The following is a 144,179-nucleotide window of genomic DNA, read 5'->3' on the forward strand; positions in this document are numbered from 1 at the left end:
CACATTTATACAACCGACGCCAGTGGAAGCAACTTTGGGTGAAGTGTCTAAACAATGATGCATCGATATGTGACTGCAGGAGCTGGGGGTTGAACCCACGACCAACAGCAACAGAGTTAAAAAACCCACTTTAGATACTGGCAGTCAGAACTCATTTGTATCAAAATTGCTATCAGCCAAGATTAACTTGGATATTTTGGGAAATTGGATATTGGCAAATTCCACTATCATGAATTCTGAGATTACAACATGGGGAGTCAAAATACAAGACAGAACCCGTGATTTTTCCATATCATTCCAAGTATAGATTGAGTCAGCCCAAATGAGATGTTATGATTTATGTAATGGTAATACAGTTAACAGGAGAAAGTCACACCATGATAATAGTTAGACAATAGATGGCATCTAGACTCTGATCCAGACTGCAGTCTGCAATTAGTGACCTAGGGCCTAGATCATCTCCTGCTGCTCACACACTTTGGCTCAGTCCAACCTGAAGTGCACTTTGTACTGCTGAGGTGGGGAAAAAGGGAAATGCAGACAAGACTTTTGCACATGCAACCCTCTAAGACAATGCCAGGAAATTCTTGGTGCATGTATGAAAGAGGCTAATGTGTATCCACCGTGCTGTCTGATTATGATCACTTCTGGTTCCATAAAGAAAGTGGCAATGACCAAAATGCCAAACTTGCTGCTTTAAAGTTGTAAACAGGGTGACTTTACTGTAACTATGTACTCTTTATTCAAACAGTCTGTGAAAAATATAAAAGACAACATCTCCAGTGCATTTCCTCTGAGCAACGATTATAGAAACCCACCATGGAACATGAAACAGAAGTTTGCTGCCTCTACTGTTTCATCTGCTTTGGCTCGACAGATGGTCATTTTTTTTCCACTGTGGTTTTATCATGTTATACCATCATGATGAGAGGCCAATCAGATCGCTCTGTGATTGTTCCCTCCTACTATTTGAATCTATTTAGGAGAATCAACTTCTTGTGCAAGCTTATTTTAGTTCCCTCTTAAGTGGACTGACATGACGATGCTGGCTGTGCTTGCTTTACTACTGATGCTCGGACTGAGCCGTAAGTAGACATTAAACTGTCTCATGAAAACACAAGATTTATCTTAACAGTTGCTATTTTGTTTTTATAACAGAAGATGCATTCCTTTTCTACTATTAAGTATTGATTATTTTTTCCAGGAAGCACAGTTAATAAGAAGATAGAGATAAAGACCGTTCGTGTTGGAGATGATGTGAAACTGACGTGTCCTCGTGAGAGCTCTACTCCGAGTCCAGTACAGTTATTTTGGTTCAGGCAGGTTTCTGGAGACTTGCCTGAATTTTTGGGTGGAGCATACAGCTTTGACTCTGATATAGTTAACAAAACTCCTCATACCACCTTAAAACAAGAGCCTGGAACATTTGTCCTGATTATCAATCAAACCCAGCTCAGTGACACTGGACTTTACTTTTGTGTGAAAGGAGATGTACTTTACATGACCCTTTTAAAAGGAGTATTTCTGAGAACTGAAGGTAAAAAAGAGAGATTCTATAGATTTCTTAAATTGTAAATGTCTTTAAACGAACTATTGATTAGTGTTTAACTGCCTGCATGAATACAGATGTGTAAGGATAAACTCATTCTTATTATTCAGGAAGGTGTCCATCTTTACTTTTATACTGTAACTACTGCTACGGTCTTTACAAGGGAAGTCTGCATTCATTCTGGTTTGTGTCCATTAGGACCAGAGTCTGATATCACCACCATCATTGAAGACCTTTCACCTGATCCGGACCATCCAGACTTGATGACTCTGCAGTGTTCAGTCCTCTCTGACTCTGAAACTAAAACCTGTCCAGGGAATCACAATGTGTTCTGGTTCAGATCTGGATCAGATGAAGCTCATCCCAGTGTCATTTACACTCATGGAAACAGACGTGATGAGTGTGAGGAGAGTCCTGAGACTCAGTCTCCACAGAAATGTGTCTACAGCTTTTCTAAGACCGTCAGCTCTTCTGATGCCGAGACTTATTACTGTGCTGTGGCCACATGTGGACAGATGTTATTTGGACATGGAACAGAGATCACCACAAAAGGTAAGAACATTTGATTAAAACTATAAATTTAGGAATCCAGATGATCCATATTTGATTATTCATGAAAAGCATGAGCAAAAATGCTTTAAAGATATACTGCAGATTTATTCAGTGAGGCCCATTCAAACATAAAACAATTCAAAGTATAGAACAGAGTATTTATAAAATAAAAGGAATTAAAAGACAGATTTGGTTGCAGGAGCCTCATGGTTAAGTCAGCAGAGTCTACAGACTCAGTTGTTCTTGACCCAGGAAGCCTGTGTTCAAATTTGGCCTGTAGATCTTTCTGACCCTGCCTACTGTCTAGTCTGTAATAAAGGCAAAAAGAAAGAAAAAAAAAACTACTAAAATAAATACATTTAAAGTTAGAGGTAAAAAAGAAGAATACAAAATATATTAAGTTATCTTTGCCTCACAGTGTTATAATGCCCTGAAGTTACTCACTACAGAGTCTAGTAGACTCAGATCCATCACAGAAACTTCTACACTGTGTTCCAATTTCTTATGCAATAATGATTCCAGTTAAACACTTGATTTTTAGTTTTTTAATTACCCTTAAGCAACCCTTAACCAAGAACTACAAGGAGAAACGGCTGAAACGGGCTCAGAAATACATGAAGACTCATTTTCAAACAGTTTTATTTACTGATGAATGCTGTGCTACACTAGATGGTACAGATGGATGGAGTTCTGGATGGTTGGTGGATGGCCACCATGTCCCAACAAGGCTACAACATCAGCAAGGAGGGGGTGGAGTCATGTTTTAGGCTGGAATAATTGGACGTGAGTTTGTAGATCCCTTTAGGGTGCCTGAAGGTGTCAAATGACCTCAACAAGTATATATAGTTCCTAACTGCCCATTTCCTGCCATGGTATAAAAAGGAGAGCTGTGCCTTACAAAGTAAAATCATTTTCATGCAAGACAATGCACCATCCTATGCTGGAAAAAATCCCACTGAATCCTTGGCTGCTATAGATGGAGAAAACATCATGGTGTGGCCACCATCATACCCTGACCTCAACCCTACTGAGAACCTATAGAGCATCCTTAAATGGAAGCTCTGTGAGGGCGGACGGCAGTTTTCCTCAAAACAGCAGTTCTGGGAGGTAATTCTAGCATGCTCAAAGGAAATACAGGCAGAAACTAAACATGGACTTACAAGTTCAATGAGTGAGAGGGTTGTTAAGGTGAAATCAAAGAGGGGCTCCTATGTTCATATGGAACTTGATCTGTAAAGATGTTTTTGACTGAAATAACTTAGATTTGAGAAAAATTACACTGTAATAGTCTTGATCTTAAATCAAAAGTAATATTTTCAACTTTTTACCCCAGAATGACGTCTCAGTGATTAGGGCTCAAAGTTTCCCTCGTCTGCGTTGGACATAGTCCTAAGCTGCCCTGAAATCCCGCCCCTTGACATTTACACCTACATTTATTAACAAAACAGGAGTCTCTTATGCTTCAGCCTCTCTACAGGTGGAGGTTAGAGCTCACAGAAAACGACCAGCAATATTTAAAGGTGATTCAAAGGAATCTTTTAATGCATGGAAATTCAGAGGAGAAACCAAAGTATACAATTCTATTTTTGCAGGTGTAAATTATGCTTTAACACTGTTGTATCATATTCTGATGAAAATTAAGTGTGCATTAAAATATTGGTGCTTTTCAATCATCTTTGAAACCAATGTTTATTGTAATAGTTCACTGAAATCACTTTTAAGTCCCTCTATTTTCTTTTTCAATTTTGCAGGAGACAAGACAGCTCTGTTTATGGTTTCAAGTGCTTTAGCTTTAAGTCTGATTTTAAATGCCGTCCTGATTTATAGCATCAAGACAAAATCTTCTGTGTTTGGCAAAGGTAACAGAACTTTATCAGTTTCCAAGAAAACTTCCACTACTTAACAAAAATCAAGTTAATAACCTTGTGCAAATGAACCCTACAGCGGCTGATGCTCTGACAACAAATGCTGCAGCAGCTAGTGCCGCTCAGCAAGGCCAGCAGGTAAAATGTTTAAAGAAAAGTTTAAATTTGGCAAAGATGCAGATGTATTTCTGTCTCTGTGTTGACACTAACTTCATGGTATTTTCTGTACATGTCCTCAGGGAGCTGAAGCCTCATTGATTTATTGTGCACCGGCCTTTTCCAAGAAGAGAACTGGAAAAAGAGAGAGAAGAAATGTGAAGGCAGCAGAGGAAGAGACCGTTTACTCTGGTATCAGAGCTGCTGTAACAGCGTAGCAATATGCACAGTGGATTTGGTAATAAAAAGCTATTCAATTACATGAATTCAATATAAATATTGAAATGTTCATGTTCAATGGGGGGGGGGGGGGTACCACAGCTTTATAGTAATGTGACCTTACCCATCTGGTGAAATAATTGTAGTTATATTATGATTATTACAATATCTTGTGTATGTATTCAGTTTAAAGCTTGTTGATTTTGCCCATTTTTGTTTTTGCAATGTGAAAAGTGTACTATGAAGTTAAAGTGATGTTAGAAGATTCTGTGATCTTATTTACTGAAATATCACTCTATCAATAAATGAGTCATTTCCATGATTTCAACCCACCTGCAACAATCTCTAACTCATGCCAAAACAGGTCAGCGGAAGAGAGACAACATCTTTTCCGCCATGAAAAGCTTTCAGTGTGTCTCTGTGCTCTTGTTTTAATAAAGAAATATGGTTCAGTTCTTATAAAACTGATGCTACAGGATAGCCATTGCTACAGCTTCCTGCCCTTAGCTACTGCCTCGTTCTCCTCAAAAGATGCTGTTTTGTCCTGTAAAGCAAATTTAAAACACACATTTCAAATATCAGTTTCTAAGTATGTTTCGTCAAAAAATACTGGGGGAGAAACCCCCAGACCCCCTTCTGAAGTCTTACTGGACCCACTGATGTCCTCATACCTCCGCATGTTGAGTCGGCTGTGACGACTCAGAAACAGCTGTTGTGGTCATTGCTGTAGGTAACAGGACAATGTCATACTCTCAATGATGGAGTTAAATTAAAACATCTTTCTTCTTATCTATGTTCTCTCTATTTTTATAATCCAGCTACTGTTACTCCGCAAGATGGCCAGAGAAGTCAGGTACATTTCCAAAATAAATGTTAAGCTTCATCTAAAAAAAAAAAAAAAAAAAAAAAATTTTTATTTGAACTTTGTCATCTTTCCATATTCTCAGGAAGAAGAGGAAACTTGGCAGTACTCTACTGTTGTCTTCACCATGAGGAAATCTGACTTTGGTGAAGTTAAAGAAGCAAAGACAGCAGAGAGGAAGAGGAGGCTGCAGAGAAGGCCTTTGGATTAGATTAGAGAATAAAAAATGTGCGTCTCACAAATTTAGTCTGAATTAAATAGCTCATGTCTACAAGTTGTGTTAATACGGTTAATAAGGTGAAACGTTAGATTTTATTCTGCATAAGATATTATATTTGTGATGTTTATTTTTCAAATGTTAAAGAAGTGTATTTTTCATGTGTTCAGCAGAAGATTCTCTCTTTGCATCTGCATCATTCATGTATCAGTTTTTTCCAAAAAGTATTTCCTGACAAATTCAGGAAAAAAAAAAAAAAAAGAAAAAAAAACTTTGCATAATCATCACCTCCTTTGCCAACTTTTCCTGACCTGCTTTCTGGGGTAAATGTCCCAAAGATGGGGCTACAGCAGCTGCTTTTTAATAAGTCATGTATACACTTGCTAGAAAAAGTATGTGAACCCTTTGAGATTTCTTGGATTTCTGCATAAATTGGTCATCAAATGTGTTCCGATCTTCATCTAAGTCACAACAATAGACAAACACAGTCTGCTTAAACTAATACTGCACAAAAAAATTATATGTTTTCATGTTTTTATTGAACAAAACATGTAAACATTCACAGTGCAGGGTGGAAAAAGTATGTGAACTCAAGACTGGAGTTGGTGATTCTCCTGTTGAAATTCCTCTGCCAGACAGAGAAAGGTAAGTATTATGAATGCATGTTCTTTTATTAAGTGTGTGTTTTTGTTAAAGTCAGTAAAGGAAAATAAAAGTGACCATGAATGCCTAGTGAATGAGCATGGGTCACTACTTGTGCAGTAACGTCACCATGCAACATCTGTGTAGTATCTGAGACCAATAAAGTGCCAAAATATGTTGCTTGTGGCACAGTGTGTGGTACAGTGTGCCTTAACCTAATCAGCTTTTTTTTTTTTTTTTTCAGTTGGAAGAGAAGCCAGCCAAGCTGCAGGCATATGAAGAGAATGCTGTTGCATCTACGTCTACTCCCCCACCCCAGCCCAGCAAGGCCACCTGTCCACAGATGAGGACACCATGCTCAACCTTCCTCCCAGGCATTGCTCCACACCGCAGCACCACTTGAAAAGAAGTGGTAAGCTTTCTCCCTTACATATTTTTTTGTGTGTGTGTGACATATATGTGGTTTCATGGCATATCTCTGACAGTCTGATAATATTTCAACCTTAGAGAAAGAGGAGAAGGTCTGAGATGGATCACATTCTTAAAACAGTGGACAAGGTGAAGGACATGTGTTCAAGGATGGGTGGACATACTGAGAACCTGCTGGAAGCACAGCACACAGAGGCCCAGGAAATGCCAGACTGGTGAACGTGTTGAGGGCCCGCCATGCTCAGAGAGAAAGAAAGACTCAGGCATTGAACAAACTTTTCCGTGAGAGCATGCAAATGCTGGCCAAAGCAAACTTCTGTGGATCAGAGCACTTAAAAACTGGACTGAATTTGTGTGTGTGTGTGTGGGCCCTGTTGTTGCCTGTAGTGCTGTTTTTTCTTTTGCATTTTAAACAATAATCCTTTTTGTGAATTTACATGTCATCTGTGCTTTGTACATTACTTATGTGACCTTAGAATATAAAGCTGCTGACATAGTGCAAGAGTACCTGGATGCAGACAAGGACCTCAACTTCACACCGGAAGCTGGACTGTCGCCGCCATATCTCATCTTCTAATATCAGAAGTAACTTAAACTGAACGTCTTCTTCGTTGATTTCTTCGTGTGCCGCAACAGTATTAACAGAGGCAGGTCAGCCACACAAGGAGATACAAGTAGACAAAAATATGTGAGTTTTCGGATTAACAAGCACAGCAATAACATGACATTAGTTTTAATGAATCAATTTATGATTCAAATTCAAATATCACTGAGTAGAGAAATTATATGCAACGGGATATTGGCTGGCTGGACGGACGTCGCCGCCATGTTACCAGAGGCAGGTCTGCTAGGTAATGTAATACAAGTAGACAGGGATTGTTTTTGGAATAAAAAGCTCAAACCACAGGATTAAATTAATTTTAATGAATCGTTTATAATCAGCGATCCATATTAAAATAAAAACTAATAATGAAATATAAAAGCAGAGTCTGCTTTCTTGTATTTTCTCAGTTAAACAAGAAGATGTACTCCATGATTTAAAATAGAATAGATTTATACACAGTATAGTTTCATATATGTATATATTTTTTATTTTGAATATACAGTATATATTTCAATTATGATATATAATAAATATATGATACATATGTACATGATTAATACAATACATATATTTATTTATATATATGCATATAATTTATATACAATACACACATACATATCCATTTATTGATATGGATCATGGAGTATGAATGATTCATTAAAATTAATTCATTTTGATCATTTGAGCCTTTATTCCAAAAACTTGCACATTCCTTGTCTACTTATATTGAATATGGTAGAGGACCTGCCTCTGGCAACATGGCGGCGACATCGACGTCCGGCCAGCCAGCCAATCTCCTGTTGCATATTATGTCTGTGCAAAGTGATACATGAATTTGGATCATAAATCAATTCATTAAAATTATTGTAATGCAATCGCTGTGCTTTAAAGTCTGAAAACTCCCAATTTTTTGTCTACTGGTATTTCCTTATGTGACAGACCTGCCTCTTTTAATATGGCGGCGACTTGCAAGGAGAACTTTCTTCATACAGGTCCATCTCAAAAAATTAGAATATCATGAAAAAGTTCAATAATTTTTGTCACTCTTTTCTGAAAGTGAAACCCATATATTTAATAGACTTGTTACGCATAGAGTGAAATATTTCAAGCCTTTATTTCTTGAAATGTTGATGATTATGGCTGACAGATAAGAAAACCCCAAAATCAGTGTCTCAATAAATTAGAATATATACCTGTACATACATACATTATCTACATGATTCACCCGTTTATATACAAATTAATACACTATAAACATATATACAATACACATGTATGCATTTAGAACATTCATATATAAAGAAAACAACGAAGAAGATGTTCAATTTAAGTAACTTACGATATTAGAAGACGAGATATGGCGGTGCTCGTCCAACTTCCGGTAGGAAGTGGAGATCCTCTGCCTCATCCAGGTCACTCTTACGTGGTATGGCAGTTTTCTGAGAGATATCTGTAAGCCTTTTGCCAATGAAACATCAACAGTGTTAAAACAAAAAACCAAATCCACCTACCTATGACTAAAAACAGCGATCATGCACACTGCAAATCAATTAAGGGGGTTATAAAGTTCAAAAACATGATGGCTGCATGAACAGAAAAATCCACCATGTTCCATTTCAATGCAATAAGGGGCAGACAGGAATGATTTAACACTGGTTAAAACTGACCCACTAATAAATATTAACATATCAAAAGTTTTGTAAATGGGGCTTGTAGGTCAGGTTTCTGACTTTTACATTTTGGTGTTCTAATCCTTACCATAACCCTAGCCCTAACCATGAATTTAATCTAATTTTATTTCCATTTTTTTTGCTCTCTACTTACAGCCAAAGAACCACATGCTCAAATTTCTATGAATTTTAACTATTCAATGGTGACTGTATGAATGTCTGTTTATCTTTAGGTGTGTGTGTGTTGAGTCTGAGTGTGAAAGAGAATAGACAGAACAACAATAATTCAAGCAAACATGCGCTGCAAAGCAGTTTTTGGTTTCTTGTGTCCAGCCTTCTGAGCAATAACCTGTGTCAGTATGTGTTTCAACATTATTCGTCTTTATCACACTTATTCAACCTCATGACAGGGGGATCAGCTTTTTCTACCAAATGGCTACTGAAAGAGCACAGTTTTATTTTTTCTCGGTAGCATGACAAGGGAATGAAGATGAAAGAGCAATATGATGATTGTATTTGTGTACCTCACTGCAGTTTGTGCTTGACCTTAACCCATGCTGTCAAAAGGAGAGGTACTGATCATTTACAGGTCTGTAACTGCTGTTTGAGACCTAAACAGGACTACAAAGTATGGGTTTTTAAATGTAGTCATTTTCAGTTCTCTACATATTACAGAGCTGTTTTTTCTCAGCAGGGTTGTACTAAATCCTTTGTGTTTTTTTCCCATATTATATCTGGTTTTCAGTCCTTATAGAAATGTTTCCTATTCATTATAGAACAATTTCTCTTCCACAAAGAAATGGGTAACACTTTATGCAGACCTGTATCTTACTCTAAATAGATATATGTTCCTCTTCAGAGCTACCTTTTACTCTAAATAGATAATTCTGCTGCATTTCCACCTGGAGGAACAACAAAGGTGTTTTTTGCCCATATACAGGTATCAGACTTGATGTTCAAATATATAAGAAACAACTGTGATGAATATATGACAAGGACCCAGCAGCAGAGCACGAGACGAGGCACTCGGGGATTATTTGATAATAACAATAGTCCGAATGCCGGTGAATATTGTGGCTGGTGGTTGGCAGAAGCACTTGTAGAGAGACAGAGACTGCAAAAAAGAGAACAAAATGGAGTTAGACAAAGTCAAAAACACCCTGAAAAATAGCTAGATCCAAAGGTTGAAGAAGAGCTATGTTACCTGATTAGAAGCTGGACTACACAGATGTCTGAAGGTTCATCACCAGGTGTGCAGATCTTGATTGCCAAGGTTAAGCTGCAGCTGGGACACCTAACGAGCTGCAGCTGTGACCGTCCCTGAGTGATGGCAGCCGAGTTAAAACTTCAGTGTGTGGCTAAAACTTTACTCCAGCAGAGTTTCCTCTCTGTTTCTACTCTGTCTGGCAGTGCCTGGTTATAAATACACTCAAAAAGAGAACATTTTGCTATTTTTGAACAAAACATTTTCTAATCTGGAAAAAATTCTCTCCAGATTTTCCTGCATACATTTCAACAGGAAAGACCAGTAAATAAATCAGAGATAAGAAGTTATTTCACTTAACGCTGGGGCATAGGATGATGGAGGACTGACTGCCAGAGCATCAGCAAGATCTATCTCCCTGTGGAGTCCTGGCTCTAGAGCCGATTCTCAGATCCACGGAAGGATCCTGGAACGGCTGTTTTGAAGGACACTACATCATCAACTGCCCTTGGAAGAGGTTTCCAATGTTTCCAGTAGATCCTAGAAATTTTTCCAAGGACTGAGTCCTTCAAACACAGATTTTTCAAAGATGCACTCGCATATCCTCTGCTTGCAGGAATTACCCACAATCCAATGTGCACTTTTTTCCTTCTCTTAAAAAATAAATAAATAGCATAATATCATGAGGAAGCAAGGTCCTACACTTTTACATACACTTTTAAATGTCCTGTTTCCAGAACATGTTGTCATCATTATTTCATACCATCAAAGTAAAGCTTGACGGGTAAAAGTAGCAGCATATAATATGATTATATTATATGATTATATTTTATAATTATATCAAATTATTTATATGAACATGTTATTATTTATATTTTGATGATATGATGATGTGATAGCTTGTTAGACGGCACAGGGTAAAACTTGTGAAAGTTGTTATTCGTACCTCTGCCATTATGGTTTCTGCTGCTGCCATGTATACGGGCGTGACCCTTCCTATGACGTAACTACGCACACTCTCTAGCCCAGGGCTATTCAATTACAAATTTAACTGGGCAAAATTTTAAAACTGAGAAATGTAACCAGGTTAGACATGTTCTGCACCCAGTAAGCAGCTGGTAATGTCAAATTTCGAAGAAAGGACCTCCTTTCTTAGTAAGTCTTTTTTGTCGTGCACCTTGAGAAGTTTATTGTTTGGAGGGTGCTCCTTGTTGCTTTTTCAACATCAAATTTTGAGCCAAAACAGATCAATTTGATGAAAAATATGCACTTTTCATTCATATTCTTCCTTTAAAATTTGGCAACATGACTAAAGCACCTTAAAAAGTGCATAAAACAACCCCAACAACCAAGCTGTATTTGAACATAACTTGAGGTAGAAATGATTTTTCACTTGAACAAAAGTTGATAGAATGAAAAATAAAATGAATAAATAATAAATTTGGTCACTGCAATGCAGACAAGACTTTTGCACATGCAACCCTCTTAGAAAATGCCAGGAAATTCTTTGTGCATGTTTGAAAGGGGCTAATGTGTATCCACCATGCTGTCTGATTATGATCACTTCTGGTTCCAAAAAGAAATGTAGCAATGGCCAAAATTGCCAAACTTGCTGCTTTAACATTGTTAACTACAGGGTGACTTTACTGTAACTACGTACTCTTTATATAAACAGTCTGTGGAAAATACAGAAGAAAACATCTTTAGTGCATTTCCTCCCAGCAACAATTATAGAAACCCACCACGAAACATGAAACAGAAGTTTGCTGCCTCTTCTGTTTTATCTGCTTTGGCTTGACGGCTGGTCATTTTTTTCCACTGTGGTTTAACCATATAATATCATCATAACGATAGACCAATCAGATCACTCTTTGATTGTTCCCTCCTACTAGATATGATTCTAATTTGGAGAATCAACTTCTTGTGCAAGCTTATTTTAGTTCCTTCTTCAGTGGACTGACATGGCGATGCTGACTGTACTCGGTTTACTACTGATGCTCGGACTGAGCCGTAAGTAGACATCTAATGCAAACCAAATATTGATTTGAAGAGTTACTTTACTTTTAGCATAGAGAATAACCTCTCCCTTTCTGTTGTCAGATACTGATGATTTTGTCTTTATTTTTATCAGGATCCACAGATGATGAAAAGATTGAGACAAAGGTGGTCAGTGCTGGAAATAATGTGACTTTAACGTGTCCTCGCAAGTTTTCAGGGTCACAGTCAGCACAATTATTCTGGATCAGACTACTCTCTGGAGATGTGATTGAATTTTTGGGAGGAACATATAGCTTTGATCATGCCGGTGTTAACAAAACTCCTCGCATGATATCAAAACAAAAGCATGAAGAATTTGTCCTGACTATCTTTAAAGCAGAGCTTAGCGATACTGGACTGTATGTTTGTGTGAAACAAGAGGAACTTCAACTGACAATTTGGAAAAGAACATTTCTCAGAATAAAAGGTAAAAACAGACAGTAGACTTTCTTAAAGTTTTCTAAAATGTTATCAAATACCTTTTCAGATAAATTTAACTGTTTCATTTCCCACATGAATAAGTACTTTTTAATTTAAATGAGTTGGGTTGAATTTCTGGTGTATTCATTAGGACCAGAGTCTGATATCACCACCATCATTCAAGACCTTTCAGCTGATCCTCACCATCCAGACTTGATGACTCTGCAGTGTTCAGTCTTCTCTGACTCTGAAACTAAAACCTGTCCAGGGAATCACAGAGTGTTCTGGTTCAGATCTGGATCAGCTGAAGCTCATCCCAGCGTAATTTACACTTATGGAAACAGACGTGATGAGTGTGAGGAGAGTCCTGAGACTCAGTCTCCACAGAAATGTGTCTACAGCTTTTCTAAGACCGTCAGCTCTTCTGATGCCAGGACTTATTACTGTGCTGTGGCCACATGTGGACAGATGTTATTTGGAAACGGAACAGAGATCAACATGGACGGTAAGAGCAGGATATTTCAGTGACTCATATTCATGTGAGGAGAAATCACAGGGATGGAGATAGATAGATAGATAGATAAATAGATAGATAGATAGATAGATAGATAGATAGATGAAGTGTTCAATTCTGATTGTTCTATTCAAAGTTTGATAATAAAATAATGTTTTCCAGGGCATGAACGGAGTTCAGAATTTTTTGCATTGGTGACAGCAGTAGTCTGTGTGGTGATTTTTGTGATTGGAAGTTTTGTCTTCATCTGCTGCCGAACTCCAAGAGACAAAAATGAACAAAGCAAAGGTAAGGATTTATTTAACCAAAGCTGAAAATTAAGTTTAGGACCCATGTGACCCAGATGTCATCATTTTTTTCATACCTTTAACGGTTGTGCGGCCAGTTTAGTTTATTCATCCAGTTTACAGAGGCTGTAGTCCTCGAACAGGGACGGTTCTGGGTATAGGTGATCTAGGCGATTGCCCTGATGTGAGCCCTAAATATTCTGAATGAAGCACCAGTGAGAGGTTTTCAACTGTGCTTTCCTCCTCCTCCTACACCCCTTACCCTCACTCACTCTCTCTCTCTCTCTCTCTCTCCCTCTCTCTCTCTCTCTCCCTCTCCAAACGCCTGCCCTGCAACATAAAGAGCAGAGCAGAGTGTCAGAGTGATCAAATATCTCCAGAGAAATGCTGCTTAGTGTTGTTCCAAAACAGCAGTGGGTAACTTGGACATTATTGACAAATGTTCCTGTTTTTGTCATGATTTCTGTCACTAGTGAAAAAAGGCCTATAAATAAGGGAAGCCTAACTTCTGGGCTTTCAGTGTGGCTCTGTACTCTTGTTTTAACAAAGTAATGTGGAAAAATCCTGAGAAAACAGCTGCTTTTCTACATCTGCTTTTGAGCTAATCACTTTAGCGACAGCAGCCACCAACTCAACCCACCTGCAACAATCACAAAGTCATGCTGAAGCAGGTCGTCAAAAGGGAGACAACATCTTTTTCATCATGAAAAGCTTTCAGTGTGTCTCTGTGCTCTTGTTTTAGTAAAGAAATATGGCCCAGTTCTTAAAACTGACGCTACCGGATAGCCATGGCTAATAGCTTCCTGCCCTTAGCTACTGCCTCGTTCTCCTCAAAAGATGCTGATTTGTCCTGTAAAGCAAATTTAAAACACACATTTCAAATTTTCAGCTTCTCAGTATGTTTCATCAAAATATACTGGAGGTGAAACCTCCAGACCCCCTAGTGAAGTCTTACTGGACCCACTGATGTCCTCATACCTCCGCACGTTGAGTCAGCCATGATGACTCAAAAACAGGCGTTGTGGTCTTTGCTACAGATAACAAGACAATGTCAAACTCTCAATAACAGTATTGAATTAAAATATCTCTTTTCTTATCTATGTTCTCTTTATTTTTATAATCCAGCTGCTGTTGCTCTGCAAGATGGCCAGAGAAGTCAACAGGTACAATCCAAAATAAAGCTTAAGCTTTATCTGAAAAATAATAATAATAATAATAATAATAATGATAATAACAATTTAACTTTGTCATCTTTCCATATTCTCAGGAAGAAGAGGAAACTTGGCAGTACTCTACTGTTGTCTTCACCATGAGGCAATCTGACTTTGGTGAAGTTAAAGAAGCAAAGACAGCAGAGAGGAAGAGGAGGCTGCAGAGAAGGCCTTTGGATTAGATTAGAGAAAGAAAAATATGCGTCTCACAAATGTAGTCTGAATTAAATAGCTCATGTCTACAAGTTGTTTATAAGGTGATACGTCCGATTTTATTCTGCATAGGATATTATATTTGCTATGTCTGTTTTTCCATTTGTAAAAAAGTATATGTTTGTTGTGTTCAACTGAGGTTTCTCTGTTTACATCTGTATTTTTCATGTACCAGTTTTTCTTCTAAAGTATTTCCTGATAAATAAAGTCAGATAAAATAATAAAAAAAATCTTTGCATAAACATCACCTCCTTTGCCAACTTTTCCTGACCTGCTTTCTGGGATAAATGTCCCAGCTGCTGAAGTTAAAATATTCAAAAATTAAAAAAAAAAAAAAATCATATGTATACATTCAAATAGTATACACATTTACCAATATATTCATTTAATGTAGAGCTATTCATATATTTACAGACTACAAGAATAATAAAGCTTTTTTGTCCTCTTTTAAACATATCATCCATCATTATCTGCTGTCTTACTCAAGTGATGCCAACCACGATTCTTCCTAAGATTTCCCTCCACAAATCTAAACTATTTTATTTCTATCTATTTTTCTAAACTGAGCTCTTAAATTCCTGTAGTCCCATCAGGCTCCCTTCCTGTCACTGCTGGGCTTTTTGTGCAGCTACAAAACCCAAAGCAAGCGAGAGACTTGGGGAGCAGCAGTGGTGACGTAAAGAGAGGAAGTGTGATTAAGTAGAAGTTAGAAGTAAGGCGTGCAGGAGAGTTATCACTCTGAATGGTGTCAGTGTGGTTTCTCAAGTTAAAGCTGTTTTTAAAGCCTCTGTAGCTTCAAACATAAAAGAAAGATAGTCCTGGACTAGTATCAGAGTCTAGTGCTGATTCGCAGACTGTCTAATGCGATACAACTGAGCTTGCTTCCTGTTAATCATACACTCACCGGCCACTTTATTAGGTACACCTTGCTAGTACCATGTTGGACCCCCTTTTGCCTTCAGAACTGCCTTAATTCTTTGTGGCATAGTTTCAGCAAGGTGTTGGAAATATCCTCAGAGATTTTGGTTCATATTGACGTGATAGCATTAGCAGTTGCTGCAGATTTGTCAGCTGCACATCCATAATGTGAATCTCTCATTCCACCACATCCCAAAACTGCTCTACTGGATTGAGATGTGGTGATTGTGGAGGCCATTGGAGTACAGTTAATTTACTGTCATGTTCAAGAAACCAGTTTAAAATGATTTGAGCTTTGTGACATGGTGCATTATCCTGCTGGAAGTAGCCATCAGAAGATGGGTACACTGTGGTCATAAAGGGATGGACATGGTCAGTAACAATACTCAGGTAGGCTGTGGCATTTAAACAATGCCCAGTTGGTACTAAGGGGCCCAGAATGTGCCAAGAAAATATCCCCCACACCATCACACCAACACCAGCCTGAACCGTTGATACAAGACAGGATAAATGCATGCTTTCATGTTGTAACAGTATTTACATTACATCCTTCAGTAAATTCATTTATTTTTTGTAATATTGCTGATAATAAGTGACAAAGCCATATTTGTCTTTCTATTTAAAGAAAGTACAAAAAACATTACATTTGACTTTTTTGAGATTCAGATGGGTGGAACTAAAGATAAACACCTGTTCATGGTCACATTTCTATTTACAGCCAAACTACTACAGCGCTCCAGTTTCCATACACCCCTAACTACTCAGTGGTGACTGTGAATATGTGTTTGTTTGTGTGCATGTGTTGTGAGTGTGAAATTCCATATAAAATAATGTGCACTGCAAAGCAGTTGTTTGTTTCATGCACCCAGTCTTCTGTGCAAACCTGTGAAAGTTTCAGTTTGTGGTCAGCTATTTGACCTCATGCACACACAAACACTGATAAACATGTTCACAGTCACCACTGACAGCCATGCATGGAAACCTCAGCTTTGTCTTGGTTGGCTGTATAGTCAGAGTCTTTGGCGCTTGAACTCTACAGGGTGAAGGATGATAGAGGGCTGTTTACCCTGAGTGGCAGCAAGATGTGAAGCAGGGGTTTGGTGAGGATTGATAGTGATGTCATCCGAGGCTGGAGAGGTGAGACTTAAAGAGCTACAGCTACATTATTGACTCACATAAAAAACACACATCAAACTGACCCCATAACATTTTACCATTAATTGATTTAATAGATCAATCATGGTCAATATCATTAAAAAAAAAAAAAAAAAAACTTCTTAAATATCACAGTGAAAACAGATTTCTATACATGCATATCACTTAAATACAATTATGTAATATTTCATAAGGGATAGCATCAATATTCACCCTCTTTATGTCAGTGTTCAGTAGATGCACCTCTGGCTGTAATCACAGCACTGAGTCTGTGTGGATAGGTCTCAATCAGGCTTGCACATCTGGACACTGAAATTTTACTCCATTCTTCCTTGCAAAACTGCTCAAGCTCTGTCAGGTTGCACAGGATAAACAGCCCTTTTAAAGGTCAGTCACAGATTCTCTATTGGTTTGAGGTCCTGAATTTAACTCCGCAACTCCAGAACATTCACCTTGTCGTTTTTTAACCATTTCTGTGTAGCTTTCGTTGTATGCTTCTGGTCATTGTCTTATTAGAAAATAAATCTTCTCCCAAGATGTAGTTCTCTTGTAGACTGAATAAAACTCTCCTCCAGGATTTTCTAATACTTGCCACCACCGTGCTTTACAGTGGGGATGGTGTGGTGTGGCGATGTGCAGTGTTTGGTGTCCGCCATAAACGATATCTTGTCTGATGACCAAAAGGCAACATTTTGGTCTCAACAGACCAAAGAACTTTCTTCTACTTGACCACGAAGTTTCCCCACATGCCTTTTGGTGATTTAATCTTAGTTTTCTTCAACAGTGGCTTTCCCTTTGCCATTCTCCCATAAAGCTTTGACTGGTGAAGAACCTGGCCAACAGTTGTTGTATGTACACCGCGTTCCACATTATTATGCAAACGACGTTTTTCTCTGATTTTCTAAATATAAATGCAAATGACAGTCATAATATTTTTCAAGTCATCAACAGTTAGAGTATAATTCAAATATTTTTTAACAAACTTCATAATGATAACTACTATTTTTTAAAAATAAAAACTTCAAAATGCACTTTTCCACATGTTCCACATTATTAAGCAGGCCACAGGTTTCAGCAATATGGGAAAGAAAAAGGATCTCTCTGCTGCTGAAAAGTGTCAAATAGTGTAATGTCTTGGACAAGGAATGAAAACATTTGATATTTCAGGAAAAATTAAGCATGATCATCATACTGTGAAGAAATTGTGTCTGATTCAGAACACAGACGGGTTTGTGCAGATAAAGACATAATGAGGAAAGTTTCTGACGGACAAATACATCAGATTAAGAGAGCAGATGCTAAAATGCAAGTAAACAAGTATTTGAAGCTGCTGGTGCCTCTGGAGTCCCACCAACCTCAAGGTGTAGGATCCTCCAGAGGCTTGCAGTCATGTATAAACCTACTATTCAGCCACCCCTCACCAATGCTCACAAGCAGAAATGGTTGCAGTGGACCCAGAAATACATTAAGACTCATTTTCAAACAGTCTTGTTGACTGATGAGTGCCGTGCAACCCTGGATGGTCCAGACGGAGGAGTAGTGGATGGTTGGTGGATGGCCACCATGTCCCAATGAGGCCGGGACGTCAACAGGGAGGGGGCGGAGTCATGTTTGGGCCGGAATCATGAGGAGAGAGCTGATAGGCCCCTTTAGGGTCCCTGAAGGTGTGAAAATGACCTCGGCAAAGTATATAGAGTTTCTGACTGACCACTTTCTTCCATGGTACAAAAAGAAGCGCAGCGCCTTCTGTAGCAAAATTTTCTTCAAGCATGACAATGCTCCATCTCATGCTGCAAAAAATCCCTCTGTGTCATTGGCTGCGATGGGCATAAAAGGAGAGAAACTCATGGTGTGGCCCCCATCCTCCCCTGACCTCAACCCTACTGAGAACCTTTGGAGCATCCTCAAGCTAAAGATCTATGAGGGTGGGAGGCAGTTCACATCAAAACAGCAGCTCTGGGAGGATATTCTGACATCCTGCAAAGAAATTCATGCAGAAACTCTCCAAAAACTCACAAGTTCAATGGATGCAAGAATAGTGAAGGTGATATCAAAGAAGGACTCCTATGTTAACATGGAACTTGTCCTGTTAAGATGGTTTTGATTGAAATAGCTTTGATTTCTGTAAATATGACCCCCTGATGCTGCAATTTCTACAAATGACCATTTTCAGTTCTTTACAACCTATAAAATGTTTAAAAAGCTGTTGTGCTTCATAATGTGGAACAGCTGTGCATTTTGAGGTTTTTATTTTTTTTTAAATAAATTTTGTCATTATGAAGTTTGTTCAGAAACATTTGAATTATGCTCTAATGCCTGATGACTTGAAAAATATTCTGTCATTTGCAATAATATTTAGGAAAATCAGAGAAAAATATCATTTGCATAATAATGTGGAACGCGGTGTAGTCTCTCCCATCTCAGCTGCTGAAGCTTGTAACTTCTTCAGAGTAGTCATATGAGTCCTCTCTCACTCGTCTCCTTCTTGCACGCTCACTCAGTTTGTAAAGGACAGCCTGAACTAGGCAGATTCACACATGTGCCATATTCATTCATTTCTTGATGATGGATGGGTTTAACTGAACTCTGGTAGATGATCAGTGCCTTTGTATTTCTTTTGTGTGCCTCTCCTGATTTATACTTTGAATGCACTCAGGTGATCCCCATTTCACTAACTGTGAGACTACTAGCACCACTATCACATAATCAGTCCGAAGCAGGTTGGCAGAAGACCAAAAGCATCTTTCACAACATGAAAAGCTTTTAGGGGTTGTTTTTATTCTTTACTTCATACAGAAACATGATCCAGTTCTTGTAAAACTGATGCTATGCTAAAGCTACATCCGAGGTATTTACCACAGTGGAGGCAGCCATTACCAGCAGCTTTCAGTCCAAATTAACCTGCCCATAGCGGTATGTATGGCTCTGAAAGTATAGTCACTCAGTCATACAGACCCATGTGTCGGAGAGGACAACCACTTGTGCATACAATGCCAACGATGCAGGAAATTTTTAGAGTACACAAATAAAAAGGACTGTTATGTGTCCCCCTGGTATTTCTTATTGAAAAGCTTCTTGTTAAAAAATAGGAGATGGCCAAAATGCCAAACTTAAATCAGGGCATTATAAACTACAGGATGACTAAACTGTAACTACACACACTTCATCTAAACAGTCTGTGGAAAATACAGAAGAAAACTGAAGTCAGTGCATTTCCTCTAAATGATCACAGAAACCCACCATGAAGCATGAAACAGAAGTTTGCTGCCTCTTCTGTTTTATCTGCTTTGGCTCGACAGATGGTCATTTTTTTTCCACTGTGGTTTTATCATGTTATACCATCATGATGAGAGGCCAATCAGATCGCTCTGTGATTGTTCCCTCCTACTATTTGAATCTATTTAGGAGGATACAATTCTTATGCGAACTTATTTTAGTTCCTTCTTCAGTGGACTGACATGACAATGCTGGCTGTGCTCGGTTTACTACTGATGCTCAGACTGAGCCGTAAGTAGACATGAAACTTTTGTCATGAAATCATAATGTATCTATGTAAGGTGTTGCTATTTTAATGTAGAACAGAGCATCAATGATCCTTTCCTGTCATTGAGTGCAGACATGTTTATTTTGTTCAGGATGTACAGATGAGGAGAAGATTGAGATAAAGACGGTCCGTGTTGGAGATGAGGTCAAACTGACGTGTCCTCGCAAGACCTCTGCTTCAGGTTCAGCAAAGTTGTTCTGGTTCAAGCAGGTTTCTGGAGAATTGCCTGAAATTTTGGGTGGAACTCTCAGCTTTGATTTTGATGATGTTACCAAAACTCCTCACACCACCTTAAAACAAGAGCCTGGAACATTTGTCCTGATTATCAATCAAACCCAGCTCAGTGACACTGGACTTTACTTTTGTGTAAGACAAGAGGAACTTAAAGTGACCCTTTTAAAAGGAGTATTTCTGAGAACTAAAGGTAAAAATGGATTCCTAAGACTCCTTACAAATGTAAACACCTATGAAAACAACAGTTACTCTGTATAACTGCCCACATAAATGCAGATGTGTAAGGATAAACTAATTTTTATTTTCCAAGAAGGAGTCCATCTACACTTTTAAACTGTAACTACTGCTACTGTCTTTACAAGTGAAGTCTGCATTCATTCTGGTTTGTCTTCATTAGGACCAGAGTCTGATATCACCACCATCATTCAAGACCTTTCAGCTGATCCGGACCATCCAGACTTGATGACTCTGCAGTGTTCAGTCTTCTCTGACTCTGAAACTAAAACCTGTCCAGGGAATCACAATGTGTTCTGGTTCAGATCTGGATCAGATGAAGCTCATCCCAGTGTCATTTACACTCATGGAAACAGACGTGATGAGTGTGAGGAGAGTCCTGAGACTCAGTCTCCACAGAAATGTGTCTACAGCTTTTCTAAGACTATCAGCTCTTCAGTTGCCGGGACTTATAACTGTGCTGTGGCCACATGTGGACAGATGTTATTTGGACATGGAACAGAGATCAACATGGACGGTAAGAGCAGGACATTTCAGTGACTCATATTCATGTGAGGAGAAATCACAGGGATGGAGATTTGAGTCAGCGTTCAATTCTGATTGTTCTATTCAAAGTTTGATAATAAAATAATGTTTTCCAGAGCATGAACGGAGTTCAGAGTTTTTTGCATTGGTGACAGCAGTAGTCTGTGTGGTGATTTTTGTGATTGGAAGTTTTGTCTTCATCTGCTGCCGAACTCCAAGAGACAAAAATGAACAAAGCAAAGGTAAGGATTTATTTAACCAAAGCTGAAAATTAAGTTTAGGACCCATGTGACCCAGATGTCATCATTTTTTTCATACCTTTAACGGTTGTGCGGCCAGTTTAGTTTATTCATCCAATTTACAGAGGCTGTAGTCCTCGAACAGGGACGGTTCTGGGCATAGGTGATCTAGGCGATTGCCCTGATGTGAGCCCTAAATATTCTGAATGAAGCACCAGTGAGAGGTTTTCAACTGTGCTTTCCTCCTCCTCCTACACTCCTTACCCTCTCTCTCTCTCTCTCTCCTGCCCTGCAACATAAAGAGCAGAGCAGAGTGTCAGAGTGATCAAATATCTCCAGAGAAATGCTGCTTAGTGTTGTTCCAAAACAGCAGTGGGTAACTTGGACGTTATTGACAAAATGTTCCTGTTTTTGTCATGATTTCTGTCACTGGTGAGAAAAGGCCTATAAATAAGGGAAGCCTAACTTCTGGTCTTTCAGTGTGGCTCTGTGCTCTTGTTTTAACGAAGTAATGTGGAACAATCCTGAGAAAACAGCTGCTTTTCTACATCTGCTTTTGAGCTAATCACTTTAGCGACAGCAGCCACCAACTCAACCCACCTGCAACAATCACAAAGTCATGCTGAAGCAGGTCGTCAAAAGGGAGACAACATGTTTTTCATCATGAAAAGCTTTCAGTGTGTCTCTGTGCTCTTGTTTTAATAAAGAAATATGGCCCATTTCTTAAAACTGACGCTACCGGATAGCCATGGCTAATAGCTTCCTGCCCTTGGCTACTGCCTCGTTCTCCTCAAAAGATGCTGATTTGTCCTGTAAAGCAAATTTAAAACACACATTTCAAATTTTCAGCTTCTCAGTATGTTTCATCAAAATATACTGGAGGTGAAACCTCCAGACCCCCTAGTGAAGTCTTACTGGACCCACTGATATCCTCATACCTCCGCACGTTGAGTCAGCCATGATGACTCAAAAACAGGCGTTGTGGTCTTTGCTACAGATAACAAGACAATGTCAAACTCTCAATAACAGTATTGAATTAAAATATCTCTTTTCTTATCTATGTTCTCTTTATTTTTATAATCCAGCTGCTGTTGCTCTGCAAGATGGCCAGAGAAGTCAACAGGTACAATCCAAAATAAAGCTTAAGCTTTATCTGAAAAATAATAATAATAATAATAATAATAATAATGATAATAACAATTTAACTTTGTCATCTTTCCATATTCTCAGGAAGAAGAGGAAACTTGGCAGTACTCTACTGTTGTCTTCACCATGAGGCAATCTGACTTTGGTGAAGTTAAAGAAGCAAAGACAGCAGAGAGGAAGAGGAGGCTGCAGAGAAGGCCTTTGGATTAGATTAGAGAATAAAAAATGTGTGTCTCACAAATGTAGTCTGAATTAAATAGCTCATGTCTACAAGTTGTTTAAAAGGTGATACGTCCGATTTTATTCTGCATAGGATATTATATTTGCTATGTCTGTTTTTCCATTTGTAAAAAAGTATATGTTTGTTGTGTTCAACTGAGGTTTCTCTGTTTACATCTATATTTTTCATGTACCAGTTTTTCTTCTAAAGTATTTCCTGATAAATAAAGTCAAATAAAATAATAAAAAAATCTTTGCATAAACATCACCTCCTTTGCCAACTTTTCCTGACCTGCTTTCTGGGATAAATGTCCCAGCTGCTGAAGTTAAAATATTCAAAAATTAAAAAAAAAAAAAAATCATATGTATACATTCAAATAGTATACACATTTACCAATATATTCATTTAATGTAGAGCTATTCATATATTTACAGACTACAAGAATAATAAAGCTTTTTTGTCCTCTTTTAAACATATCATCCATCATTATCTGCTGTCTTACTCAAGTGATGCCAACCACGATTCTTCCTAAGATTTCCCTCCACAAATCTAAACTATTTTATTTCTATCTATTTTTCTAAACTGAGCTCTTAAATTCCTGTAGTCCCATCAGGCTCCCTTCCTGTCACTGCTGGGCTTTTTGTGCAGCTACAAAACCCAAAGCAAGCGAGAGACTTGGGGAGCAGCAGTGGTGACGTAAAGAGAGGAAGTGTGATTAAGTAGAAGTTAGAAGTAAGGCGTGCAGGAGAGTTATCACTCTGAATGGTGTCAGTGTGGTTTCTCAAGTTAAAGCTGTTTTTAAAGCCTCTGTAGCTTCAAACATAAAAGAAAGATAGTCCTGGACTAGTATCAGAGTCTAGTGCTGATTCGCAGACTGTCTAATGCGATACAACTGAGCTTGCTTCCTGTTAAACATACACTCACCGGCCACTTTATTGGGTACACCTTGCTAGTACCATGTTGGACCCCCTTTTGCCTTCAGAACTGCCTTAATTCTTTGTGGCATAGTTTCAGCAAGGTGTTGGAAATATCCTCAGAGATTTTGGTTCATATTGACGTGATAGCATTAGCAGTTGCTGCAGATTTGTCAGCTGCACATCCATGATGTGAATCTCTCATTCCACCACATCCCAAAACTGCTCTACTGGATTGAGATGTGGTGATTGTGGAGGCCATTGGAGTACAGTTAATTTACTGTTATGTTCAAGAAACCAGTTTGAAATGATCTGAGCTTTGTGACATGGTGCATTATCCTGCTGGAAGTAGCCATCAGAAGATGGGTACACTGTGGTCATAAAGGGATGGACATGGTCAGTAACAATACTCAGGTAGGCTGTGGCATTTAAACAATGCCCAGTTGGTACTAAGGGGCCCAGAATGTGCCAAGAAAATATCCCCCACACCATCACACCAACACCAGCCTGAACCGTTGATACAAGACAGGATAAATGCATGCTTTCATGTTGTAACAGTATTTACATTACATCCTTCAGTAAATTCATTTATTTTTTGTAATATTGCTGATAATAAGTGACAAAGCCATATTTGTCTTTCTATTTAAAGAAAGTACAAAAAACATTACATTTGACTTTTTTGAGATTCAGATGGGTGGAACTAAAGATAAACACCTGTTCATGGTCACATTTCTATTTACAGCCAAACTACTACAGCACTCCAGTTTCCATACACCCCTAACTACTCAGTGGTGACTGTGAATATGTGTTTGTTTGTGTGCATGTGTTGTGAGTGTGAAATTCCATATAAAATAATGTGCACTGCAAAGCAGTTGTTTGTTTCATGCACCCAGTCTTCTGTGCAAACCTGTGAAAGTTTCAGTTTGTGGTCAGCTATTTGACCTCATGCACACACAAACACTGATAAACATGTTCACAGTCACCACTGACAGCCATGCATGGAAACCTCAGCTTTGTCTTGGTTGGCTGTATAGTCAGAGTCTTTGGTGCTTGAACTCTACAGGGACGTAGTATGATCGAGGGTTGTTTACCCTGAGTGGCAGCAAGATGTGAAGCAGGGGTTTGGTGAGGATTGATAGTGATGTCATCCAAGGCTGGAGAGGTGAGACTTAAAGAGCTACAGCTACATTATTGACTCACATAAAAAACACACATCAAACTGACCCCATAACATTTTACCATTAATTGATTTAATAGATCAATCATGGTCAATATCATTAAAAAAAAAAAAAAAAAAAAAAAAAACTTCTTAAATATCACAGTGAAAACAGATTTCTATACATGCATATCACTTAAATACAATTATGTAATATTTCATAAGGGATAGCATCAATATTCACCCTCTTTATGTCAGTGTTCAGTAGATGCACCTCTGGCTGTAATCACAGCACTGAGTCTGTGTGGATAGGTCTCAATCAGGCTTGCACATCTGGACACTGAAATAAACTAAACTGAATGAACTAAAAAAATGAAACTAAAATAACTAAACTAAAATGAACTAAAGGTAAAAAAATGGTGCCTATAATTCTTAGAACTGTGAACACTTTTGGTAACAACAGTCACTCTGTTTAATGTGATCATAAATTCAGATGTGTAAGGATAAACTCATATGTATTTAGAAAGGTCTCCATCTTTACTTTTAAACTGTAACTACTGCTACTGTCTTTATAAGTGAAGTCTGCATTCATTCTGGTGTGTATTCATTAGGACCAGGATCTGATATCACCACCATCATTCAAGACCTTTCAGCTGATCCGGACCATCCAGACTTGATGACTCTGCAGTGTTCAGTCTTCTCTGACTCTGAAACTAAAACCTGTCCAGGCAATCACAGTGTGTTCTGGTTCAGGTCTGGATCAGATGAAGCTCATCCCAGTGTCATTTACACTCATGGAAACAGATGTGATGAGTGTGAGGAGAGTCCTGAGACTCAGTCTCCACAGAAATGTGTCTACAGCTTTTCTAAGACCGTCAGCTCTTCTGATGTCGGGACTTATTACTGTGCTGTGGCCACATGTGGACAGATGTTATTTGGACATGGAACAGAGATCAACATTGAAGGTAAGAGCAAACATCTTTGATTATAAATTGTTTTTTCATATTAGTTAGTCCATAGGGACTTTTAATCATACTGAATGCTCCACCTTTGCAAGTGGCTCAGGACAAGGCAAATCTGTGACCATGCATAACGTATCTTTGTCTGATATACTTACATACATGTATGCATCTCCTCTACAATATAACATAGATTAATTCACCTATCTGTGCATTAATAAATGCATAAACACAACTGTAAGCAAATTCTATGCAACAGGGTTATGTGTAATTACACCAGCACTTCAAATAAACAGGCCAAGGGCAAATAGGCAATTTATGAAAACAAATTTATATTTAGGCCTATATGCCATACATCAGCACTGCAGCACTATGACACTACACTGTTTGCCCTATGTACTTTAACTGTAATGGTCTCTTTATTCCTGGTCAGCCACCTTCTGTATTGTTTTATGTGGGTCTTTGTATATTAATGTTTATGTTATTTGGTCTCTGTGTGTTGTCCGGTTTTATGAATGTTTGTATCCTTTTATTATGTTCATGTTTGATTTATGCAGTATGTACACCATTAATCTGCTTGGGACTACTGATGGAAACCAGCTATATACAGCTACAACATGGCACATTTACATATCCGTGTTCATCAATGTCCCCTATAATGTAAATAAATAAATAAATAAATGATTAATTAACTCATTGAGTGCCAGCCCCTGTATAAAATGGAAAGTGGCTTGTGCCAGCGTTTTTGGCCATTTTGAGTCATCTTTCAAGACCCACAGAATATTTTGTACTATGACTCTGAAAACACCAAATAGCTCAAGTGAAAGAAGAATCTCTCTATTTCATCTTGGAGAAAACCGTTTGTTTGCACCTTGTTCCGTTCTTGATTTATCTGAAGTTGAAGAAAGAGAGTCGGTCAAGAAAAACAAGGATTTGAATGTTATAATTTTGCCTTCAGTGACATAAAAGACATCTGAAAATTGTATAAAAAATGTTATTTTATGGTAAAATAAATAACAATGCTTCCAGTCACTGTCATTCACACTCTGGAACTGGACGGCCTCCACGGGACCCCCCTATACGCCCACGTCCTCTCCTGCTTGCGTGCCCCCTGGCACTGCCTGTAAATTATAAAAGTAATATAATATAAAATATATTTTACATATATAATATATAATTTATAATATAGAATTATTTTGTTCTTACCTCTTTATCTGCCAACAGACTGTGTTGTAGAACTGCATGGAGCTTGCTCTTCTTTCAAGTCTGCCCCTGAAATCACAGGAGCACATGAGTGATGTTTCATCTGATAAATTTGGCTGAATAATCAGTGGATTCCTAACGTTAACTTATCTCCATTGCTCTGGGACGGAGAACAAGATCTTCTCTGCTCACTCGGCAGCCATTCCTCAAAGTCTGGGTCAGAAAAGTCCGTCCCTTAAGTGTCGTTGCTGTATGTATCCAGCTGGCGAGAGGCTGCCTTCTTCCTCCGACACACAGGGGGAGACCTCGTGGCATTCTTAAGCCTCTTGGCTGGCCAAGGCAGATGAATGGCCGCACTGATCCCTGGATTCTCTGTCATTAGGTTCAGTGTCGGTTTCAGTGAGTGAGTGATTTCTCAGGCAAAAGTTTAAAGTTTCTCCCATCATCTATTTTAGAACTTTTAGCTTAGATTACTTCCGATCGCTCTGCTCTTTGACCCCAGGGTCTCCACCTCTTATCTCTGTGGCTTTGATCTACCATGTTCTGACCATAGACATCTGACTACGTATCCCAGAAGCCCCAAAATTACTCACAGGGAGCGTGAGAGCGCCCCCTTGTGCCAGCCACCGATAAAGCACTTTGATGTACAGTAGATATACGTCAATGGCACTCAAGCGTTGGCTTTTAAATGACGTATATATATACGTCAATGGCACTCAGAGAGTTAAATATATGTTAAAATACCTTCAAAGTGAGCATTTGATGAAAACTTATCTTCTCTGTTTGTCTCACAGTGTTATGGCGCTCTGCATATAGGCACCTTAAAGTCACTTTGGGCCCATTGGCCCCACTGCCATAAAAAAAATACTGAACTGGATAATTGATAAGTACCAGTTTAGATTTAAAAAAACAAAAAAAACAAAACCACTGATTCCTCTTCGGCCAGTAGTTTTTCAAAGTTACAAGCCATTATCAGTTTTAACAAGTCACATTTTTGGTGCACAGAAGTTACATTTTGTATAATAAAGCTGACTATAGCATGAAAAAATTGACTTGAACTAGATTTATAGTCCTTTGAAATGTAAATGAAAACTTAAATTCCATCTTTTAAACATTTGTCCTCATCCACCAGGAGAAAACACAAACTGACAATTTTTGCAGTGTTGTGTAAAAAAAATGTTGAACATCTGGGATGATGTTAAATATATACTTTGCTTTGTTTAATCAGCGTGATCATGGTAAGAGCTCTTGAAGGACTTTCTACCTGCACAAATTAAACAGCACATGACAGAGAAATGTGTCACACTTTACTGTTAGAGGTGTCATGGTTTAAATATTCCAGTTCTCAGTCCAAAACAGGGGATCCAACTCTTTTCTGGTCTGATTTGCAGATTTTTTTTTTGTACATTTCCTTTCTTTAAAGCACCAGAATTGAAATCAAAAAGAAAAAAAAGGAAATCAAATTGTTAATTGTTTATTAAAATGAAAGATTAGATGAATGTGCTGTGTTAAGTTCATGATTGTGAAAGATTTGAACAGCTGTTTAAACACTCATTAGTGTGGTAAATAGATGATAAAAACAGAGAAGTTAACTGCTCTCCTCCTTTAAGCTAAAGTCTCTTTAAGTAGGAGTTATCACTCACTGACTCTTGTCTGCCTCTGTTTCTCACTGATCTGGTGGTCAATTGTTAGGATTTAAAAGTTTTGATGATGTTTTTTGATCAGTTAATTACTAATATACAGTAAATCTATAATATTTCCTGCAACAGGACACATACCAAATGTTTTAATAACATTTCAATAATGAGCTCATATACTTAAGTTGAATCATTAAGGTGATAAGATGTTTTAGGAGCATGTTAATAAAATGACAATTTAACAGTCTGCAGCCAGATAAGAGAAAGAGAGAACGGTATTTCCATACAGACAGCACTGATGCACATATGTGCCATGGTCAGAGAGGAGCTTTAAAAAAGGAGGAGGAAAGTTCAGGTCTGTGTTGAATCTTTTTTTTCCTCTGCGGCTAGAAGCCTCAACTCCACACTACCGACATTTTAGCTTGTGTGTTTGTCTGCGTGTGGCGTCAGTACTTGTGTCGCTGTGTATTGGGCATGAAAGCCAAAGTGTTTGCGAAAAAAGACAAATGACGAGTGCACCGATGGACTCGGCCATGCACTTGGCAGATTTTTTTTGGGAAAAAATCCTCCTTTCATGTGTAAATCAGCCTCATTGAAACAAGCAACTAACTCACACACACTGGTGCTAACAGCTGAAATCCACCCGCATTTAACAAGTGTCGATATAAAGCCCTGCTAACATCGGTGTGTCAGCTGTTGTATTATGTGTTACACTGTTAGTCACACTTTCTGTCTCTCACATGTGGCCCCCATGAAGGTAGAAGTCCTGGGCTGCAGACCCTGTAAGCCCATGAATTAATGCACCTATGGCGCTCTGATGTCACTGACTATGGAGTTCTACCGTCCTTAAAGACACTGATTTATCAGATACTCTTACCTTGAACAAAACTGATTCTGTTTAACTATCCACCCCAGGATATTTTCCTGACGTTTTAGGCCCACAGTTTGCTCCGTCTGTGTTGGATTCAGCCCTAAGCTAAAATCTCAGTGCAGAGGTGCTATGGTGGTAGAATCCAGCCACGCCATTTACACCTGCATTTATTGAGCCTTTTGCATCTAAGCCTCTCTACAGGTGGAGGTCAGTGCTCTCAGAAAAGGATCAGTGATGTTTAAAAGATGATTCAATGGACTCCTTCACACACAGCAATCCAAAGCAGTACTGAAGCATACAATTCTACTTGGTCAATGTACTAAGGTACAAAGGATGTAAGTTTTAGCATCTTACTTTGATGAAGATGCAGTGAGCACTGAAACATTAAACCAACGAGGAGTCCATGGAATCATCTTTGAAACTGTTCAGTGTAATATCTATAATAACTTTGAACTCTTTCTGTTTTTTTTTATTTGATGTTTTTGCAGGAGAAAATGTGCAGACGTTCCAGACAGCTCTGTTAGTGGTAGCAGGTGTTTTAGCCTTAAGTCTGATTTTAAATGCTGTCCTGATTTGTAGCATCAAGACAAAATCTTGTGTTTCTGGCAAAGGTAAAAGACGTTATCAGTGTCCAATAAATCAACCAATGTTTTAATTTGACAATTAGCAAATTACCGTCTAACATCATTGTTTTTGTTTTTGTTTTTTTTTATCACAGCTGCTGATGCTCTGAGAACAAATGCTGCCACAGCCACTGCTGCTCAGCAAGGCCAGCAGGTCAAATGTTTAAAGTTTAAATTTGGCAAATTTGTTGGTATATTTCTGTCTCAGTGTTGATACTAACATCATGATATTTTCTGTACATTCGTCAGGGAGCTGGGGACTCGTTGGTTTATTGTGCACCGGACTTTTCCAAGAAGAGAACTGGAAAAAAAGAGAGGCGAAATGTGAAGGCAGCAGAGGAAGAGACTGTTTACTCTGGTGTCAGAGCTGCTGTAAGAGCGCAACAATACGGGAACTACGGGAACTTAACTTGAGCTCTGTTAGCTATGTAGCTTACACAGCTAACAGGCCTTTGTTAGCTACATAGGCTGTGTTAAAAGCTTTTTCCCTGTAAGCAGACAGTTTACTCAGCTTTATTAGACCAAGGTTTTTCGGTGTATGTTATTGTTTTTTAACTTTGGGCATCTTAACCCTAACCCTAAACCCGCAAGTTTAGTACAATTTTATTTTAAAAGTTTTGGCTCATATTTCCATTCTGAGATGTACGGGGTCTCAGATGAACAGTCTGTAAGAGTGGCAGTCAGAAGAGAACGGGCTGCAACCAGACTGTCTAAGACTACTTGTTTATTCTGTTTATTTTTTTGTTTGTTTATTATTAGGCTATGTTTTAGAAATATGCAGTCATGCACTTTTTTGTTGATGCAATTTGAAAAGTAGGCTATTTTTTCAAGTTTAAGTGTTTTTGCTTTATTTAAATGACTTAAGTTTCACACTTTAATTTTTCTGAATGAAATCTTTATTGTTTGGATCTTTTAGTAAAAAATACATTTCAATTACTTTATGTTTTATGTTGTTTTTAATGCTGTTTCATTATAAACTGTTATGCTTTACTTGTACAATAATGTAGATTAAAAAAACTGAGTCTCCCCATCTAAAGTTCAAACAGGAGTAGAGTATTTATGCTTTGGACTTTAAAACTTGTAATTTTTCACACTGGTATTATGCACTTAGGCAAACAATTGGCCAGCAGAAAAAATACGGAGTTGAAAAGAGGGTATGATGAGAAAACTTTATGAAGCTGAAGATGGCCATGTTAGCAACAATAAGATTATTTCTGTGGAATATTATTTAGCAGAATTTTGCTGAAAGATAATGTTATAGGTAATGTTACCAACATAATTCATGAGCTTTCACTTCATTTTTTCACTTCATCATTTTTTTTCATATTGCAATCTGCTGCTACAGTAGCTTAAATTTATTTTATTCAGTACCCCATAATGATGTGAAAACAGAATTTGAGACATTTCAGCAAATTGATTAGAAATATTAAACTGAAATATCACATAAACATAAGTATACAGACCCGTTGTAAAAGTTCTTGAAATTCTGCTCAGGTTCCTCCCTGTTCTCTTGACCGTTGCTGAGATGTTTCTCCTATAGAGCAGCTGACAATGCATATCAGAGCAAAAGCCAAGCCATGAGGTCAAAGGAACTGCCTGAAGAGCTCAGAGATATGATTGTTGTAAGGCAAAGCCTGGGGAAGGCTACAAAAAAGTTCTGCTGCCATGAAGGTTCCCAAGAGCACAGTGGCCTCCATCAGTCTAAGATGGAAGAAGTTCAGCAGTACCAGGACTCTACCAAGAGCTGGTCCCCGGCTTCTTCTCAGTGCAAAGCACATAGTAGTCCGCTTAGAGTTTGCAAAACAAACAAAAAAACAGTGAAAGCCAACTAGGCTTTCATGTGTTCTGCACTGAGTAGAGGTTTCTGTCTTGCCATTTTACCATAAAGCCCAGATCAGTGGAGGGCTGCAGTGACGGTTGTCCTTCTGAAACATTGTCCTATCTCCAGGCACGATCTCTGAAGCCCATTGAGAGTGACCATTCTTGGTTAGCTTAGCTAAAGGTCAATTAATAGTACAACAGTTTCACTGAAAGTTAATTATTAGGGCTAATTTCTAGTCTAATGTTTTGATTTTAAAAACCATATATCGGAAGGTAGGAATACATGGCAGCACAAGGATTTGAAAGTTTTACAGCAGGATCTGAGAGCCAGGGGTGACAGGGGATGTAATCAGGAAGAGAGTGCAGCCATTCTTTTTGTTCAGTTCATAGAAGGTAAGGTTTTAGACAAGGACCAGTCAGCCCAGAACTGACTGTTTCCTGGGAGGATTTGTTGAAGGAAGCATATGAAATGAAAAGCTTAGTTGGACTACTAAGATCAGGTAGTATCAGCATTGTATGTATGGACTGATTGATGGATGGATAGATGGATTGATGTCACTTTTGGGATTCAGTAGCAAAAGCATGCTAGTCAGCTGTGAACTGTGCTCATTTAATCTGAAATCAATCTCTCCAACTGCATCAATGGTGATCAAATAAAGCCTCTGAAGTTCTGCAGAGAGGACGTGGCATGGCTGGGGCAAATGCCCCATGATGCTGACAGCTGGTTAGCAGTGTTAGCTCTGTGTGTGTTGAGAGCTAGCATGGAGGAACATGGCTATAGGATGCTGGAGATCACTTTTCAGCCCTTCAGGAGGTGTCGTGGGATAACCCCGGATGTCCACATACCCCACCTGATCAGGGCTGAGGTTTGCTCTGATCAGTGGCCAATACCTCTACAAGTATTTAACCATTCAGGTCAAACTCATTAACAGTATTTTTAAAGACCCTGTAAAGTGAAAATAAATCTGTATTTAGGTTTGTTGTATGGTCACTGTGTTATGAACCACCAGGTCAAATTTCAGTCAAATAAAACATCTCAAACCCCAAATTTCCATATACAGTGTGCGTGCCGCGGAATGCTGGTGAATCGAACTGCGGAGCACTTCGCTCCCTCTCTACTCTATCAGAGCATTTCCATAGCCGGCGCTCCAGACTGGCAGCAGCGTGTGGCTGGAGCGGCACTTCACTCCGCTTTGTTTCAGATACGCCGCAGGTCTATTTTCAGCGCCAGCCACAGCCAAACTTTGTAAATTCACACACCAACCATGGAAGTCACAAGCGTAGAACATCCGGTTCTTTCAAAATAAAACACAATGCACGGACTCCAGATCGTAAATCATCACTTTATCAACATTACGTCTCATCCTGCAGCGAGAGCAAAGGGTCACTGAGAGGTCAGTGGGTCGCAGAGCTACAATGGTGCCATTGATGAGGAAAAGTTAAATTTTGGGGATATTTAGCCAAAGAATTTTGCATAAAACCACAGATCCTTTAAGCAAACATGAACCTCTTAACTTCCTACTGTACTCACCCAATGGAGGAAGCAATAATATCATTGACTTATACTGGAAAGGATGATAAATTAACCACAAAAGGTTGTGTGTTGGTTATGAAATGAAATGTATTAATGTGTGCACACGGAGAGCTTATACTGGTCCTGGTCCTCTTCATTCAGGCCAGGTCCTGGATGGTGAGCTAAGAGTATAGGAGCCTGTGAACAGAACCTATAAACTCTGGCCTGAAAAGCCTGAAAGCAGCTATTCAACTCAACATTGAAGAGACCGATCCTCCTGCTCTGGTCGGGCTGGTAGGAAGCTCCTTTGTAGCCGCTTCTTTCCTATTATCTTGCCCCTCGTAACTCGCGCCCTTCAAGCGGCCATCACTCACTCACTCACTCACACATTCCTTCCCCACACACTGGACACTCTTCCCTCTGGACTCTAAGAGCCGCTCGAGCTGTTATATCTGAGCCTTTGCGATTTCGGGCAGAAACGAACTATTACTGTGTGCTGCCGTGCGCTTTTGGACTTTATTGAACTCATTGAAATTGTATTCTGTTGTGAATGGCCATTCGTTTTCTATGTTGTTTACTATTATTTGTCTTCAATATATGGTACCATCAAACTGCAGCTCCTGTCTCAGTCTCTTTCTCCCTCCACTCATAGAGTCGAACCTAGATCTTCTGACCTAGCCAATAATTGTGTTACTCTAGTACCCACATTGTACTTAAGTTATTGACACACATACTACAGTAGGTTTATAAAATTTAAGCAAAATCATGAAAAATGAGGCAGTAAAATCTGTTCTAGGGTGGTGTGGGTGTGTCTGTTGAATGAGATGAAGCCATGCCCACTCAGGAGAAGTATGATCCTCTGAATGGAAGAAGACACTCACACTATTATCCTGCCTCTTGACCTTTTGTTGACCTTTGAAGAAGAGATAAAGTCATTTTTCTGGCTCAAATCTCAGTTAAGATGCTTTAAATGACCCATAGACCACTGTAGCTGATAGATTTGGCAGATTTACATCATAATGAACAATAAAACAGCGTTTAACTGACTGTTTACTTTCAATAAAGGCGGTGACATCAGCTAACAGCAGACTGTACAGAGATGAACTGCTCTGTGATTTTATGTTGTAGTGTTATACAGGCGGGGTTATTCCCACTGTGGGCTCTCGACATCATGAGCCCAAATATTGGCCCCACCAACCCTTGTCCTTTCTGGTGGTGTCCTTATAGAAAGGATGTGTGGTGTCATATACTGTGACACCATACTGTATCAGTGCATTGGAGAGGAATCTGGCTGCCGACACAGATGTCAGACCCAGATTGTGTGTATTTAATTTCCCGTACAATGTTTTTGATTTTGTTCATTTCTTGTCCAACTTTATCATAAACAACGTCTGGCAGTTACACTGAGGACATGACCACATTACAAACATAACAGACAGAGCAACATTTCATAAATAGAACAAAAATGCCAGAGGTCTTTCTGCGTAAGACAATGTAGCTATGCTAGCATTCACTTTAGCAACAGATACAAAATTAGCTAATGTATATAGCTAATGTAGCTACATTAACTATGTAGCTACATAGGTCAAATAGCTAACTTATCTTGTTTAGCTTTAGCTGCTTAGCTTCCACAGCTGATGTAGCTTTGTTAACTTTAGCCTTAGCTACATTAGCTGTGTTACAGTGTTTTCATGGAGTCAACTTTTGTAACATTTTGGTAAACACGTTTTGTAGGTCAGGTTTTTGACTTGTAAATTTTGGTATCCTTATCCTTACCCTAACTGTTTAAACTGATTTTATTTTGAAAGTTTGAGTGCATATTTTTTTTCTGACAGGTGCAGCATGCAAGAGGGAGCATCTGTGATCTGCGGTCTGCAGCCAGGCTGTCTTGGTGCATTTTGTTGTATTTAAAATTAAAACATGCATGAAGCATCTGACCCTCTGTTTGTGAGCTGATCAGCATGGATGAATGCATCTTGGCAGTGCCTGCTGAAAATACACCTGGCAGATATCCCAAGTGTACCAGAGCAGACTGGCATTTTTAGGACATGCAAAGATAAGATAAGATAAGATATTCCTTTATTAGTCCCACAAGGGGAAATTCCAATTTACAGTAGCAAAAGGATCTTAGACAAAGCAGGCCATTGGTGACAGAAACACAATAGAAATAGAGTACAAGTAAAAGTAGTATTGCAATAGCACTAATAAATACAAAAACATGGAATATAAAAATGCTGACTGACAAAATTATGAATAGTATTTACAAACAGTTATGTACAGGTTGGGTATATAACAGACTGGGTGTGGTGGAGATTTTAATTATTAATATGTACACCTACATACACGTATACACAAATACATATATACAAACGTGTACAGGTTATACATATAAATTAGTTATTGCACGGATTATTTTGAGCAGTTCCTATTGTGGAGCCTAACAGCTGCAGGAAGGAAAGGCCTGCAATACCTCTCCTTCACACACTTTGGGTGGGTCATCCTGTCACTAATGGAGCTCCTTAGTGCAGTGAGTGTGTGTTGGAGGGGATGGGAGTTGTTGTCCATCATGGAGGACAGCTTAGCTGTCAACATCCTCTCCCCCACCTCCTCCACAGGTTCTAGAGGGCATCCCAGGACAGAGCTGGCCTTCTTTATAAGTTTGTCCAGCCTCTTCCTGTCAGCTTCTGTGATGCTGCTCCCCCAGCAGACCACACCGTAGATGCTGGAGACAGACCAGAGGGTTGACGGTGGTTAGCACAGATTGACTGGAATGGGAGCAGTTTTCTGCGCAGTGCACTTAGCAAGCAGACCACTGTGTAGACGGAGTATGTGGAAATTGAGGATAGCTGAAAAAAGACTGGGGAATGGGTTGAGTCTGCAGTAAAAATAAAAATCCTTTTAATGTTTACACCTCTATTTACAGCCAAAACACCTTATGCTCAAGTTTCCTTGCTTTTTTAGCATTCAGTGGTGACTGTGAATGTCTGTTTATCTTTAGATGTGTATGTTGTGTGAGACAGAGAGAGACAGAGACAAGAAACAGAAGAACAATAATTCAGACAAATGTGCAGTTTTTGGTGTTTTGTGTCCAGCCTTCTGAGCAATAACCTGTGCGCATATGTGTTTCAATTTGTGGTCAACCAGCTGACCTCACATGGACACAAACAAAGATAATCACTGATCACACTCATCACTCACAGCCATGCATGGAAACTGTCATGAACCATGGACTTGAACACAGAATAAATCAGGACCCAAATGCAAGACTCAGGAGACCGGTAGACGTGAAGCAAAAATCAGAATCTTTAATGCAGTCCGAGTCAAAAACCAGAGATCCAAAAACTCACAGGCAAAGGTACAGGCAGGGATCAGGCAAGAGCAGAGACGGATAACTGGCTGTGTCGTTAACAATAAGGCTAGACAAGAATGAACTAAAGAGCCGGAACGTGAACCAAGGAGAACAACGGACTGACAAGGAGGTGAGTGTGCAGGTGAGTATTATACTATGACTAATCAGTGATGCAGGACAGGTGTGAGGAGCAGCATGCAGGACGGAGAGCAGCAGTGGGAGGAGACGAGGTGAGTGACACATGAGGGATCGGGAGTCAGTGAGGAAAGGCGGGGCGAGGTGAGTGGAGCGGAATCAATCTAAAACAGAAAAGGAAAATTAGAACATGCAAAACATAAAACAGGCATGAATGTGCAAAAATAAAAGTGAACAAAAATAGACTTAACAGACAGGGATCGTGACAGAAACTTGAGCATTGTTATGGTTTTGCTGTAAATCACGTGTCATTATTTATCACACTTATTTAACCTGATAAAAGGAGGCTAAACTTTGTTTTACCATGTTAAAATAGCCACTAAAAGAGCACAGTTTCATTTTTTTCTCAGCAGCATGACAAGGGAATGAAAATGAAAGTAAAGAGAGCAATGTGATGATTGTATTTGTGTACCTCACTGCAGTTTGTGCTTGGCCTTAACCCATGCTGTTAGAAAGAGAGGTACTGTAGCTGCTGTTTTAGACCTACAAGAGTTCAAAGTGTGGGTTTTTAATTGTAGTCAATCCAGTTTGTCTGATAATCAATTAAAGTTTCATATTCATGCAAAAGTCTGATGTATGTGGTCAATTAATCTGTATCTGAATAAAAGGATGCACTGATATTTATCTGAACTGTATGCTTGAAATGTGAAAAAGAAAATAAAGATGATCTATACAACATATTTCTACAGCAGCCATATTGCTTTGATTTCTCGCTCAGGGTGGCAAGCTCAAACACTATCAAATCATTCTGTTACATTTCAATCAGGAACAAATCAGAGATAAAGAGATATTTCAAAAAGTTTTAATGCTGGGGCATATGATGCTGGAGGACTGTCTGCCAGAGCATAGCAAGATCTATCTCCCTGTGGATTCCTGACACTAGATATGGAGGTGTTGACTGATGATGTCATCTGAGGCTGATGAGATGAAAAGTTGATCAAACTGTGAAGACGGGGGTTGACTGATGATGGCTGAAAATATCATCTGAACAATAAAACCAGAATAAATAACATATAATCTTCCTGTGTAAACTTTGTTTAGCGTTTTTCTGGTCATGTTACTACTCAAAGCACTTTTACACCACAGGTCACACCGACCCATCCACACCCAGTCACTCCACATTCACACACTGATGGCAGAGGTTGCTATGGAGAATTGGCCATCAGTATTAGCTACTACCATTCACACACATCTATACACATTTACGTGCCACCAACGCCAGTGGGAGCAAATTTGGGTGAAGTATCTTCACACATCGATTTGTGACTGCAGGAGCTGGGGGTTGAACCCATGACCAACAGCCACAGAGTTAAAAAACTGACTTTAGATACTGGCCGTCAGAACTCAGTATCAAAATTGATATCAGCCAAAATTAATTTGGATATTTCAGCAAATTGGATATTGGCAAAAACTGACTATCATGAAATCCTAGATTAAACATGACTTGATGTCAACATGGGGAGTGAAAATACAAGACAGAACCTGTGATTTTTCTGTATTATTCCATGTGAAAAATAAATGCAGACAAGACTTTTGCAAATGCAACCCCCGAAGACAATGCCAGGAAATTCTTGGTGCATGTATGAAAGGGGCTAATGTGTATCCACCGTGCTGTCTGATTATGATCACTTCTGGTTCCAAAAAGAAATGTGGCAATGGCCAAAATGCCAAACTTGCTGCTTTGAAGTTGTAAACTACAGGGTGACTTTATTGTAACAACATACTCTTCATATAAACAGTCTGTAAAAAATACAAAAGAAAACATCTTCAGTGCATTTCCTCTGAGCAACGATTATAGAAACCCACCATGGAACATGAAACAGAAGTTTGCTGCCTCTACTGTTTCATCTGCTTTGGCTGACAGCTGGTCAATTTTTTCCACTGTGGTTTAACCATGTAATATCATCATAATGATAGACCAATCAGATCACTCTGTGATTGTTCCCTCCTACAATTTGATTCTATTTAGGAGAATCAACTTCTTGTGCGAGCTTATTTTCAGTGGACTGACATGACGATGCTGGCTGTGCTCGGTTTACTACTGATGCTCGGACTGAGTCGTAAGTAGACATGAATTTATCTCATAAAAAACAAAGGTTTATCTTAAGAGTTGCTATTTTGTTTTTATAACAGAAGATGAATTCCTTTTCTGCTATAAAGAATTGACTATTTTTTCAGGATGCAAAGTTGATGAGAAGACCGAGATAAAGACGGCTCGTGTTGGAGATTATGTGAAACTGACGTGTCCTCGTGAGAGCTCTACTTCAGCCTCAACAAGGTTATTTTGGTTCAGGCAGGTTTCTGGAGACTTGCCTGAATTTTTGGGTGGAGCATACAGCTATGACTCTGATAGTGTTAATAAAACTCCTCATAGGACCTTAAAACAAGAGCCTGGAACATTTGTCCTGATTATCAATCAAACCCAGCTCAGTGACACTGGACTTTACTTTTGTGTGAAGCAAGATGGATTTTTAAAAATGACCCTTTTAAAAGGAGTATTTCTGAGAACTGAAGGTAAAAAAGAGAGATTCCATGGATTCATTTAAATTGTAAATGCCTTTGATCGAACAATTGATTACTGTTGTACTGCCTGCATGAATACAGATGTGTAAAGATAAACTCATTCTTATAATTCAGGAAGGTGTCCATATTTACTTTTATACTGTAACTACTGCTACAGTCTTTACAAGGGAAGTTTGCATTCATTCTGGTTTGTATCCATTAGGACCAGAGTCTAATATCACCACCATCATTCAAGACCTTTCAGCTGATCCGGACCATCCAGACTTTAAGACTCTGCAGTGTTCAGTCCTCACTGACTCTGAAACTAAAACCTGTCCAGGGAATCACAGTGTGTTCTGGTTCAGATCTGGATCAGATGAAGCTCATCCCAGTGTCATTTACACTCATGGAAACAGACGTGATGAGTGTGAGGAGAGTCCTGAGACTCAGTCTCCACAGAAATGTGTCTACAACTTTTCTAAGACCGTCAGCTCTTCTGATGCCGGGACTTATTACTGTGCTGTGGCCACATGTGGACAGATGTTATTTGGACATGGAACAAAGATCACCACTAAAGGTAAGAACATTTGATTAAAAACTATAAATTTAGGAATCCAGATGGATCCATATTTGATTATTCATTCAAAGCATGAGCAACAATGCCTTAAAGATAAACTGCAGATTTATTCAGTGAGGCCCATTAAAACATAGAGCAATTCAAAGTATTTATAAAATAAGAGGAATTAAAAGGCATATAGACTTGCAGTAGCCTCATGGTAAAGTCTGCAGAGTCTACAGACTCTGTTGTCCTTGACCCAGAAAGCCCTTGTTCAAATTTGGCCTGTAGATCTTTTCACACTTGTCTTTTGCAACTTTTCTCTTCCTTCTTCCTCACCCTGCCTACCATCTTGTCTGCAATAAAGGTAAAAAGTAAAAAAAAAAAAGAAAAAAACAAAACAAAACAAAACACATTTAAAGTAAGAGGTAAAAAATCAGAATACAAAATAGATTAAATTGTCCTTGCCTCACAGTGGTATAATGCCCTGAAGTTACTCACTACAGAGTCTAGTAGATTCAGATCCATCACAGAAACATGTACACTGTGTTCCAAATTATTATGCAAAAATGATTTTATTGAAATGTTTGGTTTTTAGTTTTTCAACTAACCTTAGGCCACCCTTAACCAAAAACTACAAGGAGAAATGACTGCAGTGGGCTCAGAAATACATGAAGACTCATTTTCAAACAGTTTACTCACTGATGAATGCTGTGCTACACTGGATGGTCCAGATGGATGGAGTTCTGCATGGTTGGTGGATGGCCATCAAGTCCCAACAAGGCTGCAACATCAGCAAGGAGGTGGTGGAGTCATGTTTTAGGCTGGAAAAATTGGACGTGAGTTTGTAGATCCCTTTAGGGTGCCTGAGGGTGTCGAATGACCTCAGCAAATATATGGAGTTCCTAACTGCCCATTTCCTGCCATGTTATAAAAAGAGGAACCGCGCCTTACACAGTAAAATCATTTTTATGTAAGACAATGCACCATCCTATGCTGCAAAAAATCCCACTGAGAAGTTGGCTGCTGTAGATGGAGAAAACATAATGGTGTGGCCACCATCATACCCTGACCTCAACTCAATTGAGGACCAGTGGAGCATCCTTAAAAGGAAGCTCTATGAGGCTTGGCAGTTTGGCAGTTTTCCTCAAAACAGCAGCTCTGGGAGGCAATTCTGGCATCCTCAAAGGAAATACAGGCAGAAACTAAACATGGACTTACAAGTTCAATGAGTAAGAGGGTTGTAAAGGTGAAATCAAAGCAGGGCTCCTATGTTCATATGGAACTTGATCTGTAAAGATGTTTTTGACTGAAATAGCTTAGATTTGAGAAAAATTACGCTGTAATAGTCTTAAATCAAAATTATTATTTTCAACTTTTCACCCCAGAATGTCGTCTCAGTGATTAGGGCTCAAAGTTTGCTTCGTCTGTGTTTGACATAGTCCTAAGCTGCCCTGAAATCCCTAGCCTTGACATTTACACCTACATTTATTAACAAAACAGAAGTCTCTTATGCTTCAGCCTCTCTACAGGTGGAGGTTAGAGCTCACAGAAAAAGACCAGAAATATTTAAAAGATGATTCACAGAACTCTTTTAATGCATGCAAATTCAGAGAAGAAACCAAAGTATACAATTCTATTTTTGCAGGTGTAAATTACAAACGCTTTATTGCTAGTGTATCATATTCTGATGAAAATGAAATGTGCCCTGAAATATTGGTCCTTTTCAATCATCTTTGAAACCAGTGTTAATTGTAATATCTCACTGAAATCACATTTAAGTCGCTCTATTTTCTTTTTCTATTTTGCAGGAGACAACAATCAGACGACCAAGACAGCTCTGTTTATGGTTTCAAGTGCTTTAGCTTTAAGTCTGATTTTAAATGCCGTCCTGATTTATCGCATCAAGACAAAATCTTCTGTGTTTTGCAAAGGTAACAGAACTTTATCAGTTTCCAAGAAACCTTGCACTACTTTAAAAAAATCAAGTTAATAACCTTGTGCAAATGAACCCTACAGCTGCTGATGCTCTGACAACAAATGCTGCAGCAGCTAGTGCCACTCAGCAAGGCCAGCAGGTAAAATGTTTAAAGAAAAGTTTAAATTTGGCAAAGTTGTAGGTGTATTTCTGTCTCTGTGTTAATACTGACATCACTGTATTTTCTGTACATGTCTTCAGGGAGCTGAAGCCTCATTGGTTTATTGTGCACCGGACTTTTCCAAGAAGAGAACTGGAAAAAGAGAGAGAAGAAATGTGAAGGCAGCAGAGGAAGAGACCGTTTACTCTGGTATTAGAGCTGCTGTTAGAGTGTAGCAATATGCACAGTGGATTTGGTAATAAAAAGCTATTCAATTACATGAATTCAATATGAATATTGTTTAGAGGACTGTATAGACCTGCCCAGAATGTTCATGTTCAAACAATAAGGTACCACAGCTTTATAGTAATGTGACCTTACCCATCTGGTAAAATCATTGTTATATTATGATCATTACAATATCTTGTGTATGTATTCAGTTTAAAGCTTGTTGATTTTACCCGTTTTTTGTCAGTGCAATGCAAAAAGTGTACTATGAAGTTAAAGTGATGTTCGAAGATTCTGTGATCTTATTTACTGAAATATCACTCTATTGGTTTTGAGTAAACATGTTGTAAGTTAGCTAATACCATTTAAGTCAATAAATAATTCATTTCCATGATTTTTAATGAATGTCTTTTGTACTCTTTTGTTTTAAAATGTTTGTACTCTGCTATAAAAAATTAAACTTATCAACTTCATATTCCTGTGTAAAGTTGTACTGAAGCAGAGTTAACTAAAACGGACCAATCACTGAGCCCCATCCTTCAACACCAAGAGCCAATCACATTTCTCTCTACACTGCAGTTGGAAATCCAGCACAAAAACCTTTATTTAGAAACACTTAAGACATTTAATTTTTCTTGTTTGAATTTATAAAGTTGTAGTTTAAACCATGTTCATGTGGAGTAATGCACATTGCAAGGCATCCTGAGAGGTTAAAGAATGAAACACAGCATATTCCCCCATCACTTTGTCTAGTTTTGTTGTTTCTGCCTGATGCCACAGTTGAGAAAAAAGTTTTTTATTCACATAAATCTACACTCAATACTGCATCATGACAAAGTGAAAACAGAATTTTAGAATTTTTTTGCAAAATTATAAAAAATAAAAAAAACTTAAATATCAAAATCACATGTTAAGAGCATTGATAGAAGAAAAGGTGATGTAGTGCAGATGTAAACATGCTCCTGTCTCCTCTTTTCTTAAATGTGTAGCAGGCATCAAATTTAGAATGTGTACATTTTAAAAAGATTGGAAAAGTTTGAACATTAAATGTTTTCTGTTTGTGCTGCATTCACTTGAATGTAGGTTTAAAGGATTAGCAAAACAACTGCAAACCACTACACACAGGAATCATTACAATGTTGTCAGCTCAAATTTAACCTCTTTTGTTGTTCGCATCAGAAAACCACTGACACATGAAAGCAGAGCTCGCTCTACAGTTGTTTCATGGTTTTGGGCGGCGTCATCAGCCACCAATCAGATTTCTCTTCAGCTGACCCCTCCTACATGAAATGATTTCATTACTATGAATCATTTTATAAAGCAGTGACAATATCAGCTGTCTGAGGTGGAATGATCTGAAAATGCTGGTTGTGTTTCATTTCCTAGTGATGCTCAGAGTCGGGGGTAAGTTTAAGCATTAATATTCATTTAAACATTTAAAGTACTGAACCAGAGAAGAAGAGTGTGTGACTGATTCTTTCCCATGTGTTTATGTAAAATGACATCTTTTCTATAGGGAGCATGAATGATGGAACCCTTGACAAACAGGCAGTTGTTGTTGGAGATGAAGTGAACATGAAGTGTGAAACTGAGCCCACAGGAAGCATCTATTTGATCCGCCTCAGTTTTGGAAACGTCCCTGATTAATTCGGAAAATCACTTAACATACTATATTTAGATTCTGACATTACAACTATAACAAATGATGGAGTGTTAACACTTCAAATAAAAAATTCACAGTTGAAGGATTCAGGACTTTACTATTGTTTAACAACTAGTCAACGAACCGTGAAGTTTTTGAGAGGAACAAACCTGACAGTTAAGGGTGAGTACAATTTTATTTCTCTTATTTCAGGCCTTTAAAAATGTCCAGTTGGAACATTCTAAAAAACATAATCATCAGCTGTGTCGTTTAAGATTTTCTTCAGATTTAATAACTTTAAACATGTATTTCATTTCTAATTTACCCACAGCAAAAACTGTGGTCCCTCCAGACCTTCCTCCTGGTCCAGTCCTTCCTACTGATCCAGTCCACCCAGAAGGGTCTAAGGAGAAAACCTGTCCAGGAGAACACAGTGTTTGCTGTTACAGAGCCGGATCACATCACTTATACCCAGGATTTAATCGAGAAATCAGTGCTGAAAACCAGCAGAACCCTGCAAGACTCTCAGTAAAGAAATGCATCTGTAGTTTCATCCAGAACAGTAGCGCCTCAGATCCTGGGACTTGTCTCTGTGCTGTGGACTCGTGTAAGGAGATTCCTGAAAACAGATCCAACAAGACCAAGGTGAAGGCTTCCTTTCTCTCTGTAATGACAAAGTTTAGCTTAGCATATGTAGGCCGTTTAACCGTAAGCATTTACCAGGGACCTTGTGCTACAAGATCCCAAAATACAGTCAATATAGATGTGAAATTAGTGAGTTATGTATTTAACATTACCCTTAATGATTACAGTACAAACAGTACATTCAAAAGTATTCAGACCCCCTTTGCTTTTTGTTTTTATGTTGTAGCCTGATGTTACAGTTGAAAAAAATTATTTCTATTCTCTCAATATGCTCCTTTCAGAAAAATCAGGATAAAGGGTTGTGTTACACCTCACTTTATGCCGGATATATCCAGGTTGCTCTATGAGCGTAATATAGCTTGAGCTAAAACCAGGAGTTCTGGCCTGGACAGAGGCTGGAAGCTTTTTAGAAAACTGTGTAATTCCTTCACAGTTGCTATAAAAAAATGCTAAAGCTAAGCATTTTCTAAACGAAACGTCCAATTACCTTTATGATCCAAGGCTGTTCTGGAAGACAATTAAGTCCTTGTCAGAGAATAAAGGGGTTGTGAGCCTCTGATTTAATGAGAATTTCATATATGTATATATATTTATTTATTTAAAACTATACAAACTGATAAATGGTCCAAAAAATACACCGTTCAATGAACTATCAATACCCAGAAATGTTTAACACATTAAATGTTATACAAAAAAAGTGACATTTTAGCAAAGTAAGAAAAGAACATTTCAGGGATTCATATTTATGTGAGGAGAAATCACTGAAATGGAGATATGAGTCAATGTTAAATTCTGATTGTTCTAGTCAAAGTTTGGTTATAAAATAATGGAGAATATGTTTTGTCTTGTTTTCAAGCGCAAAGACGAATTTCTCAGTTTTTTGCACTAGTGACAGCAGTAGTCTGTGTGGTGATTTTTGTGATGATTGAAAGTTTTGTCTTCATCTGCAGCTGAACTTCAGGAGAAGCCATGTGGCCCAGAAGTTATAATTTTTTAAAGCCTAAAAACAGTTGTGTGGCCTGGTGTTAAGTTTGTTCACGCTATTTACAGAGGCTATAGTCTTCGAACAGGGACAGTTCTGGGCATAGGTGATCGAGGTGATTGCCTTGGGTGCCACGCTGAAGGGGGTGCCGATGTGAGCCCTAAATATTCTAAATGAAGCACCAGTGACAGGCTGTCAACTCCTGTGCTTTCCTCCTCCTACTGCACCCCTCACTCTCTCTCTCTCTCTCTCTCTCTCTCTCTCTCTCTCTCTCTCCTGCCCTGCAACATAAAGAGCAGAGCAGAGTGTCAGAGTGATCAAATATCTCCAGAGAAATGCTGCTTAGTGTTGTTCCAAAACAGCTGTGGGGAACTTGGACATTATTGACAAAATGTTCCTGTTTTTGTCATGATTTCTGTCACTAGTGAAAAAAGGCCTATGAATAAGGGAAGCCTAACTTCTGGGCTTTCAGTGTGGCTCTGTGCTCTTGTTTTAACAAAGTAATGTGGAACAATCCTGAGAAAACAGCTGCTTTTCTACATCTGCTTTTGAGCTAACCGCTTTAGCAGCAGCAGCCACCAACTCAACCCACCTGTAACAATCACAAAGTCATGCTGAAGCAGGTCGGCAGAAGAGAGACAACATCTTTTCTGTCATGAAAAGCTTTCAGTGTGTCTCTGTGCTCTTGTTTTAGTAAAGAAATATGGCCCAGTTCTTATAAAACTGACGCTACAGGATAGCCATCACTCATAGCTTCCTGCCCTTAGCTACTGCCTCGTTCTCCTCAAAAGATGCTGATTTGTCCTGTAAAGCAAATTTAAAACACACATTTCAAATTTTCAGCTTCTCAGTATGTTTCATCAAAAAATACTGGGGGAGAAACCTCCAGACCCCCTTCTGAAGTCTTACTGGACCCACTGATGTCCTCATACCTCCGCACGTTGAGTCAGCCATGATGACTCAAAAACAGGCATTGTGGTCTTTGCTACAGATAACAAGACAATGTCAAACTCTCAATAACAGTATTGAATTAAAACATCTCTTTTCTTATCTATGTTGTCTTCATTTTTATAATCCAGCTGCTGTTGCTCTGCAAGATGGCCAGAGAAGTCAACAGGTACAATCCAAAATAAAGCTTAAGCTTTATCTACAAAAAAAAAAGTTTTTATTTTAACTTTGTCATCTTTCCGTATTCTCAGGAAGAAGAGGAAACTTGGCAGTACTCTACTGTTGTCTTCACCATGAGGAAATCTGACTTTGGTGAAGCAAAAGAAGCAAAGACAGCAGAGAGGAAGAGGAGGCTGCAGAGAAGGCCTTTGGATTAGATTAGAGAATAAAAAATGTGCGCCTCACAAATTTAGTCTGATTTAAATAGCTCATGTCTACAAGTTGTATTTATAAGGTGATACGTTAGATTTTATTCTGCATCTGTTTTTCCATTTGTAAAAAAAATATATTTTTGTTGTGTTCAACTGAAGTTTCTCTGTTTACATCTGTATTTTTCATGTACCAGTTTTTCCAATAAAGTATTTCCTGACAAGTAAATTCAGAAAAAAGAAAAAAGAAAAAAACTTTGCATAATCATCACTTTCTTTGCCAACTTTTCCTGACCTGCTTTCTGGGATAAATGTCCCAAAGATTGGGCTACAGCAGCTGCTGAAGTTAAAATATTCAATAATTTTAAAAAATCATGTGTATACATTCAAATAGTATACACATTTACCAATATATTCATCCAATGTAGAGCTATTCATATATTTTCAGACTACAAAAATAATAAAGCTTTTTTGTCCTCTTTTAAACATATCATCCATCATTATCTGCTGTCTTACTCAAGTGATGCCAACCACAATTCTTCCTAAGATTTCCCTCCACAAATCTGAACAATTTTATTTCTATTTATTTTCTAAACTGAGCTCTTAAATTCCTGTAGTCCCATCAGCCTCCCTTCCTGTCACTGCTGAGCTTTTTGTGCAGCTCCAAAACCCAAAGCAAGTGAGAGACTGGGGGAGCAGCAGTGGTGATGTAAAGAGAGGAAGTGTGATCAAGTAGAAGTTAGAAGTAAGGCGTGCAGGAGAGTTATCACTCTGAATGGTGTCAGTGTGGTTTCTCAAGTTAAAGCTGTTTTAAAGCCTCTGTATCTTCAAACTTAACAGAAAGATAGTCCTGGACTAGTATCAGAGTCTAGTGCTGATTTGCAGACTGTCTAATGCGATACAACTGAGCTTGCTTCCTGTTAACCATACACTCACCGGCCACTTTATTAGGTACACCTTGCTAGTACCGTGTTGGACCCCCTTTTGCCTTCAGAACTGCCTTAATTCTTTGTGGCATAGTTTCAGCAAGGTGTTGAAAACATACCTCAGAGATTTTGGTTCATATTGACGTGATAGTATTAGCAGTTGCTGCAGATCTGTCAGCTGCACATCCGTCATGCGAATTTTGCCTTCCACCACATCCCAAAGCTGGTCTACTGGATTGAGATGTGGTGACTGTGGAGGCCATTGGAGTACAGTGAACTCATTGTCATGTTCAAGAAACCAGTTTGAAATGATTTGAGCTTTGTGACATGGTGCATTATCCTGCTGGAAGTAGCCATCAGAAGATGGGTACACTGTGGTCATAAAGGGATGGACATGGTCAGCAACAATACTCAGGTAGGCTGTGGCATTTATAAAAGCTCAGTTGGTACTAAGGGGCCAAAAGTGTGCCAAGAAAATATCCCCCACACCATCACACCAACACCAGCCTGAACCATTAATACAAGACAGGATGAATGCATGCTTTCATGTTGTAACAGTCTTTACATTACATCCTTCAGTAGATTCATTTATTTTTGTAATATTGCTGATAATAAGTGACAAAGCCATATTTGTCTTTATATTTAAAGAAAGTACAACAAACATTACATTTGACTTCTTGAGATTCAGACAGATGGAGCTAAAGTTAAACACCTCTTCATGGTCACATTTCTATTTACAGCCAAACCACTACAGCGCTCCAGTTTCCATATACCCCTAACTACTCAGTGGTGATTGTGAATATGTGTTTGTTTGTGTGCATGTGTTGTGAGTGTGAAATTCCATATAAAATAATGTGCACTGCAAAGCAGTTGTTTGTTTCATGCACCCAGTCTTCTGTGCAAAACCTGTGAAAGTTTCAGTTTGTGGTCAGCTATTTGACCTCATGCACACACAAACACTGATAAACATGTTCACAGTCATCACTGACAGTCATGCATGGAAACCTCAGCATTGTCTTGGTTGGCTGTATAGTCAGAGTCTTTGGTGCTTGAACTCTACAGGGTGAAGGATAATCGAGGGTTGTTTACCCTGAGTGGCAGCAAGATGTGAAGCTGGGGTTGAGTGAGGATTGATAGTGATGTCATCCGAGGCTGGAGAGGTGAGACTTAAAGAGCTACAGCTACATTATTGACTCACATAAAAAACACACATCAAACTGACCCCATAACATTTTACCATTTATTGACTTTATAAATCAATCATGGTCAATATCATTTAAAAAATACAAAAAAAAAAAAAAAAAAAGACTTCTTAAATATCACAGTGAAAACAGATTTCTATATACTTCACTTAATCACTTAAATACAATTATGTAATATTTCATAAGGGATAGCATCAATATTCACCCTCTTTATGTCAGTGTTCAGTAGATGCACCTCTGGGTGCAATCACAGCACTGAGTCTGTGTGGATAGGTCTCAATCAGGCTTGCACATCTGGACACTGAAATTTTACTCCATTCTTCCTTGCAAAACTGCTCAAGCTCTGTCAGGTTGCACAGGATAAACAGCCATTTCAAAGGTCAGTCACAGATTCTCTATTAGCTTGAGATCCTGAATTTAACTCCGCAACTCCAGAACATTCACCTTGTCGTTTTTTAACCATTTCTGTGTAGCTTTCGTTGTATGCTTCTGGTCATTGTCTTACTAGAAAATAAATCTTCTCCCAAGATGTAGTTCTCTTGCAGACTGAATAAAATTCTCCTCCAGGATTTTCTAATACTTGCCACCATCATGCTTCACAGTAGGGATGGTGTGGTGTGGTGATGTGCAGTGTTTGGTGTCCGCCATATCCGCCTTTGTATTATTTTTTGTGTGCCTCTCCTGACTTATACTTTGAATGCACTCAGGTGATCCCCATTTCACTTACTGTGAGACTACTAGCACCACTATCACATAATCAGTCCAAAGCAGGTTGGCAGAAGACCAAAAGCATCTTTCACAACATGAAAAGCTTTTAGGGGTTGTTTTTATTCTTTACTTCATATAGAAACATGATCCAGTTCTGGTAAAACTGAGGCTATGCTAAAGCTACATCAGAGGTATTTAACACAGTGGAGGCAGCCATTACCAGCAGCTTTCAGTACAAATAAACCCCGCCCATAGCAGTCTGTATGGTTCTGAAAGTATAGTCACTCAGTCATACAGACCCGTGTGTCGAGGAGGACAACCACTCGCGCATGCAATGCCGACAATGCAGAAATTTTTAGAGTACACAAATAAAAGGGACTGTTATGTGTCCCCCTGGTATTTCTTATTGAAAAGCTTCTTGTTAAAAAATAGGAGATGGCCAAAATGCCAAACTTAAATCAGGGCATTATAAACTACAGGATGACTAAACTGTAACTACACACACTTCATCTAAACAGTCTGTGGAAAATACAGAAGAAAACTGAAGTCAGTGCATTTCCTCTAAATGATCACAGAAACCCACCATGAAGCATGAAACAGAAGTTTGCTACCTCTTCTGTTTTATCTGCTTTGGCTCGACAGATGGTCATTTTTTTTCCACTGTGGTTTTATCATGTTATACCATCATGATGAGAGGCCAATCAGATCACTCTGTGAATGTTCCCTCCTACTATTTGAATCTATTTAGGAGGATACGAGTCTTATGCGAGCTTATTTTAGTTCCTTCTTCAGTGGACTGACATGACGATGCTGGCTGTACTCGGTTTACTACTGATGCTCGGACTGAGCCGTAAGTAGACATGAAACTTTTGTCGTGAAATCATAATGTATCTATGTAAGGTGTTGCTATTTTAATGTAGAACAGAACATCAATGATCCTTTCCTGTCATTGAGTGCAGACGTGTTTATTTTGTTCAGGATGTACAGATGAGGAGAAGATTGAGATAAAGACGGTCCGTGTTGGAGATGAGGTCAAACTGACGTGTCCTCGCAAGACCTCTGCTTCAGGTTCAACAAAGTTGTTTTGGTTCAGGCAAGTTTCTGGAGACTTGCCTGAATGTTTGGGTGGAACTCTCAGGATTGACTATGATGATGTTACCAAAACTCCTCACACCACCTTAAAACAAGAGCCTGGAACATTTGTCCTGATTATCAATCAAACCCAGCTCAGTGACTCTGGACTTTACTTTTGTGTGGAACAAGAGGATCTTAAAATGACCCTTTTAAAAGGAGTATTTCTGAGGACTAAAGGTAAAAAAATGGTGCCTATAATTCTTAGAACTGTGAACACTTTTGGTAACAACAGTTACTCTGTTTAATGTGATCATAAATTCAGATGTGTAAGGATAAACTCACATTTATTTAGGAAGGTCTCCATCTTTACTTTTAAACTGTAACTACTGCTACTGTCTTTATAAGTGAAGTCTGCATTCATTCTGGTTTGTGTTCATTAGGACCAGAGTCTAATATCACCACCATCATTCAAGACCTTTCAGCTGATCCTCACCATCCAGACTTGAAGACTCTGCAGTGCTCAGTCCTCACTGACTCTGAAACTAAAACCTGTCCAGGCAATCACAGTGTGTTCTGGTTCAGATCTGGATCAGATGAAGCTCATCCCAGTGTCATTTACACTCATGGAAACAGACGTGATGAGTGTGAGGAGAGTCCTGAGACTCAGTCTCCACAGAAATGTGTCCACAGCTTTCCTAAGACCTTCAGCTCTTCTGATGCCGGGACTTATTACTGTGCTGTGGCCACATGTGGACAGATATTTTTTGGAAAGGGAAAAGAAATCAACATTGAAGGTAAGAGCAAACAACTTTGATTATAAACTGTTTTTTCATATTAGTCAGTCCTTCATATCATACTGAATGCTCCACCTTTGCAAGTGGCTCAGGACAAGGAGAATCTGTGACCATGCATAACAAATGTATCTTTATAATATACTTACATACATGTATGCGCCTCCTCTACAATAAAACATAGATAAATTCACCCATCTGTGCATTAATAAGTGCATAAACACATCCGTTTAAGCAAATTCTGTGCAACAGGGCTATGTGAAATTACACCAGCACTTCAAAGAAACAGGCCAAGGGCAACTAGGCAATTTATGAAAACAAATTTATATTCATATGCCATACATCAGCACTGCAGCACTATGGCACTTTACCATCTGCCCTATGTACTTTAACTGTAATGGTCTCTTTATTCCTGGTCAGCAACTTTCTGTACTGTTGTATGTGGGTCTTTGTACATGAATGTTTATGTTGTTTGGTCTCTGTGTGTTGTCTGGTTTTATGAATGTTTGTATCCTTTTATTATGTACATGTTTGATGTACATATTTATGCAGTATATATACCATCAACCTGCTTGGGACTACTGATGGAAATCAGCGATACACGGCTACAACATGGCACATTTACATACCCGTGTTCATCAATGTGAGTTGTCTTCTATAATGTAAATAAATAAATAAATAAATAAATAAATAAATAAATAAAAGTTGAATCATTAAGGTGATAAGATGTTTTAGGAGCATGTTAATAAAATGACAATTTAACAGTCTGCAACCAGATAAGATGAAAGAAAGAGAGAACGGTATTTCCATACAGACAGCACTGACGCACGTCTGTGCCATGGTCAGAGAGGAGCTTTAAAGCAGGAGGAGGAAAGTTCAGGTCTGTGTTGAATCTTTTATTTCCTCTGCGGCTAGAAGCCTAAAGTCCACACTACCAACATTTTAGCTTGTGTGTTTGTCTGTGTGTGGCGTCAGTGTTTGTGTCACTGTGTACTGGGCATGAAAGCCAAAGTGTTTGCGAAAAAGACACATGACGAGTGCACTGATAGACTCGGCCATGCACTTGGCAGATATTTTGGGGAAAAAAAAAACCTCCTTTCATGTGTAAATCAGCCTCATTGAAACAAGCAACTAACTCACACACACTGGTGCTAACAGCTGAAATCCACCTGCATTTAACAAGTGTCGATATAAAGCCCTGCTAACATCGGTGTGTCAGCTGTTGTATTATGTGTTACACTGTTAGTCACACTTTCTGTCTCTCACATGTGGCCCCCATGAAGGTAGAAGTCCTGGGCTGCAGACCCTGTAAGCCCATGAATTAATGCACCTATGGCGCTCTGATGTCACTGACTATGGAGTTCTACCTTCCTTAAAGACACTGATTTATCAGATACTCTTACCTTGAACAAAACTGATTCTGTTTAACTATCCACCCCAGGATATTTTCCTGACGTTTTAGGCCCACAGTTTGCTCCGTCTGTGTTGGATTCAGCCCTAAGCTAAAATCTCAGTGCAGAGGTGCTATGGTGGTAGAATCCAGCCACGCCATTTACACCTGCATTTATTGAGCCTTTTGCATCTAAGCCTCTCTACAGGTGGAGGTCAGTGCTCTCAGAAAAGGACCAGTGATGTTTAATGGATGATTCAATGGACTCCTTCACACACAGCAATCCAAAGCAGTACTGAAGCATACAATTCTATCTAGTCAATGTACTAAGGTACAAAGGACGTAAGTTTTAGCATCGTACTTTGATGAAGATGCAGTGAGCACTGAAACATTAAACCAGCGAGGAGTCCATGGAATCATCTTTGAAACTGTTCAGTGTATTATCTCTAATAACTTTGAACTCTTTCTGTTTTTTTTATTTGATGTTTTTGCAGGAGAAAATGTGCAGACGTTCCAGACAGCTCTGTTAGTGGTAGCAGGTGTTTTAGCCTTAAGTCTGATTTTAAATGCTGTCCTGATTTGTAGCATCAAGACAAAATCTTGTGTTTCTGGCAAAGGTAAAAGACTTTATCAGTGTCCAATAAATCAACCAGTGTTTTAATTTGACAATTAGCAAATTACCGTCTAACATCATTGTTTTTTTTTTTAATTTTGTTTTTTTTTTTTAAATCACAGCTGCTGATGCTCTGAGAACAAATGCTGCCACAGCCACTGCTGCTCAGCAAGGCCAGCAGGTCAAATGTTTAAAGTTTAAATTTTACAAAGTTATTGGTATATTTCTGTCTCAGTGTTGATACTAACATCATGATATTTTCTGTGCATGTCGTCAGGGAGCTGGGGACTCGTTGGTTTATTGTGCACCGGACTTTTCCAAGAAGAGAACTGGAAAAAAAGAGAGACAAAATGTGAAGGCAGCAGAGGAAGAGACTGTTTACTCTGGTGTCAGAGCTGCTGTAAGAGCGCAACAATACGGGAACTACAAGAACTTAACTTGAGCTCTGTTAGCTATGCTGTTAGCTTACGCAGCTAACAGGCCTTTGTTAGCTACATAGGCTGTGTTCAAATGTTTTCATGGAGAAAAAGCTTTTTCCCTGTAAGCAGACAGTTTACTCAGCTTTATTAGACCAAGGTTTTTCGGTGTATGTTATTGTTTTTTAACTTTGGGCATCTTAACCCTTACCCTAAACCCGCAAGTTTAGTCCAATTTTATTTTACAAGTTTTGGCTCATATTTCCATTCTGAGATGTACGGGGTCTCAGATGAACAGTCTGTAAGAGTGGCAGTCAGAAGAGAACGGGCTGCAACCAGACTGTCTTGGACTACTTGTTTATTCTGTTTATTTTTTTGTTTGTTTATTATAAGGCTATGTTTTAGAAATATGCAGTCATGCACTTTTTTGTTGATGCAATTTGAAAAGTAGGCTATTTTTTCCAAGTTTAAGTGTTTTTGCTTTATTTAAATGACGTGTTTCACACTTTAATTTTTCTGAATGTAATCTTTATTAATTGGATCTTTTAGTAAAAAATACATTTCAATTACTTTATGTTTTATGTTGTTTTTAATGCTGTTTCATTATAAACTGTTATGCTTTACTTGTACAATAATGTAGATTAAAAAAACTGAGTCTCCCCATCTAAAGTTCAAACAGGGTGGAGTATTTATGCTTTGGACTTTAAAACTTGTAATTTTTCACACTGGTATTATGCACTTAGACAAACAATTGGCCAGCTGAAAAAATACCGAGTTGAAAAGAGGGTATGATGAGAAAACTTTATGAAGCTGAAGATGGCCATGTTAGCAACAATAAGATTATTTCTGTGGAATATTATCTAGCAGAATTTTGCTGCAAGATAATGTTATAGGTAATGTTACCAACATAATTCATGAGGTCATATCTAAAGTGCATTCAGAAAGTATTCAGACACCTTTTTTTCACTACATAAGCTTAAATTTATTTTATTCAGTACCCCATAATGATGTGAAAACAGAATTTTAGACATTTAAGCAAATTAATTATAAATATTAAACTGAAATATCACATAAACATAAGTATACAGACTGCTCAGGGTCCTCCCTGTTTTCCTGATTGTTGCTGAGATGTTTCTTCTATAGAGCAGCTGATGATGCATATCCTTGCAAAAGCCAAGCCATGAGGTCAAAGGAACTGCCTGAAGAGCTCAGAGATGGGATTGTTGCAAGGCAAAGGTCTGGGGAAGGCTACAAAAAAGTTCTGCTGCCATGAAGGTTCCCAAGAGCACCAAGTGGCAGATGGCAGTGAACGGCGGTGGCAGTAGGAGACGGACCCAGATTGAAGACAGCGTGCCCCTCTGGAGTGACTGGTTCAGCCTCACTGGTTTTAAAGTGCTTTTTAGCCTCCTTTTACCCACTTCTATTGAATATTTTAGTGACATTTTAGTGCTCTTTTACTACTACTACTACTACTGTTTTATTGGTTGCTAGAAAAAATCTGTTCATTAAATCCCTGTGTTGCACCTAAGTCCGTTGTCTGTCTTTTTGATCACTGTTTTTAACTTGCCCTTACCCGGTTTTAACAAATCTGAGTGTTTTTAACTCCTTTTATTGACCAAACCAAGAGTTTTAACCCCTGTTATCACAAATCCATGGCAGCACAAGGATTTTAAAGTTTTACAGCAGGATCTGAGAGCCAGGGGTGACAGGTGACGTAATCAGGAAGAGAGTGCAGCCATTGTTTTTGTTCAGTTCAAAGAAGGTACGGTTTTAGACAAGGACCAGTCAGCCCAGAACTGACTGTTTCCTGGGAGGATTCGTTGGAGGAAGCATATGAAATGAAAAGCTTAGTTAAACTACCAAAACCAGGTAGTATCAGCATTGTATGTATGGACTGATTGATGGATGGATGGATTGATGTCACTTTTGGGATTCAGTAGCAAAAGCCTGCTGGTCAGCTGTGAACTGTGCTCATTTAATCTGAAATCAGTCTCTCCAACTGCATCAATGGTGATCAAATAAAGCCTCTGAAGTTCTGCAGAGAGGACGTGCCATGGCTGGGGCAAATGCCCCATGATGCTGACAGCTGGTTAGCAGTGTTAGCACTGTGTGTGTTGAGAGCTAGCATGGAGGAACATGGCTATAGGATGCTGGAGATCACTTTTCAGTCCTTCAGGAGGTGTCGTGGGATAACCCCGGATGTCCACATATCCCACCTGATCAGGGCTGAGGTTTGCTCTGATCAGTGGTCAATACCTCTACAAGTATTTAACCATTCAGGTCAAACTCATTAACAGTATTTTTAATGACCCTGTAAAGTGAAAATAAATCTGGATTTAGGTTTGTTGTATGACAGATCACTGTTATGAACCACCAGTCAAAATCATGAAAAAAGCAAAATCATGAAAAATGAGTCAGTAAAATCTGCTCCAGGATGGTGTGGGCGTGTCTGTTGAATGAGATGAAGCCACGCCCACTCAGGAGGAGAAATGTGATCCTCTGAATGGAGGACAACACTCACCATTATCCTGCCTCTTGACCTTTTATTGACCTTTGAAGAAGAGACAAAGTCAGTTTTCTGGCTTAAATCTCTGTTATGGTGCTTTAAATGACCCATAGGCCACTGTCTGACAGATTTGGCAGATTTACGTCATAATGAACAATAAAATAGCGTTTAACTGTTTACTTTCAATAAAGGCAGTGACATCAGCTAACAGCAGACTGTACAGAGATGAACTGCTCTGTGATTTATATTCTAGTGTTAGAGGGGTGGGGTTATTCCCACTGTGGGCTTGTGACATCATGAGCCCATATATTGGCCCCGCCCACATAAAACCAAGCCAGGAAAGAGGTGAAAAACTTTCTAACAGTCTAAATCCAGAATTCAGTGACATGCAGATTTGAGTGTTTTCACATGTTTACAGCAACCGTATTCCAACATATCTAGAGTGTTAAGACAAAAACTTTGGATTTTACTTTATAGGGTCTTTAAGGGAATTCATTAGTAGTTTGAATTCACCACCCACTCCCAAAACTCCTGTTATTCCAGTCCACCTCTTGTCCTTTCTGGTGGTGTCCTTATAGAAAGGATGTGTGGTGCCATCTACTGTGACACCATACTGTATCAGTGCATTGGAGAGGAATCTGGCTGCCAACACAGATGTCAGACCCAGACTGTGTGTATTTAATTTCCCGTACAATGTTTTTTCAACTCTATCATAAACAACATCTTCAGTTTCACTCAGGACATAACCACATTACAAACATAGCAGACAAAGCAACATTTCAAAAATAGAACAGCACAAAACGTCAGAGGTCTTTCTATGTAAGACAATGTAGCTATGCTAGCGTTTGCTTTAGAAACAGAAAATTAGCTATAGCTAATGTAGCTACATTAACTATGTAGCTACATAGGTCACATAGCTAACTTATCTTGTTTAGCTTTAGCTGCTGAGCTTACATAGCTGATGTAGCTTTGTTAACTTTAGCCTTAGCTACATTAGCTGTGTTACAGTGTTTTCATTGAGTAAGCTTTATTAAAATTGTTGTAAACATGTTTTGCAGGTCAGGTTTTTGACTTGTAAACTTTGGTATCCTTATCCTGACCCTAACTGTAAATTTAATCTAATTTTATTTTGAAAGACTTAGCACGTATGTTTGTTCTGACAGATGCGGCGTACAAGAGGGAGCATCTGTGATCTGCGGTCTGCAGCCAGACTGTCTTGGTGCACTTTGTTGCATTTAAAATCAAAACATTTAAAACATGCATGAAGCATCTGACCCTCTGTTTTTGAGCTGATCAGCATGGATGAATGCATCTTGGCAGTGCCTTGTGCTGAAAACACACCTGGCACATATCCCAAGTGCACCAGAGCAGACTGGTATTTCTGTGACGTGCCAGAGACAGACCAGAGGGTTGACGGTGGTTAGCACAGATTGACTGGAATGGGAGCAGTTTTCTGCACAGTGCACTTAGCAAGCAGACCACTGTGTAGACGGAGTATGTGGAAATTGAGGATAGCTGAAAAAAGACTGGGGAACGGGTTGACTCTGCAGTAAACATAAAAATCCTTTTAATGTTTGCACCTCTTTTTACAGCCAAAGCACCTCATGCTCAAGTTTCCATACATTTTTAGTATTTGGAGGTGACTGTGAATGCCTGTTTATCTTTAGATGTGTATGTTGTGTGAGACAGAGAGAGAAAGAGACAAGAAACAGAAGAACAATAACTCAGACAAATGTGCAGTTTTGGTGTTTTGTGTCCAGCCTTCTGAGCAACAGCCTGTGCTTTAATACCAACCCATTAACAGAAACATATGACATAATTGATTAATGCCAGAGCATATCACTGGCTGCTGCTACAGTCCACTTGGTTGATAAATTGAACTGAACAAAGAACAATTTCTTAAGAACTAGCTCATTTTTATATGTTAACAGGAACAGTTTCTTCTTCTGCTGACAGACTAGTCCAGAGGTGCAGCTCCGTGCATGTCTAAATGCTTTTATTCTGATTAAATTCTAGATGCATGTAAGTGGTAGATGGTAAATGGGCTTCAGCTTGTATACCTCTTTTCTAGTCATGTTACTACTCAAAGCACTTTTACACCACAGGTCACACCTACCTATCCACACCCATTTACTCCACATTCACACACTGATGGCAGAGGTTGCTATGGAGAATTGGGCATCAGTATTAGCTAATACCATTCACACACATCCATACACATTTACATGCCACTGACACCAGTGGGAGCAACTTTGGGTGAAGTATCTTCATACATTGATTCGTGACTGCAAGAGCTGGAGGTTGAACCCACGACCGACAGCCACAGAGTTAAAAAAAAAAAAAAAAAAAAAAAAAAACAGACTTTAGATACTGGCGGTCAGAACTACATTTGAAAATTAGTATCAAAGCTGATATCAGCCAAAATTAAGTTGGATATTTCAGCAAATTGGATATTGGCAAAAACTACTATCATGAAATCCTAGATTAAACATGACTTGATGTCAACATGGGGAGTGAAAATACAAGACAGAACCTGTGATTTTTCTGTATTATTCCACGTGAAAAATAAATGCAGACAAGACTTTTGCACGTGCAACCCTCGAAGACAAAGCAAGGAAATTCTTGGTGCATGTATGAAAGAGGCTAATGTGTATCCACCGTGCTGTTTGATTATGATCACTTCTGGTTCCTAAAAGAAATGTACCAATGGCCAAAATGCCAAACTTGCTGCTTTAAAGTTGTAAACTACAGGGTGACTTTACTATAACTACGTACTCTTCATTTAGACAGTCTGTGAAAAATATAAAAGAAAACATCTTCAGTGCATTTCCTCTGAGCAACAATTATAGAAACCCACCATGGAACATGAAACAGAAGTTTGCTGCCTCTACTGTTTCATCTGCTTTGGCTGACAGCTGGTCAATTTTTTTCCACTGTGGTTTAACCATGTAATATCATCATAATGATAGACCAATCAGATCACTCTGTGATTGTTCCCTCCTACTATTTGATTCTATGTAGGAGAATCAACTTCTTGTGCAAGCTTATTTTAGTTCCTTCTTCAGTGGACTGACATGACGATGCTGGCTGTGCTCGGTTTACTACTGATGCTCGGACTGAGCCGTAAGTAGACATGAAATTGTCTCATAAAAACACAAGATTTACCTTAAGAGTTGCTTTTTTTTATAACAGAAGATGAATTCCTTTTCTGCTATGAAGAATTTACTATTTTTTCAGGATGCACAGATGATGAGAAGACTGAGATAAAGACGGTCCACGTTGGAGACGATGTGAAACTGACGTGTCCTCGCAAGACCTCTGCTTTTTATTCTTCAACAATGTTATTTTGGTTCAGGCAGGTTTCTGGAGACTTGCCTGAATTTTTGGGTGGAGCATACAGCTATGACTCTGATATAGTTAACAAAACTCCTCACACCACCTTAAAACAAGAGCCTGGAACATTTGTCCTGATTATCAATCAAACCCAGCTCAGTGACTCTGGACTTTACTTTTGTGTTGAACAAGAGGGATTTAAAATGACCCTTTTAAAAGGAGTATTTCTGAGAATGAAAGGTAAATAAATGCATTCCGAAGATCAGAGAACTAAAGGTAAAAAAAAAAATGTATTTATTCAAATTGTAAACACCATTGATTACTATTTAAGTGCCTGCATGAATTCAGATGTGTAAGGATAAACTCATTCTTATTATTCAGGAAGGTGTCCATCTTTACTTTTATACTGTAACTACTGCTACTGTCTTTATAAGTGAAGTCTGCATTCATTCTGGTTTGTATCCATTAGGACCAGAGTCTGATATCACCACCATCATTCAAGACCTTTCAGCTGATCCGGACCATCCAGACTTGATGACTCTGCAGTGTTCAGTCCTCTCTGACTCTGAAACTAAAACCTGTCCAGGGAATCACAGTGTGTTCTGGTTCAGATCTGGATCAGCTGAAGCTCATCCCAGTGTCATTTACACTCATGGAAACAGACGTGATGAGTGTGAGGAGAGTCCTGAGACTCAGTCTCCACAGAAATGTGTCTACAGCTTTTCCAAGACCGTCAGCTCTTCTGATGCCGGGACTTATTACTGTGCTGTGGCCACATGTGGACAGATGTTATTTGGAAATGGAACAGAGATCAACATTGAAGGTAAGGACACTTGATTAAAAACTATAAAGTTAGGAATCCAGATGATCCATATTTGATAATTCATGAAAAGCATGAGCATAAATGTTTTAAAAATATACTGCAGATTTATTCAGTGAGGCGCTTTCAAACATAGAGCAATTCAAAGAACAGAAAAGAGTATTTATAAAAGAAGAGGAATTAAAAGACATATAGGTCTGCAGTAGCCTCATGGTAAAGTCTGCAGAGTCGACAGACTCTGCTGTTCTTGACCCAGGAAGCCCGTGTTCAAATTTGGCCTGTAGATCTATATTCCCACATGTCTTTTGCAACTTTTTCTCTTCCTTCTTCACATTTAAGGTAAGAGGTAAAAAAAATCAGAATACAAAATAGATTAAATTATCCTTGCCTCACAGTGTTATAATGCCCTGAAGTTACTCACTACATAGTGTAGTGGACACGAATCCATCATAGAAACATCTACACTGTGTTCCAAATTTATTATGCCAAAATGATTTCATTGAAATGTTTGGTTTTTAGTTTTTCAACTAACCTTAAGCCACCCTTAACCAAAAACTACAAGGAGAAATGGGTGCAGTGGTCTCAGAAATATATGAAGACTCATTTTCAAACAGTTTATTCACTGATGAATGCTGTGCTCATCATTGATGGTCCAGATGGATGGAGTTCTGGATGGTTGGTGGATGGCCACCATGCCCCAACAAGGCTGGAATGTCAGCAAGAAGGTGGTGGAGTCATGTTTTAGGCTGGAATAATTGGACGTGAGTTTGTAGGCCCCTTTAAGGTGCCTGAAGGTGTCGAATGACCTCAGCAAATATATGGAGTTCCTCACTACTCATTTCCTGCCATGGTATAAAAAGGAGAACTGCACCTTACAGAGTAAAATCATTTTCATGCAAGACAATGCACCATCCCATGCTGCAAATAATCCCAATGAGGCCTTGGCTGCTATGGGAATAAAGGGAGAAAACATCATGGTGTGGCCACATCATACCCTGACCTCAACCCTAATGAGAACCTATAGAGCATCCTTAAGTTTTACTTAAAACAGCACCTCTGGGAGGCAATTCCGGCATCCTCAAAGGAAATACAGGCAGAAACTAAACATGGACTTACAAGTTCAATGAGTGAGAGGGTTGTTAAGGTGAAATCAAAGCAGGGCTCCTATGTTAATATGGAACTTGATCTGTAAGATGTTTTTGACTGAAATAGCTTAGATGTAAGAAAAATTACACTGTAATAGTCTTGACCTTAAATCAAAAGTATTATTTTCAACTTTTTATCCCAGAATGTCATCTCAGTGATTAGGGCTCAAAGTTTCCCTCGTCTGTGTTTGACATAGTCCTAAGCTGCCCTGAAATCCCCAACCTTGACATTTACACCTACATTTATTAACAAAACAGAAGTCTCTTATGCTTCAGCCTCTCTACAGGTGGAGGTTAGAGCTCACAGAAAAAGACCAGAAATATTTAAAAGATGATTCACAGGACTCTTTTAATGTATTTTTTTAATGCTGCTTTCTTTTTCTATTTTGCAGGAGACAACAATCAGACGACCAAGACAGCTCTGTTTATGGTTTCAAGTGCTTTAGCTTTAAGTCTGATTTTAAATGCCGTCCTGATTTATAGCATCAAGACAAAATCTTCTGTGTTTGGCAAAGGTAATAGAACTTTATCAGTTTCCAAGAAACCTTCCACTATTTAACAAAAATCAAGTTAATAACCTTGTGCAAATGAACCCTACAGCTGCTGATGCTCTGACAACAAATGCTGCAGCAGCTAGTGCCGCTCAGCAAGGCCAGCAGGTAAAATGTTAAAAGAAAAGTTTAAATTTGGCAAAGTTGCAGGTGTATTTCTGTCTCTGTGTTAATACTAACATCACTGTATTTTCTGTACATGTCCTCAGGGAGCTGAAGCCTCATTGGTTTATTGTGCACCGGACTTTTCCAAGAAGAGAACTGGAAAAAGAGAGAGAAGAAATGTGAAGGCAGCAGAGGAAGAGACCGTTTACTCTGGTATCAGAGCTGCTGTGAGAGCGTAGCAATATGCACAGTGGATTTGGTAATAAAAAGCTATTCAATTACATGAATTCAATATGAGTATCTTTTGGAGGACTGTATAGACCTGATGTTCATGTTCAATGGGGGGGGGGGGTACAAACAGGAAGACCTCAAAAAAATAAAGTCCCACAGCTTTAAAGTAATGTGACCTTACCCATCTGTTAAAACAATAGTTATTTTATGATCATTCCAGTATCTTGTGTATGTATGCAGTTTAAAGTTTGTTGATTTTACCCATGTTTGTTGATACAATGCGACAAATTTACTATGAAGTTAAAGTGATGTTAAGAGATTCTGTGATCTTATTTGCGAAATATAACTCTGTCAGTATTGTGAGTAACCATGTAATAAGTTAACAAATACCATTTAAGTCAATAAATAATTCATTTCCATGATTTTTGATGAATGTCTTTTGTAGTCTTTTGTTTTAAAATGTTTGTACTCTGCTATAAAAAATAAAACTTATCAACTCAATATTCCTGTGTAAAGTTGTACTGAAGCAGAGTTAACTAAAACTGACCAATCACTGAGCCCCATCCTTCAACACCAAGAGCCAATCACATTTCTCTGTACACTGCAATTGGAAATCCAGCACAAAAACCTTTATTTAGAAACACTTAAGACATTTAATTTTTCTTATGGTCCATTTTTTTTTTTTTTGTTTTTGCCTGATGCTGCTGTCGTAAAAAAGCACTTTTTTTATTCACATAAATCTACACTCAATACTACATCATGACAAAGTGAAAGCAGAATTTTTGATTTATTTATTTATTTATTTTTTGCAAATTTATAGAAAATAAAATCTGAAATCTCAAATATTGATAGAAGAAAAGGGGATGGTAGCACAGATGTAAACATGCTCCTCTCCCATCTTTTCTTAAATGTGTTGCAGGCATCAAATTCAGAATGTGTACATTTAAAAAAAAAAAAAAAAAAAAAAAAAAAAAAAACTATGCTTATCAGTCTGAACATTACATGTATTCTGTTTGTGCTGCATTCAATTGAATGTAGGTTAAAAGGATTAGCAAATCACTGTATTCTGTTGTTATTCACATTTTTCATAACGTCCCAATTTTGGGGGGACCTGGTGTTTTAAGCAAACCACTGCACACAAGAATAATTACAATGTAGGTGTCAGTCAGATCAAATTCAACCTTCTCTTTTGTTCTTAGCATCAGAAAACCACTGACACATGAAAGCAGAGCTCACTCTACAGTTGTTTCATGGTTTTGGGCAGTGCCATCAGCCACCAATCAGATTTCTCTTCAGCTGACCCCTCCTACATGAAATGATTTCATTACTGTGAATCATTTTATAAAGCAGTGACAATATCAGCTCTCTGAGGTGGAATGATCTGAAAATGCTGGTTGTGTTTCATTTCCTGGTGATGCTCAGAGTTGGGGGTAAGTTTAAGCATTAATATTCATTTAAACATTTAAAGTACTGAACCAGAGAGGAAGAGTGTGTGACTGATTCTTTCCCTTGTTTTTATGTAAAATGACGTCTTTTAGTTTGCATGAATGATGGAATCTTTGACAAACAGACAGTCGTTGTTGTTGATGAAGTGAACATGAAGTGTAAAACTGAGGCCTCAGGAAGCTTCTTTTGGATCCGCCTCGGTTCAGGTAACTTCTCTGAATACTTGGGGAAAAACCATTTAAGATACCAAATTTAAATACTCACATTACAACTACAACAGACAATGGACTGTTAACACTTCATATTAAAAAGGCACAGTTGAAGGATTCAGGACTTTACTATTGTTTGACAACGAATCCTGACGTTTTTGAGAGGAACAAACCTGACAGTTAAGGGTAAGTACAATTTTATTTCTCTTATTTCAGGCATTTAAAAATGTCCAGTTGGAGCATTCTAAAAAAAATAATTATCTTCAGCTATTTTGTTAAAGATTTTGTTCAGATTTAAAAAACTTCAAAAATGTATTTCATTTTTAATTTACCCACAGCAAATCCTGCAGTCCCTACAGTGCTTCCTCCCAGTCCAGTCCTTCCTACTGATCCAGTCCAACCAGAATGGTCTAAGGAGAAAACCTGTCCAGGAGAACACAGTGTTTGCTGTTACAGAGCCGGATCACATCAGTTATACCCAGGATTCAATCTCAGTCGAGAAATCAGTGCTGAAAACCAGCAGAACCCTGCAGGACTCTCAGTAAAGAAATGCATCTGTAGTTTCATCCAGAGCAGTAGCGCCTCAGATCCTTGGACTTGTCTCTGTGCTGTGGACTCGTGTGAAGAGATTCCTGAAAACAGATCCAACAAAGAAGACCAAGGTAAAAGCTTCCTTTCTCTATGTAATGACAAACTTTAGCATAGCATATATAGGCCGTTTAACCGTAAGCATTTACCAGGGACCTCGTGCTACAAGATCCTAAAATACAGTCAATATAGATGTGAAATTAGTGAGTTATGTATTTAACATTACCTTCAATGATTACAGTACAAACAGTACATTCAAAAGTATTCAGACCCCCTTTGCTTTTTGTTTTTATGTTGTAGCCTGATGCTACAGTTGAAAAAAATCATTTCTATTCTCTCATTACATTTCAGAAAAATCAGGATAAAGGGTCATGTTACACCTCACTTTATGCTGGATATGTCCAGGTTGCTCCATAAGCGTAACGTAGCTTGGGCTAAAACCAGGAGTTCTGGCCTGGACAGAGACTGGAAGCTTTTTAGAAAACTGTGTAATTCCTTCACAGTTGCTATAAAAAAATGCTAAAGCCAATCATTTTCTAAATTAAACTTCCAATTACAATGATCCAAGGCTGTTCTGGAGGACAATTAAGTCTTTGTCAGAGAATAAACGGGTTGTGAGCCTCTGATTTAATGAGTATTTTGTGCCCCTGAGGTTCCTGTTTGTTAAAGGAATTAATTGTTAAATTGCCAATATGTCTTGTTTTTTCAAACTTCAATCATCCAATCCACCAAACAAGAGTCAATGGCAGAATAAGCTGTTTGCCATTGGAAGAGAATATTTGGCACATTTTTCATGGGCGCAACCCACATACTCAGCTCTGCTGCTCATCCCACAAATGCATGTTCGTTACAAATGTGGCACCATTTAAAATGGAAATTAACAGGCTTTCCAACATTTATTCCCAAGAAGCATTGTTACAACAAACAATCTACCGAACACAAGTTTTCTTAGTTTATATATATATACACAGTTGAAACCAGAAGTTTACATACACTATATAAAAAGGCACATAAACTTTTTTTCTCACCGTCTAACATTAAATCAGATCAAACTTTTCCTGTTTTTGGTCAATTAGGATTACCAAAACTATTTCTATTTGCTAAATGCCAGAATAATGAGAGAGATTATTTTTTAGACAATTTTTTATTATTTTCTTGAGAGTCAGAAGTTTACATACATTTCATTAGTATTTGGTAGCATTGCCTTTAAACTGTATGACTTGGGTCAAATGTTTTGGATATGCTTCCACAAGCTTCTTACAATAGTTTGCAGGAATTTTGGCCCATTCCTCCTGGCAGAACTGGTGTAACTGAGCCAAGTTTGTAGGCCGCCTTGCTCGCACATGCCTTTCAGCTCTGCCCATAAATTTTCAATGGGATTGAGATCAGGGCTCTGTGATGGGCACTCCAAAACATTGACTTTGTTATCCTTAAGCCACTTTGTAACCAGTTTGGCAGTATGCTTAGGGTCATTGTCCATTTGGAAAACCCATTTGCGCCCAAGCTTGAACTTCCTGGCTGATGTCTTGAGATGCTGCTTCAGTATTTCCACATAATGTTCTTTCCTCATGATGCCATCTATTTTGTGAAGTGCACCAGTCCCTCCTGCAGCAAAACAACCCCACAACATGATGCTGCCACCCCCATGTTTCACAGTTGGGATGGTGTTCTCAGGCTTGCAAGCTTCCCTCTTTTTTCTCCAAATGTAACGATGGTCATTATGGCGAAAAAGTTCAATTTTAGTTTCGTCAGACCACAGAACATGTCTCCAAAAATTAAGGTCTTTGTCCCTGTGTGCATTTACAAACTGTAATCTGGCTTTTTTATGTTTCTTTTGGAGTAATGGCTTCTTCCTGGGAGAGTGGCCTTTCAGCCCATGTGGGTACAGGACTCGTTTGACTGTTGATAATGACACACTCTGACCAGCTTCAGCCAACATCTTCACAAGGTCTTTTGCTTTTGTTCTTGGGTTGAGATGCACTTTTCGGACCAAAGCACGTTCATCTCTGGGACACAGAACCCATTTCCTTCCTGAGCAGTATGATGGCTGGACATTCCCATGGTGTTTATACTTGCATATAATTGTTTGAACAGATGAACGTGGCACCTTTAGGCATCTGGAAATTGCACCCAAGGATGAACCAGACTTGTGCAAGTCCACAATTCTCTTCCTGATATCTTGGCTGATTTCTTTTGATTTTCCCATGATGTTACACAAAGAAGCAGTGTGTTTCAGGTGTGCCTTAAAATACATCCACAGGTGTGCCTCTAATTAACTCAAATGTTGTCAATAAACCTATCAGAGGCTTCCAAAGACATGACATCATCATCTGGGCTTTCCCAAAATGTTTAAGGGTATAGTAATCTTAGTGTATGTAAACTTCTGACTTTGAAGAAAGTAAAAAAAATTGTCTGAAAAAATCCTTTTCTCATTATTCTGGCATTTAGCAAATAGAAATAATCTTGGTAATCCTAATTGACCAAAAACAGGAAATGTTTCATCTGATTTAATGTTAGACGGTGAGAAAAAAAGTTTATGTGCCTTTTTATATAGTGTATGTAAACTTCTGGTTTCAACTGTATATATATATAAATATATATATATATATATATATATATATATATATATATATATTCAGTACTCGAGTTGAGGGGGGATGAGGGGGATGGCATCCCCTGTCATGTCTGTTAAGTATCTGTTCATTTAACTCTCAAGTTTCATGTCTTGCATTTCCTGTTTTATTTTGAAGATCACTTACCCCTGTCTGTGTTTCAGGTACGTGTCCTCTCCCTTCCCCCGTCATGTGCACACCTGCTCCTGATTGTGCCTTCCCTCACCTGTGTTCAATCACTCCCTATTACCTCATGTATTTTACCTCTTGTCCCACTCTGTCTCGTCGCCAGTTCGTTGATCTTCATTGTCACGTTCCAGCACTCTTACCTAACTTCATAGTCTCATAGTTCTGACCCTGTTTGTTTTCGACCTTGCCTTTTGCCTCTCATTTTGGATACCTCTGCCTGTTGGACTGCTCGCCTGTGTACCGTACCCTGATTGTTATTAAACCACGTTTTTGGAACTGCCTGGTCTCGAGTTGTGCATTTGGGTCCTGCCTCTATATATATATATATATATGTATATATATATACAGTGCTGAACACATTTATTAGACCACCCTAACCCTAACAAAAGTAAGGTTTATGCCACATCTGCCTTAAATTAACAGCATTGGTAATTTCCAAAATCATTTCTTATGTCTCTGCAATGGTTAATACACCAATATGTAGAAGCTCTTTAACCCAAATGATATTTTTAATGCTAAAATATAATTATTATTGTTATCCATGAATTTCCAAATTTACTGATTTCCAAAAAAAACTGAAAAAATAGTAAAACACATTATTATTTCTTGATTAATATGTCAAATTATAGTTATTTACTTGCATTCCTGAACAGAAAAATTAGTTTTAGTGGTTGAATGTTATGCTTAATTATTTTCTGACTTCTCAGAGAAGCCCAGTGAGCCGGCTCAAATTTGGGTGAATTCAGTTTGAAATCCCTCATTCCTGTTCCAAATGAAAGAGTCCACATTAAAGCACTTCATGATGCTGGATGGTCTTTGAGACGAATATGACAGGTGGTCTAATAAATTTGTTAAGCACTGTAATATATATATATATATATATATATATATATATTGTAATTTCCTAAAAACTATACAAACTGATGAATGTTAAAAACTGATAAACTGATAAATGGTCCAAAAAAATACCGTTCAGTGAGTTATCAATACCCAGAAACGTTTAACACATTAAATGTTACACAAACAAAGTGAAATTTTAACAATGTAAGTGTTATGTGAAGTGGTGTAGTAAGACCCAGGATGCGGAGGTGGAGAAGCAGTTTTTAACAGTTTTATTGTGCAGGTAAGTGGGGAAGGGGAGGGGGGAGTCCAAGAGTCCAAGGGAGTGAGAGAGTGTGCTGGAGCTGGCTGTGGTGATCTGGGCAGGAGGCACTGGAAGAGGAAGGAGAGGCACGTTAGTGGAAAGCACAGGTGAACACAAGCACTGGAGATTACTCAAATAGATCATTAATTAAACACTGGAACTTCTCAGAAGGATCTCAAGGGATAGTGAGCCTGGAGCTGATGTTCACCGTTAGATAAGGTAGGCAAAACCCAGGCGCTGTAGAGAGCTGCAGCCGGTCTTAAGTAGTGTGTGTCCAAATGAGTGATTCGCTGCAGGTGTGGTCTCTCCACAGCACCAGGGGGCGGGGTGGATGCCTCAGGGAGAGCACAGGAAAGTTAACAGCCAGCAACAGACTCCAGAAACAGGAAGTTAACAAAATAATAGGATAGATACAAAGTAAAATACCACAGTAAAAAAGAACTTTTCATGGATTCAAACTCATGTGAAGAGAAATCACAGAAATGGAGATATGAGTCAGTGTTAAATTCTGATTGTTCTATTTAAAGTTTGGTTATAAAATAATGGAGGATATGTTTTGTCTTGTTTCCCAGAGCAAAGACAAAGTTCTGAGTTTCTTGCACTGATGACCGCAGTAGTCTGCCCAGTGATTGTTGTGATGACTGGAGATTTTGTCTTCATCTGCTGCCGAACTCCAGGAGATGAAAATGAACAAAGCAAAGGTAAGGGTTGATTTAAGCAAAAGTAAAAATTAAGTTTAAGAACCCATGTGACCCAGAAATTCTAATTTTTTAAAACCTAAAAACAGTTGTGTGGCCTGGTGTTTAGTTTGTGTAGCCTATTTACAGAGGCTGTAGTCCTCGATCAGGGACGGTTATGGGCATAGGTGATCTAGGCGATTGCCTTGGGTGCCACGCTGAAGGGGGTGTCAATGTGAGCCCTAAATATTCTCTGTTAAGCACCAGTGACCAAGTTGTCAACGCTTACCTCCTCCTACTGCACCCCTCAGCCTCTCTCTCTCTCTCTCTCTCTCTCTCTCTCTCTCTCTCCACACGCCTGCCCTGCAACGTGCAGAGCAGAGTGTCAGAGTGATCAAATATCTCCAGAGAAATGCTACTTAGTGTTGTTCCAAAACAGCAGTGGGTAACTTGGACATTATTGACAAAATGTTCCTGTTTTTGTCATGATTTCTGTCACTGGTGAAAAAAGGCCTATGAATAAGGGAAGCCTAACTTCTGGGCTTTCAGTGTGGCTCTGTGCTCTTGTTTTAACAAAGTAATGTGGAACAATCCTGAGAAAACAGCTGCTTTTCTACATCTACTTTTGAGCTAATCACTTTAGCAGCAGCAGCCACCAACTCAACCCACCTGCAACAATCACAAACTCATGCTGAAACAGGTGGACAGAAGAGAGACGTCTTCTCTGCCATGACAAGCTTTCAGTGTGGCTCTGAGCTCTTGTATTAAGAAAGAAATATGGCCCAGTTCTTATAAAACTGACGCTACAGGTTAGCCATCGCTAACAGCTCCCTGCTCTTAGCTACTGCCTCGTTCTCCTCAAAAGATGCTGATTGTCCAAACTGTGTTTGGTTTGGCACAAATGGTGAGGATTGGAGCTTTTCAAGATAAATTTGCTTGATGAAAAATGGAGGCTGGCAAATCCATCAGCTTTGCAAGGTTAGTATTACATTGGAATAATGGTAAAAAAAAAGTGCACAGAAATGCCAAATTCCAACAATAAAAGATTAGTAATAGTGACTGTAAAGCAAATTTGAAATACTCATTTGAAATTTTCATCTGGCCCTGACAACTCAAATAAACCCTAAAACAGCCGTTGTGGTCGTTGCTACAGATAACAGGACAATGTCATAGGGGAGAGTGGGGTGAGTTGTGCCAGTTTTTACTCAAAGTGACTTTAAAGTGAGGCCATGACAGTAATGCCTCCAACTTAAGTATGTACATATATTTAAGGATGTGGTGAATCCCTGGGAACAATAGTTTTGGATCTGCAATAAACTGTTTAAGAAATATAGCTTTTGGAAAAAAAAAAAGTGGTCTCGTGGTCAAACTTGCCCCCGGTGCGGGGTAAGTTGTGCCTTTGGTTAGAATATGTTGGGGTAAATTGTGCCTGTGATTATTGAAGATTATTGAAGTAAAACAGAAGATTTTAATGTCATAAACTATAATGCTATATAAAAGCAAGACAAATTCAATACAAAATTACTCATTTAGGATTTATTTAGATATAATCACCCTATTAAACTAATGTTATAAGTCATATTTTCTAGTTTTTGGGAAAACACAAAAAACTTAAATACACAATATTGATATTTGTGAATCATTTCAGGCAAAAAGGCTTTGGCAATAGATGCCTGTTGACATACAGTCTGTCAGTTATGCAAAATATATGAATAAAGTGATTTAGGCCAATTTCTGAACATCTCATTGTGACTTACACCACTTAAAAACTGAATAAGCTGCTCTTTCATAACAGTGCAAACTCAAAACTGAAATCAGTGTTAGCTAAATTAAATAAATGGCAGGTAAATCAAACACTAATGAGGCATTCCTATCCCCTCATTCTCCAGCTGTTTTTGGCCCTTCTTTGTTGGATACTAGGTGTGTAGGCCTAGGTGTGTGGTTGTGTGGATTTGTTAGGGTGGGTGTGTCAGTGTGTGGGACTGGGTGTGAGGGTCTGGGTGAGGAGGTGTGTGGGTTAGGGTCTAGGTCTGGGATTTATGTGTCTGGGTGTGTGGGTCTGCATGTGGGTCTGGATTTGTGGGTATTTGGGTCTGGTTGTGTGGGTGTCAGGGTTTGGGTGTGTCTGTGGGTCTGGGTTTGTGGGGGGGGCACTGGCACAACTTAACCCTGGCCCTTTGGCACTAATCACCCCAGCCCCACCTTTTTGACAAACTAGCATGATCCAGCATTTTAGAGCTAACATCATGCTAACTGTATAGACTCATTGTGTAGCCTACTAAAGCACTAAAAAATGTGTGAAATGTTTTCAAAGTTGACTATAATTGTTCAGACACAACAATCAAAAAACCTTGATCATGGAAATTTTACTTTGAAAGGCAAAAAACAGTTTTTTGAGCTAAAATGTGCTTATCTCTAATGCCATGTGTCTGTCTTTTATGCAGGATGAGTAAAATGGGTGGCTCCTCAAAAATATGTGGTCACATGACCAATTTCTTCTATGGTTTTCTTGAAACAAGGGGTGGCACTACTTCCCCGCTGGCAAAAATCCCCCCACTCTCCTCTACTCTCAATAACAGTATTTAATTAAAACATCTCTTTTCTTATCTATGTTCTCTCTATTTTTGTAATCCAGCTGTTGTTACTCTGCAAGATGGCCAGAGATGTACACAGGTACATTTCCAAAATAAACGTTAAGCTTCATCTGAAAAAAAGATTTTATTTTAACTTTGTCATCTTTCTGTATTCTCAGGAAGAAGAGGAAACTTGGCAGTACTCTACTGTTGTCTTAACCATGAGGAAATCTGACTTTGGTGAAGTTAAAGAAGCAAAGACAGCAGAGAGGAAGAGGAGGCTGCAGAGAAGGCCTTTGGATTAGATTAGAGAATAAAAAATGTGTGCTTCTCAAATTTAGTCTGAATTAAATAGCTCATGTCTACAAATTGTGTTAATAAGATGATGATTTACTTTGATTCTGCATAAGGTATTATAATTGTGATGTTTATTTTTTCCAAATGTGACAGAAATGTATTTTTCTTGTGTTCAGCAGCAGATTCTCTGTTTGCATCTGCATTATTCATGTATCAGTTTTTCCCAAAAAGTATTTCCTGACAAATAAATTCAGAAAAATAATTGCACAGTCATCCACTTTCCTGGCCTGCTTTCTGGGGTAAATGTCCCAAAGATTGGGCTACAGCAGCTGCTTTGTAAACAGGTTGTGTACATACTTTTAGTATATCTGTATATTGGTATAATGCAGAATTATTCATGTATTTCCAGATTACAAGAAAAATACCGCTTTTACTTTTCTCTTTTAAACCAATCATCCATCATTGTCAACTGTCTTATTCAAGTGATACCAACCTTGCTTCTTCATAAGATTTCCCTCCACAAATCTAAACGATTTTTTTCTATTTATTTTTCTAAACTGAGCTCTTAAATTCCTGTAGTCACTGTTTGGCTTTTAGTGCAGCTCCAAGAGCCCAAAGCAAGTGAGAGACTGGGGGAGCAGCAGTGGTGATGTAAAGAGAGGAAGTGTGATCAAGTAGAAGTTAGAAGTAAGGCATGCAGGAGAGTTATCACTCTGAATGGTGTCAGTGTGGTTTCTCAAGTTAAAAGTGTTTTTAAAGCCTCTGTAGCTGAAAACACAACAGAAAAACAGTCCTGAACTAGTATCAGAGTCTAGTGCTGATTTTCAGACTGTCTAATGTGATACAACTAAAATTACTTTCTATTAAACATATACTCACTGGCCAGTTTATTAGGTACACCTTGCTAGTACCGTGTTGGACCTCCTTTTGCCTTTAGAACTGCCTTAATTCCTTGTGGCATAATTTCAGCAAGGTGTTGGAAATATCCTCAGGGATTTTGGTTCATATTGACGTGATAGCATTAGCAGTTGCTGCAGATTTGTCGGCTGCACATCCATGATGCGAATCTTGCATTCAACCACATCCCAAAGCTGGTCTACTGGATTGAGATGTGGTGACTGTGGAGGCCACTGAAGTACAGTGAAGTCATTGTCATGTTCAAGAAACCAGTTTGAGATGATTTGAGCTTTGTGACATAGTGAATTATCCTGCTGGAAGTAACCATCAGAAGATGATACATTGTGGTCATAAAGGGATGGACATGGTCAGCAACAATACTCAGGTAGGCTGTGGCATTTAAACAATGCCCAGTGGGTACTGAGCCTGAACCGTTGATACAAGACAGGATGTATGCATGCTTTCATGTTGTAACAGTCTTTGCAATAGATCCTTCAGTAGATTCATTTGTTTTTATAATATTGCTGATAATAAGGGACAAAACCATATTTGTCTTTATATTTAAAGAAAGTACAACAAACATTACATTTGACTTCTTGAGATTCAGACAGATGGAGCTAAAGTTAAACACCTCTTCATGGTCACATTTCTATTTACAGCCAAACCACTACAGCGCTCCAGTTTCCATATACCCCTAACTACTCAGTGGTGACTGTGAATATGTGTTTGTTTGTGTGCATGTGTTGTGAGTGTGAAATTTCATATGACATAATGTGCACTGCAAAGCATTTGTTTGTTTCATGCACTCAGTCTTCTGTGGAAAACCTGTGAAAGTTTCAGTTTGTGGTCAGCTATTTGACCTCATGCACACACAAACACTGATAAACATGTTCACAGTCACCACTGACAGCCATGCATGGAAACCTCAGCATTGTCTTGGTTGGCTGTATAGTCAGAGTCTTTGGTGCTTGAACTCTACAGGGACGTAGGATGATCGAGGGCCATTTATCCTAAGTGGCAGCAAGATCTCTCTCTGGGGTTCGGAGACGAAAAGCTAACCAAACTGGGAAGCTGGGGTTAACTGAGGATGGTCGCAATGTCATCCGAGGTTGGAGGGGTGGGGCTTAAATAGCTACAGCTACATTATTGACTCACTTTAAAAAAAAAAAAAAAAAAAGAAAAGAAAGAAAGAAACACATCAATCTGACCCCATAAGACGTTTTACCATTTATTGATTTTATAAATCAATCATGGTCAATATAATTTTTAAAAAATACCAAAAAAAAAAAAAAACTCCTTGAATATCAGAGTGAAAACAGATTTCTATAAATGGATGTCAATCAAATAAGATTATGTAATATTTAATAAAGGATAGCATCATAAACATTCACCCCCTTTAAGTCAGTATTTAGTAGATGCACCTCTGGCTGTAATCACAGCACTGAGTCTGTGTGGATAGGTCTCAATCAGGCTTGTGCATCTGGACACTGAAATTTTACCCCATTCTTCCTTGCAAAACTGCTCAAGCTCTGTTAGGTTGCACGGGGTGAACAGCCCTTTTAAATGTCAGTGACAGATTCTCTAAGAGTTTGAGGTCCTGAATTAAACTCGGCGACTCCAGAACATTCACCTTGACATCTTTACACCATTTCTGTGTAACTTTCCCTGTATAATAATAATAATAATAATAATAATAATAATAAATTCTATTGATAACACTTTTCATTTCAAGAAATCTCAAAGTGCTACAAGCACACAGTAAAAAACAACAGTAAAAACATAAAAATGTTAAAAGAGTACTTAAAGTAAGTTAAAGCCTCTTTAAAGAGGAAGATCTTTAGGTGCTTTTTGAAAGCATACACAGTCTGTGGGGTCCTGAGGTGGCTGGGCAGGGAGTTCCATAGATGTGGTGCAGCAGCGCAGCAGACCCGATCTCCCATGGTCCAGAGCTTGGTTCTGGGGGGGTGGAGAAGGTTTTGATGTGCGGAGCTTGTATTCCTGGTTTGGGTTTGCTGGGTGAGGAGTTCTTTGAGGTATGGTGGGGAGTTTCCATAGATGCACTGATGGGTGATGAGAGTGACTTTGTAATTTATTCTTGCACAGATGGGAAGCCAGTGAAGTGTGCAGAGTACTGGGGGGATATGTTCATGTTTTCTGACTCTGAGTAGGATCCTGGCTGTGGTGTTGTGGGTTAATTGAAGCTTGTGGAGACTTTTGCTGGGGGTCCCAATGAGGAGGGCATTGCAGTAATCCAATCTGGAGGAGATGAAGGCGTGGATGAGCTTCTCAGCATCAGATACGGTGAGGGAGGGGCGGAGTCTGGCAATGTTCCTTAAGGGGAAGAAGCAGGATTTACACAGATGATTGATATGGTTTTCAAAATTTAGGTGAGGGTCCAGTCTCACACCAAGGTTGGTGACAGCAGGTGAAATGGGGATATTTTGCCCAGAAAAGGTGATGGTGGTTATATAGGATGATTGGACCTGGTGAGGGGTGCCAGTAAGTATGGCTTCAGATCTAGAGCAGTTGAGTTGGAGGAAGTTATGGCTCATCTACGCCTTTATCTCTTCCAGGTAGGCGGTGAGTGTTTAGAGTGGTGCTGATGTTGATGGTGACGGAGCAGTTGAATCGGTCTTGAGGTACAGCGGGGTGTCATCGGCGTAGCAGTGGAATGAAATTCCATACTGGCTGATGATATGACCAAGGTGAAGCATGTATAAAATGAAAAGCATCGGACCAAGTACAGACCCTTGAGGGACACCACAGGTGAGAGGAAGTGTTGTAGACCTTGCAGGTCCCATGCTGACAAAGTGGGTCCTGCCAGAGAGGTAGGATGCAAACCAGTCCAGGACAGAGTTTGAGAGGCCAATATCTTCATTGAGGCACTTGAGGATAATGAGGTGGTCAATGGTGTCAAAGGCAGCAGTCGAGGAGGATGAGGAGGGAAGGAGAGCCGGCATCAGCAGCCAAAAGAAGATCATTAGTGACACAGACCAAAGCAGTTTCAGTGCTGTGAGCAGAGCGGAAACCTAATTGGAATTTTTCACACAGGCCGTGGACATGCTTCTGTGTCACTCTGTGAGACCTCAGAGAAACACTGGAGAGGGTGAGGGACTGTAGGCTGTGAGCCAGATGACAGTGCAGCTAGAGCTGGATAACTAGAGAGATGAGAGTGAATGGGGTCAACCTTAGCTTTGAAGAAGGAAAGGAATTTGTTGCACTACTCCTCTGGAGTAGTCTGTGTGTGCTTGGGACTGGGGTTTAAGGAGAAGATTTACTGTAGCAAAAAGCTGCTTGGAATTTCTGGGACTGTTATTGATGATATTTGAGTAGAAATGAGACCGTGCATCCTTAAGTGAATTTGCATAGGCTTTTTGATGGTCTTGAAATGCTATCCTGTGAACAAGGAGACCAGATGTTTTAGCACGCCACTCCAGAGCACAGCCCGCAGTCTTGAGTTTCCGCTGCTCGCAGGTGTACCAGGGTGCTGAGCATGAAAACAAGACAGTTCTGGTTTTAAGAGGGGCATGGAGATCCAGGAGATTACTGAGAGATTTGTTGTAGTAGTCCACTGACTCAGTGATTGAGGAGAAGCTGGCAGAGGCTTGTTGCAGGAGATGTGAGGACAGGACGTCAGGATTGATGTTTCTGATGTTGCAAAAATGGATTTGGCATTTTGGCTTGGAGATAGGAGACGGAAGTGGAACCTCAAAAGAAATGACTTTATGGTCTGAGACACCAAGGTCATACACTTAAAAGTTTTTTGTGGAGGTAGGATCTGAAATAACTAGGTCAAGGATGTGACCCTTAGTGTGGGTAGGGGAGTTAACATGCTGATTTAGACTTAGGCAGTCCAGTACTTGTAATAATTCAGCAACTTGATGGCAGGAGGGGGTGTCGATGTGGATATTCAGATCACCAAGAATGATAGTATTTGCAGATGTTGAGCAGAAAGTTGAGAGGAGGTCTTGTATCTCTGGGATAAGCGGAGTTCAGTTTATGTGGCCGGTAGATAAGCACTATTGTTGTAGGGAAGGGGGCGGACATTTGAAAGCAAGGCATTCAAATGAGGAAAATTCAGGAAAGGCCAGAAGAAACAGTTTGAGTTCATTCTGGTGGATTACCAACATGCCTCCACCACGGGCAGGGCTGCATGCTTTCTGCAGGTAACTGTAGCCAGGAGGATAGGCTTCATTTAGGTTAAATCAGGCTGGTGCCAAGTTTCAGTAATGCACATCAAGTCAAGCCCCTTGTTCAGGATGTGGTCATTGATGAGGCATAATTAATCAGCAGTGATTATGCATTAAACAGTTCCATTTTGATGTGTGAGATGCTGGAGGATCTTTGTAAAGGTTTGCGCAGACTGGAATCCACTCCACGTTTTCTGACCCACTTAGCATGCAACGGGCTCACGCTGCTTCCAGGTACACTAGTTCCAACAGTGGCAGCACTCTGAGGACATGTTGGAGGTGCGACGGTGCGACCGGCAGACCAGATGGACAGGATGGAGTATTGGCTCCCGTGCTGCAGGTAAACAAACTTGCGGCAGGAGCTTCTGTGGACATATTGTCGTCTGCGTAGGAGCCCAAGCTGCTTGATGTTCTCAATACATTCTGGGATGGAGCAGTTGTTATATTTCACCAGCTGTGTGGTGGAACATGTCAGCATGGTGGCAGCCACAGAGGATGTTAGCCTAGTGCCAGCCGCTAGCCCTGAGCAAGATAACCAGGGATAGCGAGCCGAGCAGAAAGGGAGGATCTCCAGCATGGCAGAAGGGGATGACACTTGGAGGAAGCAGTTTTGTAGGAAGATTGAAGGACAGTTGGTAGATTGACCAAAGTTGTTGAGTAGTGTCGTCACTGCTGTGCTGTTTTACCAGCGCCCAGAATGGAGAACCGTGAGAGCACCACATAGGTCGGCAAAAATCTGGTAAAATCAGTTTAAAATGTTGTCAAGTGTCCAGAGTATGGCAGCGCTGGTGAATATCTTGCTGGCAAACGAAGATGTCACAAGAATAGAAATCACTAAAGACATAGAGAATGTGGGCAGGAGAAGTGGCAAACAGACAGCGCAAGCGTCCTTAATGTGCAATCGCAATGTATGCTTTTGGTCATTGTCTTACTAGAAAATAAATCTTCTCCCAAGCTGTAGTCCTCTTGTAGACTGAATAAAGTTCTCCCCCAGGATTTTCTAATATTTGCCACCACCCTGATTCACAGTGGGGATGGTGTGTTGTGGTGATGTGCAGTGTTTGGGTCCACCGTATACAGCATCTTGTCTGATGGCCAAAAAGCAACATTTTGGTCTCATCAGACCAAAGAACTTTCTACTACTTAAACATGAAGTTTCCCACATGCCTTTTGGTGATTTAATCTGAGTTTTCTTCAACAGTGGCTTTCTCTTTGCCATTCTCCCATAGGGCTTTGACTGGTGAAGGACCTGGCCAACAGTTGTTGTATGCAGATTCGCTCTATCTCAGCTGCTAAAGCTTGTAACTCCTTCAGAGTAATCATAGGTGTCTTGAGCCGTGTTTCCATCAGGGGGTCTGGTTTGATTCAGTACGGTTTGGTATGGTTTGGTACGCTAAATCCCAAAATAGTTTGCGTTTCCACAGACACCCATGCTCTCACTTGGTGGTCGGGCTGTAAAACCTTGCATATCACAGACAGTACGAGTCTGCTGGTCCAGCCGCAGAGTTATAGAAAGGATGAGTGACAGAAATCAGTAGGGAATAAGCAGTAAACAGCTTTATCTCAGCTGAAAGTGCTTTAAAAAAAATAACTACATTTTAATGATGTTAATTGCTGTTGGTACATATCCTCAGCTGATGGAATATGTGTACAGAGACGGTTGGAGTTGTAACGCTACATTAATATGTGAATATATCTAGTCTATAACAGTTTATATGACAAAATATGAAAGTTTAGAGCAGTACTGTGAGAATTTGCCGCATTAAAAATAAAGTAAAAGTTCAGCTGGTGTTAAAATCAAGCTAGATTAAGACAGAAATCCGGGGTGCGCTGATCTTGTTTTAAAATAGTCTACAGCCTGAAGTTTTACAAACACGTTCAACAACCACAGAGTGATGTTTTCACAAGTTACCTAACCTAAGAAGTAGATTAATAACTAGTTACAGATGAGAATCAACTGTTTTAAGGCTTCGTATTCATAAACTTCAGCAGTAATTTAGTTTCTCATCCATCGCGAATGGATCAGGCTGATGTGAGCCTTTGGGCCTTTTTGCTCTATGGAAACGCAAAAAAACACGTGCCGCCCCGGACCGAACTGAGCCGGACCGCTCGGTGGAAACAACCTATCGTTGTCCTCTCTCACTTGTCTCCTTCTTGCACAGTCACTTAGTTTGTGAGGACAGCCTGATCTAGGCAGATTTACACATGTGACATTTTCATTCCATTTCTTGATGATTGATTTAACTGAACTCTGGTGGATGATCAGTGCCTCTGTATGTTTTTATGGTTGCCTCTCCTTACTTAAACTTTCAATTCACTCAGGTGATCCCCATTTTACTAACTGTGAGACTACTAGCACCACTATCACATAATCAGTCCAAAGCAGTTGCCAGAAGACCAAAAGCATCTTTCACAACATGAAAAGCTTTTAGGGGTTGTTTTTATTCTTTACTTCATACAGAAACATGATCCAGTTCTTGTAAAACTGACGCTATGCTAAAGCTACATCCGAGGTATTTACCATAGTGTGATGTCACCTGAGCCGGGTCATGACAGTAGTAAAACCCGCCATAACGGACGGCTTTCAGTACAACTAACCCGCCCATAGCGGTATGTATGGCCTAGAAAGTATAGTCATTCAGTCGTACAGACCCATGTGTAGGGGAGGACAACCACTTGCGCATACAGCGCCCTAAAACAATGCAGGAAATTTTTATAGTACACAATTAAAGGGACTGTTATGTTCTTCTTATCTAAAAACTTCTTGTTAGAAAAATAGGAGATAGACAAAATGCCAAACTTAATCCAGAGCATTATTAACTACAGGGTGGCTTTACTGTAGCTGCATACACTTCATCTAAACAGTCTGTGGAAACTACAGAAGAAAACTGAAGTCGGTGCATTTCCTCTGTATTGATTATAGAAACCCACCATGAAGCATGAAACAGAAGTTTGCTGCCTCTACTGTTTCATCTGCTTTGGCTTGAAAGATGTTCTCTTTTTTTCCACTGTGGTTTTATCATGTTATACCATCATGATGAGAGGCCAATCAGATCACTCTGTGATTGTTCCCTCCTACTATTTGAATCTATTTAGGAGGATCAACCTCTTATGCGAGCTTATTTTAGTTCCTTCTCCAGTGGACTGACATGACGATGCTGGCTGTACTCGGTTTACTACTGATGCTCGGACTGAGCCGTAAGTAGACATGAAACTTTTCTCATAAAAAACACAATAATGTATCTATGTAAGGTGCTGTTAATTTTCTATTGAACAGAGCATAAATTATGCTTTCTGTCATTAACTGCAGACGTGTTTTTTTTGTTTGTTTGTTTGTTTTTTTCAGGATGTACAGATGAGGAGAAGATCGAGATAAAGACGGTCCGTGTTGGAGATGATGTCAAACTGACGTGTCCTAGGAACAAATCTGCTTCAGTTTCAACAAGGTTATTTTGGTTCAGGCAGGTTTCTGGAGACTTGCCTGAATTTTTGGAGGGAGCATACAGCTTTGACTATGATGTTGTTATCAAAACTCCTCGTACCACCTTAAAACAAGAGCCTGGAACATTTGTCCTAATTGTCAATCAAACCCAGCTCAGTGACACTGGACTTTACTTTTGTGTGAAACAAGAGGGATTTAAAATGACCCTTTTAAAAGGAGTCTTTCTGAGAACTAAAGGTAAAAAATGGATTCCTAAGATTCCTTAGAACTGTAAACACCTTTGGAAACAACAGTTACTCTGTTTAATACGATCATAAATACAGATGTGTAAGGATAGACTCATTCATTATTTTTCATGAACAGTGGTGGACAGTAAAAGAGTTCATTTACTTGAGTACTGTTCTTAAGTACATTTTTTTCAGTATTTGTACTCTACTTGAGTATTTGTTTTTTTGGAAACTTATGACTTTCACTCCTCTACATTTCAAAGACAAATATTGTACTTTTGACTCCACTACATTTCTAGGAAGCTTGTTGTTACTCGTTCCTTTTAGGTTCAGCATAGCTTTGTAGTCAGTGTTGGTGTTTTTCTTTTCTAAAATGCAATTGGCTGCACGCTGTGCTCCTCACAGAAGGAAACCAATCACAGTCACCGTACACACATGGGATGGATTTGGGAATAGGCACTGTCATCCTCGCTCTGTGTAGCAAGCTCTCCCGCCTTCATTCAAACAAAACTTGGCAATGGAGACGGCAGGAGAAACTCATGCTGAAAAACCAGCGCACCCATGGCCATATCTCAGCTCGATGTTTGAGATTTCAGAAACGAGGAATGATTCATATCATTTCAAATGTCTTCTGTGTACACCACAAACAAGCTACATTTCTGCATTCAAGAAAAAAAATCAAATGACAATAGTTGTCCTTACTGTTTTTTATTCATTAACCATTTTTATGGTGAAGTTTTTACATCCAGGTAATAAGCATACGTAATGTATTTGTACTTTTGAATACTTAAGTATTTTTAAAAGTAAGTATTTTAGTACTTAAACTTGAGTAAAATTTCACCGAGTAACTTTTACTTGAACTTCAGTAAGATTTCACCACGAGAATCAATACTTTGACTCAAGTACTGGAGTTGAATACTTTGTCCACCACTGTTCATGAAGGAGTCCATCTTTACTTTTAAACTGTAGCTACTCTCTTTATAAGTGAGGTCTGCATTCATTCTGGTTTGTCTTCATTAGGACCAGAGTCTGATATCACCGCCGTCATTCAAGACCTTTCGGCTGATCCAGACCATCCAGACTTGATGACTCTGCAGTGTTCAGTCCTCTCTGACTCTGAAACTAAAACCTGTCCAGGGAATCACAGAGTGTTCTGGTTCAGATCTGGATCAGATGAAGCTCATCCCAGTGTCATTTACACTCATGGAAACAGACGTGATGAGTGTGAGGAGAGTCCTGAGACTCAGTCTCCACAGAAATGTGTCTACAGCTTTTCTAAGACCGTCAGCTCTTCTGATGCCGGGACTTATTACTGTGCTGTGGCCACATGTGGACAGATGTTATTCGGACATGGAACAGAGATCAATGGCAAAGGTAAGAGCAAACATCTTTAATTATAAACTGTTTATTCACATCAGTCAGGAACAATCAATCACATAGAAATGCATTTTCTTATTGAAAGATACTCAGTAGATGTCTATATTGAGCCCAGTTTATACGTAAAATAATTCAATGTGTTTTACAGAATAAAAGTATTTAGTATAAGCTGTATGTAAATGTATTATTCAAAAGGAGAAAACTGTGGCACAGTTCACCTTTCTAAGTCAGGCAATGCTCCAACATTTTCAAGTGTTATCTGAAGTCATGGCTCCGGACAAACCAAACCTGTTACCATGCTTAACCAATTTATCTTATTTATCTGACATTCTTACAGACATGTATGCATCTTTTGTGCAACATAACATACATAACCTCAACCTATGTATGCTATATCTGTGCATAAATAAATGTATAAACATGTTTGTATGTGCAAATTCAGTGCAAGAGGGCTATGTACAATAACACCAACACTAAAAAAATAGTCCAAGTGCAAACGGACAATTTATACAATCAAATTTAGAATCAAAATGCCATGAATCAGCACTTTACCATCTGCCTTATGTACTTTAACTGTGATGGTTACTTTATACCTGGTCAGTCTTAAGCATAGTCAGACAGCCACATTCTGTATTTTTACATGTGGGTCTTTGTAAATTAATGTTCATGTTGTTTGGTTTTACTGATATTTTTTATTTTTTATCAGGTACATGCTTGATGTAAACTTTTATACATATACCATCAACCTGCTGGGACTACATATGGAATTAACCTATGGCTACACTCTGGCACTTGCCCATGTTTACCGATGTGTATTGTCCCCTATAGTATAAATAAATAAATATCTTCAAAATGGGCATTTGATGAAACGTTATCTGCTCTGTTGGCCTCACAACATTATCAGACTGTCTTGCCTCGATCTAAACAGATTCCGTTTAACTCTCCACAGCAGAAAAATTGAGAGGCTGAAATTGAGAGAAAGTTGAAATGATAAGAAACAAAGGTCATAATACTAACAAAAAAGTGGAAATGAGTAAAAATGTGAAAATGTTGATAATGCCAAAATGTTGCAAGAGAAAGTGAAAAAGTTGGGGGAAACAAATTAAGGCCAAGAAACAAAGTAGAGGAGTTTAGAAAAAAAAGCTGAAATAAGAAATTAAAGACATAATGTTTTAAACAATTCCAAAATGTAAGAAAAAAGTCTAAATGTCAAGGAAATAAGTTGAATTGCAGAGAAAATAATTGAAATGTTGCAAGGACGAAGTGAAAATGTAAAGAATAGGGTTGAAATTTTATAAAGAAAATGTAATGTTGAGTTAAGAAATTAAGATGTTAAGAAAGAAATTAAAATGAAGAGAGAAAATGCACATCTTGAGAGAGGCTGAAATGTTGAGACAAAATGCTCAGATTTCAAGAAAGAAGTTAAAATTTTGTCAAAATGTTGAGAAAATAGTTTTCATGCCAAGAAACAAAGTGGAAGTCTTAAGAATAAAGCTGAAATGAGAAATTAAAGTCACAATGTTTAAAACAATTTCAAAATGTGAAGAAATGTGTGAAGAATGTGTGGGCCTATGATTTAGGCCCACAGTTTGCTCCGTTTGTGTCAGGTTCAGCCCTAAGCTGTCCTAAAATCCCCATGCAGAGGTGCTATGGTGGTAGAATTTACCATCATTTACACTTACATTTATTAACGAAGCATTTATTGAGTCTCTTACATCTAAGCCTCTCTACAGGTGGAGGTCAGTGCTCTCAGAAAAGGACCAGTGATGTTTAAAAGATGATTCAATGGGCTCCTTCACACACAGAAATCCAAAGAACTGGAGCATAACACCACTGAGATGAATGTGCAGCATGCTTTAAAACATGGATTCTGTGAGGAGTCCAGCGAATCATCTTTGAAACTGTTTATTTTAATATCTTTAATAACTTTTAACTCTTTTTGTTCTCTATTTCCTATTTTTTTGCAGGAGAGAACATGGAGATGATCCAGACAGCTCTCCTGTTTGTGGTAGCAGGTGTTTTAGCCTTAAGTCTGATTTTAAATGCCATCCTGACTTATAAAATCAAGACAAAATCTTTTGTTTCTGGCAAAGGTAAAATAACTTTATCTGTGTCCAATAAATCAAGCAGTATTTTTAATTTGCAAATTAGGAAATGACCTTCTAACATCATTGGTTTTATTTGTTTTATCACAGCTGCTGATGCTGTAAGAACAAATGCTGTCACAGCCACTGCTGCTCAGCAAGGCCAGCAGGTCAAATGTTTAAAGAAAAGTTTAAATTTGTCAAATTTGTTGGTATATTTCTGTCTCTGAGTTAATACTAACATCATAATATTTTCTGTACATGTCTTCAGGGAGCTGAAGCCTCATTGGTTTATTGTGCACCAGCCTTTTCCAAAAAGAGAAATGGCAAAAGAGAGAGAAGAAATATGAGGACAGCAGAGGAAGAGACTGTTTACTCTGGTATCAGAGCTGCTGCGAGAGAGTAACAGTAGACTCAGTGGATTTGGAAAATGAAACAAAATAAACTGGATTTTATTTGTGTATCTTTTTGATGACTGTATTAAACTGGACAGGACTGCCTGCTGAGGATAACAATATTTCATCATTTGAAAATTGTTTCTTTGTATTTTCTGACTACTTGAAAGCGGTCTGCCTGCAGACTGTACATTTCTGATAGTCACTCTCACAGACTGTCATCTGAGATGCTGTGTATGACAGAAGGGAAGTGCAACATTTGATGAATGAAACAGAGAAAAAGGTCTGAGGTCCAGTGTGGGAATACATTGTGCATCAGTCTGTACTGGCTTGATTTAGCTTCATCAGCTTAGGCTAAAGCTAACAGACCTATGCTAGTTATGTAATTAAGTTACTACATAAGCCAATGTTGCTATGTTATCTTGACGGGGAGCGAACAGCCCAAACAGGTAGTGCTCAGGACCACCACTGTCCACCACCACACTAAACCTGGTTCTGGGACTCTGGAGGGGAAAAATCCTCCACTTCTAAAAATCACTCTGAGGCAGCAGTGCTGCAGGACTCTGTGACACTTTCTGGCAAGGGGAGTCACTGTCACTTCCGCTTCATCTGGTAAACCCCGTCCTTTGAAAAAACAAACAAACAAAAACGAAACGTCCTTTTCCCCCTCCCTCCTCTCAGTACCAACCTGCTCACTTTCTGTGCATTTTTTGAGATCTTTAAGTGGGCAGAGTTAGCTTTGAGCTGGGGGTTCACTTACATGTTGAATGTTTTGTAGTCCAGTTTTGAAGGTCAGGTTTTTGTCTTTTAAAAGTAAACAGAAAGTTGTAGTGTGTGTTTTTATTCTGAGATATACAGCGGCTCAGATTACTGGTCTGTGAGAGTGGCTGCAGACTGGCAGAAACCAAGAGTCTGCAGTCAGATTGTCTTTGTTACTTCTGCTAATTCTTTGTAGTTTTTTGTTATGTTTAAAAAATATGCAATCATGCAGTTTTGAGGCTGTTTTATTCATTATGAAAAGTAGGCTACTTTATGTTGGATGTCACATTTGCAATGTCTCAGTCTTCTTTAGATCTGTGAGACGACGTAATACCATTTTAAGTCAATAAATGTTACATTTTGTGATAACTCTTTATTTTGTGTTGTTAGCATGTTTTGTTTTCAAAATTGCCATGCTTTACTCATGGAAGAATGCATTTTAGAAATTTTCAACTGAAATATATTATGTTGACATCACTATTCAGACACTTTGCAAAAACACTTGAAAATTTAGCTCAGGTTCCTCCCATTTTTCTTGATCTTTGCTGAGACGTTTCTACACTTTGACTGGAGTCCACCTGTGGTTACTTAAATAAATTGGACATCATCTGGAAAGGCACACACCTCTTTAAAGAAGGTCTCACAGCTGACAATGCATATCAGAGCAAAAACTAAGCCATGAGGCCAAAGGAACTGCCTGCAGGGCTCAGAGACAGGATTATTGTGAGGCACAGATCTGGGGAAGGCTAGAAAGGCTGCTGCAAAGAAGGTCCCCAAGACTACAGCAGCCTCCACAATTCACAAATGGAAGAAGTTTGGCACAACCAGGACTCTTCCAGGAGCTGTAGGGCTTTTCCACTACAACTCTGGGTTCTGCCGAGCCAAACCAAGCCATGCTGATTTCCTTTTCCATCACTAGTTTGACCGCGTCAAGCCCCACTCACTGGCAAGCCAGCCCCGCCTCCAAGCCCGCCATCATCATCATTCGGAGACACCTCGCTGCACCAAACATTGAACTACCTGCCAGATTCCCCATAGCAGAAGAAGGAGAAAAAAATTGAAGTTGAAGCAATGGCTAACTGGACACGAGACACACAGGCCCTCATCGCTGTCTAGAGTGAGAACGCCTTTCAGGATGACCTGAACAGCGCAACTGAAAATGAGAAGGTTGTCTGAGAAATTTCGGCGAAGCTGAAGGCATGTACAGTGCCAAGAGAAAATTTTAAAAAACTCAAGTGACTGTACAAGCGTGTGGTCGACCATAACCAGCAGGATGGATCGTAAAACATGACGGTGGTTTGCAGGCATGGACAAAGTTTTAGGAGAGAGGCCTGTAACAAACGGTGGTTCGAGACTGGAGTTGGTGATTCTCCTGTTGGAATCCCTCTGCCAGACAGAGAAAGGTAAGTATTATGAATGCATGTTCTTTTATTAAGTGTGTGTTTTTGTTAAAGTCAGTAAAGGAAAATAAAAGTGACCATGAATGCCTAGTGAATGAGCATGGGTCACTACTTGTGCAGTAATGTCACCATGCAACATCTGTGTAGTATCTGAGACCAATAAAGTGCCAAAATATGTTGCTTGTGGCACAGTGTGTGGTACAGTGTGCCTTAACCTAATCAGATTTTTTTTTTTTTTTCAGTTGCAAGATAAGCCAGCCAAGCTGCAGGCATATGAAGAGAATGCTGTTGCATCTACATCTACTCCCCCACCCCAGCCCAGCAAGGCCACCTGTCCACAGATGAGGACACCATGCTCAACCTTCCTCCCAGGCATTGCTCCACACCACAGCACCACTTGAAAAGAAGTGGTAAGCTTTCTCCCTTACATATTTTGTGTGTGTGTGTGTGTGTGTGACATATATGTGGTTTCATGGCATATCTCTGACAGTCTGATAATATTTCAACCTTAGAGAAAGAGGAGAAGGTCTGAGATGGGCCACATTCTTGAAACAGTGGACAAGGTGAAGGACATGTGTTCAAGGATGGGTGGACATACTGAGAACCTGCTGGAAGCACAGCACACAGAGGCCCAGGAATTGCAAGACTGGGGAACGTGTTGAGGGCCCGCCATGCTCAGAGAGAAAGAAAGACTCGGGCATTGAACAAACTTTTCCGTGAGAGCATGCAAATGCTGGCCAAAGCAGACTTTTGTGGATCAGAGCACTTAAAAATTCAACTGATTTTTTTGTGTGTGTGGGCCCTGTTGTTGCCTGTAGTGCAGTTTTTTTTCTTTTGCATTTTATACAGTAAACCTTTTTGTGAATTTACTTGTCATCTGTGCTTTGTACAAAACTTATGTGACCTTAGAATTGAAGCTGCTGACATAGTACAAGAGTACCTGGATGCAGCCAAGGACCTCAACTTTACACCGGAAGATGGACTATCGCTCCCATATCTTGTCCTCTAATACCGGAAGTCACTTAAACTGAACGTCTTCTTCGTTGTTTTCTTCGTGTCGCCACCATATTAATAGAGGCAGGTCAACCACACAAGGAGATACAAGTAGATGAAAAATACATGAGTTTTCGGAATAACAAGCACAGCAATAACATGACATTAGTTTTAATGACTCGATTTATGATCCAAATTCAAATACCACTGAGCAGAGACGTGCAACGTCATATTGGCTGGCTGGGTGGACATTGACGTCACCGCCATGTTACCAGAGGAAGGTCCGCTAGATAATGCAATACAAGTAGACAAGGAATATGCAACTTTCTGGAATAAAAAACTCAAACCACAGGATTGAATTAATATTATATTATAATATTATGAATCATTAATAATCAGTGATCCATATTAAAATAAGAACTGATAGTGAAATATAAAAGCAGAATCTGCTTTCTTGTATTTTCTTAGTTAAATGAGAAGATGTACTCCATGATTTAAAATAGAATAATTTTATAAACAGTATAGTGTCATACATGTAAAGGTTTTTTATTTTGTATATATATATATATATATAAATTATGATATATAAAAAGTATGTAATATAATACATATGTATATGATTAATTCAATACAGATTTTTTTATTTATATATGCATATAATTTATGTATAATACACACATACATACCCATTTATTGATATGGATCATGGAGTATGAATGATTCATTAAAATTAATTCAATTTGATTGTTTGAGCCTTTTATTTCAAAAACGTACATATTCCTTGTCTACTTATATTGAATATGGTAGAGGACCTGCCTCTGGCAACATGCTGGCAGTATGGGCATCCAGCCAGCCAGCTAATCTCCTGTTGCGTATTTTGTCTGTGCAAAGTGATACATGAATTTGGATCATAAATCAATTCATTAAATTTACTGTAATGCAATCGCTGTGCTTTTTAGTCCGAAAACATTCCTATTTGTTGTCTACTTGTATTTCCTTTTCTTTCTTCATACATACAGAAATTATTTTAATACACTATATACATATATACATGTCCACATGTATACATATAGGACATTCTTATATGAAGAAAACAACGAGGAGGACGTTCAATATAAGTGACTTCCGGTATTAGAAGACGAGATATGGCGGCATTTGTCCGACTTCCAGTAGGAAGTGGGGGTCCTCGGCTGCATCCAGGTCTCTCTCACATAGTACGGCAGTTTTTTGAGAGATATCTGTAAGCCTTTTGCCACTGAAACGTCAACAGTGTTAAAACAAAAAACCAAATCCACCTACCTATGACTAAACACAGCAATCATGCACACTGCAAATCAATTAAGAGGGTTATAAAGTTCAAAAACATGATGGCTGCATGAACAGAAAAAGCCACCATGTTCCATTTCAATGCAATAAGGGGCAGACAGGAATGATTTAACACTGGTTAAAACTGACCCACTAATAAATATTAACATATCAAAAGTTTTGTAAATGGGGCTTGTAGGTCAGGTTTCTGACTTTTACATTTTGGTGTTCTAATCCTTACCGTAATCCTAGCCCTAACCATGAATTTAATCTAATTTTATTTCAATTTTTTGCATGCAAGAGGGGGCATCTGAGATATGTGGTCTGCAGCCAGGCTCTCTTGGTGCATTGTGTTGTATTTAAAATTACCGGATCCTCTCAGCATCTAACTTTTTGTTTGTGAGCTGATCAGCATGGAATGATGGTGCTGAAAAATATAATTGGCATATATCTTAAGTGGACCAGAGCAGACAAGCACTTTTGGGACATGCTCGAGCCAGACAGGAGGGTGAACTGTGGTACTGCATGACAAGAATGGGAGCAGTTTACTGCATAGTGTGATTAGCATGCAGACCACTGTGCAGACGGAGTATGTGGAAATTGGGGATGGCCGAAAAAAAAAACACTCGTGAACAGGTTGCAGGTGCAGGAAAATGAAAATATATCTTATTGTTTGCATCTCTACTTACAGCCAAAGAACCACATGCTCAAGTTTCTATGCATTTTAAGTTTTCAGTGGTGACTGTATGAATGTCTTTTTATCTTTAGGTGTGTGTGTGTTGGGTATGAGTGTGAAAGAAAATAGACAGAACAACAACAATTCAAGCAAACATGCGCTGCAAAGCAGTTTTTGGTGTCTTGTGTCCAGCCTTCTGAGCAATAACCTGTGTCAGTATGTGTTTCAACATTATTCGTCTTTATTTATCACACTCATTCAACCTCATGACAGGGGGATCAGCTTTTTCTACCAAATGGCTACTGAAAGAGCACAGTTTTATTTTTTCTCAGTAGCATGACAAGGGAATGAAGATGAAAGAGCAATATGATGATTGTATTTGTGTACCTCACTGCAGTTTGTGCTTGACCTTAACCCATGCTGTCAAAAGGAGAGGTACTGATCATTTACAGGTCTGTAACTGCTGTTTGAGACCTAAACAGGACTACAAAGTGTGGGTTTTTAAATGTAGTCAGTTTCAGTTCTATACATATTACAAAACTGTTTTTTTTCTCAGCAGGGTTGTACTAAATCCTTTGTGTTTTTTTTCCATATTATATCTGGTTTTCAGTCCTTATAGAAATGTTTCCTACTCATTATAGAGCAATTTCTCCACTCTAACACTTTATGCAGACCTGTATCTTACTCTAAATAGATATATTTTCCTCTTCAGAGCTACCTTTTATTCTAAATAGATAATTCTGCTGCATTTTCACCTGGAGGAACAACAAAAGATGTTTTTTGCACATATACAGGTACTTAATGTTCTTATAGATAAGAAACAATTGTGAGGAACATATGACAAGGACCTAGCAGCAGAGCACGAGACGAGGCACTAGGGGTAAAGGAGATTGTTTGATAACAATAGTCCTAGCGCTGGTGAATATTGTGGCTGGTGGTTGGCAGAAGCACTTGTAGAGAGACAGAGACGGCAAAAAAAGAGAACAAAATGGAGTTAGACAAAGTCAAAAACACCCTGAAAAATAGCTAGATCCAAAGGTTGAAGAAGAGCTATGTTACCTAATTAGAAGCTGGACTACACAGATGTCTGAAGGTTCATCACCAGGTGTGCAGATCTTGATTGCCAAGGATAAGCTGCAGCTGGGACACCTAACGAGCTGCAGCTGTGACCGTCCCTGAGTGATGGCAGCTGAGTTAAAACTTCAGTGTGTGGCTAAAACTTTACTCCAGCAGAGTTTCCTCTCTGTTTCTACTCTGTCTGGCAGTGCCTGGTTATAAATACACTCAAAAAGAGAACATTTTGCTATTTTTGAGCAAAACATTTTCTAATCTGGAAAAATTCTCCCCAGATTTTCCTGCATACATTTCAACAGGAAAGACCAGTAAATAAATCAGAGATAAGAAGTTATTTCACTTAACGCTGGGGCATAGGATGATGGAAGACTGACTGCCAGAGCATCAGCAAGATCTATCTCCCTGTGGAGTCCTGGCTCTAGAGCCGATTCTCAGATCCACGGAAGGATCCTGGAACGGCTGTTTTGAAGGACACTACGTCATCAACTGCCTTTGGAAGAGGTTTCCAATGTTTCCAATGGATCCTAGAAATTTTTCCAAGGACTGAGTCCTTCAAACACAGATTTTTCAAGGATGCACTCGCATATCCTCTGCTTGCAGGAATTACCCACAATCCAATGTGCACTTTTTTCCTTAGTAAATAAATAGCATAATATCATGATAAAGCAAGGTCCTACACTTTTACATACACTTTTAAATGTCCTGTTTCCACAATATGCTGTCATCATTATTTCATACCATCAAAGTAAAGCTTGATGGGTAAAAGTAGCAGCATGTAATATGATTATATTATATGATTATATTTTATAATTATATCAAATGATCGATATGAACATGTTATTATTTATATTTTGATGATATGATGATGTGATAGCTTGTTAGACGGCACAGGGTAAAACTTGTGAAAGTTGTTATTCGTACCTCTGCCATTATGGTTTCTGCTGCTGCCATGTGAACGGGCGTGACCCTTCCTATGACGTAACTACGCACACTCTCTAGCCCAGGGCTATTCAATTACAAATTTAACTGGGCAAAATTTTAAAATTTAGAAATGTAACCAGGTTAGACATGTTCTGCACCCAGTAAGCAGATGGTAATGTCAAATTTCAAAGAAAAGACCTCCTTTCTTAGTAAGTCTTTTTTGTTGTTGTTAAGAGATTTATTGTTTGGAGTGTGCTCCTTTTTTTGCCTTTTCAATATCAAATTTCGAGCCAATACAGATCAATTTGATTAAAAATATGCACTTTTCATTCATATTCTTCCTTTAAAATTTGGCAACATGACTAAAGCACATCAAAAAGTGCATAAAACAACCCCAACAACCAAGCTGTATTTGAACATAACCTGAGGTAGAAATGATTTTTCACTTGAACAAAAATTGATAGAAGGAAAAATAAAATGAATAAATAATGATTTTGGTCACATTTGACCCAGGCATATGTTAAAATGCAAAAAAAACTAAATTTGCACAGTTGTAGCTACAGCTGAAAAGGAAATGCTTTATACTCGGTATCTTGGGGCTACTGTCAGCATCGCTAGCCATGGAGTGTTGCATTCACAGTCTGAAATACTGTGGGAATTTATGAAAATTTTCGAAACATGTTGCCCTCTGCTTCTCTGGCATGACCACAGGCTGGGCCACTGGGTTGGTTCTGGGCCGCATGTGGCCCCCGGGCCACTAAATGTATAGGCTTGCTCTAGCCTGTTCCAAATGTGTGTTCATGAGTTACCAGAGAGGACTCTGGCCTCGCCCCGGGGGTCTTGACTTGGGAGGATCCTTCCCACAGAGAAAGTATTGTGGACCTTGAGAAACAGCTTATATGTGGAGATGTAGGCTGATGATGTCATCTGAGGCTTGTGATATCATATGAGGCTGATCATGTCATATGAGGCTTATGAGGTGAAAAGTTAATCAAACTGTGAGGACGGCCCAGTCCAACTTTACTTGCACTTTGTACTGCTGAAGTGGGGAAGAAAGAGAAATGCAGACAAGACTTTTGCGCATGCAACCCTCTTAGAAAATGCCAGGAAATTCTTTGTGCATGTTTGAAAGGGGCTAATGTGTATCCACCATGCTGTCTGATTATGATCACTTCTGGCTCCAAAAAGAAATGTGGCAATGGCCAAAATTGCCAAACTTGCTGCTTTAAAATTGTTAACTACAGGGTGACTTTACTGTAACTACGTACTCTTTATATAAACAGTCTGTGGAAACTACAGAAGAAAACATCTTTAGTGCATTTCCTCCCAGCAACAATTATAGAAACCCACCACGAAACATGAAACAGAAGTTTGCTGCCTCTTCTGTTTCATCTGCTTTGGCTCGACGGCTGGTCATTTTTTTCCACTGTGGTTTTACCATGTAATATCATCATAACGATAGACCAATCAGATCACTCTGTGATTGTTCCCTCCTACTAGATATGATTCTATTCTGGAGAATCAACTTCTTGTGGAAGCTTATTTTATTTCCTTCTTCAGTGGACTGACATGGCGATGCTGACTGTACTCGGTTTACTACTGATGCTCGGACTGAGCCGTAAGTAGACATGAATTTATCTAATGCAAACCAAATATTGATTTGAAGAGTTACTTTATTTTTAGCATAGAGAATAACCTCTCCCTTTCTGTTGTCAGATACTGATGATTTTGTCTTTATTTTTATCAGGATCCACAGATGATGAAAAGATTGAGACAAAGGTGGTCAGTGCTGGAAATAATGTGACTTTAACGTGTCCTCGCAAGTTTTCAGGGTCACAGTCAGCACAATTATTCTGGATCAGACTACTCTCTGGAGATGTGATTGAATTTTTGGGAGGAACATATAGCTTTGATCATGCCGGTGTTAACAAAACTCCTCGCATGATATCAAAACAAAAGCATGAAGAATTTGTCCTGACTATCTTTAAAGCAGAGCTTAGCGATACTGGACTGTATGTTTGTGTGAAACAAGAGGAACTTCAACTGACAATTTGGAAAAGAACATTTCTCAGAGTTAAAGGTAACAACAGACAGTAGACTTTCATAAAGTTTTCTAGAATGTTATCAAAGACCTTTTCAGAGAAATTCAACTGTTTCATTTCCCACATGAATAAGTACTTTTTAATTTAAATGAGTTGGGTTGAATTTCTGGTGTATTCATTAGGACCAGAGTCTGATATCACCACCATCATTCAAGACCTTTCAGCTGATCCTCACCATCCAGACTTGATGACTCTGCAGTGTTCAGTCCTCTCTGACTCTGAAACTAAAACCTGTCCAGGGAATCACAGTGTGTTCTGGTTCAGATCTGGATCAGCTGAAGCTCATCCCAGTGTCATTTACACTCATGGAAACAGACGTGATGAGTGTGAGGAGAGTCCTGAGACTCAGTCTCCACAGAAATGTGTCTACAGCTTTTCTAAGACCGTCAGCTCTTCTGATGCCGGGACTTATTACTGTGCTGTGGCCACATGTGGACAGATTTTATTTGGACATGGAACAAAGATCACCACTAAAGGTAAGAACATTTGATTAAAAATATAAATTTAGGAATCCAGATGGATCCATATTTGTTTATTCTTTCAAAGCATGAGCAAAAATATTTTAAAAATATACTGCAGATTTATTCAGTGAGGCCCATTCAAACATATAACAATTCAAAGTATAGAACAGAGTATTTATAAAATAAGAGGAATTAAAAGACATATAGACTTGCAGGAGCCTCGTGGTTAAGTCTGCAGAGTCTACAGACCCTGCTGTCCTTGACCCAGGAAGCCCGTGTTCAAATTTGGCCTGTAGATCTTTTCCCACGTCTTTTGCAACTTTTTCTCTTCCTTCTTCCTCACCCTGCCTACAGTCTAGTCTCAATAAAGGCAAAAAAAAACCCCACTAAAATAAATATATTTAAATTAATAGGTAAGAAATTAGAATACAAAATAAATTAAATTAGGTGCCTGAAGGTGTCGAATGACCTCAGCAAATATATGGAGTTCCTAAGTGCCCATTTCCTCCCCCTGTGCTTTCCAGAGTAAAATCCTTTTCATGTCAGACAATGCACCATCCCATGCTGCAAAAATCCCACTGAGTCCTTGGCTGCTATGGGAATAAAAGGAGAACACATTATGGTTTGGCCACCATCATACCCTGACCTCAACCCTACTGAGAACCTGTGGAGCATCCTTAAAAGGAAGCTCTATGAGGATGGATGGCAGTTTTCCTCAAAACAGCAGCTCTGGGAGCCAATTCTGGCATCCTCAAAGGAAATACAGGCAGAAACTAACATGGACTTACAAGTTCAATGAGTGAGAAGGTTGTTAAGGTGAAATCAAAGAAAGGCTCCTATGTCCATATGGAACTTTATCTGTAAAGATATTTTGATTAAAATAGCTTTGATTTGGGAAAAAAATAACCTGCTAATGCAAAAAAATTACAACAGATTTCTGTTTTCAATCCTTTAGAAACTGTTAAGTGTTGACAAACTCTTTGCAGAATAAGCTGGACCACTGTCTTTCAGTTATTTTGAAAAAAAAAATGCTATTGTCATTATTGGTAATTTTTTTTTTTTTTTTTTTTCAAATAAAATCCAGATTACAATATAATTGTACAATATAATTTTGAAATCTGTAATAATCTTACCCCTAAATAAAAAGGATTATTTTAACTTTACCACCTAGGCTGCGTCTCAGTGATTAGAGCTTGTAGTTTGCTTCATGTTGGGAGCAGTCCTAAGCTGCCCTGAAATCCCAAACCATGGCATTTAAAACTACATTTATTAACAAAATAGGACTCTCTTATGCTTCAGACTCTCTACAGGTGCAGGTTAGAACTCACAGAAAAAGACCAGAAATATTTAAAGATAATTCAAAGAATGCTTTTAATGCATGGAAATTCAGAGAAGGAACCGAAGCATACAATTCTATTTTTGCAGGTGTAAAGAACTAACATTGCTCAATTGAATCATAATCATTATGTTGATATATTGTAATATCTCACCGAAATCACTTTTAAGTCTCTCTGTTTTCTTTTTCTATTTTGCAGGAGAAAACAATCAGACGACCAAGACAGCTCTGTTTATGGTTTCAAGTGCTTTAGCTTTAAGTCTGATTTTAAATGCCGTCCTGATTTATAGCATCAAGACAAAATCCACTGTGTCTGGCAAAGGTAACGGAACTTTATCCATTTCAATAAACCTACCAGTATTTAACAAAAATCAAGTTAATAACTTTGTGCAAATGAACCCTACAGCTGCCGATGCTCTGACGAATGCTACAGCAGCTAGTGCCACTCAGCAAGGCCAGCAGGTAAAATTTTAAAAGAAAAGTTTAAATTTGGCAAAGTTGCAGGTGTATTTCTGTCTCTGTGTTAATACTAACATCATATTATTATACTGTAAATGCCCTCAGGGAGCTGAGGACTCATTGGTTTATTGTGCACCAGACTTTTCCAAGAGGAGAGCTGGCAAAAAAGAAAGAAGAAATGTGAAGGCAGCAGAGGAAGAGACTGTTTACTCTGGTATCAGAGCTGCTGTTAGAGAGTAACAAAAAACACAATGGATTTGGTAATAAAAAGCAGTTTCGTGGATTTCATGTATGTATCTTTCAGCTGTTTTTAAGACACAGATAGAAGACTAAAGAATAAAAACTTTTGAACCATATAGCTGTAAAACAATGTGATCTAGCCAATCAGGTAATGATAGTAATTCTCTAAAATCACCATTAATGAATTACAAAGAGTCTTGTTGACAAACAGAAACTGGTTAAGTATGAGCAAAATTTAAATTCCTTCTTTTTGTAGAGCTAACAGGAAAAGTCTCACAAAAATAAGTTGCTGTTTAAATATGTCTGTAATTAATCATATTCCCAATGTGTTCATAACCCTATGTTTCTGACACTGTTTTGTCATTATTCACCACACAGGAGTTACACATAATAAGTATGAAACTCAGAGGTGGAGCCAAGGGGTGGATTTCAGGGCCTATACCCTAAATGTTTTCTCAGAATCCCTGAATCTTTTGGTTTGGTAAAAGTATGTAACGGCTGCGTGTTATGATTGATAAATCTTGGATGATGGTAAACAAATGGACCCTGCTGATCACAACGTTGACATTTTATTCCTTGGGCCAAACTTAACAAAATTCAGATTTAGTTTTTTTGTTTTTTTACTTTTAAAAGCTTAAACACACACCGTAGAAGAGAATAGCAAAGTGATACACACATGTTTTACCCTACCCATGTTATGTAGCAGTAAATGTGAATATTTGACATTTCTGACGTGTTTAGGAAGCATAAATAAAATGTTTCAATCTTCAAAATGTTGTAAGGGGGGATAGATTTATCCTTTTTTTAAATCTTTTTTTTTGTTGAAATTGTCTTGGAAACAGTGCATGTAAGATCTGTTTATGCAAAAAAAAAAAAAAAAAAAAGGTATTATATTCAGGGGATTGGATGCTTTACATGGACCCTTTAAAGCAGTGGTTCTCAACTGGTCAGACATCAGAACCCACCACCGCCTCCACCTAGTCAATCAAAGAGCCAGGCCAAAATAAAAATGTTTTAAAAGAACATCATTATAGAAGGAAATGCAGGCATGCATTTCATTGTACTCAATTTTCCCAAGACAGCATGGAAATTTGGTAATTTCATAAGGAATTTTGTCAATATCTTGGAAAAATCAGCTCGCTATCCAAAGAAAAAGAGATAAATGAGTTAAACTCTTTAGACAAACACTGATGTCTACTCATCATCATAGGAAAACCTATAGAATACATGTATGTATGTCCCCTTGGGGCTTCCAGACAGTAGACTTTATGCCACATTTTTTTCCCTGGCATACATTTCGCGACCCTCTTTTGGGTTCCGACCCACCAGTTGAGAACCACTGCTTTAAAGTATGGGCTAAGCCCAATATATCTGGCACATCTGGCTCCGCCCTCGCTAAAGCTGTTTTTCCGTTTGGATCTTCTTTGACAGTTGAGCTTCAGGGCTCGATTTGATCCTTTTTTGTACTCATATAGTCTGTAGCCTGTCAGTGCAGATCATCTGTAAGCTACAGGTGTTTCAAACAAAAACCAGCCAAATATTCAAAACCTTGATTGCATGCTTGTGTGTGGTGGCAGAGGTGGAGGGGGTCTCAGGTGCCCTCCACGATTTTGTGTCCAGGGGGCCTCTGTATTCTTAATTCAGGCCTGATCATAAGTATTATTCACACAGGATCAGTATTATCTTTAGACCTCTGATCATTTGTGACTAACTCCGACATCAGTGGTGTGGTGTTTTATTTAACGGGATAAGTGAAGCCTATGATGTACCTGCATGAAGGTGCAGCAATAAAAACACACTGTGAATTTTTTTTCTCAAGTTCATACAAAAAATGTAAGGTTTGTGCACATCACATCTTCATGTGTTCTATACTGTTAACCACAGTTTCTAAAAGACAACATGAGCTTAAGTGTTTTATTCTTTGTATTTATATATTTGACATTTTTGGACATGTAGGAAACTGTCAATGACCAGTAAACTTGCGGTCGACTTCCCCTGACTCTTTGATTATGCAGTGAGGTCGTGTGAGTCACCTGAGCGTATCTGCAGCTGATCATGCAGAGCAGAAGAGGAGGAGAAAGAAAGTTCCTTCCTGTTTGAGGGGAGAGTGAGACCTCATGTTATATATAAACCTCTCCTGCCAGTTTTGATAGTTTTAATAGCTGATGCTGTGGATTTGACTCTGCACTCTGTTCATTTTGGATTGTTACACAGCAACAACAGCCCTCCTTGCACAGATCAGTTGATGAAGCCTTATCACTGAATGTTAAGTGACATATTTTGAATTTTAAATTGTGGTATGCATGAAATGTACAGCTAAATAATACCAATATAAGATCAGGCACTTGTAAATGGAAGCAAAGGAGGAAAGCAGAAGCACCGGGCATAAGAGGGCAGAGGTGCAGGAACGTACATCTGGACAGTAGAGTTTGAATGAATAAGTACATAAATGTTAAGTAAAATAAAGTCTTTTTTTAAGATATATTTTTGGGCTTTCCATGCCTTTAATTGATGGGGGGGGGGGGGCAGTGGATAGAATCGGAAACGGGAGAGAGAGTGGGGAGAAACGAGGGGCAAAGGGCAACAAACCCAGGCCGCCCACGTACACGGATAGCGCCTAACACCACTAGGCCATTTGAACATAAGCTGGAATTAACTGAAAGCAAAGCACTATTAATAACCTAAATCAGTCAAAATCTTGTTGACGGTGTCCCACACATCATCAGATCAGAAACAGATAATTGATCTAAAACACTCTCCAGTGGATTATCAATCACAAAAAAAGGCCTTATGTACCAAATATTACAGAAAAAAAATATAGATGTGAAATGTTGGCATTTACATTTTTTTCAGTCTAAGGTTAAATAAACATTTTTAAAAAGAGAGTTTTCTGGTTATTTTTTGAGGTCTCAGGCTTTAAAGGGTTTAAAAAAACACAATTAACACCCAAATGTATGGAGATGCTGATTCGCACAGGATTAGTGTCACCTGTGGACTTCTGTGTGCACTGAAATCTGGTCGTAATCGCCCTGGAATTTTTACTTTGTAAATTACAGACATAGTCAATATGCATGGGATTGAATGCAGACATCCTGCATGATTGCTACAAATTATTAGAGGTCTCTAAGTAATACTCATTCTTCGCAAATAGGGTTTTAGTGCAAGTGGGGGGGGTTACTTTGGGACTAGAGCCATGAAAGTTGAGAAAACCTTTCTGAAAGTCTAATCCAAAACTGTCACACAAAGCTCTTGGCCTTTTTATCTGTCCTATCTAGTGTGTGGTTAGACCTTTATACAGAATCCAGCCCCTTCTGTGATCGAGTTTGTCAGCCCTGCTGTAGTGAGATGAACTGCTCTGTGATTTTATATTGTAGTGTTAGAGGGGCAGGGTCTTCCCCTACTGCGGGCTCGCGGCATCATGAGTCCACATATTTGGCTTGCCAAAATTGAACCAAGCCAGGAAAGAAGTGAAAAACTTTCTAACAGTCTAAATCCAGAATTCAGTCACATGTAGATCTCAGTGTTTTTACATGTTTACAGTAACCATATTCCAACATATATAGTTTGTTAAGACAAAAACTTTGATTTCACTTTCCAGGGTCTTTAATGTCACTGATCCTGCTCTGGTGAAAAAGAAAAAATCAGGGTTGGACAGCTCAATGATTAGCACCCCCCTCATCAAGGAACTAAAAAAAACACCTCCTATAGAAGAGAGCAGTCTTTATACTGTGTCATTAACAAGACAGGCATTCCATCAGACTATATTACTCATCTAAGTTTTGATTTTAAAGAATCATATATATGGACTGTGTGGAGTCATATGTCTTGACCTTTAAAGAGTAACACTGCAGTGCAGGTCGACCCCCACACTACAAACTGAGAGTGGAGAAGCAAGAAAAGCCCCTCTGTGTTCACACCTCATGAAGCCTGACCACAGAAGTGCTCTAGTTTCCATGCATCAGTTGTTTGTTAGTGCTTACTTTAAATACGTGGTCTTTCTGCTATGCAAAGTTTTGCATGCAAAGAAATAGGTGAGAGGACTTCTGCACCATTCACAGTGACTTTATGGTCAAACCAGGACCCTCCCACTAGTGGTCAGACACGCTGACCCTGGTAAATGCCACAAACCACACTGCATTGATTTGAACTGGAGATCTGAGTGAATATAATCTTAGTAGGGAAAATGACACAGTGGTCTGTTTGTCAGACGTGACTTGCTGCAGGTGGCTGATGGAGTGGGTTTGGCTAAGTTCAGCTTTGCTATTTTACAGTGTGACTTCAGTGTGAAGTGGCTAACCACATCATCTTAGAGCTGCACTGGTCTCATACTGACTCATTCAGCTAGATCTGTTATCTGACACAAGATCAACTTGTGAAGCTGATCTGTTAAAGATATTTCCACCTTTTTCTGTTGTTTATGGAAACTATGTGCAGCTCCTACTGCCATGTCATCAATGCTAAAAACTTGTAGCTCTCCTGAAAGGCCCCTTAATCCACAGACAATGATGGCTTGAGGTTTTACACTTTGTAAAGGACTGGTCACATAATCTAATAGTTTATGAACAACATTCCTCAACCTTCAGTAACAAAGACGTTTAGCAATTTAACTATGATAAAAAAAGATTCACAGAATCAGGTGAAACCTCTGCATTTAGGGTCAAGGCTGAAAACTATCTTTCAATCCTTCAGGTGACACTGCATTAAAAAGCAACATCATTCTGTGATGGATATTGCCGTGTGGGCTTGAGGAGGCTAGCACAGCACGTCCCTGCTTCAATGAATGTAGACCCTTCCATGCAAACTGAGAGCCTTATATCAACAACATCCAAAAGTGCTGCCAACTTCTCATGGTCCCCAGCTCATCTGAGATGGACTGAGGTGATGTCTCCTTCTGGGATGTCCCTGTTTATTTCAGCATACAATGCCACACTACACTCTGCACAAGTGCTAACAGAACAGTTCAGCAGTAAAAGAGGTTTAACTGACTCGCAGGAAGTCTGGACCATGATATCTGGCCCAGTGATACAAACAAAAGTATGCTGATTTACTTTTCTATAACAGTTATGCTACGGCCAGCTAGGCCGAACCACGTTGGAAATGGTAAAGCAGGGCAAAATACATCCGCCCTCTGTCCAATGGTGAGCAGTGACATCAGAGGGTTCACAGGGTGCAATTTCCTGGGGGGATTTTTTTGTTTATTTTTGAATTTTCAAGTTACACATCAGGTGTACAAATGATGCACAGAGGAAACAAAAACAAATGACAAATATAGTTGTTGTGATGGAAAAGCAAATCCCCCGCTGGGCCGGGCTGCCATGCTGAGTCAAACCAAGTAGAGACAAGCAGCTCAGTGTAATGGAAAAGCCCCATGTCTCATTTGAAATGTATGGAACATTACTAAACACAAAATAGAACAATGAAACCCTTAAAATTGGGCAACTTAAGTTGCTCATCAAGGAAGAGTGGCATGCATGATTGTGTTTTATTTACTCTATATTACCTGTTTATTGACTGTTGCAAAAAAAAAAAAAAAAAAAAAACTTCTACCCAAAAACATTGGGTTTATACTGCAAGCAGTGCATACATCATTGCTTGTTCTTTCCTGAAATAGGCGTTGTGAAACTTTAAACATGGATCCTCTAAATTTAACACCTGAGTATTTTTTTCAGGAATCAGTTTTACAAATTCTGATGACAGCAGCATAACAGGAGATATTCCAGGTAATCCTTGGTGTCTACAGTATCTGTGATGCCACCTCATCTCTTTACATGGACTGCAGATAAAGGGCGCTGTGCAATGTTAATGGGTTAATTAACAAACTAAAAAGTACTCCAGAAGCTCTTCCTTTCACTGTACGTTTGAGATTCACTTTAAAAATAAAGTGTTTTCTATCAAAATGGATGGAAAGAAATTTTCTATCAAACTGTTATTCCAAATAAAGATGCCACTTTAGTGTGAAAAGACTACACTGCATAAAAATTTTGGGCAGATTTTTCTCTGCATGTCCTTGGGTTTTGCACTTTTGGTCTGAAAGTTTCGAGAAACTGTTTAAATGTAACCTTGCAAAGCAGATGGATACATCCTTTTTCTGTGTTTCTCACTGGTGAATCCATCTTGTAAAGCTCCCATCTGAACCGTTTGGGCCCTATAAGAAAGTTACAGGACCAATCAGGAGTGAGAGGCAGTACTTCCAGGCTCAGTGGAATCGTGATGCAAGCAAACAGCAAAAAGAGGCTGGTGCAATTATGGAGGAATTGAGATTAGCGTTGATGCTGCTAAAGCATCAGTTTTATCAGAACTTGACAACATTTCTTCTGTAAAATAAGAACAAAGAACGGTAGCGAGTTGTTTTCTTTTCAAAAACACCAAAAGTCATGTACTGACATGTCTACAGTCACCATGCAGTTCTCTATGGAGTTTACTCCTCGGTACTGGCGTACACTTATGAGTGTTTTGTTGCTCTGGTTGGCCCGTAAATATGTGACGGACAGAACTTTCATCCGACCACCCTCTGAGTTTTTTTTTTCAAAGACTCTGCCCTTTCCTTTCCCAAATACTGTGTATGGGAGGTTTACCAGATGGATATGTGTGTCAGAATGTGTTCTAATGTCTGTTTTGAAGTAATCACTGAAGACTCTTTTACGAATGTTCCTGATTTTTTATTTTTATTTTGTGGTACACACTTTTTTTTATCATGAGTGGTGTTACCTACTCAGTTATTGACCTTCTGCCTGTGGAAATGGGTGTGACTTCCACATGACAGGTGTGCCAAACTTAGTTTAGGAGCCTTTCCTGGTTCAGATTCAGCATATCTCACAGTGAGCCACGCAGACTTACCACAATACCATGGCTGCACCTTTTTTGAGTAAGCCAGACAAAAATTATAAAAGCTAATGAGTAACAAACGCACAAGAAGTAAGATTATTTAATGTTATAAAAACAACAACTATTACTAATTTTTTTTGACTTACAAGTTGTAAAATCTGTTTAGAAGTTTTAAGGAAGTGTTTACCCAGTTTATTTGGGTATATCATAGTTGCTAGTTAGGTACCATGTAGACTTAATATGGGTGTAAATGTACTCAATGAAGCTGAAACTTAGAAGAAAAGGTGATGGTAGCACAGATGTAAACATGATCCTGTCCCAGCTTTTCTTAAATGTGTAGCAGGTATCAAATTCAGACTATGTACATTTAAAAATTCTACATTTATCAGTTTGAACATTGCATGTATTCCGTTTGTGCTGCATTCAACTGAATGTAGGTTAAAAGGATTAGCAAAACAACATCCTTGGTGTTTGTAGCAAACCACTGCACACAGGAATAATTACAATGTTGTCAACTCAAATTCAACCTCTTTTGTTCTTAGCATCAGAAAACCACTGACACGTGAAACCAAAGCTTGTTCTATAGTTGTTTCATGTGTTTGGGTTGGAAACATTGTCAATATTTCCACTGCGGTGTGTGGCGGTGCCATCAGCCACCAATCAGATTTCTCTTAAGCTGACCCCTCCTACAAGAAATGATTTCATTACTGTGAATCATTTTATAATGCAGTGACAATATCAGCTGTCTGAGGTGGAATGATCTGAAAATGCTGGTTGTGTTTTATTTCCTGGTGATGCTCAGAGTTGGGGGTGAGTCTAAGCATTAGTATTCATTTAAACATTTAAAGTACTGAACCAGAGAAGAAGAGTGTGTGACTGATTCCTTTCTTTGTGTTTATGTAAAATGACGTCTTTTCTATAGGTTGCATGAATGATGGAATCTTTGACAATCAGACAGTTGTTGTTGGAGATGAAGTGAACATGAAGTGTGAAACTGAGGCCTCAGGGAGCTTCTATTGGATCCGCCTCGGTTCTAGAAACTTCCCTGAATACTTGGGAAAATCATTTAACATACCAAATTTAAATTCTCACATTACAATTACAACAGACAATGGACTGTTAACACTTCATATTAAAAAGGCACAGTTGAGGGATACAGGACTTTACTATTGTTTGTCAACCAGTCAACGAACCCTGACGTTTTTGACAGGAACAAACCTGACAGTTACAGGTGAGTACACTTTTATTTCTCTTATTTCAGGTCTTTAAAAATGTCCAGTTGGAACATTCTAAAAAACATAATCATCAGCTGTGTTGTTAAAGATTTTGTTCAGATTTAAAAACTTCAAACATGTATTTCATTTCTAATTTATCCACAGCAAAACCTGCGGTCCCTACAGTCCTTCCTCCTGGTCCAGTCCTTCCTGTTGATCCAGTCCCCCCAGAAGAGTCTAAGGAGAAAACCTGTCCAGGAGAACACAGTGTTTGCTGTTACAGAGCCGGATCACATCAGTTATACCCAGGATTAAATCGAGAAATCAGTGCTGAAAACCAGCAGAACCCTGCAGGACTCTCAGTAAAGAAATGCATCTGTAGTTTCATCCAGAACAGTAGCGCCACAGATCCTGGGACTTGTCTCTGTGCTGTGGACTCGTGTGAAGAGATTCTTGAAAACAGATCCAACACAAAAGACCAAGGTAAAATCTTCCTTTCTCTATGTAATGACAAAGTTTATATATTTATGTCTGCAATTAGGGGATGATATTTGTCTATGGCACAAATTTAATTTCTTCTTGGATACGTTTTACTAGAATTAAACTTTTATAACGGCCAAGAGATGAAACAGAACCTCATCAGACAGTTAAAGAAGATCACAACTGAAACCAGTTAAATTATTTTGATTCAACAGTTTAAACAGAAAAAGGATTTCTCTGCACTGACCTCTCTGTTCAGCGTCTTTGTTTCTTCTACAGCTAAGCTGAACAAAAGTATACATAGGCCGATTCGCCATTTAGTAAAGGTAGGCAATTACAGGAGCCTTGTGCTACAACGGCCAAAAATATAGTTATTATAGATGTGAAATGAGTATTAGTTTTACATTTAACATTACCTTCAATGATTACAGTACATACAGTACATTCAGAAAGTACTCAGACCCCCTTCACTTTTTATTTTTGTTATGATGTAGCCTGAAGCTAGAGTTGAAAAAAAAAAAAAAAACTTTTATTCTCATAAATAAAAACACTCAGCACCCATTAATGACAAAGTAAAAATAGAATTTCCGATTTTCTTTATTTTATTTTATTTTATTTTATTTTATTTTATTTTTCAAATTTACTGAAGATAAAAAATGGAAACATCACAGTTTCCAGACCCTTTACTAAAGCACTTGAAATTTGGCTTCGGTGATTCACATTTCTGTTGATCTTTGCTGAGATGTTTCTACACTTTAATAGGAGTCCACCTGTTCTGAATTAACTTTTTTTGTATCATATTTGATATGAAATTCCATGAGACCTCTGTCTGATCAACATGATCAATAATTTCCTTAAAACCCTTCTGTATCCAATCTGATGAAGAACAAGATGTCCTCCAGTGCACTATCAGTCACAAAAAAATGTCTAATGTATCAAACGTGATTTAAAAAAAAAAGTGAAATTTTATGGCATTTTTAATTTATTTTAATTTTGGTAGAAGGTTTAAGAAACACTGTGGCAAGGCACAGATTTGAGGAAGACCACAAACTATAATAAGATCAGAATATGCTTGAAAGCTCAGTGTGTGCATGGATATAGACAAAAAAAAATGCACTTTTATTGATTTATTTTAGATTCACATCCTGGGTATATCCCAACTGGAACAACTAAATTGTGCATTATTGTGTGGTGAAATGGCAAGCAATAAATAAAAATGTATGATTAATCGCAGAAGAAGAATATTGCAACCCTGGTTTATTTTTTACCTGAGCTAAAATATGTTAATTATCTAGATGTGGTGAGTTTGACTTACGCACTCTAAACACTAACATCGATCATACCCAGAAACACTGAGTTGAACTAACTAAGTTTTTGTACCCTGTTATAAACACTTATTACAAACAAGTTGCTTAAGTTAAGTATTCAAAAATAGGGGGTTATAAATTTTGTCGCCTTTTTTAAAAATCCGAAACAGCTACTTTGGGCTCTAATTACGTGGCGCGGCGCAGGGTGGCGGAGCGTGGTGCACCCCGCCCAGTGGTAATTTCATCCGGCGCACCACCATGCGCAGCCAATTTGGCAATTTGGTAGACCGGGCTGCGCCGAGATGGGTGTGGCGGCGCATCAGGGGGAGGTGTCGACAGATTCAGCTTGGCACAGTGACAATTTCGTGCCAAAACACTGCAGGAAAGGTGCGCTGAAAGCCCACCAGCTCCAACCTGGTCTATTCTCGGCGCAGGCGAAGCGCGCCCGGTGTAGTGGTAATATGGCTGACAGGCGCGCAGTGCGCACACGTCACCAAAACCTCACATGCAGGTTTCCAGGGTGTCAGGCACATTTCAATGCAATAAACAATTACAGCAACCACTATTTAATGTAACCGACTGAAACAGCATATACATTTGTATCTATATAAATTGTCCCGTCACATCTGATGTCAGATCAAAGATGATGGCCTGACCTGATGGCAGCTGGGAGTGATAAAAACTAGCGAGTTCACATCTCTCAGCCAACCACAAACAGCCACGGCATCCAATACGGAGTATATATTCGGCTTCATCTCATGAAATTCAAAAGAAAAGAAAAAAGAGAGAGACGCTCGCTGAATAAATGTAAGTCAGTCGGTGTCTTAAGGATTTACCTGTGATTGCCCATATTTCTCAGTTTTAATCTTTATTCTTAACGTGATCTAAAAAGATGGAGTACATTATTGCAAGGAGGATGAGGAGGAGATACTTGAGAGAATATATCACAAAAGGTTCTCCTATTTGGCGATGACAGAGCAGGAATGCAGGTGGATCACAAGCATGATGCCTGGATTAGCCTGCTGCTGTGTTTAATGTAATTGTCACTTAATTTTGTACTCCTATTCATGACACAGGAACAGATTACATCTGTCCCGTGAGGTGATCCACACGGTGACGCGCATTGTGGCCTCTGATGCACAGCCCGGTGGCCACTGTGTGCCTTCTTTGCTCTGACAGCTTTTTTTTTTTTTGGCCCTTCTCCTTACATCATTGAACCGTTTTTTACATTGGGCAGCGGTTCTCAGAATATCTGGGCAAACTTGATTGACAATATTAGTAACTTCCTCCCAGGCAGTTTTTGCATCATCAGCCTGTGGAGGTCTGTTAGCATTACCATATATTCTGGTACTGTGAGCTTGGACCTCCCGGACCAGCACATCAGTTTCCTCCTGGGAGAAGTTTGGCCGACTGGAGCTGCTGCTGCTGTCTTCGTCCAGGGTGGTGGCGAGGTGAAATTGGCACTGCCCCTTGCTCGCAGCGCATTTAAAGGCGAGGAGAGGTGTTCATTTGATTGGTGAAGATTACACTCGGCTGTGTTAAACCCACTCACGCCTTCTCTCCTCCCTCTTTGCCACTTGCGCCAGTGGGAGGGATGGAGGCATGGGTGCGCCGCGCCAGACTGCGCCGTGCACGAAAATTGCAAAATGCCCTGGACACACCCCATTGGCGCGGCGTAGGTCTACGAAAATAGAGCCCTTTGACTTTATTTTTCTGACTTCATGGAAGTCATCTATGGTTTAAAGTTTAAACATTTTTTACTCAAATTATTTGAGTTATGACAAATCTTCATCGTTTTTACAGAATGCCTTTGGGCATTAAAGCATTTTGCACCACGAGCAAAGTTGCAGACACAGTTAAAGAGGTCCTGACTATGGGGGTCAGTGTAATTGTTAATGAATGTTGCATGGCACGCCGGGCCTAGTGAGACATCAGCTACTTAGTCAGTGGTTCACTGACAGCCAACATTGCTAATTATTGCTTGAGTTAGCCTCCCTTAGGTGGAATGGTAACTTAAAATGTCCTAAAAATATATATATGATTTTATCTAAGTCTTTATCTAAGTTTATCTAACTAAGTCCTGCAAACTCAAAATAACATTTTAATCTCAGTTTTGAACGCCAGTTTAGCATAGTCTATTTATAATAATAAAATTAGCATCATTATTTATATCTGAGAAATAGTCAGTCCATCAATCAATCTTTGTTTGTTTAGCACCAATTCATAACCAAATTAGTCTCAAGATGCTTTGCAAAGAGGGCAGGTTCATATCTCACACTCTGTTGTGGCCTATGGACCGGTGTTAATTATTAATATAACTGAGACTTTACCCTATTATAATGAAGAGCAGGTAGTTAATCATTAGTAAATACAGCAGTGAAGTATATTATTCTTAGTTTATTATAATTGCAGTTCACGTAAAATAAGTTATTTGAACTCACAAAAGTCAAGTTTAGTTTACTTGTTATTTTTGAGGTAACACCATTTTTAAAGTCAGCTTGAGTCCTTTTATTTTACGGTGTGATGCTCTTTTAAGCTGTGAGGAAGAAGTTCTGTAGGGTTTTTGTATATTTATATTTCAGATTTGACTTTGTCCTGTAGTTTTTTCGCTTTGCCACATGAAATTCTCCCATTTTTCTTTATATCTCTTGCTATGATTGCTATTAGCTAAATGGGGAAAGGCTTCATATTAGGGTTTGCCTGCTGCAAGTTAAGATTATGCAGTGGACGGGGAGCTGGCAGCCTTTCTCACCTGAGTGTTCTTTATCTGCCAACCATTTAGGTTTTTTTAAATTACTCATATACTCATTTTACTCCTGTGATTTTTTTTAAACAGGTGGAAATACCTTTGCATCTTTCAGAATGAGAACATATTTGAAATCAAACAGTGATTAAAGCAATCTAGCTGTAAAGTAGTAAAAACCGTAATATTAGGCAACCTCTTCTGTAAAGCTCTAAATTAAACTTGGCTACTTTAAACCAAAAATGTTAAAAACATCACATTGTGAGCCCAGCACTGTGGATCATGTTGTATCTGAGTCTAGCGTTTCCTGACATCCCTGTTATTTGCTTTATTTTGTACCAGCAGTGAACAAGGATTCACAGACCTCCCTCCTGCTGTGTGCTGCTTTAGCTGTCTGCCTCATTATTATAGCCTGCCTTATTTATTTCATAAGAAATCTCAAGAAATCATCTTGCGGTTGTTTCACTGGTAAGCAAGCAAAGTTATTCATACATCAATCTATCAAACATTAGAAATAAGCCAAACTCAATCAGACTAATGCTTGTTTTTTATTTTGTAACCCAGCTGAGACATCTCTGCAAAGAGAAAGAGAAACAGGCAGCAGTGATCAGCAGAATCAGCAGGTAAGTAATGCTGAGAAAGCAGCAACATTAATTCAATACTGCAGTCACCTAAGAATGCAATATTAATTCTTTCAGGCTGATGAGGACTCGTTGATTTATTCTGCACCGACCTTCACTAAAAGGAAAACTGTCAAAGCAGAAACAAAGGATGTGAAATCAGAGGAGAAGGAGAGCGTCTACGCCCATGTCATGTTTAAGGAGATGAACTGACACACAAAATAGATTTTGGCTCTGAATAACTGAAAAAAAATTCCTTTTATTAAATGGAGCGATGCCTACAAGGTAGATCAGGCAGACAACTTAAGCTGTACCTATTTCACACTTGACATGCATCACCAATATTATTTTTATTTAAATGATCTAAAAGGAAAAAGAAACCCCAAAATACTAAAAGTAAGTTTCCATTTTAGCAATAAAATCTGCAGTAGAGAATTTATATCTATGATCTTTTTGCTTTGAGCTGATTTTCTCTGTCTGTGTGTCAACCATCTTAATCTGGACTTCCTCTATGACCCACATCCACCTCCTGCATGTGTGTCAGTGCTTTTCAAAGAAATCGCACTCAATGGCAGAGACTATAGCAGAGAACACCTATGTCTAGTTTCTAGTTCTCGTGAAACGGAAACTCTGACATGTGCTCAGAGGTCAGAAAGCCTGTGATGTCAAAGCTTAAATGTCATTGAGGATATTTGTATCACTTGCATTGGTTTTTGGGGGCTACATGCTATAGAGGTACCCTTACGTAAATATAAGATGTGTAAATGCTTCATGGCAGTGAAGAGCAATCCAGTTTTCAGACTCTCTCTTCAGCATCCTTTTAAGATCCACAGATGTGACTGTTTTATTATTGTATTATCTATTCTTGTTATCTTGTTTTCCTGTTTGGCATTTTGCACATTGGTTAGCCTCAGTGGTTTTGAACATGCTTTCTAAATAAAGATAATCAGACTTACCTTGACAATTCACACATCGATTTTGCTAAGCCACAAAAGTTGACTGTTCTCGACTGAATTTTTCTTTTGCTCAGTTCAGTGGAAAAATCAGTCTAAGTACAAAACACCTCATACACAGTATTAAAAATCTCAAGATCTAAAAAGTGAACCCTGTGCCATTACATAAGAAACATTCCATAAAACCTTACTTTTGCCCTCCCACTATGTTGGATAATGTGTTGTTTGGTTAATGGCCAATTCCATGTAGAACTTGTGACAAATCCAGGTGCCTTCACTATACTAGTGTTGGGTAGAAATAAGCTCACTAATTATACCAAGAAAACAATTGGCAGGCTTCTTAGAATTTTAAAAGATGACCTTTTCTGGCTAAAAGTGATGGTAGCATTTTGCTAATATAATTTGTATACAAGAGTGAATAACTGTCTTCATCTGAGGGGATAAATGTGGTCTACCATGTTACACTCCCTATAAGAGGGCTGAAGTCTATGTCAAACTAAAAAGATAAATTTAAAAGCCCTTTTCATGTCCAAGCATACACATCTTGAATGTAGTCATGATTTTGTCATTGAACTGGCAAAAGTGAATTGGACTTGTCCCAACTGCATGGACAGGTCTCAATCAGTAATTTTACTCCATTCCTCTTTGCTGAACTGCTCAAGTTCTGTCAGGTTGCATGGGGATCATGCGTGAACAGCCCTTTTCAGGTCAAGCCACAAATTCTCTCTTGGATTGATGTCTGGGCTTTGATTCAGCCTCCAGAACATTCACTTTGTTGTCTTTAAACCATTTCTGTGTAGCTATCACTGTATGCTCTGGGTCATTGTCTTGCTGGAAAATAAATCTTCTCCAAAGGGATACTTACTTTACAGACCGAAGAAGACTGTCCTCCAGGATTTTGTGTCACTCAGCGACATGCACAGACATTTGGGGGGCAGGGACTCAAGTGAGAAGAAGTGCATTTATCTTAATCTATTCATAAAAAATGTAAAAAAAAAAAAAAAAAAAAAAAAAAACTTACTCTCACTTACTGACTAACTGCTCAATTTTGCTCAAATTTGGGTGAATTTAGTTTGAAATCCCTCATTCCTGTTCAAAATGGTAAAACGTGGAGAGCTCACTGAAAATGAAAGAGTCCGCATTAAACCACTTCATGATGCTGGATGGTCTCTGAGACAATATGACAGGTGGTCTAATAAATTTGTTAAGCACTCTATGTTTGGAATCATGAGCAGATCCTTTCTTTCTCCAAACTTTAGTCTTTCCATCAGTTAAGTAAAAGTTCATCTTTGTGTCATCAGTCCATAAAACTTTGTCCCAGAATGTTTGAGGCACGTCTGTACTTTTTGGCAAATTCCAGCCTGGCCTACCTGTTCTTCTTGCTAATGAGGGGTTTACATCTTCTGGTGTAGCCTCTGTACTTTAGTTCATGAAGTCTTCAGTGAACAGTAGATGTTGATGCCTTCACTCCTGCCCTCTGGAGGTTGTTGCTGATGTCACTAACAGTTGTTTTAGTGTCTTTCTTTACAGCTCTCACAATGTTTCTGTCATCAACTGATGCTGTTTTCCTTGTCTAACAATTCACAACTGTTACTGAGTACACCAGTGGTTTCTTTCTTCTTCGGGACATTCCAAATGGTTGTACTGGCTATGGCCAATGTTTGTGAAATGGCTCTGATTGATTTCCCATCTTCTCTCAGCTTCACAGTTGCTTGATTTTCACCCAAAGACAGCTCTCTGGTTTTCATGTTGGTTATACCTCTAACTACAAATGCAATCTGCACAGGCAAAACCCAGATCTGAAACCAAGTGTAGACATTCAGCGCTATTTAATGGCTGAATACTCAGTGTTATAGAACACAACTGGACATATAACCACACCTGTCAGTCACATGTTCCATTCATTTTGCTCACATGAAAAATGGGTGGGTTCAAACAAAAGGTGCTATCCTCAAAGTCATGTAACAGATTCAGATAAGATAAAAATACCTGAAAATAAAATCTGAGATGTTGATCTCTTGTCACATATTCATCTTTTGATACCAAACCCAAATGTTTTCAGTCTACAGCAAAAATAAAGGAATTGGGCACTGTAATACAGAAGCAAATGCATCTCCACTATAAACACAATAACATTTTTCCCTCACAGAAATCACAAGTGAAAATCTGCAGCTCTCCCTTCAGTTTTCACTGAAACACTGCTAGTTCCTGGAAGTAAGAGTTCAAGTTTGAGTCAGAGGTTACATGCAAACAGCTTCATATATCAGTCCCTGCCCAGGAGCTGTGCTGTGGTTACACACTCTTTCGTCATCGCTCATTTACTTTTGAAGGAGGAGTGCTGAGTCTGCAGCCATCTCCTTTTGTTGTTTGTTTTCGATAAACTCATATTTGCTATTTGATTAGTTCAGTTTCAGAGTAGATTATCTGTAAAGCACAGGAAGATAGATGAAAAGAAAAAGAAAGGATCATTAACCCCATAGTCTGTGGCACTAGTTCAGTTTTTATTGTCACCACCCATTAGTTTCAGCCATGTTACTTACAGTATGAAAGCCTTGAGGAATTTCTTATTTAGGGTTCTTTCACATCTTTAGCCTATCTACTATTTCCCCACTGAGATGATAAAATGATTTATGGTTGTATTTTGCCCTAGGATTATTTTGTGTTCACACTGCAATATTGCAAAGCGTGACAAAGGACACACCAAAGAGCTGGCCCTGCATCATTTTGTCCTGCAGTTTCAGCAGATGTTTTAACTATACAACGATCACAGGCACAGGTGGCAGTTAATACATTCACTCTATCAACCTTAACACTTGATAAGATCTGACAGTGGCATGTAAAATGGGAGACAAGTTTGCTGAAAGAGGAGGACCTAGTAATGAAGAGGAAAAATTCCTCTGGTACTCTGAGTTGGGCAAAATCCTGAAAGTGAAGGACGTTCAAACTAGGGCCAGAAGCCCAGTACCATGCTCAAGCAGGATTGTACCCCCCACCTCAATCCCCCAGTGGTCTGCAATCCCAGAGCTTCAAGACCAACCAGGCCTGGGCATGGGTACATCATCACATAGTTCTGTAACACAAGCAGGTACCAAGAAGTGAGGGCTTACAGAGTAAGCCTAGTGGGAAAATACACAGACAACATGACAGCAACTTTACTCACTTTGTGGCTTTTTTGAATTAGTGCAATCAGATATGGCCCCCTAAAACTCCACTGTTTTTAAAAATGACTGTTGAGAGGAAGCAGAGGTGGTTGTATCAATTATATGAAGAAGAAGACGCATCAGGATGGTTTGTTTAACTAGTCTACCATATTATTGAGCATCTACTTTTGGTTTCTGGTCTTTCTGTAAAGATAATGGTGTCTTGTAAGCCTGTCTGGGCTGTGCATATTGTTTATGCATGACACAGTAATAAAATTTAATCAATCAATAAATTATATGGCACATTCATGCTGTGCAACTGTGCTTGTGAACATGCAAGAACAAAGGTACAATGCAGAATCCAAGATGGCGGCCAAATAGCAGCCTTGGTACCTTCCTATCTTTTGTTCATCCCCCAGGCTGATACTCTGATAAACGGCAGGCACAGTTACCCTGATGACAACTCAGAAGTCACAGTTTCTCTGATGATCACCCAACAGTCACAGAGTCACTCTGATGACCAATCAACAGTCACAGAGTCACTCTGATGACCACTCAACAGTCACAGAGTTACTCTGACGATCATTCAACAGTCACAAAGTTACTCTGATGATCATTCAACAGTCACAGAGTTTCTTTGATGACCACTCAACAGTCACAGAGTTACTCTGATGACCAATCAACAGTCACAGTCACTCTGATGACCACTCAACAGTCACAGAGTTACTCTGATGACCAATCAACAGTCACATAGTCACTCTGATGACCACTCAACAGTCACAGAGTTACTCTGATGATCATTCAACAGTCACAGAGTAACTCTGATGATCACTCAACAGTCACAGTTACTCTGATGATCATTCAACAGTCACAGAGTAACTCTGATGATCACTCAACAGTCACAGAGTTACTCTGATGACCACTCAACAGTCACAGAGTTACTCTGATGATCACTAAACAGTCACAGAGTTACTCTGATGGCCACTCAACAATCACAGAGTTACTCTGATGATCATTCAACAGTCACAGAGTTACTCTAATAACCAATCAACATTTACAGAGTTACTCTTATGGCCACTCAACAATCACAGAGTAACTCTGATGATCATTCAACAGACACAGAGTTACTCTGATGATCTCTAAACCGTCACAGAGTTACTCTGATGACCACTCAACAGTCACAGTTATTCCTAATGGCCACTAAACAGTCACAGAGTCAGAAAATAGAACTTAAGCTCTGCTTAAAGTGAAATATCCAACACAATTTCTTTTGGCTTTACTGTAGCTCCAGTACTTTAAGAAAACCCACTTTGGTAAAATGCCTTACCTCATATGCACGGTTGCATTAGTAAATGTTAACTATCTTAGTGACCTTTAACTTCCTCACATAAATCTCCTGACATCCGTGCATATTTTATACTTCTGATTAATTCTAGTTTGCATCCTTTGCACATCTTGCAACCATACTATCAATGCAAACAGACTTGCAGAAAAAAAATCTAACAAGAGCTTGTGCATATTTTAATCTCCATTTTTTAACTTTTTTCAATTTTATGTTTAAATTAAATTATTTCTATTTCCTGTACACTGATAGCAAAGCTAACATGAGTCAACAAAGCTGATTGTGATTCTGATTAATGGAAGCAAGCCAGGACCATCTTCAGCTCACTTGTTTCGTTATGACGGAGTAAATGTTGTGTTCAAATACTTTATGTCCAAACAAACTAAGACAGGGATGGAAACACCTGCTTGTTTTTAAGAGAATTCTCCAAACAATCCAGATGTAAAAGCACCCTTAAACTATTAACAGTATCACTTTAATAGTAGTAAAAGCTTAAAACATTTTATTTGGTCACAAAGAAAAAAAGACTACTCATAATTAAATATGCAACATATTACAAATGCATAATAGCCATAATAAACCTGATAATAGTATAATAAACAAACAAAAATTTGCACCATAAACAGATGTGAGCCCATTATCTAAGATAATTCACAATTCTGATTTAAAGCTTTACCTTTAAAAAAATCAGGATTTTACTTGAGCGTAAACATCATCCCTGGTGAACTCTCTAGTCGTTCTTTCCCTTGTGTATCTGACAGAAAAGTTTGGAGCAGCGTAGTTTAATTCATGCTCAGCGCTGGTCTGTGGAGGAAATACAACAGTTTGGTAAACTAGATGAAAGGAATAGAAAGTGACTGTGAGATGTTTAGACGTATTTTAGGGTCTCTTACGTTATCGTGCTCTTGATGGTGCGTGTTGTCATTTTGGGCTTGTGAAACAAGACTTTCTAACCCTGCAATGAAAATAAAAAGTAGAAGATACATTAACTTGAGCTTCTTTTTAAAGAAGAGGATCATTCCACGTAATCAATTGAGACAGTCAAAATGTACTTGAATTATTGTACAAGATCCATCTACCATCAACCATTTTAACATTCAGAATAATCAAACATGTACGCTTGTTCAATTAAAATCAACTTTTCAGTTCATGTAAGAGAAGGATAACAGTTGTTGAAAATACTTTGTTCTAACAGCACTTACCTTCATGTTGTTTATGTGATTTTAGTCTGAGGAAGAGGAAAACATTTAGGACAACTGAAATAACCAAACAGATGGAGAGAATCCAAACAAGAAAGTCCAAATGTGCTGAATGAGCTGGAAAACAAACAGATAAATTGTCAGCCTTTATGAAATAATGTATTTTGTTTGCTTCTACCACTAATACAGTCTTACCTTTAATGTCCACTTTGGTTCCATCTCCAAATAAAATGCGTCCACATGTGGCCACAGCACAGTAGTAAGTCCCATCATCAGAGGAGCTGATGCTCTTAGAGAAGTGATGAACACAGCTTTTCTGAGCATTAGATCTCTTGTCACATTCATCTCTTCTGTTTCCATCGGTGTAGATGATGTCTGGATGAGATTTCTCTATCTGGGTTCTGAGCCAGAACACACTGTGACCTCCTGGACACGTTTTATTCTCAGAGTCAGAGAGGACCGAACACTGCAGAGTCATCAAGTCTCCCTGATGGAGCGGATCAGAGACTGTCGGCCACTGAACGACTGTCAAGTTTGATGTCCTCTCACTGTTTCCTGTTAAAATGTAGAAAGAACTAAATTTTCAAATGTCAACATGAACCCTGAAGGAAATCCTCACATTGGCAAAATGTCAAAATATTATAATATACCTAAATGAGTGAGGCATACAAGGAGTTGTTCAGAGACAGTAGTAGAAATGACACTGAGAACTACACTGAAAAAACAAAGCCTCTTTGCTCAGAGATATCAGCAAAGAATGGACTGATTCTACAACAGTGATCATGTATTTACCTTGTACTGATAAATATGTCCCACTCCATTTATCCTCATTCCACTCCAGAACTGCACAGTGATACATTCCTTCATCTTCTTCAGTTGTCCTAAAAATGGTCAGCTTGCTCATATTCCCATTATTGATTAAGTTAAATCTAGATTTGCTAAATTCTGGTTCAAACTGAGGGGTTATTTGTCTGTAAACTGTTGTTATTAATTTCAGATTATCTCCGGCTCGCTGCTTGTACCAGTGTAGTTTCATGCGGTTCCAATCTTTAGGCAAATCACATGTGAGAGTCACAGGATCTCCAAGTTGAACTGTGGTTACTGGGACAAGTGAATCTGTATTCAATTAAAATAGACACAAATAAGCAATAAATAAATAGAAGCACATCAACTGTAAAAAAGAAAGAAAAAAGAAAGAAACGTGCAGAATTTCCTTGAACAACCACACATCTAGACATAGATTAATCGATTTTTTTTTTACTTACATGCCTGTTGAAGGAGAAGCAGTGTAATCCAGAACGCTGTCATCTTGACTCTGTCTCATGTTGGGCAACTTCTCAGTTACTTTGTCAGTGAAGAGGGTGATGAGGTCATCAAAGTCACTCTTTTAAATGCACCTGATTGGTTATCTCATTACGCAATCAAAGTGCATTTCCTACCACAGAGGGTTGTGCTTACTGTAAAAAAAAGGGTCACACTCTTATCCTCTTGCATAAAATATTCCATTCAGAAGAAAATCAACAATCGTTCACTTTGGATTTAAACTGACTTTTAAACATGCCATGTCCTGTAACTGTCTGAAGTGTCTGAATAGTAATGTCATGTAACGTAGCGTAACTGTAATGTTTGAAAAGCAATGCCACCTGCTGTGATAGAGACTACTCTAGTCTAGACAGACTTCATTAAAAAATTGACTTTGCAACGAATAAACATTAAAACATTGCTCATAATTTGTTTGTAAATTTCAATGCATTTTTTACATCAGTTGTAACAACAAGTTTCTGATTAAATAATGCAGCTAGAAAACAAAAGCAATTGGTTGCAGATGTCTGCAGTGTTGATGCTTTATTCTGTGGTAAACTGAAATACACTAGAACAGAGGATCACAGGAAGTGTTTGTCTTTTTTCCTCTTGGTCTCTGCATAACAGTGCAGTCAGTGGCATTTTATTTGTCAGTGTCATGATCAGCACTGTTTGTCTCTTAAGGTGAGGTAACAAGGGAAAGGGGCTGATTTTTCATCCATTTTGTGGCTGAATCAGATTCAGATTCACTTTTCCTTTTTCTTATGTTGCAGCACAATTCTGCAAAAAAAAAATCATTTTTATTCTCAGTAATCTACACTCAGTTCCCCATCATGACAAAGTGAAAAAAGAATTTTAGAAATTTGTGTTAATTTATTGAAAATGGAAAACCGAAAATATCACAATTGAAATAAGTAATGAGACCCTTTACAACAACACTTCAAATTCAGCTCAGGTTCCTCCCATTTCTCTCAGTCTTTGCTGAGATGTTTCTACACCTTGACTGGAGTCCACCTGTGGTAAGTTACATTGATTTAACATGATTTGGAAAGGCACACACCTCTCTATAGAAGGACACACAGCTGAAAATGATATCAGAGCAAAAACCAAACCATGAGGTCTCTTTTTTCACTTCGACATTAAAGATCCCATTATATTCTTTCCAGAACTGATTCTGATACCAAGGTGTTGGGTATCATTCAATACCAAGTACCTATCTGATACCGGTGTGAACTTTCTGGACTGACTGTGAAGACTGGCAAATTATTTTAGACATATCCACCTTATTCCTGGGGCTGCTACTGTAAATCGGAATGTGGGCGAAACTTCCAGTGCTAAAGCAGAAGTACATTAAATATGAGTATTCTAGTGCAGCAGCTAATGATAGAGGCTAACTATGAATAACAGTTGTTTCGATAGGAATTCACCTCAAATTTGTAAATATTATTTTTTTTATTATCACATGATCACACCATTTGTACTGTAAGCTGTAAATAAGGTGGATACCACCTTATTCCTGACAGTCCACTTTGGCTATTAATTGTGGGTGGAGCTTCCAGTACAGTAACAATAATAGCAAAAATGTGATTCTTCCAAGGACTTTAAACCAAATGATTTAGCATTAACAGTGGTTGTTCTGAATTAAATAAATATTTGCTGTAATAAATACTACTTGATTTTTGTTAAATCAAGTAGTATTACTTACTATACTGATACAAAGCTCATAAAGTTAGCTACGTAAATATGCTGTCAAGGTTTTCTGAGGTAACATCATCACATTAGTAGAAGAGGGAGAAATAATAATATTATCCCGTTTGAGGTGAAACAGACAAAGTTTACATATTTTAATGTCCAAATTGCTAATAATCTAATAATCGTGTTTAGCATCTCGTTTCTATGCAAAGTCCCATTGAGATAGATAGGACCAGAAGTTGCGCCCATATGTCACACAAAGAATCATGGGGGCTGGAAATAAGGTGGATATTCGACTAAGAACATGGCTCAACAAATAGAATCATAATGTACAGCATCTCTGTGACCCTAAAGTAGTTTGTCAAACCTCGTGTCATGTCAGGCTCAGACAGCATGACATGATTACGGAACAGCCTGCCATAAGTAAGCTTCTCCACTGATGCAGAGGTGAGGGTGGTTCCTGGTGACCTTTCTAAAATCCACAGTCAGTTCCTTTGTCTTCTTAACGTTGACTCAGTAGTTGTTGTTTCTGCACCAGGCCTCCAGTTGTTCCAACTCAAGCCTGTATGCTGACTCATCATTTAGGGAGAAGAGTCCCACCACTGCTGTATCACCTGCAAACTTGATGATGTGGTTGCTCAGGTGTCATTATTTAACACCATTCAAAAACGGTACTATTGACTGTGATGGATCAAAAGCTAGCTGGTAAAAATGCAGAGCATAATAACCAGGCTGTCTGTTCATGCAAAGAGCTGGGAAATGTGAAAGATATTTAAGTCCGTCAAAATTAATCTCTATCAAAGCATGGGGAGTGGGGAGTGTTGCATAAAATTTTAAATAGATTACAGTCAAATAACAATACTGACATCCCAAAATCACTGTGCTGTGAATGAGTGTCCTGTTAAGAATATCACAGTTTCAACATCAAGTTCATAAAGGTGAATATCAATGTTGAAAAAACATAGAATCAGTTTTAAACTCAATCAAATTAGAGGCAAAATGTGTAAAACTTTCATATTTGTAAACTCCTCAGTCTTATCTGAATGAAACTGTCAAAGTCAGAGGATAAGAGTGTGACCCTTTTCATAGCAAGCACAACCTGGTGTGGAAGGAAATGCTATATGATTGCATACTGAAAAAAACAATGAGGCTCAGTTGAAGGAGTGACTCTGGTGACCACATGAATGCCTTCACTTAGAGAAGCTGCCAAACACAAGGCAGAGTCAAGATGACAGCGTTCTGGATTGCACTGCTTCTCCTTCACCAGGCATGTAAGTTAAAAAAAAATCCTATGTCTAGATGTGTGGCTGTTCAGGGAAATTCTGCACATTCCTTTCTTTTTTACAGTTGATGTGCTTCTATTTATTTATTGCTTATTTGTGTCTATTTTAATTGAATACAGATTCACTTATCCCAGTAACCATAGTTCAACTTGGAGATCCTGTGACTCTCACATGTGATTTACCTAAAGATTGGGAACGCATGAAACTACACTGGTAAAAGCAGCGAGCCGGAGATAATCTGAAATTAATAATAACAGTTTACAGACAAATAACCCATTTTGAACCAGAATTTAGCAAATCTAGATTTAACTTAATCAATAATGGGAATATGAGCAAGCTGACCATTCTGAGGACGACTGAAGAAGATGAAGGGATGTATCACTGTGCAGTCCTGGAGTGGAATGAGAATAAATGGAGTGGGACATATTTGTCAGTTCAAGGTAAATACATGATCACTGTTTTAAAATCAGTCTATTCTCTGAGGTGACACTTTGCTGACAAAGAAGTTTTATCATTTGTATTTTGAAGATTTTTTGAGAATTAATTAAACATCCAATTAAAATTCTGTTAATGCCTACAATCAATGTGGTGTTTCTTCTGAATTTTCTAAAATGCATCACTCGTTTAGGTTTAATACTTCCTGTTAATCAATGTCAAGATTTCACCTGCATCCATAAAAAGTTAATTCTACATGTTAAAGCATCATAAATTAAGCTTAAATGTGACATTTAAACACCTGAAACTAGCAGGAAACATCTGTACTATGTACTTACTGTTTTGATTTCATGGTCTGCTTATTTTTGCAGGAAACAGTGAGAGGACATCAAACTTGACAGTCATTCAGCGGCCGACAGTCTCTGATCCACTCCGTCCAGGGGACTTGATGACTCTGCAGTGTTCGGTCCTCTCCGACTCTGAGAATAAAACGTGTCCAGGAGGTCACAGTGTGTTCTGGCTCAGAACCCAGATAGAGAAATCTCATCCAGACATCATCTACACCGGTGGAAACAGAAGAGATGAATGTGACGAGAGATCTGACGCTCAGAAAAGCTGTGTTCATCACTTCTCTAAGAGCGTCAGCTCCTCTGATGATGGGACTTACGACCGTGCTGTGGCCACATGTGGACGCATTTTATTTGGAGATGGAACCACAGTGGACATTAAAGGTACCTGCATCATCATTTTTCTCTTAAGAATTGGCAAATTAAAATGTTTTTGTGATGTATGTGTGGTGGTAGGACTCAGGTGCGGAGACGGAAGCAGTTTTAAGCAGTTTATTGGGCAGGTAAGTACAGAGTGAGGGGGATTCCAAGAGTCCAGGAGGAAGTGTGGGTGAGCTGGAGCTGGCTGTGGTGATCTGAGCAGGAGGCACTGGAAGAAGGAGGAGAGGCACGTTAGCGAGAGGCACAAGGTAAATACAAACACTGGAGATAACTAGAATCATCAAAAAATCACAAGAACTTCTCTGGAGGATCTGAGAAGGAGCCTGGAGCAGACGTTTACCGTGAGGTAAGGTAGACAAGACTCAGGCGCTGTAGAGAGATGCAGCTGGTCTTAAATAGCATGAGTCGATTAGGTGATTCGCCGCAGGTGTGACTCTCCACAGCACCAGGGGGGCAGGGTGAAAGCCTCAGGAGAAGCAGAGGATAGTTAGCAGCCAGCAACCAGCTCCGGAAACTGGAAGTTCCACAAAATAAAACACTCAATACAAAATAAACACCACAACAAGTCCAGTCATGAAATTTCCTGGCTCCTAAATATTCCACAGTCAACTGTCAGTGGTATTATAACAAAGTGGAAGGGATTGGGAACGACAGCAACTCAGCCACAAAGTGGTAGGCCACGTAAAATGACGGAGCAGAGTCGGCGGGTTTCCATGGCCAAGCAGCTGCTTCCAAGTCGTACATCACCAAGCACAATGTGAAGCTTCGGATGCAGTGGTGTAAAGCACACCACCACTGGACTCTAGAGCAATGGAGACAAATTCGCTGAAGTGACAAATTGCGCTTTTCCCTTTGGCAATCTGATGGACGAGTCTGGGTTTGGCGGTTGCCAGGAGAACAGTGCTTGTCTGACTGCATTGTGCCAAGTGTAAAGTTTGGTGTTGGGGGGATTATGGTGTGGGGTTGTTTTTCAGGAGCTGGGCTTGGCCCCTTAGCTCCAGTGAAAGGTACTCTGAATGCTTCAGCATACCAAGAGATTTTGGACGATTCCATGCTCCCAACTTTGTGGGAACAGTTTGGGGATGGCCCCTTCCTGTTCCAACATGACTGAGCACCAGTGCACAAAGCAAGGTCCATAAAGACATGGATGAGAGTTTGGTGTGGATGAACTTGACTGGCCTGCACAGAGTCCTGACCTCAACCTGATAGAACTCCTTTGGGATGAATTAGAGTGGAGACTGAGAGCCGGGCCTTCTGGTCCAACATCAGTGTGTGACCTCACAAATGCACATCTGGAAGAATGGTCAAAAATTCCTATAAACACACTCCTAAACCTTGTGGAAAGCCTTCCCAGAAGAGTTGAAGCTGTTATAGCTGCAAAGCGTGGACCAATGTCATATAAAACCCTATGGATTAAGAATGGGATGTCACTTAAGTTCTTATGCGAGTCAAGGCAGGTGAGCGAATACTTTTGGCAGTATAGTGTATAAAAAAGTCACAAATATGATATGTTTAGATTAATTCAAACAGAATTAAAGCTCACAGTAAAAATAAAAACTGGTATAAAACACAGAAGTATGTTAAAACTGTTATGTGTTATAAACTGACCAAAGATTACTCCTATTCTGTAATTTACACCTTGAGAATTTCTATTCATTTGTAAAATTTACTTTACCATTTTTATTTTTTACAAACCTGTTGCAACATCATACTATGCTACAGAGCTATTATCCTACATTAAAATGTTCTTTGTTAAGAAAAGACCTTTAGTATGGTTTGCTAGATGAGTTGGCCTTATGTCTAAATGATTGCTCAACATTAACTTTTTTTCTCATTTTCTTTAAAGAACAACAAGAAAAACACAATCTTTGTTTTTTTTCTCTTTAATGGATGTGAAGTTTATACTAATAATAAAGCACTGTTAAATAGCTGTCCATTTTATGAAGAAATGAAAACTGCAGCAGGTTTCATGAACATCTCTAATTCTACTCAGACAGATCAATGTTGAGTATCAAACCTCATTTATTCTGCTTTAAACTTCTGTCATCATTTATGGTGTAAGTGTCTTTAAATGTGTGAAATAAAGCTTTAAAAACCATTAAATTATCTGTTAAAACAAAGGTGACTTAGATTTGTTGCATTTAATTCAAATAAGGAACAGATTTAAACATCTGTTTTCAACACTTTGTAGTTTAATATCACTTGAGTAAATCAAATCATAGAAACAGAAACTTTCACTTTATTCAGTTCAGATCTCCTCCAAAGTTACTGGAGTTTCAGGTATAGCCTCTTATCCATCTGTCTCTGTTTCTCACTGCCCTGATCAACAGGATGTGACTAGTTGGCGGGTGTTAGTGTCAAGCCCCTATTTTATTTATAGACATTTTACACTGCTAAAGGGGTGTATATATATCTAAATATGCTTCCTCCATTTTCCCACTAAAATATAACTAATTTCAGTAAAACTTATGATGGCATTTAGCATTACTCTTCACCTTTAAAATGCTTTAGTGTCATCATCTTATCGTGGTTAGTTATGATGTTAGGGTCCTTAGTGTGGGACCAAGAGAGATGTAAAACTGCATTTTTTATGTTCTGGGGGAAATAGGAAGTTTGAGACACTCAGGGCCACTCCTGATTGGTCAAATGCTGTGATGTCACTTTCTGTGACACTGGCTGTTCTCTGATTGGCTGAGAAAAGTCATTCTGGTTTTACTGTAGCACAGAGAGTTAAGGGGAGGCCGCGTAGGAAGTCAGCTGAAGTGGCCTGATGTCTGATCAAGCTTTGACATACAATATAAATTACTGTTTTTAAAAATCACATCTTTTTAATTCTTTTTCAGAGAACTGTTCACTGCAGGTCAATGCCGTTATTTATCTGCTCTGTGGTTTTTTGGCTCTGAGTCTCATTGTGATCACTTTCCTCATCTATGGCATCAAGAAAAACAACTCTGATTGTTGCAGTGGTAAGGAATTTCTTCTTTCTTTGTACAATACCATAAAATTTTCTGTTTCTTTACACTTTCATACTTGGGTTTCAGCCTGTGCTGTGCACAAAAGCTGTGATGGTTGGGGAAGTCAGCTGATAAGGAATTTAAAGGTAGGATCATGTTTTTCAAAAGAAAATGTGTGCCTTTTGTGACTACATGTTGAATTCTCTTGCAACACTGATTGTTTCCACAGAAAGAGGAAGCCCATTCTGCTGTCATCTTCACCACTTTGAGGTCAAAAGAAGGAGCAGTGAAGGATGTGAAACTAGCAGAGAGAGAGAGGATCTACGCCGCTGTGAAGGCTTTTGGGTTGGATTAGTGATCTAACAGGCCTGCTTGTCATCAGTTAATCACAGATAACCTGTGATTTTGATTGCTTCAATTCTTAAAGATTTTAAATGGCTTCTTGGTAGTATTGTACATGTGCCTATTTCTCTAGATTATTGTTGACTGTTTTGGTCCAAGAGGGTTGATACAGTGTTTCAAATAATTTTGAACTAGGTTCCCATGTTTTAAAGACTTTTTTCTGCCTGCAAAAGAGATGGATTGGCCAGATTCCATGTCTGTCCTCTTAAATGCTCCAGTCATCAGGTCAGGTGAAAATGGACCTGACTAATCATTGTCATTTGAGTAGAATGAGGCAGTAGCTACAGGTGGAGTTTTATTATTGTGGAAGTCAATGGCAATGACTGCCTTCAGAGTAACATTAAGCTAGCTGTAGCTGTCATATAGCGGCAGTTTTATCAGAACTGGATCACATTTCTTTATCAGAAGAAGAGCAAAAAAACAGCACTGAAAGCTTTTCATGACAGGAAAGATGTTTTTTGCTCATCTCTGACCAACCTTGGTATGAGTTTGTGATAGTTACAGACTGGCCAAGGTCAGACTATTCATTTTTTTGTCTGTAACTTTGGTCACTGTGCCTGATTAGGTGTTCAGTAACATAATTTTGTGCCAGGACTTGACCAAACCACATGATAGGCTACAACTGTGGTACCCAAATCATCATTACTGATGTGATGATAAAAGGAGTTCCACATTAATAACCTTGCAAAGCAGATGAATTTGCCAGACTCCATGTCCGTCATCAGGAAAATCAGTCTTAAAAAGCTACAATCCACAATGTTTGTGCTGAACCGAACTCTTTTCAGACCAATCAGCATCAGTGAGGTGCAGGGCGCGGTATAGACAGCTGGGTTTTACGTAGTTATTCTTAAAGCCATTTATAATGGCTGCCTTTGTGCAGTGATAACCTCGGATGTAGCTTTAGCTGACCTGCTTTGGGATGACATTTGTGAGAGTTACGGGGAAAGGGCTAGTTGTTGTGTGAGTGGTTGTATACAATGGTGACTAGTGGAGTGATTTGCTTGGATGTAACTGGCCAACATTCATTTATTAAAACAAGGACAGAGCTACACTGAAGTGTATCTCAGTTCTCTTCATTCTCAGCTACAAGTACATGAATGACATAGGTGCTGTACATTTTGCAACAGTTTTAAATCACTTTGTTTTATTGACTTCTAATCCATTCTATCTGTAATTCTTCTCTCTGCTTCTGTATTTATTTCAGCTTGATCCATAAAATCACTTTGAACCATAAATAAAATACCTTCAATGTTTACACATCAATTTCTTACTTTCACGACTATGATGTCAAACATGATGATCACATACTGGAAATGTGCAAACTTTTAAAGCCATTTGAACATCAAAAATCCTGCTTTGTACTTTTGCTCTATCTCATGTCCACCTGTTTATTACATGAATAATAGGTTTACATTTTATTGTTTATTCAGTGAAGGTAATGTTACAGTCACATTGATTGCTTATTTTGACGAGCAGTCAACAGATGTGTCCCTTTAGATGAAATCGACACAAAGAATTGTGGGTCGTCCTTTCTTCTCTCCTCTGTTAAAGGATGGTCCAGAGCAGCCTGTTCATCATATTTTTGTTTTGTTTTTATTAACAGGGAATATCAATGCAAATGCTTTGTTTCCAGAAACATGACTTGTAAACTGTTTGTGGTGTCACAAAGTACAATTAATGAGCTAAGGCCATTTTTTAACCAGGCATTTGCAAAGTCTCTTAAATTTTCTGATTAAATATTTATCTCTGTAAATGTACATTGTGACCCAGTAAACTCTCTCCAAGTAGTATTGATGTCTTCAGGTCAAGAAGCAAGTGGCATAATAGAATGTTTAATGGAGTTACACCAGTTTATCCGACACCAGTTAAACAGGCTGATTTAAACAGCCCTTATCATGGCTGGCACGCCAACACTTACTCAGTTTTACTCAGTTAGGAACCTCCCTAAACAAAAAAGGACTACTGGAACAGTCCCATAGATTTATGGGGGTGACGGGTCACAAAAATGTTAAACTTCCTGATTGGATTATAAAGAAGCTTAAAATGCGTAGCCTGACCTCAGCAATGACAGCGTAAATGGAAGAGAGTGATCAATCCAACCAGATCCCTACAAGTTTGTTTAAACAGTCTAAAATCTTTACTATGGGCTTTTTGTGGATGATAAATGTTTATTATAAGTAAAAAATGTCTGCTGTTGAGGGAGAGGAATCAAATCCCAGCTGGAAGTCCTCCAAATCTGTGATGTAAATAAATGATCATAACGAAATATGTGTCTTCATATAAACTTTTTATTTAATATCTTATTTTTAATTCTCTAAATTCACCCACAGCTCAATGATTGATTATAGTGATAGTTTACATCTCCTGCCAGCTTGCTGTACATCCCACATTCCCATCATGCTTTGAGCAGCGAATTAGATGCTTGCCTTCCAGAACACATAGGCCATGTTCACACTGAAGGCCTTAACGCTCAGTTCTGATCTTTTCTCAGATCTGATTTTTTTTGTTTGTCTGTTCACACTGCAGTTGAATTCGAAAAGATCAGATACGTGTCTGATATAGAGCCATATACAAAAGCGGCCTGAATCTGATTCAAACCGGTCAGAGTCAATGTGACTTGCGCTGTTCACACTGTCAGAAAAAAACATGAGTCAATTGTGATCAAAAAAAAAGATAGTGTCATATAGTGACAGATAGTGCCATAGTGTCCCACTTATGTGGGAGAAGTTAGAGGACAAAACCCTGGAAGACATTGAATGTTTTTTTTTTTCTTTCTGAAGATTATCTGGAGATTAACTTCATATATATATATATATATATATATATATATATTTTATTTAATTTCTTTAGGTGTGATTTTTTTTTAACCCTTTCACTGTTATGTTACAGTGACAGTGTAACTGATCAAACTGCATTATTACTTACATAGTAGTATCAGGGTAACAACATACAACAAACCAATATTTATTCCTCATCAAACAAACTTCACTGCCTTCTGAAAAGACATTCCAGGTGATCACAGATTTATTTTATATTATAATTGACTGATCTAACCAATTTTGGCAGAAAAACAGAACGATAGTTGAAAATAGGTCAACAAAACAACAAAAGCTACAAACACATTCATAACATTTTCCACTCACAAAGATGAAAGTATGCATCTGTGAATCAACAAAGCAAGTGAAAAGAAGCTGCTCTCTCCTTTCACTGAAAAATTACTTCAGTTCCTGGTAGTGAGAGCTAAAGTGTGAGAAAGGTGTTACATGCAAACATCGTGACATGTCAGGCCTTGCCCACAGAGAGGAGCAGTGCTGTGGTTTTTAACTTGTTCTTCATCCGTCTCTCACCTGTGGCGAAAGAGAAAGAGTGCTGAGTGGTGAAAGGAAGTTACTTGAACACAAGACCCAACTGATGAGTGTGTTTCTATTAAACAAATTGACATGATTACTCTCGCACCCTTAAGTATATCTATAATGATGCTGTCTATGTGCCTGAGCCTGCTCAGAGTTCACACAGCTGGAGAATGATACAGTTCAGATTCAAAGATCACAAAATGATGAACTTTGTTTACCAATCAGAAATGATCCTGTCAAAGAAAAAGTCTTAATCCAGGACTTATGCTTACAGTGCATTCAGAAAGTATTAAGACCCCTTCATTTCTTGATATTTTATGTTGCAGATGCTGCTGTAAATAAAATCTTTTCTATTCTCATTAATCTGCACTTGATTCCCCATCATGACAAAATGTGGGCAAACTTTAAAACTATTGAAAATTTACTGAATATAAAAACTGAAATAACACATTTGCCTATTCAGACCCTTTGTAAAAACACTTGAAATTTAGCCCAGATTCCTCCCATTTTTCTTGATTTTTGCTGAGATGTTGCTACACTTTGATGGGAGTCCACATGTGATAAATTAAATTGATTGGAGGTGATTTAGAAAGGCACACCTCTCTATGGCCCCACATCAGACACTGCATATCAGAGCAAAAACCAGGCCATGAGGTTGAAGGAACTGCCTGCAGAGCTGAGAGGATTGTTGCAGGACACAGATCTGGGGAAGGCTACACAAAAATTCTGCTGCACTGAAGGTTCCAAAGAGCACATTTGCCTCCTGCTGGAGTTTACAAAAAACTCCATGTGAAATAATAATACAATAACTTTAGGAGGCTGAGGCTTACCTGTGGCTCCTCTGGGATAAAATAAATACAAGAGGACATAATAAAAGCAGAATCTCACTATAAGAGTCTGTCATTCAAATCATATTCCCAGTTGTCATGATCTTAAAGTGTGTATGTATGTTTGTAAGGAGAGAAGCAAAGTAATATAAAAAATATCATTTTACTTTTTTTAATCACTTTTAAATCATTTTGTGTGTGTGTTAATGCTGTGGCATGTTCAAGTTATTTAATTTAACATAACTCAAAAATGTTTTCTTTTATTTTTAAGAAAATTGACATTTAAAATCTAACATTATATCGACAGCTTTGGGATTTCCATGTTAATTTTTTAATTAAGGGTCCCCACCCTGGGGAAAAAAAATCAGATTCATCGATGAAACGAGAAAATAATCATCCAATTCATCGATGATTGAAATCATGGTTTGTTGCAGCCCTACTGCTTTCTTAAAAATGCCTTAATTGGTAGCATCTGAGTTGCTGTCATCTGCAATGTAAACATGCAATATAAACACCATTTAAAATCGTATAGGGTTCTTACTTTTTATTTTACTGTACATTTATAAATCTAACATTACCCTGATATAACTTAACAGTGGCAAAAAATAAAACAAAAGAGCAGCTTTCAGCTTACTGTTGTATCCAACGCAGCAGAGTGAACACTGGTGTTGTTGTTGATTTGAGCCGTTGCATATGGATGACATCATGTGTACTTCCAATTCCTTCAAAATAAAATATTATGTTGTGTTTTATGGCCTGAGGCCATTTAATTTGAGGCTGTTTTTTCTAATGTCATTATGTCTGATGACTTTAATTTTGAGGCAGTTTAGTCTGAGGCCTTTTTGGCTGAAGCAGATTCATCTGATGCCATTTTCTCTGATGACGTTTTCTCTGATGACTTTTGCTTTGAAGCCTGAGGCCATTTGATCTAATGGAGGCTTTTCCTGAGACATGAGGCCGTTTGGTTTGACAAGTGAGGCCGTTTAGTCTGACAGAGTTTTCCTGAGTAATGAGGCTTTTGATCTGACAAATGACAGAGGTTTTCCTGATACCTGATAGCTCACTCTGAGACCTGAGGATGTCCTAAAATGTGCACCATATGCATCTTCTATGCAGCACCAACTACCACCTACCTACTCTGAAACGCTTCAGTGTCTCAGTGTCTGTCTCTATCAGTGAAGTCTGACTCATGTCTGTAGTGTTTCATATGTACACAGAGAGGAGCTTTATTAAGAGGAGAGCTGATATTGATCATGTTGATGAGGGGATAAAAGAAAGAGCATGTGTTTCATCTTGTAGCAGAGGTACATATAGCAAATACATTCCCAACAACAGAATTGTGGCTAGTGAAACATTGAGTGGCTAGTAGCCATTAGTCACAGTGGCTGTTGAAAAAAAAAAAAGTTAATGTCAAGCCCTGTTTATATGTAAGTGTACACATGTGCATACCACAGCGAGCCAGCCAATAACTACCCCACCCTGCTGATGGTGATAATACAGTACAGGATTTCAATTCCTCAGATAGAACAATGCAGTGGTCTGAGCAGACTGGACGTCAGAGTCAGATCAAAGAACACTCATCACAACCATCAGAGACTTGAGACTTGACTCGTGACTAAAGAACTGAGACTTGACTTGGATTCTGACCAAAGACTTGAGATATGACTTGGACTTGTGACCAAAGACTTGAGACTTGACTTGGATTTGCAAAAAATGACTTGTGTACATCTCTGGCTTACATTCACTCTGAAACAGAAACTATTTTGTACTTTTTGTGTCTGTCTGGAAGGAATCACAGAGTATAATCAGGACCTTGATGACTGAATACATACAGATTAATTATTACTAACAGTGTGGCTGGAAGTAAATATAAATGTTACACAATTAAAATCTGTTTATTTTTATGCTGAGCAGTAAGTTTAAATTGCCTGCTTCCTCCAAGTCCAAATGACACTATGATTGAAATTAATAATGGTGTAACATTACCAGTGGTTAAAAAAAAAAAAATCACAACCTCAATTTTCCTGTGATTTAAAGTGCATAAAGGAGATACTGATGGATGTAAATTCCTACAATATTTTTGCCTCAATCCAGCAGATATTTGTAGAAAGTATGTAATCCACTTTCACCTGACTGTTTTGGTTTTCTATTCAAAATTAAAAATCTGTTCCAATGTTTTTGCATTAAAGTAGTATTTAAGTTTGTTTGTTTTTCAATTTGGATGTATTTCAAATTTGAATGTTATTCCTCCAAGGGTTTTTTTTATTGTTTTCAATAAAGCATCATTTTTGTGTGTGCTGTGTTAAGCTCTTGTTTTTTTTAGCATGTTCTGACACACACAAACACAAACATTAAAACCATGTAACGCCCTCTGGTGTTGAGACTTTGTCACTTTATTGTCTCTCTTATAAAGACAATTTCTTATCCTTTTATGAAATAAAAATGGATGACATTTGAGTAATTTGAGTCAAAAATATGGATTGTTTATGGTTTCAGGCTCTTCCATTGTCATGTGTCTGATCCAGTTGTCACATCAAACTGACATGGTCTGCACCAGTGTGCTGTCATAGCTAGAGTGCCTTTAAAAAATGTTCACCCCCTTGGATGTTTCACCTTTTATTGTTTTTATAAATCAGTCATGGTCAATATGATATGGCTTGTTTTACACAAAATATACAAAAATCACTAAAAATATGTAAGGTCAAATTACTGACTACATCAATATTCTTGGATACCATTACACCATGAAGACAAAAGAGCACTCTAAGCAAATCAGAAAAAAAGTTAATGAAAAGTACAAGCCAGGGGGTGGATAAAAATAAATTTCAAGGTGCTGAACATCCCCCAGAGTTCAGTTGAATCCATCATCAAGCTTCAGCAGCTGAGATGGAAGAGACGCTTCATACAACAACTGCTGCACACATTCTTCCCCAGTCAAAGCTTTATGGGAGAGTGGCAAAGAGAAAAACACTGTTCAAGAAAACTCCACTAGAGTTCCCCAAAAGGCATGTGGGAGACTCCATGGTCAGGCGGAAAAAAGTTCTTTGGTCTGATGAGACCAAAATGGTGCTTTTTAGCCATCAGACAACATGCAATGTTTGGCAGACACCAAACACTGCACATCACATCATTGGGTGTAATTTTTGACTCTGAGCTGACTTTTATTCCACACATTAAGAACGTAACAAAAATAGGTTTTTATCATCTAAAGAACATCGCCAGAGTCCGCCCCATTCTCTCTCAGGCCAACACGGAGACACTGATGCATGCTTTTATCACCAGTCGTATAGACTACTGTAATGCCCTGCTCTCTGGTCTTCCCAAAAAGAATATTTCAGGTCTACAATTACTCCAAAATTCAGCAGCACGTGTCCTGACTAAGACCAGAGGGCGGGCCCACATTACACCGGTTTTAGAATCATTGCATTGGCTCCCCATGTGTTTTAGGATCGATTTTAAAGTTCTTTTACTGGTTTTTAAATGTCTTAATGGTCTTGGGCCTTCTTATCTTTCAGAACTGCTTTTACCTTATGAACCCTCGTGGACCCTGCGCTCCTCTGGCAGCGGGGTCCTTGTCATTCCCAAAGTCAGGACACACACTCACGGCGAGGCGTCTTTCCAGTACTACGACTGTTATGAATTTCCCATGCTGTCAAAATGTCGGCATCTGGTGGCCCAGAGTGATACAGCTCTGAAAGGGGCAATAGTAATAATTGCTGGCAGGTGTGACAGCCACACAGGTGTGTCTGCAGCTAGAATTAAAGCTCAGCACAGTCAGAGCAGAGGTCTCTGACTTCAATCCACTTTCCCAGCCATGCGTCCTTAAGAAAGTAGGATTGTTACCTTGTTTTGTTGTATTTTCTTTACCATTTTATGTTAATTTATATCAATTGATACTTGATTATTCCAATTTATGTTAATCTATTGCTTTAATTGTTTGTTAACACAGATACCATGGTCTGGATGGACAATAAAACTCAAAAGTGTTCCACTTGTTACTGGCTCTTTAATTTGAGAAAACTAAGGTGGTCAGCTCCTTTAATAAGAACCAACTACAAGTTTTAATAACGACCCTTGTCTATGGAACAGCCTGCCAGACGACCTCAGGGCCGCAGAGAACGTTCGTATTTTTAAGAGCAGGCTCAAGACACACCTTTTTAGCTTAGCTTTTGATTAATATTTATTTATTTTAGGCCTTCAATTTGTATTTATTTATGAATTTTATTCTTCTTCTACCTTAATTTTTTTGTTATATTTTAGTTCTTAGCTTTTATTCATATTTTAGTTTTTACTTATTTTATCCTTTTATAATTTTAAGATCTCCAGTGTTTCCTCTGGGGGAGCCCTCTGCACCAGGAGTGGTGGTGGCAGCGGTCAGCTGTGGCTGCAGGGGTCTGTCTTGTGGGTTCCTGGTGGAGGTTTGGTGTCTCTGCGTCAACTCTCCTCTGGGTACCGCATCTGTGTCCTGTAGCTGTGGGTGACTCTCTGCTCCTGGTGCAGACGGCTCCTCTGATGGCGCTTTCTCAACTGGTTCATCTGTACTCAGCCTAATGTCCACTATTTTAGTGTGTGTGTGCATGTTTGTGAAACAGTGTGTGTGTGTGTGTGAGTGGGTGTACATGTAACTGTTGTCTGTGGGGTGGTTGATAGTGGGATAGGGTGGTTGCAGGTGTGTGGGTGTGAGGGAATGACTTTAATTGTCTATATTAAGCAAAAGGTGGGGATGGGTGGGTGGGTTTGAGGGAATGTTTTTATTTGTCTATGTAAAGCACTTTGAGTCACATGTTATGCATGAAAAGCACTTTAAAAATAAAGTTTGATTGATTGACTGATTGATGACAAAAAACACACCATCCCCACTGTGAAGCATGGTGGTGGCAGCATCATGCTGTGGGGATGCTTCTCAACAGCCGGCCCTGGAAGGCTTGTAAAGATAAAATGAATGCAGATTAGAATATCCCTGGAGGACAATCTTATTTAGGCTTCAGAAGACTTATGGCTTGGGAGATTTATTTTCCAGCAAGACAATGACCCACTCCAAAACTCCAGATTCCATATTTTCAAATATAACCTTCATGTAAACACAGAGGAGGGATAACAAGCAGGCAGAAATGATGAAGGTGGTTTTTGGAAGCACAAGGTCACTGATGTACAACTTGACCTGTGTAAAACATGCACTAAGTGCACTTGGCTGTGGCCATTTTGGCACCCACATAATAATAAACATCTTCTGAAGCCTTGGTTCCCAACCTGGGGTCCGGGACGCCCCGGGGGGGCGCCAGAGATCTTAGGGGGGGCGCAAGGCTTTGTCTGCGCTGAGGCTGCCAAAAATAGGTTTGCAAATATTGACTAAAACCATGATAAAGCAGTTATAAAGTAGTTCATACAAAGGTCTTTTGTTAAGAAAAGTATGCATGGACCTTTTTTAGGGTTTTATCAGTGGAACAATTAAAATCTATGTTGATTTTTGGCAGCAATGTGTCACTTTTTCTTCTCTCTTGGGTCCTGGGGGGGCCTCCGCTTTTCTGAGGAGCGTGTAGGGGGGGCTCCAAGGAAAAATGGTTGGGAAACACTGCTCTGGAAGATGTGGTGCAAAAAAGGAGGTATTAGCAGGCACAAATCTCAAGCCAAACTTGGTGCTATTAGCATTCTGCAAAAACTCTTAGTGGATCTCCCCTTATGTGCTTCAAAGTTGAATTGTACACAGGCAAAAAATTGCATATTCAAAACATGTCTATTTTCACACTAAAAAAAACGAACGGAATAATTTTCACTCTTTAATAGAAAAAACTTTTAGAATCCATTTGAACTGAATGATACATTTAGAGCAGAATGACAATCAAAGACTTTTAATCAAGCTAAAATAAATATGTAACGGCTTCTTCCAGATAACAATGAAGTGCATAAAGCTGGAAGGTGTCCTCCATACAGTATATACAATCATATGCATTCATTATGGAGACTGCCTCACAGACGTTTTCCCACACTGGAGTATGTACAGTCCAGAGGTGACTCCCTGATACTTGTAAACCTTTGAGCTTTCCTTGCTGCAAAATCCAGCGCTACATAGTTCAGGGATGCTTCCTCACCATCCTGTAAAAGTCAGTTATGAATGAGAGATGTCAGAGCTGAAATAGCACCAACAATACAAATAAAACTGTGCTAAATCCCGGTGACATCTGAAGGGTTACACATAATGCAGCTTATTTTCTATAATTCAAACTGCATTGTCAATCCAGGGATATTTTTCATGCAGTTAGTTTATTGTCTTAGGAGTGAATAGGACTACAAAAAACAATAATGGTCATTGCAATGAACTTGACACCATTCCCTTATCATTCCTCTGCAAACACTCAGCGGTCATTTAAAAAGAAAGTCTAAATTTTGCCTCACTTGCTGCTGTATTTAAGCTTCCAACAATGCAAATATGTAGAAATATATTCAAATAGAATTAAACACACCGAATGTGAATCCATCCACTGCTCACTTCTGTTGAATTGAGGACTCTGTGAAAAAAAATACAGACCACATGATGGGGAGAAAAAATTGTCTCCTGTAGTTTGCCAAGAAGGCTACCTACAAAGCATTCTGGGGTTGCTTACAATGGGAGGCCACATCATAACAGAGGTTGGGGGGGTGAGGGAGATAGAGTTACTCTGCAGCACAAAACATGACTGATATACAGCAACGAAATAAATAATTTACCTTTAAGCAAAAACTCTTACATGTTTCTTTTTTCACACTTTGAACATTTGGCATTGTCTTAAAATGCTCAGAACAAGGCATTTTTGGTAGTGTTTCTCAGAAACCACTTCTTGAGCCCTGAGGGTTTTTCTCTGCTGCTATGTGACATCATCTGTATAAAGTCACTGGTAAATAACAATACAAAAATAGGGAGAAAATGATTGGTCAGCTCCAGAGCATAGCTCTGCTAATTATCGCTCCACCTTCCACTCAAATTTCTACCCGCTCCACTCAGCTCACTCACTGCTCACTCAACAAAAACACAGAAGCCCATCGCATTCACTAGATAGGAGAGAAATTAGACACCTTATCTCGTAAAAGATCAAGAAAAAAGATACGTCATTAAATCCTCTCACAGTGGCAATGAAGGCGCTATCCCGGTTAATCTGTTATTACCATCTTCTCGGTTTCAGACACGGGGAAATACTGATGTTTTTAAAAAAATTACGATGGTGTTAATTTTAGTATATCGAGTTGTCGTCCAGTTGCCTACAGAAAAAAGTGTGAGCATCTGAGCATTCTGGGTGAGACATGCTTCAGACGCATGGTGTGAGTGGTACCGGAGCAAAATTGGAGCGGGATGGAGTGCAAGCTAAGGTGCCGGTCCAGCTTTTTTTTAAAAAACGCTCTGCGCTCTGGCCAAAATCCTTCCGCTCGTGCTCCCCGCTCTGCTCCGCTCACATGCTCTGGTCAGCTCCAGAGTATAGTACATGTCATCAGTGCATGTCATCAACGCCTGGTCAGGGTGGCAAACAAGACAGAAGATGCAAGAAAAAGCGAAGTGTCATTCTAATGTACCAATTTTATCGAATCAAGATCACGAGGCATCCTGGACCAATATTGATTTTGTCACTCAACTAAAATTTTTGTTGTTCAGACATTTATATTCTTGCCTGAAGTGTCATGACGGGATGCGATGATACAATTTGGCCATAATCTGGCTGAATTTGTTTTGTGTATTCTGGCCTTAAAGGGATATTTTTGAAGTTGAGTCTTATAAGGTACCTAGCAGTAGTAGTTGCATTAGCCTCCAGTGATATCAGAGAGCATTGCTTCTCTAAGAAGGACTCGCTGGTTGTACCAGCCAGGAGATAGGCCATACAGTGTAACAGATGGGTAGAGTTTCTCAGCAGAATTTAGTGAGTTTCTGGTAAAAGTTGGTTACAAAACAATTTTGGCTCAACTGTGTGCAACTATCAATTTTTTAAGTCATTCCATTTTATACCCAGAAAGCCTCTGTGTTTCTGTCACTATTTTGCAATGCAAGAGCAGGTAACTGTTAGCCAAAGCCTGCAACGCAAAATAGTGACAGAAACACAGAGGCCTCTTGGGTAAAACAAAATGTTTTCAGTAGCACGTACGTTTGAACCAACATTGTTTTGTGGCCCATTTTTATACAAAAACCTGCTAAATCCTGCAGAGAACCTGTACCCATCTGTTACATTGTATATCCTATCTTCCTGGACGGTACAACCAGCAAGTCCTTAAAGGAGCAATACTCACTGGAAGCTAATGCCATTTCTACTGCTAGGTAGCTCATTAAGTCCAACTTCAAACATACTAAAATACCCCTTTAAGAGGGAAATAATCCACTTGGTAAAAGCTGGGACAGGATAGGAGGGTCTTGTTTCACTGAGTTAAAAGGCGTTTGGAATTGAGACCAACATTTGTGTCCAACTCACCCTGGGCTTTTAGATTCTTAACACTAAAAGACAGCAGTTATGGTGTGAATCATTCTTTCAGTGCCTTTACCACTCATCCCAAACCACTCTGATAATGCAGCAATAATGGAATATAGGAAAAAAAAAAAAGGTCTATAAGCATAAATGTAGAACACAAAGTTAGCCTGATATTGTCAGGGTAAATTTAGGACTGCAACTAACAATCATTAGTCACTTTATCAGCTAGTTATTCTTCAAGTAATCAATTAATTCAATTTAAAAATAACAGAAATTCAGAACACATATTTCAGAAAGCACTAACAATTTAAACCAACAGCTAATGCCCCCCAGCAGTCATGTTATATCTACTATTCAGGTCTCCTTCTTATCACCAGTAAAGCAGGAAGTCATGAATGTCAAACTGCTGATGACCTGTGACTGCTGATTTCCTGTTTATTGGCTTTAATCTTCTCATATTGGTTAACTTAGACTTTGGGGGAATTTTTTACCTCAGTCTTTACAACTGGATTTCTGCAGTGTTTACCCAAACATTTACCACAGCTGTGTAAGTTTAGAAAGCTAAGTGAATCAGATTTAGCCAACAGAATTCTGTATTTCTAACATGTCTATTGAATAAACATTCACTTTGCTGTTAGGGAAACATTTGTAGAATGCAATTATAAAACAATAATATTAATACTTAATTCTAATCATGAAATAGGTAATTAAAATGATATTAACCTCAGTATCTGGTTGATCTTCAGCTGTTCTGTGATGGTCTTCTTGACTGGAGGCTATTTTTTCTCCTGTTAATGGAAGCAAGAAAAAAATGGCTCCAAGAGTACAGAAAATCATACAGAATCCTAAAACATTTTAGATTTGCGACATGATTAACATCCTGAATTCACCTTTGCACTGTTTACAAACCGTCCTTTGGTTTCTGTAGAGAATCAGAGCAGCAGTCACAAACAGGCTGTAGAGCAGCAGAGTCCCGAGCACAATGAAAAACAGCTGCTGTTCTTTTTCTGTAGGAAAAAAATTAAATACCTTAGACACATAGCTTGGATTTTAAAATTGCTTTGGCATTTTGATGGTTTAATAACATTGTAAACAGTGATGAAATTTTGTGTGAATTTTGACTTAAATTCATGCAGAATCAGTTTAATCCCTGTACCCTATTTAGAAAAAACTAAAAGCAAAGCCAGGCATATCAAATGTTCAAATTTTTCACATAATAAGCTTGTCCTTGTCCTACTGACAAATGTTACTTTATCAGGGGAAGGTGGGGATCTCCTTCTGCTTCTGATACCCCTCCTCTGATCTTAAATTTTTATCTCAGAGGGGGAGATCTGCTCGGACTGAATGCATCCAACTCTTCAACAGTGTTGGCCTAATGTTAGCATTTTCTGTGCAACTGAAACACTTATGACACACAACCCAAACTCCAGATTTATCTGCTCTATACTACACTCTGATAGTTGCTCACGGCCTGAGGTCACGCTCACAACTGAAATCTGGGGGGACTGTGACAAACCTCAGTTCCTGTTTCTATGTTTTCAGATGTTTCTTCTCCTCAGAGACAAAACTCAAAAATCATTTTTCGCTTTCTCACACACCCACATACAAACACGGCATCTCAAGCAAATACAGCTAGCAGTGAAATAACAAATATTAACCATCAGCTATAGTCATGGGAATTTAACCTCTTAGTGATCTGGATCATTTGACTCAGCATCAGCTATTTCAGCTCCCACACAGCTCCTCTTCAGGCTTCCATTTTAGCTTTTATTTAATCAACCATATTCAGCAATGTTTTCAACCATGATTGATGTATATGCATGTATTGTACTGAAATGACGAATTATAATAAAACCAAACCAAAGACTTTGTTTCCCATGGTTCACATAAAAGAGCCGCCTCTTAAAAGAAACTAGTCTGCAGACAGCACATCATCACAGCCAGCTGGATTGATGAGATATTTCTGTGTTCTTTTATGATAAATGTGGATGACACATCAGACAGACCTTCATGGTGTTTTCAGATGTTGTACAAAGGTTTACACAGGAAAAGTGCGGATGTTTTAGTTTTTAGTTTGTTTGTTTTTTTAAGAAAATGAGGTCCCCATGACAGTTTACACGGGTGACAGGAATCAGAAGGGGATTAAGCAGTATAAGGCCTTATTTCAGCTGAAAATTGTGGCCATTTTAATAACTACATCTTCATGATGTTCACTGTGGTATGGGAACGACCAAAAAAGCTGACAAGTCCATCAATAGTTATCACAGATTAAATAAAGTAGCCTCTGTAAATTAATAATATTTCTATTTGGTTTAATGTGGAAGTTATTTCCTTAAATGCATCTTGAAGTGAACATATCTTAAGTTATAACAGTTTATACAATATAATATGAAAGGTGAGAGCTGTGTCATGTGACTTTGTCTCATTAGAAATAAAATTAAGTTTAAACTGGAACTAAAATTGAACTGGATAAAGTTGGACAGCTGGGGATTTGTTGGTCTCATTTTAAAATGTACATGATTTTTTACAAACAGTTTCAACAACCACAGAGCTATCTTTTTACGAGCTTTGTATGAACAAAATTTTGACATTAATTTATTTTCACATCCATCAACGATGAACCAGACTGATGTAGCCTCAGGCTCAGCTTCGTTTTGTTAGGATCAGGACTATAACGCCATATCAATGTTAACGGTCAGTGTTAATGGTCCAGGAAACTGCTGTCTCAACGAACTTTGGATCAACCTAACAGCCAGCCCAATGACTCGACTTCCTGTCAGCTTACTAGCTAGCCTTCTGGTTGACAGATAGGTAGCGTCTGCCTGTCACACTGTCTATCAATCAAATGAGATGTGCATATCAAAATAAAGATCAAAACGTTTGTGGTAAAAACACCCCCCCCCCCCCCCCCCAACAGTAAGAGCACATGCAGACATTAGCTAATGAGACACATTTGGTTTTTTGAACCAGGCTGTAAACCTGTTTAAAAACATCTTTTTAACATGTGTTGTGTACAGGACTTCCAGTGTTCCTGCAACCAGCCTAAAGTGGACATTCACTGTATTGCAATTTTTTTGCACTTCCGCATTGGCTTCATTTTTCAGGACTGGGGGTTGCTGCTTGGTGCATACCCTCTATTTGGTAAGCCTCTTGGGCAGATACCCTAACTCCAACAGGAAATCTGCAATTTGTAATAAATTGGTACATATGTGGCTTTTTTTTTTTTTTTTTTGCTATTTCCCTGGTCATGACAAGACAAATTTCTCTTAGGGACTTCCTCCAATCAACTTCATCGTTGGTGTTGAAGTAAAACAGCGTGTTGTTGCAAATTTCGGCTTGCCCTCTCTGGAAACAAGATCTCTGATCCCAGTAAGACTAACCTGGCTAAATAAAGTTTAAAGAAATACTTTTTCTGGGTATATTTGAGCTGTATGTTCTCATACAGTCACAGGAAATGAAGGAAAATAAAAAAGGCAAATAACCCACACAAGAAAGTAAATAGAAGGAAAGAGACAAAGAGCAGTGTAAGAAACAGACATAAATCAGGCACAAAGAAACAACAAACAGTGGAACAGCAGAGGAGGAAGCCAAACACCTTTAAAGACAGTCTACAAGTAAAGCAAAGAAAATAACGTAGGTGTTTCTATTTTTAAGTTGTGCCTCTGTCGCCTCTGTACACTGAAAAGTGGTTCTTAACCTTTGTGGCTTTTAACTCTTATTGTGTTGACCCTCTACCCACCGCATCAAAAGTTAGAAACAGTATTTACAGCTGTGAGGTTTAGAGAGGTTTCACAAATCTGTTTTACAGAAATAAAAGCAGATCCAGATTTGAAATTAATGGCAGAAAACTTTTTTCTCTTTTCTCTTATCAAAACTGTTCCTACAGGTTCATGATTGTAACAGTCACTGCAGATGTGTTTTAGTTTGTAAAAGACTTTCAAACCTACTTGTGTCGACAGTCGTTCCTTCACCAAACAGGATCTGTCCACATGTGGCCACGGCGCAGTAGTACGTCCCAGCATCAGACGAGTTGTGAATGGTTTTTGACAGACTGTAGATACAACTTCTCCCCGCTGATTTGACTCTCGTGGTCTCTGAGGTGTAAATGACAGCTGGATGGGATTCTTCCACTCCAGCTCGGAGCCAGTACACATCATGTTCACCTGGACACTGCTCTCTGGTTTCTTTGTGCTGGGAGAGAAGGGAACAGTGGAGACTCACTGAGTGGCCCTCCTGGACGGACTGCCTCTCCGGTGTTTGTTTGACGTAGACTGAGTTCTGGTGATTTCTATGATCTGTGTGATGCAAGACAGAGCAGGAATGAGCTATGTTCTCACGGTAGGGATGCAGAAAAGTATAAACTGCATACTTTACCATTTACAGCTACGAGAGTACCACTTAGAACTCTCATTTCATACGCTGATCCAGCCTGGCAGAAGTACGTTGCTTCATCTTCTTGGTTCACATTTCTGATGTTTAAAAAATATAGGCCTTCCTTAAATGTGACTGTAAATCTAGAGTTTTCGAATTTATCTTCAAGTTTTACATTTTCAAAACTTCCTGCAGCAATTGTTTGGATCATGTGTCCAAACTTCAGCTTAAACCAGTAAAACAGACCAGCTTTATGCCCAGTGAGTGTTGGACATGTCAGATTGAGATCCTCACCAGGTTTGACCACAATCATAGAGATCTGAGCCAGGTCTTTGGTGTGACCTTTAGAGAAAAGTGGAAAAAACATAACAGAGTTACCAATAAACAACAGAAATACAACCAAAATCTGCAGCAGAAAGCCTACCAAAAATGAAATCTCCAGTGACATGTCCTTATTTGTTTCAATGGAAATAGTCTACCAAATCTGTACTTACACAATGTAGAGAGAAGAGTCAAAGCAGCCAGTCTTCCAATCATCGTGGTAAATACAGCAACCTTTCTCTTGCACAACTGAAGTCTCCCACTCAGAAGGAAGATAAAGTCAGAAGGTGATCAAGGTTTTCAAAGGGCAAATCAAAGTGATTGGCTGACACCGAGGAAATGCACTTCCTGTTTAATTTTGCAAGCTGGTGACCCGTTTTCAATGAATCTACACTGAAGAATGTTTTTCAGTGATAGACCGGTAATATTGTAACAAACTTTTATATGTCTTTGACACCTACCATGTGTGATTCTAAACTTAATTACATATAGCTGTTAAAGTTTATTAGTTTCTACAGGATGTTTAACTGTGAAGCTTTAACACAAAGATCTGTTACATACAAATCCAAGTATGACTGTAATGTAATAGCTAGTTAGTTTGTTTTACAAGACTTAGTATGCAGACAGTTCAGCTGACTTTTTTCAACATAAAGGTAAACCTGTCAAAGGATGGTAAATACAAAGCACCACATCAGAATGTCCACATTCAAAATAAAAGAGAGGGGTCTAGCTGCAGACTGCACATCTCTGATGGCCACTATCACAGACCGTTCATCGGACACTGTTTATCTCAGAAAGGAACGGCCTTATTTTGCCCGTACAGTTATATATAGACATGCTTTAGAAGTAGTTACACAAATGGTGGTTTGCTTTAACTCATAAGCTTTAGCTAGCTAGCTATGTAAGCTAATTTAACTAAGTTAGATTTACCACCATGAGCTTTAGCAGTATAGGCTTTAGCAACATTAGCTTTAGCAACATGAGCTTTAATAAACCTATTTAAAGCTACTGTAGCTACGTAGATATCTGCCTAACTTTAGCAATGTTAGCAATGTAGCTCCTTTGGCTACATTAGCTAATTAGTTCCATTATCTATAGCTAAGTTAGCTTCCGCAATGCAAGCTTTAGCAAACCCAGCTAAAGCTAATTCATCTATGAAATAACGTATCTATGAGGCTTTCATAGCTGCTGTGTTAGCTAAGTTTTAACTGTTAGCTATGCAGTTGTGTTAGCTACATAGCTCCTTTAGCTATGTAGCTACATTATATAGAGCTAAGTAAGCTTTAGCAATGTCAGCTTTGGCAAACCTAGCTAAAGTTAAGGTA

General features: G+C 38.8%; 6 protein-coding genes, 1 long non-coding RNA gene and 1 pseudogene across 11 annotated transcripts; 6 read left to right on the plus strand and 2 right to left on the minus strand.

Annotated features, from left to right (window-relative positions):
- Window positions 1–1,025: 1,025 nt before the first annotated feature.
- On the plus strand, window positions 1,026–4,452 carry LOC121516728. Its single transcript, XM_041798131.1, has 6 exons — window positions 1,026–1,085; window positions 1,205–1,537; window positions 1,748–2,101; window positions 3,853–3,960; window positions 4,046–4,104; window positions 4,206–4,452. Exons 1-6 carry the CDS (start codon window positions 1,037–1,039, stop codon window positions 4,338–4,340), a joined length of 1,038 nt encoding a protein of 345 aa, XP_041654065.1. The 5' UTR covers window positions 1,026–1,036; the 3' UTR covers window positions 4,341–4,452.
- Window positions 4,453–20,182: 15,730 nt separating this feature from the next.
- On the plus strand, window positions 20,183–36,282 carry LOC121516143. The gene is made up of 8 exons (XM_041797242.1): window positions 20,183–20,231; window positions 20,360–20,692; window positions 20,900–21,253; window positions 21,378–21,503; window positions 22,586–22,623; window positions 22,731–22,791; window positions 25,548–25,901; window positions 36,179–36,282. The coding sequence occupies exons 1-8, from the start codon at window positions 20,183–20,185 to the stop codon at window positions 36,280–36,282; spliced, it is 1,419 nt and encodes a 472-aa protein (XP_041653176.1).
- A 14,411-nt stretch (window positions 36,283–50,693) lies between these two features.
- LOC121516491 lies at window positions 50,694–86,074 on the plus strand. The gene is made up of 6 exons (XM_041797808.1): window positions 50,694–50,742; window positions 50,871–51,203; window positions 82,379–82,732; window positions 84,703–84,828; window positions 84,931–84,989; window positions 85,091–86,074. The coding sequence occupies exons 1-6, from the start codon at window positions 50,694–50,696 to the stop codon at window positions 85,223–85,225; spliced, it is 1,056 nt and encodes a 351-aa protein (XP_041653742.1). The 3' UTR covers window positions 85,226–86,074.
- A 538-nt stretch (window positions 86,075–86,612) lies between these two features.
- On the plus strand, window positions 86,613–88,105 carry LOC121516830. The gene is made up of 3 exons (XR_005992513.1): window positions 86,613–87,376; window positions 87,616–87,783; window positions 87,886–88,105. It is a non-coding gene; the product is annotated as an uncharacterized LOC121516830 (long non-coding RNA).
- Window positions 88,106–104,517: 16,412 nt separating this feature from the next.
- LOC121516647 lies at window positions 104,518–111,768 on the plus strand. Of its 3 annotated transcripts, none has more exons than XM_041798025.1 (6): window positions 104,527–104,575; window positions 104,688–104,996; window positions 105,145–105,462; window positions 109,852–109,977; window positions 110,074–110,132; window positions 110,208–111,768. In XM_041798025.1, the coding sequence occupies exons 1-6, from the start codon at window positions 104,533–104,535 to the stop codon at window positions 110,340–110,342; spliced, it is 990 nt and encodes a 329-aa protein (XP_041653959.1). In that variant the 5' UTR covers window positions 104,527–104,532; the 3' UTR covers window positions 110,343–111,768. The 3 variants fall into 3 exon arrangements, with proteins under 3 accessions (XP_041653961.1, XP_041653959.1, XP_041653960.1); XM_041798026.1 differs by having other exon boundaries at window positions 109,855–109,977; XM_041798027.1 differs by lacking the exon at window positions 104,688–104,996 and having other exon boundaries at window positions 104,518–104,575.
- A 4,483-nt stretch (window positions 111,769–116,251) lies between these two features.
- On the minus strand, window positions 116,252–118,071 carry LOC121516144. Its single transcript, XM_041797243.1, has 6 exons — window positions 118,029–118,071; window positions 117,556–117,879; window positions 116,959–117,318; window positions 116,767–116,880; window positions 116,458–116,519; window positions 116,252–116,368 (listed from the first exon to the last, which is right to left on the minus strand). The coding sequence occupies exons 1-6, from the start codon at window positions 118,069–118,071 to the stop codon at window positions 116,252–116,254; spliced, it is 1,020 nt and encodes a 339-aa protein (XP_041653177.1).
- Window positions 118,072–120,985: 2,914 nt separating this feature from the next.
- On the plus strand, window positions 120,986–125,512 carry LOC121516146 (annotated as a pseudogene).
- A 9,991-nt stretch (window positions 125,513–135,503) lies between these two features.
- On the minus strand, window positions 135,504–143,118 carry LOC121516053. Of its 3 annotated transcripts, XM_041797107.1 has the most exons (8): window positions 143,028–143,095; window positions 142,828–142,875; window positions 142,537–142,631; window positions 142,110–142,457; window positions 139,053–139,169; window positions 138,886–138,950; window positions 136,201–136,245; window positions 135,504–135,832 (listed from the first exon to the last, which is right to left on the minus strand). In XM_041797107.1, exons 3-8 carry the CDS (start codon window positions 142,571–142,573, stop codon window positions 135,707–135,709), a joined length of 738 nt encoding a protein of 245 aa, XP_041653041.1. In that variant the 5' UTR covers window positions 142,574–142,631; window positions 142,828–142,875; window positions 143,028–143,095; the 3' UTR covers window positions 135,504–135,706. The 3 variants fall into 3 exon arrangements, 2 of the variants coding, with proteins under 2 accessions (XP_041653041.1, XP_041653040.1); XM_041797106.1 differs by having other exon boundaries at window positions 142,537–142,875; window positions 143,028–143,118; XR_005992441.1 differs by having other exon boundaries at window positions 135,730–135,832; window positions 136,201–137,219; window positions 142,537–142,875; window positions 143,028–143,103.
- Window positions 143,119–144,179: the final 1,061 nt, after the last annotated feature.

This window comes from Cheilinus undulatus, linkage group 10 (assembly GCF_018320785.1).
Source record: "Cheilinus undulatus linkage group 10, ASM1832078v1, whole genome shotgun sequence".
Taxonomy (NCBI): Eukaryota; Metazoa; Chordata; class Actinopteri; order Labriformes; family Labridae; genus Cheilinus; species Cheilinus undulatus.

What these genes read in the sequence shown, in the direction of transcription:
- LOC121516053 (XM_041797106.1), bottom strand. Translation starts at nt 143,070, where the DNA reads ATGATTGGAAGACTGGCTGCTTTGACTCTTCTCTCTACATTGT. An exon ending in TACTCTCGTAGCTGTAAATG is followed by an intron (nt 142,458 to 142,536) that starts GTAAAGTATGCA and finishes TGCATCACACAG; the next exon opens with ATCATAGAAATCACCAGAAC. An exon ending in AGGAACGACTGTCGACACAA is followed by an intron (nt 139,170 to 142,109) that starts GTAGGTTTGAAA and finishes TTTTTCCTACAG; the next exon opens with AAAAAGAACAGCAGCTGTTT.
- LOC121516144 (XM_041797243.1), bottom strand. Translation starts at nt 118,071, where the DNA reads ATGACAGCGTTCTGGATTACACTGCTTCTCCTTCAACAGGCAT. An exon ending in GACATATTTATCAGTACAAG is followed by an intron (nt 117,319 to 117,555) that starts GTAAATACATGA and finishes ACATTTTAACAG; the next exon opens with GAAACAGTGAGAGGACATCA. An exon ending in ACCATCAAGAGCACGATAAC is followed by an intron (nt 116,369 to 116,457) that starts GTAAGAGACCCT and finishes TTTCCTCCACAG; the next exon opens with ACCAGCGCTGAGCATGAATT.
- LOC121516143 (XM_041797242.1), top strand. Translation starts at nt 20,183, where the DNA reads ATGACAATGCTGGCTGTGCTCGGTTTACTACTGATGCTCAGACTGAGC. An exon ending in ACTGATGCTCAGACTGAGCC is followed by an intron (nt 20,232 to 20,359) that starts GTAAGTAGACAT and finishes TATTTTGTTCAG; the next exon opens with GATGTACAGATGAGGAGAAG. An exon ending in CATGAGGCAATCTGACTTTG is followed by an intron (nt 22,792 to 25,547) that starts GTGAAGTTAAAG and finishes TGTATTCATTAG; the next exon opens with GACCAGGATCTGATATCACC.
- LOC121516491 (XM_041797808.1), top strand. Translation starts at nt 50,694, where the DNA reads ATGACGATGCTGGCTGTACTCGGTTTACTACTGATGCTCGGACTGAGC. An exon ending in AGTATTTCTGAGGACTAAAG is followed by an intron (nt 51,204 to 82,378) that starts GTAAAAAAATGG and finishes TGTCTTCATTAG; the next exon opens with GACCAGAGTCTGATATCACC. An exon ending in CTGCTCAGCAAGGCCAGCAG is followed by an intron (nt 84,990 to 85,090) that starts GTCAAATGTTTA and finishes ACATGTCTTCAG; the next exon opens with GGAGCTGAAGCCTCATTGGT.
- LOC121516728 (XM_041798131.1), top strand. Translation starts at nt 1,037, where the DNA reads ATGACGATGCTGGCTGTGCTTGCTTTACTACTGATGCTCGGACTGAGC. An exon ending in AACAGAGATCACCACAAAAG is followed by an intron (nt 2,102 to 3,852) that starts GTAAGAACATTT and finishes TCAATTTTGCAG; the next exon opens with GAGACAAGACAGCTCTGTTT. An exon ending in ATCTTCTGTGTTTGGCAAAG is followed by an intron (nt 3,961 to 4,045) that starts GTAACAGAACTT and finishes TGAACCCTACAG; the next exon opens with CGGCTGATGCTCTGACAACA.
- LOC121516647 (XM_041798025.1), top strand. Translation starts at nt 104,533, where the DNA reads ATGCTGGTTGTGTTTTATTTCCTGGTGATGCTCAGAGTTGGGG. An exon ending in AACAAACCTGACAGTTACAG is followed by an intron (nt 104,997 to 105,144) that starts GTGAGTACACTT and finishes ATTTATCCACAG; the next exon opens with CAAAACCTGCGGTCCCTACA. An exon ending in GTGATCAGCAGAATCAGCAG is followed by an intron (nt 110,133 to 110,207) that starts GTAAGTAATGCT and finishes TAATTCTTTCAG; the next exon opens with GCTGATGAGGACTCGTTGAT.